Consider the following 121,896-nt stretch of genomic DNA (forward strand, 5'->3'; position numbering starts at 1 on the left):
GGGCCAGGAGCGGCAAGCAGGTGAGTTAAATCGGTGCTGGGGGTGTGGTGGCCTCAGCATTTCGCGCAGCCCGCTAGCTGCCTCATGGCGACATGTGGACCGCCCGCCACTCGCACAGCTACAATTGTCTCTACCCATGGGACAGGTTGCGGCAGCTGCCCAGTCCTCGTTATGCGGTCCTGTCAGCTTGTCTGCTATCGTTAATCTAAAGTATAGTGTAATGCTCTGCAGAGGGTTGTTTCAATATAACGTTTGCTGTATACAGTGTGGTGCAATGCTCTGCAAAGAGTCGTTTCAATATAAATTTAGCTGTGTGCTGCGGTGCTCAGCGGGGTATACAGTGCCCTTGCAGTATACAGTACAGTGTAATGCTCTGCAAAGGGTCTCGTTACAATATAACATGTACTGTACAATGGTATAGTGCAGTGCTCTGCAGATGGTCTCGTTACAATATAGTATACATAATATACAGTTATGGTGCAATAATCTGCAGATGGTCTCGTTACAATATAGTATACATGATATACAGCTATGGTGATATGCTCTGCAGATGGTCTTGTTACAATATAGCATACATGATATATAGTTAAGGTGCAATGCTCTGCAGATGGTCTCATTACAATATAGTATACATGATATACAGCTATGGTGCTATGCTCTGCAGATGGTCTTGTTACAATATAATATATACTATATACAGTATAGTGCTATACTCTGCAGATGGTCTCATTTAAAACAAACTTTATACAGTTAGTGCAATGCTCTGCAGATGGGATGGTTTCAATACAACATATTATATAGGGCATAGAGGGTCGTTACAGTTAGCATGTCCAGTGTGGTGCAGTGCTCTGCGAAGGGTCTCGTTGCAACACAGGGTGGCATTTACTGTTTGGTGTGGTGAAATACTCTGCAGAGGATCACGTTGCAGGGTAGCATATGCTGTGTGTGCTGATGCAGTGCTCTGCAGGCTGTCTTGTTTCAATATAGTATACAGTAGGGTGCAATGCTCTGTAGAGATATAACATAGGCTACATCCAATTAAATCATAGTATACACAGTGTAATGCTCGTTATTTGCACGATCATGGTGTCCATACGGTTCATACGCTTGGTTTATAATGGGCATACACGCATTACTGGTACAAGGAGCACACGAGTAGAGCATCTTCACGGTTTGATAACTTCATGAGTTTCTTATTGTCCGTACTCTCATGGTTAATTCATACGCTTATGGCACACTGCTCGTACGCGCATAGTATGTATACAGTTTCATGTGCTAATGTCATTATATACGGTACATATACTCACTGACGATACATTCACAGCATTTATACTGTGCAAACTCGTTTATGCTGTTCACCTCATGGTTATTCTCTCACTCGCTGGTGTTTTACACGGTCCACAAACTTGCCTTTTATGCTGTTCACATATTCTTGGCATGTTCACGGTGTTACGTTCTTTCTACCATGTTACGTTCATGGCAATGAATCACTGGTTCATGCGCTCAAAGTATCATTCGGTTCATATGTTAAAGGTATTTCATACTGGTTACGGCAGTATACTGCCTATAGAAATTATACGGTTCATATACTCATGGCAGTTATAGTGGTCACACGCTCACGGTTCTTAAGTTGTTCACACTTTCACCGCATTCATACACGCAGGTTTCATACGCTCATGGCAGTTATATTGGTCACACGGTTATGATTTTGTTGTTCACACGTTCATCGCATTCATACACGCAGGGTTCATGCGCTCATGGCAGTTATATTGGTTACACGGTCATGGGTTTTGTTGTTCACACGTTCATCGCATTCATACACGCAGGTTTCATATGGTTCTCACACATAGTGTCATGCTGTTTCGTGCAGTTGTGGCCACGCGCTCATAGCATGTTCACAGCATTATACTGCTCATAGCACTCATACCTCATAGCGTCATACCACATATTAATTCGTAGCACATATGCTCGACGCTTATACTGCACATGTACTTGTAACATTTATACTGCACATACACATGGCCTACATCAGGCATATACGCTCTTAGCATTGATACCGCAAGTATACTCATAGCATTATACTGCTGATAGTATCATACCACTATACGCTCATAGCATTTATACCACATATACACTCGTTGTATTCATACCACAGACATGTTCACGTCATGTATATTGCACATATAATTGTAGCAATACACTACACGGACATTCGTAGCATTCATTCTGTACATACGATGGTAGTAATTATTATGCTGACACGTTGTAGTACTTATTCTGCGTACATGTAGCATTCATTCTGTTATGTTCTCTACATTAACATCCATAGCATTTACTGTACATGGGTAATGGTATTTATTCTGCATGTTCATCCATAGCGTCTACACTACACACATGCTCCCGTAGCTTTTACTGTACGTATGTTTATAGCATTCATTCTGTGTATTCCTGCATAGTCTTTTATACGGAAAGTTCACTCAGGTTTGTCAGGATGTAGCCATATTGCCTGACTCCTCTTCAGGTTAAGGGGTCAATGTCGGTTGCTACTGACTCGTTCAGAGCAATCGCATTGTTGTTTATTGTCATGACCTGACAAGTTCCCAGGTCAGATACAACCTCCTCTGTTGTATTTCACGACTACGTTATCAGTTAGTTATAGTACATATATTCAACTATCCGGCACAGGTACTCGTTCAAAGGGTGGTCATCATTTTAGTGGCACTAATCGGCTGTTCAATACCCGGGCACCTGACTCGTTCCTTCAGAATTAGGGGTTGAATCGCGGTTGTTACTGACTCACATTCAGAGCAACCAATTTCAGGAATAGTCACAATGTTAACCTGTTGCCTGACTCCTCTTCAGGTTAAGGGGTAATGTCGGTTGCTACTGACTCGTATTCAGAGCAATTTTGTCGCTGGTGTATTTGTTATGACCTGACACGTTTTCAGGTCAGATACAACCTCTTCTGTTGTATCTCTCGATTACGTTATTTCGTTATAGTACACAGATTCAACTATCTGGCATAGTTGCTCGTTACGCTCATATTTTGGTTACGTTCATAGCTTTATTTTGTTGTACTGCACATGGGTAATAGTTTTTCTGCATTTCCATCCTTAGAGTCTACACTACACATATGCTCCCGTAGCTTTACTGTACTCATGCTCATAGCTTCCATACTGCATATTCGTGCATAGTGTTTATACGGAAAGCTTATACAGCTTTGTTAGACGTTGCCCTATTTGCCTGACTCCTTCAGCTTAACCCCTTAAGGACGCAGGACGTAAATGTACGTCCTGGTGAGGTGGTACTTAACGCACCAGGACGTACATTTACGTCCTAAGCATAACCGCGGGCATCGGAGCGATGCCCGTGTCATGCGCGGCTGATCCCGGCTGCTGATCGCAGCCAGGGACCCGCCGGCAATGGCCGACGCCCGCGATCTCGCGGGCGTCCGCCATTAACCCCTCAGGTGCCGGGATCAATACAGATCCCGGCATCTGCGGCAGTTCGCGATTAAAATGAACGATCGGATCGCCCGCAGCGCTGCTGCGGGGATCCGATCATTCATAACGCCGCACGGAGGTCCCCTCACCTTCCTCCGTGCGGCTCCCGGCGTCTCCTGCTCAGGTCTGTGATCGAGCAGACCAGAGCAGGAGATGACCGATAATACTGATCTGTTCTATGTCCTATACATAGAACAGATCAGTATTAGCAATCATGGTATTGCTATGAATAGTCCCCTATGGGGACTATTCAAGTGTAAAAAAAAATGTAAAAAAATGTAAAAGTAAAAGTAAAAAAAAAGTGAAAAATCCCCTCCCCCAATAAAAAAGTAAAACGTCCGTTTTTTCCTATTTTACCCCCAAAAAGCGTAAAAAACATTTTTTATAGACATATTTGGTATCGCCGCGTGCGTAAATGTCCGACCTATTAAAATAAAATGTTAATGATCCCGTACGGTGAACGGCGTGAACGAAAAAAAATTTAAAAAGTCCAAAATTCCTACTTTTTTAATACATTTTATTTAAAAAAAAAATTATAAAAAATGTATTAAAAGTTTTTTATATACAAATGTGGTATAAAAAAAAAGTAAAGATCATGGCGCAAAAAATGAGCCCCCATACCGCCGCTTATACGGAAAAATAAAAAAGTTATAGGTCATCAAAATAAAGGGATTATAAACGTACTAATTTGGTTAAAAAGTTTGTGATTTTTTTTAAGCGCAACAATAATATAAAAGTATATAATAATGGGTATCATTTTAATCGTATTGACCCTCAGAATAAAGAACACATGTCATTTTTACCAGAAATTGTACGGCGTGAAAACAAAACCTTCCAAAATTAGCAAAATTGCGTTTTTCGTTTTAATTTCCCCACAAAAATAGTGTTTTTTGGTTGCGCCATACATTTTATGATATAATGAGTGATGTCATTACAAAGGACAACTGGTCGCGCAAAAAACAAGCCCTCATACTAGTCTGTGGATGAAAATATAAAAGAGTTATGATTTTTAGAAGGCGAGGAGGAAAAAATGAAAACGTAAAAATTAAATTGTCTGAGTCCTTAAGGCCAAAATGGGCTGAGTCCTTAAGGGGTTAAGGAGTTAATATCAGTTGCTACCGACGAATTTTCAGAGCAATTACATTGTGGTTTATTGTCATGACCTGAGACGTTCTCAGGACAGATACAGCCTCCTTCCGTGGTATTTCAGGACCACGTTATCAGTTACTTATAGTAGACATATTTAACTATCCGGCATAGTTGCACGTTGTCTTTTATCTTTTTAGATATATGTTTACACTTTATTTTCTAGGCATGTATGCGGTACTCATAATGGTGTTAGAGCATAAATTCATAACGTTCCTTACGTTTTCACGGTACTTATGCTCCCAGCTTGTGTATGATACATGCACCAGTACACAGCATTTGTTGCATACTACCATAGTTGTATGCGGGTAGGTTGTTATGTGCATTCGTTCCTAGTGTTGAATAGCAGTTGCACCTCTGGCTGTACATATATTTACAATACACGATTACAGTATTCATATGAGGGACATTTATCAATGTTTGCTTATGTATTCTTTTTTTTTTAGTAATTTTTTCCTTTTTTTTTTTTTTTTGCTTATGTGTGACTTATTTATCAACTGGTTTCAGCCTGTTGATGATTTTCTTTCACGTAAGCAATGTTTACTTTTTTACTTTGGTAGTAGCTTTTTCTGCTCCATGTTTGAGCTGGAGTAAATTTAGTCAATTTTTAACGCTGTTGCGATTTTTTTTTTTTGCGCAGTTGCGACTGTCGAAGTTAATAAATACCTGACTACCCGTAGTCCATTTTAAAATTATTACTACATAGTAAATTTTAGGAAAACTTGCTTTTCTCTCTTTCCAGTCAAAATGTCGCACGAAAAATCGCGTAGTCGCAGTTGCGACAATTTTGCGACAATTATAGTAAAGAAAACCTGACTAAACCAGTTGATAAATGTCCATAATAGTGCTTATATTCATTGCAGATTTATCGAGCACATATTCTTAAACCTCCTACGTCTGCAGGGGGGGATGCACCACATAGGTTATTGTTACAGACATGTCTCAGAGCAATAACATATTGAGTAGCGACTTTTAGTTGGGTATACTGTTAGCAGGTTATGCCGTACATACGGTTAACATGTTTCCTGCGGTGCACACAGGGGAGGTAGATCATTTGCTTAGGGTATTGGACACTATTGGTCATTTTGTTACTGACACACCTTCAGAACAACACACCAGCTTCATACAGGTATCTTGTCATGAATACTCATGATGTTACCCTGTTGCCTGACTCCTCTTCAGGTTAAAAGGGGTAATGCCAGTTGCTACTGACTCGTTTTCAGAGCAATTTTGTCGTGTGTTATATTTGTTATGACCTAACACCTTTTCAGGTCAGATACAACCTCGATGACGTTATCATTTCGTTATAGTACACAGATTCAACTATCCGGCATAATTGCACGTTCTCTTTTAAGGAGGGCCAGCATTTAGTTGCAGATATATTGTGTATTTAATACACAGTTACATGACTCATTTCTTTAGGATCGGGGATTGAATCGTGGTTGCTGCTGTCTCATTTCAGAGCAATTGATTTGACATGGTTATGTAGGTAATCTGACACGTTTCAGATAGCATACAATCTCAATATGGCAATTCACACTTACGTATTTGAAGAAGAAAAAAAAGTGGTTTACAAAGAACTGTGACGTTTACAGGCACAATGATTTCACAAAGACCTGTCATGTCTACAGGCTTGATGGTTCCGCGGGGACCTGTGACGGGTTCAGGCACGACGGTGTCACAAAGACCTGTCAGGCCTACAGGCATGATGGTTCACCTAAACACTGGTCACGTCTACAGGTACATTGCTCTCGCAGGGAGCTGTCATCTGCAACGTGTCATCACTTCCAAGTCCAGTTGGGTCAGTACAGTGGCTAGTTAGGTATGTCTGTTGTTACAGTCTCAATCGGGTAAGGTGCCTTCTTGAACCTTGTCAGGCAACATGACCCACACGGTCTATCAGGTAGATAGGTATTTCTTGTCATTTACCTGTCAGTTTAGTTTTTGCCTCTTAAATAGCAGGGGATTGGTGCTTGTCAGACCTGCCATGAAGTTAGCCTTTCCGTGTCCATTTGAAGTAATGTCACAAGTAGGGATGGTGATAGGTAGAGTTCAGTTAGTATATTTGGCAGGGAAGGTTATTCACAGGTTGATTCTTTACAGATGGACGTTACTACCATGGTTTCAAAGGTATGGTTACCACCTCTAGTAGTCACTAGTTGGTCAGGGCTACTCTTTCAGCACACTAGGTATAGTCTACATGCTGGATGTAGGATGTTTTATTTCAGGAATTGTATTCATCCTCGCATGGTTGCTTTTTGCCCTCTATAGGCGTGCCCTCATTGCGCGGTTATGGCACAACTCAGACCGCTATGCTAGGGTAAGACCTTGTATAGGTTTGTAGGCAATCTTTCCTGTCACTAGTACACGTATGGAGCCCCGATCACAAGTATAAAGCCTGATGGGCTGTATTTGTGCGAGGGGCGGAAGTAATTATCGCTCCCTGCACTTCCAGGTGGGGCTTATTGGGAACAGGTGGGGGCGTGTGTATATAACTTCCCCCTCTCCTACAGGGGCGGAGCACGTGTCGTTTGTGGAACCCTCCCTTATCTTATTCCTTCACTATAGTGCATGCCCTCTATAGGCGTGCCCTCATTTTGCGGTTATGGCACAACTCAGACCGCTATGCTAGGGTAAGACCTTGTATAGGTTTGTAGGCAATCTTTCCTGTCACTAGTACACGTATGGAGCCCCGATCACAAACAGAACATACATGCCCCCTCAGAGAGCCACTACTCACAGTGCTAAACAGAACATGCATGTCCCCTCAGAGAGCCACTGCTCACAGTGCTAAACAGAACATACATGCCCCCTCAGAGTGCGACTGCTCCCCCAGAATAAAAACCATTCCCAGTAAGCCAGCCCAACCTTAAAAGGTGGGCCAGAAACAGGGGGTCTCCAGCAGTTGCAAGTCCGGTCCCGGGACTTGTCTTACCTGAGGAGAAAGTGGGAAAGTACTTACCTCAGTCAGAAGAACTTACCTAATGAAGTCTTCAGTGAAGTCTTCAGTCAGCTGTAGTTACCTGCATCACGCCTGGCTGCTATGCACGAGCGAGGCGAGCAGGAAAAAATAGGGGGACCCGGACCCATGAGGTACCACCCAGGTGAGGGGGGTTAACATCGCATATACGCAATGTCTGTGCCCCCTTACTCGCAATGGGGAAACAGTGAACCACAGTTCCTGAGTCCCCACCTGAAAACAGAAAAGAAAAAGGAATAAAAAACTAACACATCCCTATACTAGGAAAACAAAAAACAGAAGACCAGGTCTGGAGCAAACCAGACCCATCCACCTCCTTCAGACACTAAGCTTAAACTGACTAGCTCAGAGCCTGAAGGCGGGTATATCTTGCTGGGAGGAGCTGACTTTTTTTATTACCATAGTGTCATACCTCCTAGAGACAGCAAGATACACCCACGGTCTGTGTCCCCCAATGGAGCCGATAGAGAAAGTAAGTTTATCTGTATGAATCAACGCAATTGCCATAGGTCACGGTGATTTTCATTTTATGGATGTATGATGGTCATGAATTTTATTATGGTGTTTAACGAACTTATATTTTTGATTTTGATTATTTGTATTTATTTTTCTATGTTATTAATTGTTGTTTATTTTTTCTGGTTCAGTCACACGCACTAGTGACCCGGAACCACTCTTTCGTATTGACATTGCATTTTATATCTGTATGTTTCTTGCCTGATGAAGAGCCTAGTTCAGACTAGAAAAGCTAGAGTGTGTAGCAACCTATAAAATAAAGCTGATTTTATTATCCATATAATTTGGCCCCTAGTCTATTCCTTGGAGAAGCACTTTGATAGATGTCCCAGTTTTCCATATGATTCTCACACTCTTCCTGCTTGTACTTTTACTGGTGGACCTCTGCCCAAATCGGAGGGACCACAAGGCTGCTGGCCTTCCTGATTGTATATATGCGCAGGTGTTGTGCTCTGAGCGCAACCTTTTCTGGGGAGGAGCCAACCTACTGTTTTTAATGTAAATTATCTCTACGGTCTTCACAAGGTGTGCACAGCTTTTTCTCTATGTTGTTTAGAGATGCAGGCACTAATGCTGCAGAACCCTGCTACATCTGTGCTATGTGTGTGTCATAGATATATATCTCTATAAGGTAGATCAAAATCTCCTACTGGGTGCCTGGTACATATGGTGGAAGAGCGTAGTAGGCACCCATACTTATTTTTTCCCATATAATAGTAGCCCCTGTACTGTTCCCATATAGTATATGGGGACAGTATGGTGGCAGGGCCACTATCTGGGGGGGGGGGTACAGCCAGTACCCCAGTAATGCGATTACCATGCGATTGGTCACATGGGTGGGAGGAGCCTGACTGCTGTGCTGTGGAGACCCAGGAAGAAGTTCCTGTATAGGGGAATGTGTATCATGAGAAGGTAACCTATAGTGCATACACACTCACACACAAATAAGTATATCTGTGTTTTTTAAATGGTGCCTCAAGCTGTTACAAAACTACAACTTCCAGCATGCCCGGAGAGTCGGTGGCTGTCTGGGCATGCTGGGAGTTGTAGTTTTTCAACAGCTGGAGATACATTGAAACTTCACACACACTGCATTTAACACACCGTCCACACACACCCTATTTCCCATTTTTAAAAATACAATAATTTAAAGGGGTATTCCACGGAAAACTTTTTTTATATATATATCAACTGGCTCCAGAAAGTTAAACAGATTTGTAAATTACTTCTATTAAAAAATCTTAATCCTTTCAGTACTTATGAGCTTCTGAAGTTGAGTTGTTCTTTTCTGTCTAAGTGCTCTCTGATGACACGTCTCTCGGGAACCGCCCAGTGTAGAAGAGGTTTGCTATGGTGATTTGCTTTTAAACTGGGCGGTTCCCGAGACACGTGTCATCAGAGAGCACTTAGACAGAAAAGAACAACTCAACTTCAGAAGCTCATAAGTACTGAAAGGATTAAGATTTTTTAACAGAAGTCATTTACAAAATCTGTTTAACTTTCTGGAGCCAGTTGATATTTAAAAAAAAGTTTTTTCCTGAATAACCCCTTTAAGAATACAAACGTGGTATCGCCGCGTGCGTAAATGTCCAAACTATTACAATATAACGTTAAAGTGTATTCCAGGAATTTTTTTTATTTGTCTATGCTACAGGGGCTGTAAAGTTAGTGTAGTTCATAATATAGTGTCTGTACGTGTGTGACGGTTTTCTCACAACTCTTCTGTGATTTTCACCCCAATATTTATTTTTAACAGCATACAAAATGACTGTTGTCTCAGATTTTTCCCAGTTTGCAATGCGGCTGAGACCTGACCTCACTAGTCAGCTGATGACAGGGAGCCTGTCTGCTTCAGTGGGTAGAGGGATCACTGGGTGGCAGAAAGATCTGCAACGAATGCAACAGCTGTAGGCACCCTGATTGAAAACCACAGGTCTTTTGAATGGATTCAGCTCATTTCACAAAAAGCTAGCCACAGTGTTATAGTAATCTCACAAGATAGTCATTTAGCCCCAAGACAAGCACAGATCCTTCCTAAGCATGTCCATTACGTACTAAAATCACCTTATGGTGGATAACCACTTTAAATAATCCGCATGATCAATGGAGTAATTGATAAAAAAAAAATGCCAAAGTCCACAATTGCTCATTTTAAGTCATTTCATATACCATAAAAAATGAATAAAAAGTAATGGAAAAGTCCCATCAAAAACAAAAAATGGTAACAGTAAAAACTACAGATCAAAGCGCAAAAGGTGATGCCTCACACTGCCCAGAATATGGAAAAATTCTAAAGTTATAGGGGTCAGAAGAAGATGATTTCTAGTATACAAATTTTTGTACAAAAAGTTATTTAAAAAAAACTAGTAAAATAAAACAAAGCCTATAATAATTGGTTATTGGTGTAATCGTATGGAACTACAGAATAAAGATACTATCATTTTTACTGAAAAGTGTACTTGGTAGAAACGGAATAAAGTGGCAGGGGGGGGATCAGATGGTGAGAATAAAGTGGCGTGGGTGGGATCAGAGGGGGGGCAAATGATATAGCACAGGGGGTTGATCAAGGGGGGGAGGGAATAAAAGTGCATTGGGGGGAGCAGCTCGATTTGTAATGCTGATACTTGTATCATGTTGTACGTTGTAGGAACCGCAACGTGATATGTGCAATTGGCGGTACTGTGAGGGGTGTCCAGGGGGCCCAGGCCTGATCTGTGTAAGGGGCCCCAAAATTTCTGATGGCAGCCCTGTATGGTGGTCTACTGTTATATGGGGGAAGTATGGTGTCCTACTACTATATGTGCTCAGTATGGGTGCCTGAAGCTATATGGAGACATATTCAGAGGGCACGGTGTGTGGCAGTATTATAGTCAGATGGTACAATATGTAATAGGTTAGTATTAATTGTTGTCTTCACATATAGGAAGAGGACTGTTTATTCTTCTGACTGTGTCCCATCAATGCTGTAGTCACTGATATCTTTGTGCAACTAAGGTCGGGGAAAAGGGGTCATCAGGGGTTAGGGGGGCCCAGGGCAACTTTTTGCACCGGGGCCCTGTGGTTTCCAGCTATGCCCCTGATCTGGCACAGTTTCTAGCAAACTGATGATAGAACTGATCTCATTCATTTGAATGAGACAGTTAACAATCATCCAGTGTCTCAATTTTGACGCCGGATGATTGGACACATCGGACTGCACCAGACAGCTGCTGCGTTCCCCTGCCTGCTGTGCAAAAACAATGGACCCTGGATTCAATACAACTGATAACAAGTTGTCATCAGTTGTGGCATCAGTTGCATCTTGATTTAGGCTGAGTTCACCTATGCCGGATGCTGGACATATGTGAACCCAGCCTATGCAATCGAGGATGGATCAGTCTCCGCTGTCAGTATGATCCATCCACCTGTTTATTACTGTGGGTCTCACTCCCTCTGCTGTCTAAAACTACGTTCATTACATTTATTACGCTACCCTGCTTCCTGAGCTGGGCCAAGAGGGTGCACCCAAGGTGCATGTGTGAGAGCGGCCACGAGAACTGTAGTAAACTGTGAATGCGCTCGCAGTTTACTATGGACTCGTAGTAAACTTTATTACATCGACCTTGGAAGAGTTTCGGGTGACTTATTTGGTGAGAAGTGGCTATGTCATTGAAGTGTACGTGGATGAGAGGAGAGAAAGAGATGGTTCCTCTAATGAGCAAATTCTGATCCCTTTTAATCCTCTTGTATTTCTATGATTGTAGACATTCCTGCACATACATCAAATCTGTAAATAAAATAAAGACAAAACATAATCTAGCCATATCTTGAACTGAGTATTCCATGTTTGATGGATTTAAAGGCCACACAGTCAATGGCTGATTTTTGGTCACATTACTTCCTATAAATTTTTTTTATAATAAGTGATCAAAATATCACATATAGGCAAAAGTTGTGCTGATAAAAACAAGATAATGGTGCAAAACATTAGCCCTTCCAAAAGTGAAAAAAATTAAAAAGTTGTAGAGGTCTGAATTTGGCAATGCAGGGATTAATGAGGGACATTTATTGTTGTTTGTCCTCAAAAAGTGTGTTTTGAAGTCATTCATGCAACATATTGATCATAATATTGTACAGTGGTTGATAAATTTGGCGCATGTAAGCAAAATATAATAAACCACTTTTAAACACCATTATAATTCCACCTCTGCGACATTTCTGCAACTATTAACCGTGTTGCACAAAAAATTTGCAATTTTTTTAAAATGCTATCCACAGCCAGTTTTGTAAGCCAGGTCTGGGCTGGTGTAGCTTTGCGGCAAAATAAGCGCTTTGCTTTTTTAAGAAAAGTCACACTTCATAAATCAGCAACCACTGCAAAGTGAAAAACCAAAGTCATTTTAGTCAAAATAACTTTAGCAAAATGACTTTATGTGACTTTTCTACACCAAAAAAAGGCTCTTAACCTTTTGTTGAATTCTTCCCATAATTTTCTTACCATATTCTTTTATAAAGTAAAACAGATCAAAAATATTCAAATTTAATATTGTTGGAATCATTCTGACCCGTATCAGAAATGTAGTTTTATCGTATGGTAAAAATGTATTATCTCAGATAATTGCACAATTCAATTTTTTTGCTTTTAATTTTGCCCTACATATCCTTTTTTTCCCCTTGCTTTGTTACACATTATATGGTAAAATAAAGGGCAACAATATAAATTGCAACTTGTCTTGCAAGAAATAAAGCACTTATATAAATCTTAAAGGGGTTCTCTGGTGCTTAGACATCTTATCCCCTATCCAAAGGATAGGGGATAAGATAACTGATCGCGGGAGTCCTGCCGCTGGGGACCCCCGTGATCTTGCACGCGGCACCCCGTTTATAATCAGTCCCCGGAGCGTGTTCGCACCGGGTCTGAATACCAGCGACCACAGGGCCGACGGCGTGTGACGTCATGCCTCCGCCCCCGTGTGACGTCATGCTCCGCCCCTCAATGCAAGCCTATGGGAGGGGGCAAGATAGCTGTCACGCCCCCTCCCATAGGCTTGCATTGAGGGGCGGAGCGTGACATCACACGGGGACGGAGGCGTGACGTCACACGCCGTCGGCCCTGTGGTTGCCGGTAATCAGACCCGGAGCGAACATGCGCCGGGGACTGATTATAAATGGGGTGCCGCGTGCAAGATCCCGGGTGTCCCCAGCGGCAGGACTCCCTCGATCATGCATCTTATACCCTATCCTTTGGATAGGGGATAAGATGTCTAAGCACCGGAGAACCCCTTTAAAAAGGTGAGGAGGAAGAAAATCTAAGGCAAAAATCAATGTTGCTGGCGAGGAGGAGAAGGGTTTAACCCTTTCTGGACATCTGGAATAAATGTGCACCCTAGTCCTGTTCCCAAAGGTAGGTTTCCTACATGCTTTATTGGCACTTCAATAGTTCAGGCAATCTGAGCAGCATGCTCTAATGGAGCACCGATAACACTGCTCAATGCTGTGCTATGGCACAGCATTTTTTTGTATATGCACTGAAAAGGTTGTATGTAATAGTCCCCTATAGGGATTTAAAAATTGCGAATAAAATGTTAATAAATGTGAATAAGAAATGTGAATAAGCCCCTTCCCCAATAAAAGGTTAAATCACCCCCTTTTTCCATTTTTACAATAATGTAAACAAATATAAACATTACACTTGGGAGGCATGGGTGGAGTTCCAAATATCAGATTCTTACCATTTCACTGACGATTAAACTGTTTCTTTGGGTAGTTCATTCCTGATCTCACTCTGTTTTTCTTGGTCTGCTCTTTCTCCCTTCCGGTTGGTTGCATGAATGGATGACATTTGCTATGTAAGGATGCTTGTTCTTCTTTAACCCCTTAAGGACTCAGGGTTTTTCAGTTTTTACACTTTCGTTTTTTCCTCCTTTCCTTTAGAAAATGATAATTCTTTCAATTTTGCACCTAAAAATCCATATGATGGCTTATTTTTTGTGCCACCAATTCTACTTTGTAATGACATCAGTCATTTTACCCAAAAATCTACGGCGAAATAGGAAAAAAAATCATTGTGCGACAAAATTGAAGAAAAAATGCCATTTTGTAACTTTTGGAGGCTTCCGTTTCTATACAGTACATTTTTTTCTGTAAAAATGACACCATCTTTATTCTGTAGGTCCATACAATTAAAATGATACCCTACTTATGTAGGTTTGATTTTGTCGTACTTCTGAAAAAAATCATGCAGGAAAATTTATACGTGTATGCGGGCAAATATTTTGCGCCGTGATCTGACGTTTTTAGCGGTACCAGTTTTGTAGTGATCGGACTTATTGACCACTTTTTATTCATTTTTTCATGATATAAAAGTGACCAAAAATACACTATTTTGGACGTTGGAATTTGTTTGCACGTACGCCATTGACTGTGCGGTTTAATTAATTACATATTTTTATAATTCGGACATTTCCACACGCGGCGATACCACACTTTTATTTTTATTGACACAGTTTATTTTTTTTTTTTAAATGGGAAAAGGGGGGTGATTCAAACTTTTATTAGGGAAGGGGTTTTTTTTTACTTTTTTTTTTTGCAGTGTTATATCTCCCATAGGGGGCTATAACACTGCACACACTGATCTTTTACATGTTTTGGAAACCATTGATCAATGGTTTGGAAACCATTGATCATAGGAAACCATTGATCAATGATTCTGACACTTGACTGCTCATGCCTGGATCTCATGCACTGAGCAGTCATTCGGCGATCGGACACCAGGAGGCAGGTAAGGAGACCATCCTCGTGTCCTACAGCTGTTCGGGATGCCGCGATTTCCCGAACAGCCCCCTGAGCTAACCAGCAGCACAAGTTTCACTTTAGACACGGCGATCAGCTTTGAACGCCGCGTCTAAAGGATTAATAGAGCACGGCACCGCAATCAGTGGCGCATGCTATTATCCACGGGTCCTGGCTGGCCGGGCCCGACCCGCTGTGGCCCTGCGTTATAGAATGGGAGCGGACTCAGGACGTACAGGTACGCTCTGAGTCCTTAACCCCTTAACGACGAGTGCCGTAAATGTACGGTGCTGCTAAAAGTCACTTCGCACAGAGCACAGTACATTTACGACGCTGCGTTTCTTGATCAACGTGTCTCCAGATGCGATGATCGGAACGGGATGATTGCTGATATCTATCAGCAGCCATCCCGGCATTTCGCCCATGGGGGGTCCTGAGGCCCCCTTTGTCGGTGATTGCCGTGATTCGCCGGTCAATTCTGACCAGCGAATCACGGCTTTTCCGGGCTAATCGGGTCTCTGGTGACCGGATAGCCCGGAAAATAGGGATAATCGAAGCTGATCATCCTAAAGCATAGGAGCGAGGTGGCAGGGGTGCCACCTCCTCCTATCCCCTGCAATTGGCCGTTTTGGCCGATCGGTGAATCGCAGGCAGGGGGGGGTCAAAGTTTAGATCCCCGCTCTGCCTGCTCTGGAAGTCCGGGCAGAGCTGGGCAAAGATGGTGGCAGTGGTTACCGGCGGCATATAGCGGGGGATGGCGGGAGACAGCGGGGGACAGGAGGTGGGGAGGACCGGCGGCAGCAGAATGCAGCAGTGAAGATCTGGTAAGTGATCTTCACTGCTGCATTGTAGTTTCACAACTACAACTCCCAGCATCCCCAGATAGTCAAAGGCTGTCTGGGCATGCTGGGAGTTGTAGTTTTGAAACATCTGGAGGGCTACAGTTTGGAGACCACTGTATAGTGGTCTCCAAACTGTGCACTTCCAGATGTTGCAAAACTACAACTCCCAGCATGCCAAGACTGTCCAGGCATGCTGAGCGTAGTAGTTCGGGAACATCTGAAGGGCCAGATGTTGCAAAACTACAACTCCCAGCATGCCCTTTGGCTCTCCGGGCATGCTGGGAGTTGTAGTTTTGCAACAACTGGAGGCACACTGGTTGGGAAACACTGTCTGTTTCCTAGCTCAGTGTTTCCCAACCTGTGCGCCTCCAGCTGTTGCAAAACTACAACTCCCAGCATGCATTGACAGACCATGCATACTGGGAGTTGTAGTTTTGCAACAGCTGGAGGTACACTGGTGCGGAAACACTGTGGTAGTCTGTTACCTAACTTAGTGTTTTCCAACCAGTGTGCCTCCAGCTGTTGCATAATTACAACTCCCAGCATGCATGGTCTGTCAGTGCTTGCTGGGAGTTGCAGTTTTGCAACAGCTGGAGGTTTGCCCCCCCCCCCCCATGTGAATGTACAGTGTACATTCACACGGGCGGGTTTACAGCGAGTTTCCCGCTTTAAGTTTGAGCTGCAGCAAATTTTCCGCTGGAGTTCAAACTCCCAGCAGGAAACTCGCTGTGAACCCCCGGCTGTGTGAATATACCCTAAAAACACTACACTACCACAAAATATGGGTAAATCACTACATATACACTCCCCCTACACTGCCCCCCCACCCCCCCCAATAAAAACTAAAAATGTCTCATACAGCATTGTTTCCAAAACGGAGCCTCCAGCTGTTGCAAAATAATTCCCAGTTTTGCCTGACAGTCATTGACTGTTCAGGCATGCTGGGAGTTTTGCAACAGCTGGAGGCACCCTGTTTGGGGAACACTGCCATGTCCGTCCCTATGCAAATCCTTAATTTAGGCCTCAAATGCACATGGTGCTCTCTCACTTCGGAGCCCTGTTGTATTTCACGGCAACAGTTTAGGGCCACATATGTGGTTGCCTACCAAAATTTGGGGGGGGGGGGGCTTTTTCTCCTTTTACCCCATATGAAAAGGTAAAGTTGGGGTCTACACCAGCATGTTAGTGTAAAAAAAATTACAAATTTACACTAACATGTTGGTGTTGCCCCATACTTTTCATTTTTACAAGAGGTAAAAGGAAAAAGACCCCAAAATTTGTAACGTAATTTCTCCTGAGTACGGAAATACCCAATATGTGGGTGTAAAGTGCTCTGCCGGGGCACAACATGGCTCAGAAGTGAGAGAGCACTATGTACATTTGAGGTCTAAATTGGTGATTTGCACAGGGGTGGCTGATTACAGCGGTTCTGACATAAACGCAAAAAAAAAAAATCACCCACATGTGAAGGGATATAGTGAGCCTTAACACCCCACAGGTGTTTGACAAATTTCCTTAAAGTTGGACATGAAAATGAAAAATCAGATTTTTTTTTTCCACTAAAATGCTGGTGTTACCCCAAAGTTTTTCTTTTCACAAGGGGTAATAGCAGAAAAAGCCCCCCAAAATTTGTAACACCATTTTTTCTGAGTATGGAAATACCTAATATGTTGATGTAAAGTGCTCTGCGGGCGCACTACAGGGCTCAGAAGAGAAGGAGAGCCAGGGCTCAGAAGAGAGGGCTTTTTTAGAGAGAATTTGGCAGGAATTGTATGCCATGTGTGTTTACAAAGTCCCCATGGTGCAAGAACAGCAGAACCCCCCCCCCCACATGCAACCCCATTTTGGAAACTACACCCCTCACGGAATGTAATAAGGGGTACAGTGAGCATTTACACCACACAGGTGTCTGACAGATTTTTGGAACAGTGGTCCATGAGAATGAAAAATGTAATTTTTAATTTGCACAGCCCACTGTTCAAAAAATCTGTCAAACGCCAGTGGGGTGTAAATGCTAACTGCACCCCTTATTAAATTCTGTGTGTGGTGTAGTTTCCAAAATGGGGTCACATGGGGGGGGGTGTCCACTGTTCTGGTAGCACAGGGCTTTGTAAACGCACATGGCCCCCGACTTCTATTCCAACCAAATTCTCTTTCCAAAAGCCCAATGGTGCTCCTTCTCTTCTGAGCATTGTAGTTTGCCCGCAGAGCACTTTACATCCACAAATGCGGTAATTCCATACTCAGAAGAAATTGTGTTACAAATTTTGGGGGGCTTTTTCCTCCTCTTAATTCTTGTAAAAAGGAAAAATTTGGGATAACACCAGCATTTTAGTGAAAAAAATAAAATTTTTCATTTTCATGTCCAACTTTAGCGAAAATTCGTCAATCACCTGTGGGGTGTTAAGGCTCACTATACCCTTGTTACGTTCCTTGAGGGGTGTAGTTTCCAAAATAGTGTGCCATGTGATTTGTTTTTTTTGCTGTTAGGTCACCATGGGGGCTTCCTAATTGAGACATGCCCCCCCCAACAACCATTTCAGCAAAATTCGCTCCCCAAAATCCCTTTGTCGCTCCTTCCCTTCTGAGCCCTCTAGTGCACCCACAGTGCACTTTACATCCACATATGAGGTATTTCCTTACTCAAGAGAAATGGGGTTACAAATTTTGGGGGACATTTTTACCTATTACCACTTGTGAAAATAAAAAATTTGGGGTTGCACCTGCATTTAAGTGAAAAAAAATAATTTTTTCATTTTCACATCAAACTATAGTGAAAATTTGTCAAACACCTGTGGGTTGTTTTGGCTCACTGTACCCCTTGGTAAGGTTCCTTGAGGGGTGTAGTTTCCGAAATAATATGCCATGTGGTTTTTCTTTGCTGTTCTGGCACCAGGGGAGCTTCCTAAATGAGACATGCCCCCCAAAAACCATTTAAAAAAAATTTGCTCTCCAAAATCCCATTGTTGCTCCTTCCCTTCTGAGCCCTCTACTGCGCCCGCCGAACACTTTACATCCACATATGAGGTATTTTCTTACTCGAGAGAAATAGGGTTACAAATTTTGGGGGACATTTTTACCTATTACCCATTGTAAAATGAAAAAAAATGGGTTTACAAGAACATGTTATTTTGAATTTTCTCCTCCACTTTGCTGCTATTCCTGTGAAACACCTAAAGGGTTAACAAACTTTAATGTCATTTTGAATACTTTAAGGGGTGCAGTTTTCATAATGGGGTCCATTATAGGGTATTTCTAACATAAAGACCCTGAAATTCACTTCGAAACTGAACTGGTCCGATTTTAAAATTTTCATGAAAAATTGGAGAATTGCTGCTAAACTAAAAAGCCCTATAATGTCTTCAAAAAGTAAAAACATGTCAACTTTATGATGTAAACACAAACTAGACATATTGTATATGTAAGGGGTTAAAGTGTACCCGGCATTTGAAAAAACTTTTATATAATGTAGATTAAAGCATTATATGTATATTTGTTTTACATTTTTTTTTTTTTATTGCGCTTGGGGTGGGGGGGGGGGGGGGGGGGGGGCTCAGATTTATTTTTGCCTAAGTCCTCAAAAAGTCTAGAGTCGCTTCTGGTTGGCAGTATACTTCCTCCCACAAGGTTGGCAGTATACTTCCCCCCACAAGGTTGGCAGTATACTTCCCCCCACAATGTTGGCAGTATAATTCCCCCCCCCCCCCCCCCAAGGTTGGCAGTATGATTTCCCCCCCCCCCCACAAGGTTGGCAGTATAATTCCCCCCGCAAGGTTGGCAGTATAATTCCCCCCACAAGGTTGGCAGTATAATTCCCCCCCACAAGGTTGGCAGTATAATTCCCCTCCACAAGGTTGGCAGTATAATCCCCCCCCCACAAGGTTGGCAGTATAATTCCCCCCACAAGGTTGGCAGTATAATACCCCCCACATTAGGCAGGCAGTGTTCCCCCACATTAGGCAGGCAGAGTTCCCCCACATTAGGCAGACAGCGTTCCCCCACATTAGGCAGGCAGCGTTCCCCCACATTAGGCAGGCAGTGTTCCCCCACATTAGGCAGTCAGTGTTCCCCCACATTAGGCAGTCAGAGTTCTCCCACATTAGGCAGTCAGAGTTCTCCCACATTAGGAAGGCAGTGTTCCCCAACATTAGGCATGCAGTGTTCCCCAACATTAGGCAGGCAGAGTTTCCCCACATTAGGCAGGCAGAGTTTCCCCACATTAGGCAGGCAGAGTTTCCCCACATTATGCAGGCAGAGTTCCCCCACATTAGGCAGGCAGTGTTACCCCCCATTAGGCAGGCAGTGTTACCCCCATTAGGCAGGCAGTGTTACCCCCATTAGGCAGGCAGTGTTGCCCCACATTAGGCAGACAGTGATACCCCACATTAGACAGGCAATGTTACCCCACATTAGACAGGCAGAGTTCCCCCACTTTAGGCAGACAGAGTTACCCCACATTAGACAGGCAGTGTCCCCCCACAGACATACAGCCTCCAGCCATATACAGTGTATGGCTGGAGGCTGTATGTCTGTGTCGGAACACCGATGATGACGTCCCGCTGGTCACTTACCATGCGCGCGTCATCCTCGGCCCTCCCCGATGCTCCGCTCTGCTTTACGGGCGCACGCATGGGACGTCAGTGACGTGACGTCCCTGCGTGCTCTACCTCCCGGCGGTCGCTGCGTTTTTAAAGCTAACGCGGGACCACAGAGAGGTAACCGGGACATCCTTGTGTCCCGAAATGACCTTTCGGGACACAGGGATGTCCGGAATGTGACGGGGGCCTGCGGCCGCGTGCCCACAGAGGGGGCTCGGCGTGCCATAGGTTCGCCATCACTGCTCTATGGCATGCTCCTGTCTCACACAGCAGGATAATTGACAAGCCAAGAGCCTGCACAGATCCCGGCTTGTCCTGCCCTCACTTCCTGTATTTGGTCTCCTCACAGAGACACACAGGCAATAGCTGCAGGGACAGCGTTTTTCCACCAAAAATATACACATTTTTTAATCAATGTATATTACAAATATACATATAATTAATCTATGTCCAAAACTATTGGGCTACGTTCACACATACAGGATCCTGCGCAGATTTGATGAGCAGGATTTGTAACTACAGATTAGAAGCTGTGGTCAGTCATTTAGTTTACATTGAAATCTGCAGCAGAAAATCCTGTGCATCAAATCTTACGCATTAACTCTGCGTACATGTGAACGTACCCTTAACCCCTTAACGACAGTGGACGTAAATGTAAGTCATGGTGACGTGGTACTTAACGCACCATGACGTACATTTACGCGCCACCGTGATCGCGAGCACCAGGATCAGCAGCCAGGGACCCGCTGGTAATGGCGGACATCTGTGATCGCGTGGATGTCCGCCATTAACCCCTCAGATGCCGTGATCAATACAGATGACTGCGGTCAATACATCTGCGGCTGTGCGGTACTTTGAATGGATGATCGGATCGCCCACAGCGCTGCCGCGGGGATCCGATCATCCAGCAAGGCGGCCGGAGGTCCCCTAACCTGGCTCTGGCCATCTCCCGGGGTCTTCGGCTCTGGTCTGAGATCGAGCAGACCAGAGCAGAAGATCACCGATAATGATCGTAAGAAGTGTAAAAAAAAAAAAGTAAAAAAATGTAAAATAAAAAAGTTAAAAAATTTGAAAAATCCCCTCCCCAATAAAAAAAAGCGTAAAAAAAATATTAATACACATTTGGTATCGCTGTGTGCGTAAAAGTCTGAACTATTAACATATATTGTTAATTATCCCGTACGGTGAACGGCGTAAACATTTTTTTAAAAAGTCCAAAATTGCTGATTTTCTAACGGACGGTTAATGGCCGATTTTCAGGGTTTTCATAACGGAACATCAAGCGGATGTTTAAAATGGATGAATTTTATAGTGTGAAAGCAGCCTTAGGGGATTTCAGGGATGTGCAGAGGAAGCAGTCATACCTGAGACCTGGCGCATGACTGTAGATGGAAAACTCACTCTGAACTCCTAAAAAGGGTTATTGCATACAGTGATGTTCTAGTATGGGAAAAAAAATTTGTCAATGATGTCACAGAAAAGGGAGATGTCGCTGCTAATATCTAAGGCTTCTTTCACACTACTGTCATGTCCCTGCATTTTAACAGCCGTTTTTCTGCTGAAAGAGGTCATGAAAAAATAGAAAAAATAACTGAACATAACGGATGACCAATGTCCGTTATTTTAACAGCATTCTGTCAAAATAACAGACATGTTTCATCCGTTATCACCCGTTATTTCATCCGTTATAGTCTGTTATTTTATGTCCATTATTTTATTTCCATATTCTGAGCATATTAAGTACAAATAACGGATCATAACGGACGTTGAAATAACGGGCACTTACTGATGTCAATTGTGAACATCCGTCACCAATAGACTTCAATGTTAAAGTTTTAAGGGCCGTTATTCCACCGTTAATTTTGATGGGACAAAAATTAGTGCATGCATCGTTTTTTGTGCAGTCAAAAATAACGGCCGTTAGTCATAACGGGACAAAAAATCCCACTGACATGAATGGGATTTTTTGACGGCCGTATTAGGGACTTTCAGACTGGAGTCCATGACGGGAGTTTTTGCAGGGTGACAAAGGTAGTGTGAAAGGGAATAATGCAATGCAAAACAATACATGCAATAATAAGACGTGATGTCACGGCACAGGGATAATAAACGCATTGATGCATCTCAGTAAGATATGGTGCACAGTCTGTAAACACAGTAAAGGCATATTAGATGCATATACTAAATAATGGTATTGTGTGCTCATATGGCAAAGTTACCCTTAGGCCCCCCCTTGGTTACTGACTCCTGGCTGCTCTTACTGATCCTTGCTGGAAATCTGTTTATCATTCCTATAATATGGTTTACGAACTCAGGTCTTCTGAAACGCCTTGTGGATTATTCGTCGCTACTGATAGATAGATTGTTCTTTACATTTTGATTATAAATTGGGCTCCTTTGACTTGCCATGTGATTTACTCTTTTATTCTAGTCTACAGCTGTAAAATAAGTTTTGTTTTTTCCCCATATGTCTATTTAGCTAGACATAACTGCACAGGCATCTGTTAGGGCATACAGTAAGTATCTTTATATGTAATGCACAGGAAAACTGTCCTCAACCATTGTATGATACGCTCACATACCTATAAGCTGCACAGACGGTTTGGGCAGCAAGTCAACAATTTTTCTTCCATGTTAATAGTAAATGAGATCTATTTGAAGTGAATACTGACCTGTTTCTCTACCAATCCGCAATAACTGCTGATGCAGCCTTTTATGGTTCAGAGACTGATTTTTGGCCTATTTCTATCACATGCATGTGGAATCCCAGACTATGTAGTCAAATAAATACATTCTTAAATCATCCAAATAAAAGGAAAAGCTGAAGATCAAGATCCCTCTGTGAAAAAGGGGATAATAATTTATTGTTAACATTATTTTGTCAAGGAATGGTTTATAGAAACAGTGTATCAGTATAGAAAACTATTAATTTCTGCAAAGATTTTTAAACCCTTGGAGAGGAAAAGTTGCCTAGTTGCCCATAGCAACCAATCAGATTGCTTCTTTCATTTTTAACAAGGCTTATGCAAAATGAAAGAAGCGATCTGATTGGTTGCTTTTGGCAACTTTTCCTTTGCACAGGTTTTGATAAATCTCCCCCTTGGTGACCATTTTGCCAATAGCAACCAATCAGATTGTTTCTTTTACTTTGCAAAGGCCTTTTTAAAAATGAAAGAAGCAATCTTATTGGTTGCTATGGGCAACTGCACCACTTTTCCTCTACACAGGTTTTGATAAATTCCTCCCACCTCTTGATAACTACATAGGAACATCTGATTTCTGCCGTAAATGTTTTCAGAAAAAGTGCCATTTTCCACCGCAATCATACATCTTATTCCCTGTCCTTTAGATAGGGGATAAGATGTCTTGGGGCCAGAGTACCCCTTTAAGGCTGCTAGGAAATTCAGGAATGCAAGCCAAGTCATAAATGAGAACAGCAGGAACAAACACACACCAAAGCAGAATGGAGCCTAAGAAACGTAACTTTTCAGCCAAAAAGCACTGTGAAAAAAGGTCCTATGACACATTGGCTGGGGTAAGCAGCATTAAGTGAGCACTGACCCTTTAATAGGCCACGAGTTCTTGCAGAATTACATACACAGTTATATACACTGCTCAAAAAAAGAGAACACTAAAATAACACATCTTAGATCTGAATGAATTAACTAATCGTATGAAATACTTTTGTCTTTGCATAGTTGAATGTGCTGACAACAAAATCACACAAAAATTATCAATGGAAAACAAATTTATCAACCCCTGGAGGTCTGGATATGGAGTCGCACTCAAAATCAAAGTGGAAAACCACACTATAGGCTGATTCAACTTTGATGTATTGTCCTTAAAGGGGTACTCCGGTGCTAAGACATCTTATCCCCTATCCAAAGGATGGGGGATAAGATGCCTGACCGCGGGGGTCCCGCCGCTGGGGACCCCCGTGATCTCCCATGCCGCACCCCGTAAGCATCAGCCCCGGAGCGTGCTCGCTCCGGGTCTGATTACTAGCGATCACAGGGACGGAGCATAGTGACGTCACGGCTCCGCCCAGTGTAACGTCACAGCTCCGCCCCCTCAATGCAAGCCTATGGAGGGGGCATGATGCTTTGGATAGGGGATAAGATGTCTTAGCGCCGGAGAACCCCTTTAAAACAAGTCAAAATGAGGCTCATTAGTGTGTGTGGCCTCCACGTGCCCGTATTACCTCCATACAACACCTGGGCATGCTCCTGATGAGATGGCAGTCTGTGGTACAACGCGGCGTTGGTGGATGGAGTGAGACATGATGTCCCAGATGTGCTCAATCTGATTCAGTTCTGGGGAACGGGCGGGCCGGTCCATAGCATCAATGCCTTCCTTTTGCATAAACTGCTGACACACTCCAGCCACATGAGGTCTAGCATTGTCTTGCATTAGGAGGAACCCAGGGCCAACCGCACCAGCATATGGTCTCAAAAGGGGTCTAAGAATCTCGGTACCTAATGGCAGTCAGGCTACCTCTGGCAAGCACATGGAGGGTCTGTGCGGCCCCCCCAAAGAAATGCCACCCCCCACCATTACTGACCCACGGCCAAACCGGTCATGCTGGAGGATGTTGCAGGCAGCAGAACGTTCTCCACGGTGTCTCTAGACTCTGTCATGCCTGTCACATGTGCTCAGTGTGTATCTGCTTTCATCTGTGAAGAGCACAGGGCTCCAGTTGTGAATTTGCCAATCTTGGTGTTCTCTGGCAAATGACAAATGTCCTGCACGGTGTTGGGCTGTAAGCACAACCCCCACCTGTGGACTTCGGACCCTTATACCACCCTCATGGAATCCCGATGGGCATTAAAAGAAAGCCACTGGTGGACGGTGGGACCGCGCCCCAGAGCAGAAGTGGACGGTCCATCATGGCCTCCTTCCCGGCTTCCAGTTGGGCCGCGTCTCCGACCCCCTCGCTTTCCAGCATGGTGGCAGGAGATGATCGATTGGAAGTGTCCGGCATTGACTAAGTAGCCCTGACGGCTATGGTTGCGGACCGCATTGTCCCGAAGGACAATGCTGCACATGAACTGTTGGACTTTTGCCTCTGCTACCTCAGTCTTATCCGGTGGGTTTACAACATGGCTCACAGTTTATCCCTAAAGCAGTTGGAAGAACGTCCATCTCGATATGAACGTATGTAACATTTTTAATGCTGAAGACACCAACACACAGGATTCGGTGGAGATCAAAATCCTGATGTGGGAACTAGAGGACGCTTTAGTGTCTGAAGCCAAAATATGGTGGGATGTTTCAATATTAAGGAATTATGCTAAGCAAAATATGGTCCCACGTGGCCTTCGCATCAAGAAATTCCCAACCACTTTTTTTCAGACCAATTCCGCAGAGACTGGGACAATTTTCTGGCAGAGTCTTCAATGCGCTTCATGAAATTAATCATGATGTATGAAGAAGCTCTGTCTCTTGTCACCAAAAAAATCACTGACCTACAAGCTAACTTAACCCAGTTTGAAAATCACCCCTCCTTTGCTGAATATGATAATAAAATGATGAAGAGAATAACCAAACTGGAGGAGTCTATAGCCAAGGTTAAACAGAAAAAGTTCATCAAGGATTTACAAGATTACAGAATGGATGTTTTTCAATGGCCTGATGTAGGCGTGACTAATTCAACTCCCCAATCCATTTTAAATAACAATCGGAGGGGCAAAAATTACACCAAAAAGACCCCAAGAAAGACACAAAAGTTAGCTTCACCTTCTCTGATGGGGACTATGGAGGATCCCTCCGCACACCAAACCTCGCTTACTCCAAATGCAGCGTCTTCACCCATGGCAACGAACTCAAAGTCTACACCGTTACAAGGACAAAACAGAACAGATTGATGTCATGTCTAAAGGACTTTCATTTTCTCCGTCTCACCATTTTGATTTTTTCTCAACACTGCTAGATGTAAACTGCTTTGTTAGGAATATAACAATTAGGAAGCACTTTATTACAGCTAACAGTGTGTAATGTTTTTGATGATACTGTTTCCTCTATAATGGGTCTGTGCCTAATCAGTTCTTGGGTATGATGGATGATAATGTTTCTAGTGATGTCAATGTTCACACTGCATCGGATGCATCGGCCGCTACCACATAGCAGGTCGCTGTTTTCAAATTGCAGATGTTTAATCCTTCATCTCCTAATGATATCCCTGACTTCTCCACCACTAATTTGGGATTTTATCCCGTTCCTCACGAACACCTACATTAGATCAATTTCAGGATGTGGTGGAGAAGGAACTGATATCTTTAACACACAAGAAGTCTAGTAGGAAACATAATCTCACCTTTAGAAAAGATAAGCCTTGAAACAGCAAGATGTCTGATATCGTGATACGACAAGCGGATAATGGGGGAGCGGTGGTGATCCTGAACAGTGGCCTATACTGTAAACTTAATATGGATATGCTACAAGATACTCATACGCATAGGCCTCTGTCCAGTGATCCCACACCCCCCTTTCATCGAGAGTTACAGGTGCTTGTGGACCTGGGAGCGAGTGGGGGATTTAATGGTAAAAAAAACCAGGCAGAATTCATGATTATAGATAGTCCTGTGATCCCTATGTTCCACTTGCTCCCTAAGGTCTATAAGCAATGCTTTCCCCCACCCATGAGGCCAATCGTGGCAGGGATTTCTTCCTTGAAAGAGAGGATTTGCTCGTGGGTGGATGCCATGCTTCAACCCTGGATCCAGACAATTCCTGGGTATTTAAAAGACAGTAAGCATGTGCTAGGTGTTGACCAGATTAGGTGGCAGGAGTCATACATCTGGATTACGGCTGATGTCTCCGCCTTGCATTCGGTGTTCCCACACCACCTGGCACTTACTGCGCTGTCTTGGTTCTTGAAGACATATGCCAAATACCCAGAGGGTTTTTGTGAGTACATCCTGCTTGTGGTAGAATTTCTTTTGGGCCATAATTTTTTATGTTCAACAAACAATTTTATTTACAGGGAACAGGAGCGTCTATGGGGGTGAAATTCTCCCCCTCTCTCGCTAACATATTTATGTGCTGGTGGGAGAGAGGGAGACTTTTCTCCCCCCATAATCCATTTTGCTCCTCCATTATCTGGTACGGCCGCTACGTAGATGATCTCATATTCATTTGGGGATCTGGTGTAGCAGCCATAACGGACTTTATTACCACTTACCTGAATAACAATGGATGTAACTTGGTTTTCACAGTAACTACATCAAAAAAAGTATGGAATTCAGCATACTGTAACAAATACCTGCCATACACCAATATCACTACCTGTACCCCAACGCGCATTTCGCGTATGGGCTTCGTCAGGGGGCGAAGCCCATATGCGAAACGCGCGTTGGGGTACAGGTAGTGATCTCCCCTATTGGTGTATGGCAGGTATTTGTTACATTATGCTGAATTCCATTCTCTCTTCTTTTCCACTATGTAATGCTGCTGACTGACCTCTAAGTAGGGCTAGGTGCAATATAATTATTCATTTGCACTTTATTTATAGCCCTATCGAGGACATATACCAGCCTTATACATTCACTATATGTATGTTTTATTATTTATCTTCATTATTTACGGGCATGTTGCAATTTGTTCTTTGTAGACTGTATCCCTGCCGTCCTTATTGTCTACCATTGTGGATTTAGTATCACTACCTTTCTTCTGTAGCTTTCATCTGTATAGTACCTTGTATTTTATGTATGATTTTATAATACACTTGAATAAAGTTTACTCACTATTTTTGTATTCAATCAGTATACTGGTATCTCTTTTTTTGGTGTAGTTGGGTTATGATAGGATCCAGTTTACGCAATTGCCAGTTAGCCAATTGTGTTTGTTCAGTGACATTGGTTTTCACAGTCATGCATACTGGTGTAGAAGTTGATTTCCTGGACCTTCACATGAGAAATGACATGGACAAGCAAAAACATCAGTACATCCACATATAGGAAGAGCACTGCGGTTAATGCTATACTACATGCTGCTTCGTGTCACCCCCCCCCCCCCATGTTGTCCCGAACCTTTCCACAGGGGGGAGATGATACGGAGGAATTGCTTGCTTGAGAGTGATTTCCATCGGGAGTGCCAACAGACTGCCATCCATTTACGAAAACAGGGGAATTCCCCCTTGGGATATTGATCGGGGTATCAGAGTGGCCTCAGGTAGAATACGAACAGATCTTATTACTACTAAACCCAGGTCTTCTGTGGATAAAACAGCAACACCTATCACATTTGTTACTTTCAGTTAGGAGTAGAGAGAGATTTGTAAAATCATACATAGATACATGCCACTTATTAGATATGATGTGGCATACAAGGAAGCGCATAACCCCTTAAGGACTGAGGGTTTTTCGGTTTTTGCACTTTCGTTTTTTCCTCCTCACCTTTAAAAATCATAACCCTTTCAATTTTGCACCTAAAAATCCATATGGTGGCTTATTTTTTGTGCCACCAATTCTACTTTGCAGTGACATCAGTCATTTTACCCAAAAATCTGCAGCGAAATGGAAAAAAAAATCATTGTGCGATGAAATTGAAGCAAAAACGCCATTTTGTAACTTTTGGGGGCTTCCGTTTCTATGCAGTACATATTTCAGTAAAAATGACACCTTATCTTTGCTCTGTAGGTCCATACAATTAAAATGATACCCTACTTATATAGGTTTGATTTTGTCGTACTTCTGGAAAAAATCACCACTTCATGCACGGAAATTTATATGTTTAAAATTCTCATCTTCTAACCCCTATAACTTTTTTTTATTTTTCTGCGTATGGGGCGGTATGAGGGCTCATTTTTTGCGCCGTGATCCACGTTTTTAGTGGTACAATTTTTGTATTGATTGGACTTTTTGATCGCCACTCATGTCCCAGCTGATCGGAACACCGCATTTTCACTGCGGTGGTCCCGATCAGCCCCACTGAGCAGCCGGGCAGCTTTCACTTTCGTTTTAGATGCAGCGTTCAACTTAGAACGCAGTGTCTAAAGGGTTAATAGCACGCGGCACCGCAATTGCTGCCGCGCGCTATTAGCCCCGGGTCCCGGCTTCAGATACATGCCGGGACCGACTGCGTTATATCGCGGGAGCCGGCCAAGGACATAAATATACGTCCTTGGTCGTTAAGGGGTTAAATATGGATATAGGTGTAGTTCAAGGAGGGCCCCCACTATAGGGCAGATCTGGTCTCTGAGTGTTTTTGTTCAGAACACCATTAATAAACCTACTTGGTTGGCACACCAAGGCTCCTACAGCTGTGGACACAGCAAATGCATATGCTGTGGTGTTATGAAGAACTCTACCAGTGTCACATCTATGCTTGATAATAAAGAGAATTAAATCCAACAGTTTATTAACCAGTTAAGAACCCAGCGCGTACAGGTACGCCCTGATGCCCTGGTACTTAAGGACCCATGGCGTGCCTGTACACCAGTCGGAATTTCGGTCCCCGGCCGCGCCGGGTGGGAATCGGACAGGGGTTACTGCTGATATTGATCGGTAGGCACCCCGCGCAAATGACCAGGGGGGGTGATCAGACCACCCCCATGTCGGCAATTGCCGCAAATCGCCGGTGAATTCACACCGGCTATTCCGGGTCAAACGGGTCTCCGGTGACCCGGAAAACAAGGGGGATCGGGGTTGTCCAAGACACTCACAATCCCCTGAAGGGATAGGAGTGAGGTGGAAGGGGTGCCACCCCTCCTATCCCTGCTATTGGTCGTTCACAAGCGACAACCAATAGCAGATCGGGGGCAGGGGGGTTAACTTTCGGTTTCCCTGTTCTGCCCATCCACAGTAGGCCGGGCAGAACGGGAAAACCAACGGGGACCGGCGCCGAAGTCCAATTACCCATCGGTGGCGGCAGCGGGCGGCGATCGGCCGCAGCAGAGGACAGCGATGCGGCTTCCTGGATCCTACGGAAGCCGGTGAGTTGCCTAGCAACATCCTGGAGGGCTACAGTTTGAGACCACTATACAGTGGTCTCTAAACTGTAGCCCTCCAGATGTTGCAAAACTATAACTAACAGCATGCCCAGACAGCTGTTTGGGCATTCTGGGATTTGTAGTTTTGCTAAATCTGGAGGACCACAGTTTGGAGACCACTGTGCAGTGGTCTCTAAACTGTAGCCCTCCAGATGTTGCAAAACTGCAAATCCCAGCATGCTCAAACAGCAAACAGCTGTCTCGGCATGCTGGGAGTTGTAGTTGCGTACCTCCAGCTGTTGCATAACTACATCTCCCAGGATGCCCTTCGGCGATCAGTACATGCTGGGAGTTGTAGTTTTGCAACAGCTGGAGGCACACTGGTTGGAAAATACCGAGTTAGGTAACTGAAGGTTTTCCAACCAGTGTGCCTCCAGCTGTTGCTAAAGTACAACTCCCAGCATGCACGGTCTGTCAGTACATGCTGGGAGTTCTATTTTTGAAACAGCTGGAGGTTCCTCCCCATGTGAATGTATAGGGTACATTCACACAGGCGGGTTTTCAGTAAGTTTGCTGCTTGAAGTTTGAGCTGTGGCAAATTTTTCGCCTCAAAGCAAACTCCTAGAGGGAAACTCACCGTAAACCTCCCCCAGTGCGAATGTACCTTAAAAACACTACACTAACACATAATAAAGGGTAAAACACTACATATACACCCCCTTGCACTGGCCCCCCCCAATAAAAATGAAAAGTGTATTGTACGGCAGTGTTTCCAAAACGGAGCCTCCAGCTGATGCAAAACAACCACTCCCAGTATTTCCGGACAGCCACTGACTGGAGGCACCCTGTTTGGGAATCACTGGCCTAGAATACCCCTAAGTCCACCCCTATGCAATCCCTAATTTAGTCCTCAAATGCGCATGGCTCTCTCTCACTTCGGAGCCCTGTCGTATTTCAAGGAAACAGTTAAGGGCCACATATGGGGTATTTCTGTACTCGGGAGAAATTGTGTTACAAATTTTGGGGGTCTTTTTCTCCTTTTACCCCTTTTGGAAAGGAAAAGTTGGGGGCTACACCAGCCTATTAGTGCAAAAAATATGACCCCCAAAATTTGTAATGCAAATACCCCATATGTGGACGTAAAATGCTCTGCGGACGCACAAGGCTCAGGAGTGAAAGCGCACTATGTACATTTGAGGCCTAAATTGGTGATTTGCACAGAGGTGGCTGATTTTACAGCAGTTCTGACACAAACGCATTTTGGAAACTACACCTCTCACGGAACGTAAAATGGGGTATAGTGACCTTAACACCCCATAGGTGTTAGAAGAATTTCCGTTAAAGTTGGATGGGGAAATGAAGAAAAAAAAAATATTTTTTTTACTAAAATGCTGGCGTTACCCTAAATTTTTCATTTTCACATGGGAAAATAGGGAAAAAAAGCCCCCCAAAATTTGTAACCCCATTTCCTCTGAGTATATAAATACCCCATATGTGGATGTAAAGTGCTCTGTGGGCAAACTACAATGCTCAGAAGAGAAGGAGCACCATTGGACTTTTAAAGAGAAAATTTGGCCGGAATTGAAGGGCACGTGTGTTTACAAAGCCCCCATAGTGCCAGAACAATGGACCCCCCCCACATGTGACCCCATTTTGGAAACTACACCCTCATGTAAGGTAATAAGGGGTGCAGTGAGCATTTACGCCCCACAGGTGTCTGACAGATTTTTGGAACAGTGGTCCATTACAATGAAAAATTTTATTTTTCATTTGCTCAGTGGGGTGTAAATGCTCACTGCACCCCTTATTAAATTCTGTGAGGAGTGTAGTTTCCAAAATGGGGTCACATGTGGGGGTTCACTTTTCTGGCACCAAGGGGGCTTTGTAAACGCACATGGCCCCTGACTTCTATTCCAACCAAATTCTCTCTCCAAAAGCCCAATGGCGCTCCTTCTCTTCTGAGCATTTTACGTCCTAACATTGGGTATTTCCAAACTCAGAAGAGATGGGGTTACAAATTTTGGGGGGCATGTTCTCCTATTACCCCTTGTAAAAATGTAAAATTTGGGGGGAAATCAGCATTTTTGTGAAAAAAAATAAAATAATTAACACATCCAACTGTAACGAAAAGTCATCAAACACCTGTAGAGTGTTAAGGCTCACTGTACCCCCTTGTTACGTGCCTTGAGGGGTGTAGTTTCCAAAATATTATGCCATGTGGTTTTGTTTATTTTTGCTGTTCTGGCACAATAGGGGCTTCCTAAATGTGACATGCCCCCCCAAAAACCATTTCAGAAAAACTCACTCTCCAAAATACCATTGTCACTCCTTCCCTTCTGGGCCCTCTAATGCACTTGACATACACATATGAGGTATTTCCTTACTCGAGAGAAATTGGGTTACACATTTTAGGAAGATTTCTCTCCTTTTACCCCTTGTACAAATTCAAAAACTGGGTGTACAAGAACATGCAAGTGTAAAAAATACAGATTTTGAATTTTCTCCTTCACTTTGTTGCTATTCCTGTGAAACACCTAAAGGGTTAACACACTTACTGAATGTCATTTTGAATACTTTGAGGGGTGCAGTTTTTATAATGGGGTCATTTATTAGTTATTTCTAATATGAAGGTCTTTCAAATCCACTTCAAAACTGAACTGGTCCCTGAAAAATTCAGATTTAAAAAATTTTGTGAAAAGTTGGAAAATTGCTGCTGAACTTTGAAGCCCTCTGATGTCTTCCAAAAGTCAAAACATGTCAACTTTATTATGAAAATATAAAGTAGACATATTGTATATGTGAATCAATATATAATTTATTTGGGATGTCCATTTTCCTTATAAGCAGAGAGTTTCAAAGTAAAAAAATGAAAAATTTCTAATTTTTCATCAAATTTTTAAATTTTTCACCAAGAAATTATGCAAGCATTGACGAAAATTTACCACTGACATGTAGTAGAATATGTCACAAAAAACTATCTCGGAATCAAAATGAAAAGTAAAAGGGCTGCGTCCTTAGGGTACGTTCCCACACGGTGTATTTTGCTGCGTATTTGGTGCTGCGTATTTTCCTACCCATTGACTTCAACAGAGAAAATAAAATACGCAGCAGCAAATACGCCGTGTGGGAATGTACCCTTAAGGTGAAAATGAGCTGCGTCTTTCAGGGGTTAAGTCCAAAAACGGTCATAGGGGTTAACCAAAATATTTAGAGTGATTATTCTGTACAGTATTAAGTACTGTATTTATCGTGGTATACCACGCACCGGCCTGTAACACGCACCCTCATTTTACCAAGGATATTTGGGTAAAAAAAAGTTTTTCACCCAAATAATCCTTGGTAAAATGAGGGTGCGTGTGTGTGCATGTGTATACCCCGATGCACTGTTTCTGACCCCACAGAAGCCCCCCAGGAAAGGCAGGGGGAGAGAGGCCGTCGCTGCCCGCTTCTCTCCCCCTGCCTTTCCTGGGGTCTAGAGCCCTGCTGCCGCCACTTCTCTCCCCCTGGCTATGGGCGCCGCTGCCCCATTGCCTCCTCCATCCCCGGTTTTATAATTACCTGATGCCGGGGTCGGGTCTGCGCTGCTTCTGGCTTCGGTGTGGCGTCTCCTGCATCGTTGCTATGCGCTGCGAGACGCAATGAAGGGTGGCGTCTTCAACGCGACGTCACTCATCATTGCGCAGCGCATAGCAATGGCGCAGGAGACGCCACACCGGAGGCAGAAGCAGTGCAGACCCGACCCCGGCAACAGGTAATTATAAAACCGGGGATGGGGGAGGCAATGGGGCAGTGGCGCCGGCAGTGGGGCAGCGGCGCCGATAGCCAGGGGGAGAGGAGCGGCGGCAGCAGGGCGTCAGACCCCAGGAAAGGCAGGGGGGAGAGAAGCGGGCAGTGATGGCCCCTGCCTTTCCTGGGGGCTTATGCAGGGTCAGAAAAACCGGGGATGGGGAGGCAATGGGGCAGCCGCGCCGGCAGTCTCTGGACCCCAGGATAGGCAGGGGCAGAGAATCGGGTAGCGACGGCAGGTCTCTGGACCTGCAAAAGCCGCTGCAGTTCATTGATTTAAAGCGCCTGCAGCGGCTTATCGGCGTATAACACGCAGATAGACTTTAGGCTAAAAATTTTAGCCTAAAAAATGCGTGTTATATGCCGATAAATACGGTACTTAAAGTGTTACTCCGGTGGAAATTTTTTTTTCAAATCAACTAGTGCCAGAAAGTTTAACAGATTTGTAAACTACTTCTATTAACAAATCTTAATCCTTCCAGTACTTATCAGCTCCTGTATACTACAGAGGAAGTTGAGTTGCTCTTTTCTGTCTGACCACCGTGCTCTCTGCTGCCACCTCTGTCCATGTCAGGAACTCTCCAGAGCAGAAGAGGTTTGCTATGGGGATTTGCTCCTACTCTGGACAGTTCCTGACATGGACAGAGGTAGCAGCAGAGAGCACTGTGGACAGACAGAAAATAACTATACAACTTCCTTTGGAGCATACAGCAGTTGATAAGTCCTGCAAGGATTAAGATTTTTTTTAACCCCTTAACGACGCAGGACGTATATTTACGTCCTGCGCCGGCTCCCACGATATGAAAAATAAAATAAATATGAAATAAAAAAAATTTAAAAAAATAAACATATATGTGGTATCGCTGCATGCGTAAATGTCCGATCTATAAAAATATATCATTAATTAAACCGCACGGTTAATGGCGTACGCACAAAAAAATTCCAAATTCCAAAAAATCTTATTTTTGGTCACTTTTTATACCATTAAAAAATGAATAAAAAGTGATCAAAAAGTCAGATCAAAACAAAAATCATACCGATAAAAACTTCAGATCACGGTGCAAAAAATGAGTCCTCATACCGGCCCGTACATGGAAAAATAAAAAAGTTATAGGGGTCAGAAGATGACATTTTTAAACGTATACATTTTCCTGCATGTAGTTGTGATTTTTTCCAGAAGTACGACAAAATCAAACCTATATAAGTAGGGTATCATTTTAACCGTATGGGTTATGATTTTTAAAAGGTAAGGAGGAAAAAACGAAAGTGCAAAAACTGAAAAACCCTGAGTCCTTAAGGGGTTAAATTAAAGTAGGTTACAAATCTTCTGATATGAAAAAATATGATATGAAAAAATTGTTTTCCTCTGGAGCACCCCTTTAAACTGATGCATAAAAGAAAAGTGACACACTAAAAAATATCTACAACCAAAAAAAAGGGGAAAACCACATAAAAGGGATAATAAAATAAAACTGTTACAAAGATGTGCATCCAAAAGCTATTCAAAAATGGCATACATAGAGTATAGTAGCAAATCTAATCCAGGGTTCCGATATAAGACAATGTGGTTTTGGTTGTTATCTTGAACAAATTTGCTATTTACTGGCATGATTCTTTTAGTAACACAAAGAAATGTCAGTAAGACCAAGTTTCCACTTGGTTTTTTTCTGTCAGTTTTTGGAATACTGCCACTGCAGTTTTTGAGCTAAAACCGGAAATGTATTCAAAAGGAATAGGAAATTTAAAGGAAGGACTTACACTTCTCCTCCCTTATGGATCCACTTCTGACTTTGGCTCAAAAACTGCAGTGACAGTTTTCCAAAAACTGCCAGAAAAAAACCAAGTGGAAACTTAGCCTAACTGCTTTCATAAATGGTCCAGAAATATCCACAAAATATGTGTATTTTTAATACATAGTAAATAAGTACAGTGGTCCCTTAAATTACAATATTAATTGGTTCCATGATGACCATTGTATGTTGAGACCATAATGCTATGCTAATGCCATTACAAAGCCTCCAAAATGTCATCCAAAAATTGTAAAAAGTGAGGGTTAAAGAAAAGTAAGTAGAAACTAAAACAGATAAGATAAAGAAAGTCCTTACATAGAAACGTAAGAAAGAGCTGATGAAAACTGGACACGAACTTCTTTAGGGTCCTGTGCGGTACAAGTGTGGCAAAAAAATTAAAATGGAGCCGTCCTCACCTGGTGCCCCAAGGCGCTAACCACGGCACAGGTAAAGTACAGAACATGTATTAGTACAGTAGTACCTCTCTGTAGTGTAAGGAGGCACTACCAGATGGACAGTCAGTGCATGCACATTAGTAATACAGGTGTTTTACCAGTGAAATGTCCATTCTGATTGGTCAGTTCTTCCAGCCATTGACACGTTTTGCAGATTTGGACTGTCCATAGCATTGTATGTGGAGTATAGTTTCAAGTTACAATGGTCCAGAAAAGACCATTGTATGTTGAAAATATTATATGTTGAGGCCATTGTAAGTGGAGGGATCACTGTATTAAATAATAACATACTGTATAGTCTCACAATTTCCACTATTTACTACAGTATAAGTAATGATATTTTTGATCTTCTAGATCTATTGTCAGTTTCCACCAGTTCTTGTGTGTTATAAGAATGCTGATTGTGCTGAAAGCAAGCTTTTGTTACATTGTGAAAGTTGCAATGTGTGACTCATTCTCTGGCAGTCACCAGCAGAAATCTTGCTCAGTAGGATGAAATGAAAGGTTTTTAAGTGGCTTTTATTTCTCTTATCATTATATTCAGACTGTGCCAGCTCATTTACTTACTTCTATATAAAGTATTTTTCAATCTGTATCTTTTCAATCCATTTAGTTCTGTTTTGTTCATTTTTTGTAGTTTTAGTGACATGTCTAGAGTTTTTTTTATACTGCAGCAATTATTATAGAATTTATTACTGTAAAGAAATAAAGCCATACCTTAAATACCGTACAGGTATAGCAGTGAAAATGAAGACCTATTGGTCTCGGGACTTGGGATTTTTCAGTTTTTGTTTTTTGCTCCTTGCCTTTAAAAAATCATAACTCTTTCAATTTTGCACCTAAAAATCCATATGATGGCTTATTTTTTGCGCCACCAATTCTATTTTGCAGTGACATCAGTCATTTTACCCAACAATCTACGGCGAAACGAAAAAAAATCATTGTGAGACAAAATTGAAAAAAAAAAACGCCATTTTGTAATTTTGGGGGCTTCCGTTTGTACGCAGTAAATTTTTCGGTAAAAATGACACCTTCTCTTTATTCTGTAAGTCTATACGGTTAAAATGATACCCTACTTATGTAGGTTGGATATTGTCGTACTTCTGGAAAAAATCAAAAATACATGCAGGAAAATTTATACGTTTGAAATTGTCATCTTCTGACCCCTATAACTTTTTTTTTCTGCGTATGGGGCGGTATTAGGGCTAATTTTTTGCACCGTAATCTGAAGTTTTTAGCGGTACTATTTTTGCATTGATAGGACTTATTGATTGTTTTTAATTCATTTCCATTTTTTTTGCCCGTACGCCATTGACCGTGCGGTTTAATTAATGATGTATTTTTATAATTCGGACATTTCCGCACGCGGCGATACCACATATGTTTATTTTTATTTACACTTTTTTTTTTATGGGAAAAGGGAGGTGATTCAAACTTTTATTGGGAAGGGGTTAAATGATCTTTATTCACTTTTTTGCAATGTTATAGCTCCCATAGGGGGCTATAACACTGCACACACTGATCTTTTACATTGATCAGTGGTTTCTCATAGGAAACCACTGATCGATGATTCTGCCGCTTGACTGCTCATGCCTGGATCTCAGGCACTGAGCAGTCATTCGGTGATCGGACAGCATGGAGGCAGGTAGGGATCCTCCGGCTGTCATGTAAGCTGTTCGGGAATGCCACGATTTCGCTGCGGCAATCCCTAACAGCTCCCTGAGCTAATCGGCATGGTTTTACTTTCACTTTAGACGCGGCGTTCAACTTTGAACGCCGCATCTAAAGGGTTAATAGCGTGCGGCACTGCGATCAGTGCTGCGCGCTATTAGCCATGAGGCCGGGCCTGACCCGCTGTGACGCAGGGCCACGCCGTGGCCCCGTGTTATAGAACGGGAGCAGACTTAGGACGTACCGGTACGTCCTGGCTCCTTAACAGGTTAAGGACCCAGGGCGTACCTGTACGCCAGTGGGAATTTCAGTCCCTGCCACGTGCCGGGCGAGGACTGTACCAGGATGCCTGTTGAAGTCATTCAGCAGGCATCCCGTGACAATGTCCAGGGGTGGTCCTGAGACTCCCCCCATGTCGGCGCAAATCACCGGTGAATTCACACAAGCGATTTGCGGCGATTCCGGTCATACGGGTCACGTGTGACCAGATGACCTGGAGTTAGATGGTGATTGGCGGTGTAGTATACACTGCCAATCACCTCCTGTAGCTAGGGGAGGTGACTATCCTCCTCAGTCAGTCCACTCCTACGTGGCTGAAATCCCAGAGGCATATCACCCATGGATTCCTGAGTTTGTTGGCAACTCAGGAATTCGGACGGTCACTGCCAGATACACTGAAATAGACTATTTGTTATTTTTCTAGAGATGACTTTGTCAATCATATGTTGGAGCAAACGTACTTGTACGCCCTGATTAGTTTTTGGCTACGTCTAATGAATGGTACGCCATTAATGTAGCTTAAATGAGGACATTTTGGTGCCTCGTGTTGCATATGGGCCTGGCCAAAAAATCCTGTGTCAGGCAGTGCTGGAGCGGGGGCGTCCTCTACCAGACCCCGCTTTACAGTATGGTCATGACACAGAAATGGTTCGAGGCCATTCGGAAATGCCTCTATTACACTGATAATGCGGCATGTCCCGTCTATGACAGGCTTCACAAAGTGAGGCATTTCATAGATCACTTTGGGGCCAAATTTTTGGAGGCCATATAACAAGCCATGTGCAAAACACGGGTATGGTACAAAAAAGTTGCGGTCTACTTTGTACAGTTTGCCAAGTAAAACTCTTTTCTACTGTCACAGCAAGCTGGCAACACAGGGGCATTCCTCCAGTTCCAAGAAGAAGTCCTAAAGGCCCTGATCTTTTGCGACCGGGAAAGAGCAGGCGGGAGTTCCTAAGGAACTTAAGTTATAGGTGCCAGCACTTTTCAGGTGAAGTCCCCCACAGTGGAAAGAAGGGACGATCCCAGAAAAAATGCAGAATGTGTCAAAAGAGGGGGATACGGAAGGACACCACCACTCAATGTGACACTTGCCCCGATCACCCGGGCCTCTGCATTAAAAACTGCTTCAGGGAGTATCACACTTCCCTGCAGTACAAAATTTTCCCTTTTCATTTTAATTTCCCATAATTTGACTCCAATGTACAAAGTCCGGAGTACTTTCCAAGTTTTAACCCCATAAACCACTAACTTGCCCAAAGAAAAATGTTCATAAAAAAAATAAAAAAATAAATAAAAATAAACCTGATAAGACCTCTGGGGATAATTTTTCCAAAAATGGGTCATGGGTCACTGAGTCAATTATCATCGGGGACTTGTATGACTGTATGACAGTTAGAGCATTATATTGCCTATATATGTGCTGTTACATGCACACATGTGTGACTATGCACCATGTCACTTTTCCTTTTGTAATTTACTAATGTGGATCTGTCTGTGAGCAATGCCTTTGTATCTCCACTTTGTGGATGTTTCTCCCTATATGTAATTTTAAAATTAACTTTTTAATGCATACCTAATAAAATTATATAATTTTTATCATTTATAAGTGTCTCCAATCTCTTTTTCTGTTGTGATACATTTGTGTAGGAGTACACAATAGGTTAATTGTAATAAGCACTAGCTTAATATATTGATACAAAGTCGGGTTTGCTGTTTTGTTTATATTCTGGGAACATAACCTGTTTTATCATTTTACGTCCCACTGTACCCCATTTTAGTAATTTAACCCATGTAACGCTCCTTGAGGGGGGGGTCCCACTGTTCTGGCTCCATAGGCAGATATGTAAATGCTCAAGGCCCCTGACTGCGCTCCGGCTCTTCAAAGGCCGGTGTGCACCCGCAGAGCTGTTTACGTCCAGATATGAGGTATTTCCATACTCCAAAGAAATGTATTTAAAAATTTACGGTGACATTTTCTCCTGTTACCACTTGTGAAAATGAAAAATTTGGGGTAACCCTAGCATTTTAGTGTAAAAAATAAAAATTTTCCTTTTCGCATCCCACTTTAATGAACATTTATCAAACACCTGTGGGGTGTTTAGGCTCACTGTACCCCTTGTTACGTGCCCTGAGGGGTGTAGTTTCCAAAATATTATGCCACATGTTTTTTGCTGATCTGGCACCATAGGGGCTTCCTAAATGCGACAAGCCCCCCACCCCCCACCCCCCATTTCAGCAAAATTTGCAAATGTGACTCCTTCTCTTCTGAGCATTGTAGTGCACCCGCAGTGCACTTGACGTCCACACATGGGGTATTTCCATACTCAGAAGAGATGGGATTACACATTTTGGGGGGCATTTTCTCCTATTACCCCTTTTAAAAATGTAACATTTGGGGGAAAAACAGCATTTTAGTAAAAAAAAAAAAAAAATTTCATTGATTAATTTACACATCCAAAGTCATCAAACACCTGTGGGGTGTTAAGGCTCACTGTACCCCTTGTTACGTGCCTTGAGGGGTGTAGTTTCCAAAAGAGTAAGCCATGTGTTTTTTTTTTTTGTTTGTTTTTTGCTGTTCTGGCACCATAGGGGCTTCCTAAATGCGACATGCCCCCCAAAAACCATTTCAGCAAAATTTGCTTACCAAGATCCAAATGGGACTCCTCCTCTTCTGAGCATTGTAGTGCACCCGCAGTGCACTTGATGTCCACACATGGGGTATTTCCATACTCAGATGGCGTTACAAATTTTGGGGGGGGCATTTTCTCCTATTACCCCTTGTAAAAAAAAAATAATAATTAGGGGGAAAACTAGCATTTTAGTGAAAAAAATTATCATTTACACATCCAACTTTAACGAAAAGTCATCAAACACCTGTGGAGTGTTAAGGCTCACTGTATCCCTTGTTACGTTCCTTGAGCGGTTTAGTTTCCAAAATAGTATGCCATAGGGGCTTCCTAAATGTGACATGCCCCACAAAAACCATTTCAGAAAAACTCACTCTTCAAAATCCCATTGTCCCTCCTTACCTTCTGAGCCTTGTAGTGCACCCACAGAGCACTTGACACATATATATATATATATATATATATATATATATATATATATATATATATATATATGGTATTTATTTACTCTAGAGAAATTGGGTTACAAATTTTAGGAAGATTTCTCTCCTTTTACCCCTTGTAAAAATTTTAAAACTGGGTCTACAAGAACATGTGAGTGTAAAAAATGAAGATTTTTAATTTTCTCCTTTAATTTGCTGCTATTCCTGTGAAACACCTAAAGGGTTAAACTTTTTGAATGACATTTTGAATACTTTGAGGGGTGCAGTTTTTATAATGGGGTCATTTATGGGGTATTTTTAATATGAAGGCCCTTAAAATCTACTTCGAAACTGAACTGGTCCCTGAAAAATTTTGATTTTGAAAATGTTGTGAAAAATTGGAAAATTGCTGCTGAAGTTTGAAGCCCTCTGATGTCTTGCAAAAACAAATCAACTTCATGATGCAAACATAAAGTAGACATATTGTATATGTGAATCAATATATAATTTATTTGGAATATCCATTTTCCTTATAAGCAGAAAGCTTCAAAGTTCAATTTTTTTTTATAAACTTTTGGAATTTTTCACCAAGAAATGATGCAAGTATCGACAAAAATTTACCACTTACATAAAGTAAAATATGTCACGAAAAAACAATCTCAGAATCAGAATGAAAAGTAAAAGCATCCCAGAGTTATTAATGCTTAAAGTGACAGTGGTCAGATGTGCAAAAAATGCCCAGTTCCTTAAGGTGAAAATGGTCTGGGTCCTTAAGGTTAACATTTTACAGAAACCAGACAGACCCCATTTAAAGTCAATGGGACATGTCGGGATCCGTTGGTATATGCTGGTGACATACTCAATCCGGCCCAGTTAGCAGCATCTGTAACAGAGCTCCGTGGCGTTGATGTGAACGTAGCTTAAGAGGGATGTGAACTAGAATATATTCTGATGTTTGTGTAAATGTTACACTAATACACTAATGCACACAACAGCATTACAGATCTGTGCTATATGAATCCATAAAACGGGTTTTGTTTTGCATCAATTTGAAAATATTGTTGTATGTTTCAGTTTCATTAGAAAGGTATTCTCCCTTGGAAGCACTGCACCATATAGTAGCGCACACACACACACACACACACACACATACATAATGCCTAAGGATTCCTAATATAAAAAAACAGAATAGGTTGTGTGCTGCATCATGTGTTTGGTGTGAGCAGCCAGAGAAACAATAAAGAAAGGACTCATGGGAATTTTTAAATGATTATAGTTATTGAAGATAAATAAAATATGAATACATGTTTCCTTTGAACGGCAACTCTCTTTTTATTAATAAAAGGTATCCTAGAAAAAAACAGCATATAATTCAGCAAGAATTGCTTAAAACTCAAAATGCTATGACTTTCCCCTTTATTTCCATATACCTATCTTGCAGCTGCTAAGCAACATCTTTAATGAATTGATTTCAGCAATACAAAATGGTGATAACACTGAATATTTAAAGTGGTACTCCACTGGAAAACATTTTTTTAATCAACTGGTGCCAGTAAGTTAAACAGATTTGTAAATTACTTCTATTTAAAAAATATTAATTCTTCCAGTACTTATCAGCTGCTATATGCTCCACACAAAGTTCTTTTCTTTTTGAATTTCTTTTCTGCCTGACCACAGTGCTCTCTGATGACACTTCTGTCAATTTTAGGAACTGTCCAGAGTAGAAGCAAATCCCAATAGCCAACCTATACTGATCTGGACAGTTCCTGACATGGACAGAGGTGTCAGCAGAGAGCACTGTGGTCAGACAGAAAAAAATTCCAGAAAGAAAAACAACTTCCTGTAGATCATACAGCAGCTGATAAGTACTGGAAGGATTAAGATTTTTATATAGGAGTAATTTACAGATCTGTTTAACTTTCTGGCACCAGTTGATTTAAATTAAAGTGTTTTCCAGTGGATTACCCCTTTAACAAAAGCTGTACATACGTTGTCAACGGAGGAGCTAGCCTAAAGTGGCTAGAGGCACTTGAAAGAGAAATCTGCATAGGAAGGCCAGTCTTTTACACATAATTGCCAAGATGGGAGATCTATATATATATAAAACTCAACGTGTGTGTGTGTGTGTTGTATGTATGTTCCACAAAAACTTCCAAACCGCTAAAGATATTAACATGAAACTTGGCACACATGTTACTTATATGTCAACAACAAACATAGGATAGGTGATTTAACCCTTACTCACCCCCATTTACCAGGGGCGGGGTTTATGTTTAACCCCTTAAGGACTCAGGGTTTTCCCGTTTTTGCACTTTCGTTTTTTCCTCCTTACCTTTTAAAAATCATAACCCTTTCAATTTTACACCTAAAAATCCATATTATGGCTTATTTTTTGCGACGCCAATTCTACTTTACAGTGACATTAGTCATTTTACCCAAAAATGCACGGCGAAACGGAAAAAAAAAATCATTGTGCGACATAATCGAAGAAAAAACGCCATTTTGTAACTTTTGGGGGCTTCCGTTTCTACGCAGTGCATATTTCGGTAAAAATTACACCTTATTATTCTGTAGGTCCATACGGTTAAAATGATACCCTACTTATATAGGTTTGATTTTGTCGCACTTCTGGAAAAAATCATAACTACATGCAGGAAAATTTATACGTTTAAAAATGTCATTTTCTGACCCCTATAACTTTTTTATTTTTCCACGTACAGGGCGGTATGAGGACTCATTTTTTGCTCCGTGATCTGAAGCTTTTATCGGTATGATTTTTGTTTTGATCGGACTTTTTGATCACTTTTTATTCATTTTTTAATGGTATAAAAAGTGACCAAAATACGCTTTTTTGGACTTTGGAATTTTTTTGCGCGTACGCCATTGACCGTGCGGTTTAATTAATGATATATTTTTATAGTTCGGACATTTACGCACGCGGCGATACCACATATGTTTATTTATTTTTTTACACTGTTTTATTTTTTTTATGGGAAAAGGGGGGTGATTCAAACTTTTATTAGGGAAGGGGTTAAATGACCTTTATTAACACTTTTTTTTTTGCAGTGTTATAGGTCCCATAGGGACCTATAACACTGCACACACTGATCTCTTACACACATCACTGGCGTGTATTAACACGCCTGTGATCAGTGTTATCGGCGCTTGACTGCTCCTGCCTGGATCTCAGGCACGGAGCAGTCATTCACCGATCGGACACCGGGGAGGCAGGTAAGGGCCCTCCCGGTGTCCTGTCAGCCGTTCGGGACGCCGCGATTTCACCGCGGCGGTCCCGAACAGCCCGACTGAGCAGCCGGGCCACTTTCACTTTAGAATCGGCGGTCAGCTTTGACCGCCGCTTCTAAAGGGTTAATACCGCACATCGCCGCGATCGGCGATGTGTGGTATTAGCCGCGGGTCCCGCCCGTTGAGGAGCACTATCGCGGGAGCCAGCGCAGGACGTAAATATACGTCCTGCGTCGTTAAGGGGTTAAAGTCCCATACAAGTCAATGGGAAATATATGTTACTGCACAACTTCCAAACGGCCGGAGATATTATAATATGATAATACTTGGTCACATGTTATTTATATGTCCACTTAAAATATAGGATAGTTAATTTAACCCTTTACTACCCCCATTTGTAAGTGTCGAGGTTTTTGTTTAAAGTCCCATACAAATCAATGGGAAATGTATGTTCTCACATAACTTCTGTACGGCTGGAGATATTTAAATACCTGGCACACATATTGCGGGTCGGGATAGGAGGACCGGGATAGGAGGACCGGGATAGGAGGGCCGGGATAGGAGGGCCGGGATAGGAGGGCCGGGATAGATGGACTGGATAGGAGGACCGGGATAGGAGGTCGGGAAAAGGAAGTCGGGATAGGAGGACGGGATAGGAGGACGGGATAGGAGGACGGGATAGGAGGACGGGATAGGAGGACGGGATAGGAGGACGGGATAGGAGGTCGGGATAGGAGGTCGGGATAGGAGGTCGGGATAGGAGGTCGGGATAGGAGGTCGGGATAGGAGGTCGGGATAGGAGGTCGGGATAGGAGGTCGGGATAGGAGGTCGGGATAGGAGGACAGGCTAGCAGGTCGAGATAGGAGGTCGATATGAGGATGGGATATGAGGTCGAGATATGATGACGGATAGGAGGTCGGGATAGAAGGTCGTGATATGGGGTTGGGATATGGCAACAATATATGAGGATGGGATATGAAGTCAAAAACTTCCTCCTTTGTTTTCCTCCCCAACAAGGATTAGGAAGGAAAAACCGGGCAACGCCGGGTACTCAGCTAGTTCCATATATAAATCTGGCCCCATACACATGGCGGATAGTGTACATATGGCAGAAATAGTTCCTGTTGCTCCATACTATGGTTTAAAACATAGTGAAACCTGATGTAACCATTACTGCATACCCTTCCTATTTCAGTAGCTGAGGTTGGGTAATTAATCTTAAATTTACATGTACTTTTTAATATTTTTATATTTATATATTATATTATACAGTATGTTCTACTGGCCACATCCAATCCATCTTACACACCCAATAATGTTTACCATCATTCCAATAATAAGTAATAAAAAGATTGCAAAAAAGGGACATTTATTAAAATATGAATTTATTTGCTCTCTACTCGGATCCTCTGGGAGTCTGAGGAGCTACTGCTGGGACCGAGTGGGGTTCCCGGTGTGTGGGGCCGCACTCGATGGCCATCTGTGTGGTATGGGGCCTGGGGGATTCAGTTGTGCTGTGTTTCCTTTGGCCGCACCTATCTCTTTCCGACTGATTGCTTTGTGGTGGCAGAAGACACCTTCTCCATGAACTCTGTTTCGTGTTCTACATTTGTTTATTGTTTGATGAAAAATGTTTAATAAAAATATATTTAAAAATTATATATATATACGAATATATATATCATGATTTATCCTTTTCCCTGAGTCTGTAATGAAGGAAAGTTACAAATTAGCTCTTACTTGTTATCTCAAGTAAATGGCTGGTCTTTAAAACAAAATTGCCAACATAGCTCATGTATAAAATCTAGGAAGTCTTTAAGAATTAACCCATAGAATATATTGGGTTAAAAAGGAAAATGTTTGTTCACAAACTTGAGTCCTCCTGGCTGCAGTCACAGAAATAAGTCATGCCGTGCACCTGAATGAAAAAACAGCTCCTCATTGGCCAGGAGACGATAAGCGACGCATCACAAATTGCATGATTAAAACGACACCCAGTGCCATGAGCGCATATCTAAAGCCATAATTAGTAAGCGTAAGGACAGTACCCTGTTTAAAATAAGCACAAAATATAGGAAAAAGATTAGGTATCAGACCACAATGCATAAGTAATATATGTAAAAGGCTACAAAGAAAATTTGTAAAAATACATTATTGAGCTTTGGGTACATATTACAACATATATACTCAATTTATGCTTGAAAATCAACTGGCAGTTTTTAAAAAGGACCAGTGTACAGTATAAAAATAAAATGTTTTTAAATCACTTTGTAGCCTCTGGTGTCTGATTACAATGCTGCTTTTTTTTGTAGCTAGCCACCGCTCCCATGTTAACAAGATATAGGGATTTTCTGATTTGCACTTTTCCCATAATAGGTGAAAGTGAACTTTTTTCAAAAATGGAATGTAAATTGGAAACTTCCTTAAGCCAAACAGTCAGTCCCCTTTCTAAAATAAAGTTCACACCCACTTGACTAATCAGAGAAAAGTTTTTAGAATTAGAAAGGGGGGGGGGGGCTGGTTGTAGTAACAAAATAAAAGCAGTCTTGGAATCAGAAGCTACAAAATTATGTTAAAGAAACTTAAGAGGACTACATATCCTCCTTGAAGGGGTTATCAAGAAGAATAGAAGAAGATAGCTGCTTTCTTCCTAAAACGCACACCTAAGTCACACATGTCCTCGGTTTGTGTGTTATGTACTATGAATAAGAGGGTAGTGCCCTCAAAACTTCAAAAGCATCAGCAGGGAAAACAGTTGGTGAAGTTTAGACGCCGCTCATGATACATGTTGCAGTGATACAGAGAAAATAAAGAAGAAAATTCAATTCTCTGTATCACAGGCTGTGTCTAAACTTTATCAAGCATTTCTCCTGTTGACACAATGTTTTGGGCGCACCACCGTTTTATTCATGGAGAACAAGATAGAGGGTGATGCTAAAATTTGAACTAATAACTCAGAAAGAAACATTATAAAGAACTAATAACTCATCAGAATCTGTCTAGAGAATGAGTGATGCAGTTGTCCATAGCAATCAGATTGCTACTTTCATTTTTAAAAAGGCGTCTGAAACATAAAATAGGCAATAGTGCTGGGTGGTATACCGGTTCATACCAAACACAGAATTTTTTTTCCTGCATGATATGAATTTTTCCCATACCGCAATACCATTTAGACCCCTCCCCCCCTCGTATGAATGAATTATCAGCTGCAGTGCGTTGTCCCCACATCGGGAACTAATCATATGTGACACGCAAGTGCTCCTTCTCTACCCCCCCAATCATATGTAACTTGCGAGCGCTCCTTCTCTACCCCCCAATCATATGTGACCCGTTAGCGCTCCTTCTCTACCACCACCCCCAAATCATATGTGACCTGCGAGTGCTCCTTCCCTACCCCCCAATCATATGTGACCCGCAAGCGTTCATTCTCCCCCAATGAATTATCAGCCGCTGCGCTGTACTGTACTCTGTATTCTTGTGCCCGGGCTGCAAATATTAAAAAAACAAACTTTCACTTACCTTCACCTACGTTCCCCCGTTGCTCCGGTAATGGCCGCACGCTCTTCCTGGACATTGCTGCGACCGGTGATAGGATGACGGCTCTGAGATGTTCCCATCCCCAGAAAGCAGCAAGAGGATCGCAGCGGAGGACCGTGAGGCCAGTACCGGAGCAATGGGGGAACATCGGAAGAAGGCGAGTTAAAGTTTGATTTTTAACCCGTTAAGGACATAGGGCGTATCCATACGCCCCCGTTTCCAAGTCCTTAAGGACCGAGGGCTTATGGATACGCCCTGAGCATTTCCGGCCCCCACCGCTAGCCGGAGGGGAGCCGGAGCCGGATGCCTGCTGAAATCGTTCAGCAGGCATCCCGGCATATCGCCCAGGGGGGTCATTATGTCCCCCCATGTCGGCGATTGCCGCAGATCGCTGGACAATTCAGTCCAGCGATCTGCGGCAGATTCCGGGTCAATCGGGTCTCCAGTGACCCGATGACCCGGAATTACTGGCTGATCGGGGCCGTCAGAGACGGCCCCGAACAGCCAGAGCCAGCAGGGGTGAGGTGGCACTGGTGCCACCTCACGATCGCCCTGATTCGTCGGCCGGATTACCGGCTGACCAATCAGGGCGCCTGCTGCGGGTGTCACTCCCGCAACCCGCTCCGCCCCTCTTCCGGAGGACGTGAGCGGGTGCGGGAAGACGACCCCCGGTGCTGGGGACCCCGATCCCCGGCGTCCCTGTTGGGATCGGGGCCCCAGGAGCAGCGGCGGCGGCGGAGACGACGAGGGACTGACCTGTGCGGCTGGATCGTTGGAGGTGAGTGACAGCCTCCTGCTGTTGCTTAGCAACAGCTCCCAGCATGCAACAAGGGCATGCTGGGAGCTGTAGTTATGCAACAGCAGGAGGCAGACCACCACAACTCCCAGCATGCCCTTATGGGCATGCTGGGACTTGTAGTTTTGCAACAGCTGAAGGCACATTCTTTCTATGTAAAAGTGTACCTTCAGCTGTTGTGTAACTACAACTCCCAGCTTGCACAATCAGCTAAAGTGCATGCTGGGAGTTGTAGTGGTGCATCTGGTGGTTGCATAACTACAACTCCCAGCATGCCCGTTGGCTGTCGGTGACTGCTGAGAGTTGTAGTTTTGCAACAGCTGAAGGCACACTGAGTTAAGTAGTAAACCAGTGTGTCTCCAGCTGTTGCATAACTACAATCCCCAGCCAATGTAGTATGCCTCCGGCTGTTGCATAACTACAAGACCCAGCATGCCCTTCCGCTGTCCGTACATGCTGGGGGTTGTAGCTTTTGCAACAGCTGAAGGCACACTGGTTGCAAAACACTGAGTTTGTTACCAAACTCGGTGTTTCACAACCTGTGTGTCTCCAGCTGTTGCAAAACTACAACTCCCAGCATGCACATGCTTGGAGTTGTAGTTTTGCAACAGCTGGATGTTTCTCCCCCCCCCCAATGTGAACGTACAGGGTACACTCACATGGGCGGAGGATTACAGTAAGTATCCGGCTGCAAGTTTGAGCTGCGGCAAATTTTCTGTCGCAGCTCAAACTGCCAGCGAGAAACTACTGTGAACCCCCCGCCCGTGTGACTGTACCCTAAAAACACTACACTACACTAACACACAATAAAATAAAAAGTAAAAAACACTACGTATACACATACCCCTACACAGCCCCCCTCCCCTCCCCTCCCCAATAAAAATGAAAAATGTCTGGTACGTCACTGTTTCCAAAACGGAGCCATCAGCGGTTGCAAAACTACAACTCCCAGCATGCACTGATAGACCGTACATGCTGGGAGTAGTAGTTTTGCAACAGCTGGATGTCCCCCCCCCCCCCCCCCCCAATGTGAACGTACGGGTACACTCACATGGGCGGAGGATTACAGTAAGTATCCGGCTGCAAGTTTGAGCTGCGTCAAATTTTCTGCCGCAGCTCAAACTGCCAGCGAGAAACTACTGTGAACCCCCGCCCGTGTGACTGTACCCTAAAAACACTACACTACACTAACACACAATAAAATAAAAAGTAAAAAACACTACATATACACATACCCCTTCACAGCCCCCCTCCCCAACTAAAATGAAAAACGTCTGGTACGCCACTGTTTCCAGAACGGAGCCTCCAGCTGTTGCAAAACAACTACTTCCAGTATTGCCAGATAGCCACTGACTGTCCAGGCATGCTGGGAGTTTTACAACAGCTGGAGGCCCCCTGTTTGGGAATCACTGGCGTAGAATACCCCTATGTCCACCCCTATGCAATCCCTAATTTAGGCCTCAAATGCGCATGGCACTCTCACTTTGGAGCCCTGTCGTATTTCAAGGCAACAGTTTAGGGCCACATATGGGGTATCGCCGTACTCGGGAGAAATTGGGCTTCAAATTTTGTGGGGTATTTTCTGCTATTACCCTTTTTAAAAATGTAAAATTTTTGGGAAAACAAGCATTTTAGGTAAAAAAAAAATTTTTTTTTTACATATACAAAAGTCATGAAACACCTGTGGGGTATTAAGGTTCACTTAACCCCTTGTTACGTTCCCCGAGGGGTCTAGTTTCCAAAATGGTATGCCATGTGTTTTTTTTTTGCTGTCCTGGCACCATAGGGGCTTCCTAAATGCGGCATGCCCCCAGAGCAAAATTTGCTTTCAAAAAGCCAAACGTGACTCCTTCTCTTCTGAGACCTGTAGTGCGCCAGCAGAGCACTTTTCACCCCCATATGGGGTGTTTTCTGAATCGGGAGAAATTGGGCTTCAAATTTTGGGGGGTGTTTTCTGCTATTACCCTTTTTAAAAATGTAAAAATTTTGGGAAACCAAGCATTTTAGGTAAAAAAAATAAATAAAATGTTCACATATGCAAAAGTCGTGAAACACCTGTAGGGTATTAAGGTTCACATTACCCCTTGTTACGTTCCCCGAGGGGTCTAGTTTCCAAAATGGTATGCCATGTGTTTTTTTTTTGCTGTTCTGGCACCATAGGGGCTTCCTAAATGCGGCATGCCCCCAGAGCAAAATTTGCTTTCAAAAAGCCAAATGTGACTCCTTCTCTTCTGAGACCTGTAGTGCGCCAGCAGAGCACTTTTCACCCCCATATGGGGTGTTTTCTGAATCGGGAGAAATTGGGTTTCAAATTTTGGGGGGTATTTTCTGCTATTACACTTTTTAAAAATGTTAAATTTTTGGAAAACCAAGCATTTTAGGTAAAAAAAAAAAATTTTTTTACATATGCAAAAGTCGTGAAACACCTGTGGGGTATTAAGGTTCACTTTACCCCTTGTTACGTTCCCTGAGGAGTCTAGTTTCCAAAATGGTATGCCATGTGTGTTTTTTTGCTGTCCTGGCACCATAGGGGCTTCCTAAAGGTGACATGCCCCCCAAAAACCATTTGACGCTCCTTCCCTTCTGAGCCCTCTACTGCGCCCGCTGAACAATTAACATAGACATATGAGGTATGTGCTTACTCGAGAGAAATTGGGTTTCAAATACAAGTAAAAATTTTCTCCTTTTTACCCCCTGCAAAAATTCAAAAATTGGGTCTACAAGAACATGCGAGTGTAAAAAATGAAGATTTTGAATTTTCTCCTTCACTTTGCTGCTATTCCTGTGAAACACCTAAAGGGTTAATACACTTACTGAATGTCATTTTGAATACTTTGGGGGGGTGTAGTTTTTATAATGGGGTCTTTTATGGGGCATTTCTAATATGAAGGCCCTTCAAATCCACTTCAAACGTGAACTGGTCCATGAAAAATAGCGAGTTTGAAAATTTTGTGAAAAATTTCAAAATTGCTGCTGAACTTTGAAGCCCTCTGGCGTCTTCCAAAAGTAAAAACTAATAAATTTTATGATGCAAACATAAAGTAGACATATTGTATATGTGAACCCCAAAAAAAATATTTTGAATATCCATTTTCCTTACAAGCAGAGAGCTTCAAAGTTAGAAAAATGCAAAATGTTCATTTTTTTCATCAAATTTGGTGATTTTTCACCAAGAAAGGATGCAAGTTACCATAAAATTTTACCACTAAGTTAAAGTAGAATATGTCACGAAAAAACAATCTCGGAATCAGAATGATAACTAAAAAGCATTCCAGAGTTATTAATGTTTAAAGTGACAGTGGTCAGAATTGCAAAAAACGCTCCGGTCCTTAAGGTGAAAAAGGGCTCGGTCCTTAAGGGGTTAATATAGAGTACAGTACAGCGCAGCGGCTGATAATTCATTGGGGGAGGGGGAGAAGGAGCGCTCGCGAGTCACATATGATTTGGGGGGGGGGGGGGGGGATACCGTTAAATACCAAGGAACCCCCATAACTTAAAAAAACACCCAGATACACATTTTTGGTCATACCGCCCAGCACTAATAGGCAATCTGATTGGTTACTATGGGCAACTGCTCTACTTTTCCTCTGCCTAGGTTTTGATAAATCTCCCCAGTAAGTTTATGTCCGAACAGTGCCTAAGAAGGTAGGACCCTGCATTATTGCCTCTTTTACCAATACTACAAGTAGATTACTTCAAGTTTTAGACATACAGGTAGTGCGCACTCACTGGCCACTTTATAAAGGTACACCTTGCAAATACTGGGTTTGACTCCCTTTTATCTTCAGAACTGCCTTTATTCTTTATGACATACTTTCTACAAGATGCTGGAAACATTCCTCGGAGATTAGGTCTATATAGAGATGATGGCGTCACACAGTTAATGATGGGAATCTCCCAATCCACCACATCTCAAAGGTGCTCTATTTGATTGAGATCGAGTGACTGTGGAGGCCAATGGAGTACAGTAAATGTTCCTGTTCAACAAACCAGTTTAAGATGATGTGAGCTTTGTAACACGGTCCAGTATCAAAGGAGATGGATATACTGTGGTCATAAAGGGATGGACATGGTCAGCAACAATACTTAGGTAGGCTGTCAAGATGGTTAATTGTTACTAAGGGGCCCTAAGTTGCCAAGAAAATGCCCCCCACACCATTACACCACCACCTCTAGCCTGAACCATTGATATAAGGCAGGATAGATGTATGCTTTCATGTTGTTTCTGTCAAATTCTGACCCTGCCATCTCAATGTCGCAGCTGGAATCTAGACTCATCAGACCAGGCAACATTCTTCCAGACTTCCATTGTCTAATTTTAGTGATCCTGTGCAAGTTGTAGCCTCAGTTTCTCAGTTTCCTAATTTTAGCTGACAGGAGTGGCACCCGGTGTGGTCTTCTGCTGTTGTAGCCCATCTGCTTGCAGGTTTGATGTGTTGTGCGTTAAGAGATGGTACTCTGCATACCTTGATTATTGTGATTATTTGAGTTACTGTTGACTTTCTGTTATCTCAAACCAGTTCGCCCATTTTTCTCTGACATCAACAAGGCATTTCTGTCCACACAACTGCTGTCGGCGCATTCCTTCGGAGCATTCTCTGTAAACTCTAGAGATGGCTGTGCATGAAAATTCCAATAGATCAGTAGTTTCTAAAATACTCAGACCAGCCTGGCTGGTGCCAACAACCATGCCACTTTCAGTCACTTAAACCCACTTTCTTTCCCATTTGGTGCTCTGTGTGAACATCAGCAAGTTAGTTGCCTTGACTACAACTACATGTCTAAATGAGTTGCTGCCCTGTAATTGGCTGATTACCTATTTGTTACCAAGCAATTAAACAGGTGTACCTAATAAAGTGGCCAGTGAGTGTATTTTGTTTACTTTATATTCCTTATTCATTGAAAAACTCAAAGTTTATTCACTTACCCAACCACCTTGCCTTGCTATCCACCGTGCAATGCTACTTTCCACTAGATATCTAGCAACACATCGAGCAATTCTCTTTAAAAATCCATGCTGTCCTTTTCTCCAAATGTAGACAGCCATCCGATACCCAAAACCAAGTAGAGTTAAAATACGTCCCCAGTTCACCTCAGTTTCAAAAACACTGCAAAAGAGGTTTGTAATAATTAAATTGCTTTATAGATTCTTTCATGAAAGACAATGAGAGGAGAAACGAACATGCAATACATATTGAACACAAAAAGTCAGAGTTTATGTCTTAAATTAAATTGACTTTAAAGGTGTACTCCGGTGGAAAACTTTTTTTTTTTTTTTTAAATCAACTGGTGCCAGAAAGTTAAACAGATTTGTAAATTACTTCTATTAAAAAAAAATCTTAATCCTTCCAGTACTTATTAGCCACTGAATACTACAGAGGAAATTATTTTGTTCTAAAGGCCTCTGAATCTCTAACACCAATAACCTATCAACATAAAGAACAAGGAGCTCTTAACATAGGTGGAAGTATAGATCAGGGTTGGGTTATTGAAAAACAAATTCCATACATTCCCACACATTCCACAACATACCATTAAGGCCTCTATAACAAGAGAAAGCTGCCAATCAAAACTCAAAAAAGATTTAAGGAGGGTATTATTCAAGAAACCAATGATAGCACTGAAGGACCTCTAAAGATCCAAAGTGAATGTCTGTATATAGGACCATTGTAACCAAGAAAGTAAAATTTTTTGGAAGAGTGGCCAGAAAAAAAGCTATTTTTTAAAGGGTTAATCCCATCTGGATACCTATCACATATGCACTGGATATGCCATAAATGTCTGATAGATGTGGGAGCTTCCAATACTGGGACCTGCACCTAATCTTAAAGGGGTATTCCAGACTTGGACATCTTATCCATCCAAAGGATAGGAGATACGATTGACAAGGATTGATTGATTATTGAAAGACATTTATTATCCTTAATCCATATATCAGTTTACGCTAAGCCTGTTTTTAAAATGGAGTCCGTCATCAGCAGTAAAGTACCGGCTTAGAACAAGGAACTACGCTGCGGTCAAGACTGAAGGCAAAAGTTGAAGGAAAAAGAGAAGCTACAAATTAAAAGCTGGAAAATATGAGATCACAACCGCAGATGATAAATATATCTATATATACATATTAATAAGATGCTTTTGCGTATATCCAAAAATGACCAATCAAAAAGTAACACAATAGTTTGATGTGATAATTAACCTCCCACTTTGATAACCGTATAAAGCAAATGTAACTTCCGTATAATAAAGCATAACTCCTTGGCCAGTGTGACCAACACATCTTCTGGGAAAGGAGAGTTGTACCAACTCTTTGTGTGGTGCTCTTTCTTTGTGTCGACAACTAGCAAATATTAATGAACAGAGGCCGTCAATCATATTTGAGGCCTAAACCTGCGAGTCACTCCTTGACAAGATGACTGATCGCTGCGGTCCCGCCCCTAGAAACAGTTACTTCTATTTAAAAATCTTAATCTTTTTAGTACTTATCAGCTGCTGTATGTTCCACAGGAAGTTCTATTCTTTTTGAATTTCCTTTCTGTCTGACCACAGTGCTCTCTGCTGACACCTCTGTTCATGTCAGGAACTGTCCAGAGCAGGAAAGATTTGCTTTGGGCATTTGCTCCTGCTCTGGACAGTTCCCAAAATGGACACAGGTGTCAGCAAAGAGCACTGTGGTCAGACAGAAAAGAAATTCAAAAAGAAATATGTATGTGGAGCATACAGTGTCTGATAAGTACTGGAAGGATTAAGATTTTTAATTAGAAGTAATTTACAAATCTGTTTAACTTTCTGGCACCAGTTGATTTGAAAAAAAAAATGTTTTTCAAGGGAGTACCCCTTTAAGTAAAGAGCATAGCACTGTAACATTTACTCCACTGTAACTCTCAAGTAACCAGACTGGACATCAACTTTTAGATATGTGCAGATATCAGAAAGAGGACCTACATCTATCAAACACACTGTATTGGTATATGCTGTTGATATGTCATAAATATAGAGATGATAAAAAACTGAAGAAAACATATTTGGAGGTCACCGAACTGTATGTGGCAGGCTCCTTATACATGGAAAAATGCCCACTGATCAGAGGAGACAAAAATTTTACATTTTGGCTATCACGCTATACACAGTGCACAAACAAAACACTTCCTATCATTCACTTCAATCCCTCGCTCTCTACCTATGTGTGTGTGTATATATATATATATATATATATATATATATATATATATATATATATATATATATCCCTTAAATACTGTTTGCTGTATCTGAGGCGACCTGTGCTCACCCTGACGTGTCTTATGCTCTGTACATGTTGTTATGTTTATGAAACCAGCTCTAGTACATCCATCCTTTTTTGCCCTTTTGTACCCCTTCTTGTTTAATAAAAATTTTCTTTTGAATACGAAAAATAACCGCTTCCCATCAGCCTAAGAACACTTTTCCTACAGTAAATGGTGGTCGTAGCAGGCTTCACTTTTCAAGATTAAAGGAAAGATAGGTGGAAGTAAATACAGGACTATTCTTGAGGAAAACCTGTTTCAGTATGGCAAACTTTTCAGAGGAGCACAGAGGTTCGCCTTCCAGCGGAAAAATTTGCATAAACATACTGCCAAAGCTACAGTGGAGTGGTTTCAGGGGAAACCTTTAATGTCTTGGAATGGCCTAGTTAAAGCCAAGACCTCAATTTAATTGAGAAGCTGTAGCATGATTTGTAGAATGCTGTACACAAAAGCAGCACATCATACTTGAAGGAGTTGGGAGTAGTTTTCCGTAAAGAATAGGCAAAAGAGAAAAGTAGAGACTTTCAGGGGGTAAATGCTTATATTAAGTTCACAGTTTCTATATTGATTTTTTGTTCGTGTTACAGTTTTACCTGCAAAAGTGGTAATCGTGTTGAGTAGATCAAATGGTAAAAAATGCACAAAAAGCCACTTTTATTCTACAGGGTGGGCCATGTATATGTATACACCTTAATAAAAAGGGAATGGTTGGTGATATTAACTTCCTGTTTGGGGCATATTAGTATATGTGAGGGGGGAAACTTGTCAAGATGGGTGGTGACCATGGCGGCCATTTTGAATCCAACTTTGGTTTTAATGTAACTTTATTCTTTCATGAGTTATTTACAAGTTTCTGACCACTTATAAAATGTGTTCAATGTGCTGCCCATTGTGTTGGATTGTCAATGCAACCCTCTTCTCCCACTCTTCACACACTGATCGCAACACCGCAGGAGAAATGCTAGCACAGGCTTCCAGTATCTGTAGTTTACTACACTACACGCAGAACCCACCTTTGGGATCCGCATTCCAGAACGATGTCCCCTCTCTCCCCATCTCACCTAGTAAGGAAAATGCTAATTAATAAATAAACTCATTTATGGAAGCTATTGAAGGTGTAATCACTTTCATGCTGCCTGAGCCACAAGCCATCCAGGCAGTCCCCAGTTGCTTAGTTACATTCCCATTTTCAAATGCTGAGGATGCTAGCATTTGATATATGCAATAGAGTAATATTGTATTGTGGTGGCCCAGTACAGGAGTGGCACCCCTGACAGCTGCCCTGTCTGGCAGACTCCATCCTGTGACCCCCTTCCCCTGTCTCCTATGTATATTCCCGTAAGTGCCTATGTTATCCAGTGTATTGTACATAAAATGTAATATACCTTTAAGTAATGTTGCTATGTGTTGTAACTAAGGAAGGTACCAGTGACCTACAGGGTGACCTATGGGACCCCTCAGTCTCTAAGCCCTGGGTGGAGCTTGCTCACTCTCTTATGATCTTTTTTCCTGCTTAGCTGAGTGCAGCAAGGTCAAGTCCTAGGTGTGTGTCTGGAGTCCAGAGGAGGCCTAAAGTCTACCAGGCAGCCACGGATCCACAAGTCCACTACCCCCAGGTCCAAGTCAAAACCTGGTAAGATAAAAACGAGGTAAAGTCTGTCATAGCCTGCCTCAGTCAAGTCAGTCCAAGTCAATCTGTCTAAAGTCAGCGTGGCCCTGCATCAAATTGTCCAAGTCCACTCTAAGTCCCAGCAAGCCCTGTGGTCTCTGAAGTCACTGGTCACCTCCTTGGGCCTAGCCAAGCTGTTTAGACTGTTAAATCTGTCTCACTCAGTAAAGCTGCCGTCGTTCCATAACTTGGCGTCGGAGTCATTATATGCCCCCGTGCCTAGCCCAGGACCCAGCGGTATACCTTCGGGTGGTGTAGAGGATAAACCACACCCTGGCATCACAAACACAAGGGGTTAATGCCATCTGCACCTAGGGTAATTCCATCTGCCCTCATCACACCCTCACCACAACTTTTGGCATCCTACGAACAGGATACGGGTGTGCACCTTATGTAAAAAGTAACCCCCCCCCCAGTAGTTCCACCCATGTCAGTCCCCAGCGGTGACGCCTCTTCAATCAAGCGAGGAGGAACTAAAGAGCCACCCTGTGTTGCACAGGGGAAGATTTTTTTGACCGGACCTAGACAGGAATTTTCCTGTGTGCAGCCATCTTGGAGGTTCCGGCTGCTGCGCCCATCTCCAGGAGTCACCAGCTAAGCCACGCTGCAACACAGGCTCCGCAACCACCACAATAACCATCAGTATCAAGTCTCTTGTCCTCGAATCTGTCATTACTGTCACATTACTGTCTGCAGGTCTGGTCGCAAGACTGTTCATCACAGGGTACCTGCAAAATAGAGGGGGAATGTCCACTGTAGGTACCCCCATCAATGAAAACAGAGCCGCTGCAGTACTTCATCAGTTCTCTTAAAGGGGAACACACCTTCTTCTTAAAGCGACAGTGCACTCAAAAATCAACGGAATGTCTGAACCCAGCAGCACAGATCAACCGGTTGCCAGCGTCCCTTCATCTCCAGCGGCGAGGTCATCACCTGCTCCAATGATCAGGGTCCTGCCCCCCCCTGCCTCCAACCAGCATCAACAATCCTGGTGTTTCCACTGGTATTCATGGGGAACCCTGTCCTCCCTGCCTACAATGGAGACCCCTTCACCCTGAGGGATTTCAAAGAGAGGATCCAGAGTTTGTTTGTCTTTTACTCTTTCCCTCCTAACCAACAGGAGCAACTGCTAACAGGGCAACTCCAGGGACCGGCACTAGAGGAAGCTCGCACCTGGCCAGCGTCTGAAAAGGCGACAGGGGAGCAGATCTTTGAAGGACTGTAACAGGACTTTGAGTCACATTCTCCATCAGAGGTACGTCTCCGGCTGTATGAAAGGTGACAAAAGCCAGGTGAGACCTTGAGAGCGTGCTGTAGCCCTACAGAATGCCCTAGAGACTGCCCAAAAGTTAGTTATAACTCCTGAACAGGGCAACAAAGTGTTAATGGACAGATTCATTGATGGAGCCCATAACAAGTGGGACAAGGCCCAATTGAGAATGTTAGCAGTCCAAAACCCTAACATGTCATTCCCTACTTTTAAAAGACTGGCTATCCAAGTGATCGAGTCCGGCTCTGAGTTAGAGGAGGTTTGTACTCCCCTTACACCTGTTCAAGAGCCACTAGGGGCGGTAGCCAGGCCTATACCATCACAGTCACCTTGCCCCAGTGAAACCTACTTTGCCAGCCACCGCAACCTTAGATCTACAGAGTGTTAGGACATTGAGCAATTGACCAAGGCTTTTAAGGAGCTTGCCACCCGGCCTGCTCCACCTGACAGTGAACTACCCCTGCCTAGTAAACCTGCCCCTGCTCCCCGCAATTCCAATTACCGTAATTCTCCACCTAATAGATATTCGGGGACTTAGAGACCTTTCTGCACCTATTGTAACAAACCTGGCCATTGGAAAATGCACTGCTGGGATTTTAATGGACTTACCCAGAGGTTGAGGACCGGCCCTCAGGAAAACAGTCACCAGGTCCAACCCCCGAACGACCTAAATCTGGACCCTCATTTTATGTCGCCTCCTGCCCCTTTGTAAAAGTCATTGTAGAAGGTGTACCTTTAGAGATGTTGATAGATACAAGGTCACAAGTGTCTACCATATCTAAACATGTTTTCTATCAACATTGGGATGCTAGTTTATTATGTGAGCCTGATGTTAATTTCAGGGTAGTTGCAGGTAATGGGCAAACAGCCTCCAGACATGGATACTGGGAGCCAACTATTCAGTTGGGAGAACATGTACTTACTGGGCAGGGAGTGATTGTAACCAATGTGACAGATAAGGGGTCAGCTGAGTTTATATTGGGGATGAACATTGTGAAAAATGTTTTAATGAGATATTAGATGCTTTGCATGGCTCTCTTCCCCATATGTCCCCTTCAGACCAGCGGGCTGTGCAGCACCACTTTAAAGTTCTGCAGGCGGAGGAGAAGTGTGCCAACAAGCAAGATGAAATCTGCAGAGTACGAGTTCAAGATATCAGGTCGGTGACCTTACAACCCAACATGGATAGCATCATCTGGTATCCTGCACGTCCCGTAATCAAGAATAGGGACTATTAGGCCCTGCTGGAACCTATCACCAATGGGAGAGTCCCGGTACAGTAAGTGAACCTGTCCGATTCTGCTACTGTCTTACCCCAATACACTCCAGTGGCTCAGTTATACCTCCTAGAACCAAGACATTGTGATAGAACCAAGACATTGTGATAGAACGGCTGATGACCGACAGCTTGCAGCTCAAGTTTCTGAGGGATCCAGTGTTAAACCCCTCCCCCCCAGAGCCCTGGTGGGCACAGCTCCAGGTTGGGGATGACACCACCCTGAAAGACCAGGTCAATGGAGTCATCAATTTCACCAAAAGTTATCACAAAGCTTTCAGCAAGCATCCCACAGACTCCGGGAAGACTTCGATGATCCAGCAACGTATCCAAGTCCAGGAAGGACAAAAGAGAGTGATTGCCTATGCCAGTTGTAACCTGCGAGGAGCAGAGAAGAATGATTCCAATTAAAGCTCATTCAAATTGGAACTTCTCACCCTGGTATCGTCCGTCACAGAAAAATTCAAGGATTATTTGGCTGCCACACCATTTACTGTCTACACGGATAATAACACGTTGGCCCACCTGAACACTGCCAAGTAGGGTGCCATTGAACAGCGATGGGCTTCAACATTGCTAATTATAGCTTCCCCATCAAGTACAGAAGCGGCAAGTCAAACGTCAATGCCGATATACTGTCTCGGATGACCCCCGGCGAAGAACCACCTGTCGAAAATGTGTGAGAAGACGTGGAGATGCCCCCATTTTATCAACCGTTTGTGAACCAGAATGTTGTGACTGCCCTTATAGATGGTGAACCCAGGTCCAAAAGGGTTAAAAAAGACCTGTATACCAGGAAGACTCTCCAAGATGAAAGTCGAGTTATGGGGATCTGTTGGACTACCTTCTGGCGTACACTACTTATTCCACAAGACCAAAGTCACTGTCAGGCAAAGATTCTATTGAATCGGAATGTGAAGCAACATTGAGAAATGGTGCAGTGAATGTGCTGTCTGTAACGTCACCAAGAAGAGCACCCCTCCACTCCATCCAGAGTGACACACCCAGTTAGTCGCGCTATTATCTCCTACCCGATCCAGGTATACCTATGCTTTCACTATGGTGGATCATTACTCCAAATGGGTTGTCGTTGTACCCATCAAAAGATCTCACAGCCAAGACAGCGGCCCACATGTTCTACTCTAAATGGGTGCAGACCCTTGGGAGTCCGGAGTCTGTCTTAACTGACCGTGGAATGGCCTTCAAGGCCCAACTCTTCCAAGAACTATGTCAATTCCACGGCTGAAAGAAGCTCCGGACTACTGCCTATCACACTCAGGGGAACGGGCTCTGAATGTATCAACCAAGTCTTCATCCGTATGCTGCCAGCAGCCTCTGTGTCAAGGCAAGAAGTATGGCCCCGGTTGCTACCAGAGTTGTTGGAAATTTACAACAATACAGTGCACTGCTCCACTGAATACACTCCCTTCTTCTAGATGATGGGATGACATGGGCAACTGGAAAAAGACCGGATATTTGGTTTGCAGGCCCCGATCAACAATTCTCCACAAGCGTCCCTGGGGTGGATTTCTGACCATCAGAGCAGGATTCAAGAGGCCAAGGAGATTGTCAGTAAGAAAATGGGTGAGGCCCAACAAAGACAACAAGAAGACTACAACCGCCATGCCTCTGTCAAACCACTCCAGGTGGGTGATAAAGTCTGGCTACGGAAGTTACCGAGAACAAACAAATTGGATTCCATCTGGGAGACAGAACCCTATACGGTGAAAGCCATACCCTATCCTGAGTGCGATGTGCACGAAGTACAGAAGCCTGGGTATGAGCCACAAGTCGTTCACCAAAATCGTTAAAAAGTCTGTCTTAAAGAAGATATACCTGTACTTCCACCACCACCTCCCCCGGATGTCTGACCTGCAAGGGAGTATGTTCCTGGCGAGGGGATCCACCAAGCCATGGATTTCCCCATGTTTTCGCCAAATCAGCCAGCATTCTTCTATGTGCCTCCAACCCCGGGACAAAGCCAACTAAAGTTAGTCAACACGCCAGTCCCTGCTCTATCACCGTTGTCTCCAGCTTTTACACCTTTCCAGCAAGTTCCAAACCAATTCCAGCTCATGAGTTTGTTGATGAAGAGCCGGCTGAAGCTCCAAGGGTTCCTGATTGTCCAGAGGTGGTGCTGTGCAGATCCCAAAGGTCTACACAGGGACAGTTATCAGCCAGGTACAGAGAATAATAGTACCTTTGTACAAAAGTTATTTGTCCATAGTATACTCATAGTCAGCATAGAATAAATATTGTGATTTTATGAACAGAGAAGTCAGTAGTGTACATAGTGTTTTGTGTGTATAAACTAGTCAAAAGTCATGCCTAGTTAGGACTGTAGCTAACCAGTTTATATTCTCAATCCATATTAGATCACAAATGTCATATATAAAGTCTAACTATTTTCCTGTCCATCGTGTACAGAGTGCTCTACTGGCCAGAGAGTTTTCCTGGAAACCTAGGTAAACATGTGCAGAGACGGAGCTACCAAGTATGTAGGTAAAAATTGTTATATATTGTCAGAAAATGTGTATCTGTTTATATAGTGTTGTGGGGAGAAGTAGCTATTGCTGAAGGGCCCCAGCAGCAAAAGGCATTCGGGTAGAAAGCCTCCGGCAGCCCGATCTGAATCAAATATGTGCTCAAGCAAGCAGTTATGAGTTTTAAAAACCTCACATGTCTAATCCCTGTTATTTTTACCCCAACTAAAATTGAGCATGTAAGGACATTACCAGCAATGCCACATGGACTCTTCCCCAGTTTATTTGTTCATCAGCCCTGGGAAGGACAATCGCCAAAGGCCCCAGGAACTGTTCATGTTTTCTCTAGGTCTCAGTGGCCACTTTCTGTCGTCCGCCCTCCAGGACTGAGTGCCGAGGACGGCTGTTAAGAGTGGGAGTTTGTGGTGGCCCAGGAGAGGAGTTGCACCCCTGTACCCTAGCTGCCCTGTCCAACAGACTCCATCCTGTGACCCTTGAGCCCCCCTTCACTTGTCTCCTATGTTTATTCCCTTAAGTGGCTATGTTATCCAGTGTATTGTACATACATTGTGATATACTTTTAAGTAATGTTGCTAGGCGCTGTAACTAAGAAAGGTATCAGTGACCATGTGACCTACAGGGTGACCTATGGGACCCCTCAGAGTCTCCCCCATATAAGCCCTGGGTGGAGCTAGCTCAATCTCTTATGTTCTCTTTTCCTGCTTAGGTGAGTGCAGCAAGGTCAAGTCCTAGGTGTGTGTCTGGAGTCCAGAGGAGGCTTAAAGTCTACAACGCAGCCACGGATCCACAAGTCCACTACCCCCAGGTCCAAGTCAAAACCTGGTAGGCTACAAACAGGGTAAAGTCTGTCATAGTCAGCCTCAGTCAAGTCAGTCTGTCTCAAGTCAGCGTGGCCCTGCATCAAATTGTCCAAGTCCACTATAAGTCACAGCAAGCCCTGTGGTCTCTGAAGTCACTGGTCACCTCCTTGGGACTTGCCAAGCTGTTTAAACTGTTACATCTGTCTGACACAGTAAAGCTGCCGTTGCTCCGTAACTTGGTGTTCGAGTCATTATTTGCCCCCGTGCCTAGCCCAGGATCCAGCGGTATACCTTCAGGTGGTGTAGAGAATAAACTACGCCCTGGCGTCACAAACAAAAGGGGTTACTGCCATCTGCACCTAGGGTAATTCCATCTGCCCTCATCACACCCTCACCACAGTATGCTCTAGTAGGTTGTGTGTTGGGCACCCAAGTTTATTTGCAAAAAAACAAGGACAGAACCGCTGCAGATTTTGTCATGAAAACCTAACCATAGTAAAGTCTTATTTCATAGGTATGTATTTAGAGAGTATTCCATATCAGAATACACCAGAAAATCGGGTAAAATACATATTTTTCCTGTGTGGATATAAAGTACGCATGGATAAGTAAAATGTCACTTATTTGCATTCTGTACAGGAAAATACACTGGCAAGCTGGCATGTGGATAGCTAAAATTCCATGGTAACAGATAGTAAAATACACAGAAAATACCTTAGGCTATGCCTTGGATTTCAGACACATATTTTTCCTTTGAACCTGTTAAACCAAGTACTAATAATTTTCTTCAGTGAAGTAAAGATAAGAATGTTCCAATGTCCCATGTATTGTATGTACGTCCATGCAGCCACAGTGCTGAGTCACTCAGAATATGAATTTCGCTTGTTAGTACAGAACTTTTGTTTGTGGTTTTACTGGTATTTTTTATTTACAAATGTGGGGATAGATGTAAACTGGGTGTAGCATATATGTCATAAGAACGAATAATAATGGGGTCAATAAATATGAACATTTCATAGATGCGTGGTAAGTTCTAAAACAATCCTTTATGCACAGGCAAGGTGTTGCACCAATAAATGGTGTCCATACTTATCCCCCCATTTTGAACATACTATGTGCTTTTTTTTTCTTTTACCTGTCTTTCTTTGCAGTTTGGGGAACTTTGTTAGGAAATGTTGCCCTGGTATAAATCAGCCAGCCATGCTTCCAGCAGATGTGCGTAGACCCACCCTTCTTGGTCCCTCATGGGCCTCTTAAAACTGAATGAACAGCACATGTGCATTATATAATGCCATCTGCAAAGTCAGCTTTTTGTACCATCTATCTCCAATTCCCACTCAGGCTTGCGCCTTCCTGGGACTAAATTCCCAAACTCTGGAACCCTAAGTTTAAAATTTTACTTTTATTATACCAAACTAAAATTTCAATTTGTGAGAAAAACTAAATAATTTGGGTTAAAACCACAGTCATTGGTTCAGTTTTGGGTTTAATTGGTTATATTCCCGTTTAATTCAGAAATGATCCCTCTATTTCTGAGGTATCTCCACTTTATAGGGTTATTCCCTTTTATTCAGCTCTCTTTGTATTGTTTGGAATACACTGTCACCAATGCTGCTGTTAAAAACTGCACCTTGACCCCCCCCCCCCCCCCCGATGTTTCGCCGGCTGTAACCGGCTTTATCAAGGGCCAAGCTTTTTGTACCACACCTACATTTTTTAAGTGGCCCTTTATGAATTCAGAACTTCATCCAAGAGATCAACCCCTGCTTGTACCTATTACAGTCCATGTAACTCCAAGTCTGTTACAATGTTATTTCACCTAATATATGCAATATGTGTAAGGCTGTACTTTATAAAAGTTCTGAAATTTCCTAACAAATCAGTTACATGTGAACACTCTCTTTCTTTGTGACATGGCATACAAAGCTCAGTCAGTTTTCGTGATATAAAGTAATGGACCTTTATTGTAAAAATATTTTTTTCTACGTTCCAATTCAATAGAGAAAACAGTACATTGTAATTTGCTTGTGTATGAAGGAACGACTAGACATTAGTTTTGTAGAAGTGTCACCTAATTTAATGTACCTTATAAATATTTCAAAAGCCTTTCCTTTCGCTGTCAGTTCTTCTGTGTGGACGTAATTACAAATTAAAAATGGATAATTATTTTTCATTATGCAGTTGAATCAACACATTATGTTTGCTAGCAGTTTGCTTTTCCACTGTGTTTTTTCTACACAAACATTACTTACAGGAACAGTCCCCCCTGGGTTCTATATAAATCAACTTCAATGCTGTCACAATTAATCCAGCTCTCTGCACAGCATGAAAATCTAAGAACTTCTCCTGCACTGTGTTCTCATTCTAACTGGGAGGTGATGCTCACTGATATACCCCTGCTGACTACAGTCTCTTAGTAATCCTACCTTTCACTGGTCTCAGTTTACATTACGCCAAATACCTAGGGCTCTGTGTCAAAACAGCAAAGAGCAAGTTAATGAATTATATACAAGGATTTATTTATTTTATCTGAGGAAATTTGTGGCAAATATGAATGATGTAATCTAAAATATAAATCTAGTTGCTTTCAATACATGATAATGATAAAAGCTAAAAAAAAATTACAGAAGGAACAGGCAAACAGAGACAATCTTTAGTATGAAATTACCTGAGGCTGAATGGAGAATTCTAGCCCATAAAGTGGGCTGGGAAGCAGAAGAAAGAATAGAAAAGTTATACAGGCAAAGTTATCCCTGATCTAATTCATAAATATAACAAAGACTACACAACAAACAATATTCTACTCTGAAAAAAGTACAAGCTAGGTTTATCTAAACAGTTTTCATGCATACATACATAGTTACTAGCCCAGTTAGAACATTTACGAATGTGTTTAAAGGGGTACTCCAACCTAATACATCTTATCCCCTGTCCAAAGGATAGGTGGATAAAATGTATAATTGTGGGGGTCCCACCACTGGGGACCCCTGCAATCTGTCATTGCGCACCCACCTTTGTGAGCTCTCCGCAGTGCTGGAGGCTCCAAGTGTGTAGCGTGACGACCATGGGGCCGGAGTATTGTGATGTATACGTATCGTATACTCCGGCCCCGTAGTTGTCATGCTACACACTTGGAGCCTCCAGCGCTGTGGAGAGCTCACAAAGGTGGGTGCGCAATGACAGATTGCAGGGGTCCCCAGCGGCGGGACCCCCACGATCATACATCTTATCCCCTATTCTTTGGATAGGGGATAAGATGTATTAGGGCCAGAGTACCCCTATAACTGGGAGGGGAGTAGGAAAGAAATACACATACATAAAACGACCAAACGTCAATAACCGTGGCAGATCTTATAGAGACATGATTTATGTAGAAATCCAGATCTATACAGGAAAAACCAAGTTATAGTGAGTAAGATAAAACTGTAGAGAAACAGAGCACCTAAAGTTATAAAATTGTATGATATGAAAAATGGGGGGGGGGGGGGGGGGTAATGGCCGATGCTCTTTTTTATAATGGCCAATGTCAGGAAAAACTTCTGACATATCCTAACGACATGTCAAAAGTTTTAATCGCGGGGGTCTGAGTTTTCAGACCTCCGCTGATCAGGAGAACGAGTCTGTTGAATTTTGGGCTCAGTGTGTTCTCCTGGCTACGCGTCACGTGATCAAGACAAACTCGCCATGTAAGTCTATGGGAATGCCTCAATCAAGTGACACAGGTGGGGGGGAAAGCAGGAAGAGGAGCAGGTGGCAGCGCAGTCTTCTCCCAGTTCGTTCTCCTGATCAGAGGAGGTTTCAACACTCAGACCCCCACCGATCAAAACTTTTAACATGTCAAACATTTTTCCTAATGACAGGTACTCTTTGGCTATGTTCACAAGATGGAGTCCCATTGATTTGATTTGCTGAATTCAAGTTCCAGTGTCCACAGAAAGAATAGACATGTCTATTCTTTCTGCAGACTACACACGAAAATGCATTGCCGTCTATGAGATGATGCATTTCCGAGCAGTCCTAGTGCTGGCATGTTCTGCAGGTGCTCTGTCGGACTGGTATTTCACCACAAAGAAGTATAATCACTTTTTTTTAGGTACCAAAGTTCATGAGATTCAAAGCAGCAGTAGAATATACCTTGATTTTTCCTCAATTGCTCTTGATTTTTTTATGCCCGTGGAGCCTACCTGGTGGGGTGTGCAGGCTGCAACGGACTTCTCAGCAACTAAAGATGAGCACAACTATATGGGTGATCCCTATCTTTTGAATATTAATCTATTCTTATGAGTCATCACTTTAACATGCTTTAAAGTGCTCGTTTCAGCGTGTCAAGTCATTTAAGTGCATAAGGATACAAAGAGAAAACAATGCCTTTTCAACAGTTATATAAAAATTTTTTTATTGTGACTCAAAGCTTTATCAAACTTTGTATAGAGGAGCAGTGGAGAAGTCCCATAGCAACCATTCAGATTTCAGGCTTAATTTTTATTTTTTTTCAAGTAAGAAGCCATCTAATGTGTTTCTATGAGCCATTGCTCCACTTATCCTTTGCACAAGGTTTGATAAAGACACTCTTTCCCGACCCCTTGAATTTTGATTTATGGCTTATTTTTTCTTCCTCCTCAGTTTCACTTTCACTGAAAAAGTTGTATTAGCGGTTATTTTTTGAGAGACAAGTGGTACTGTCACATTGACACACTTTATTTTATCAGTTAATGTATTAGGAAGCAAAAAATGTATATATATATGTTACGCCGAGCGCTCCGGGTCCCCGCTCCTCCCCGGAGCGCTCGCTTCACTCTCCCCGCGGCAGCGCTCCGGTCACGTCCTCTGACCCGGGGCGCTGCGATTCCGCTGCCAGCCGGGGTGCGATTCGCGATGCGGGTAGCGCCCGCTCGCGATGCGCACCCCGGCTCCCCTACCTGACTCACTCTCCGTCTGTTCTGTCCCGGCGCGCGCGGCCCCGCTCCCTAGGGCGCGCGCGCGCCGGGTCTCTGCGATTTAAAGGGCCACTGCGCCGCTGATTGGCGCAGTGGTTCCAATTAGTGTGTTCACCTGTGCACTTCCCTATATCACCTCACTTCCCCTGCACTCCCTTGCCGGATCTTGTTGCCTTAGTGCCAGTGAAAGCGTTCCTTGTGTGTTCCTTGCCTGTGTTTCCAGACCTTCTGCCGTTGCCCCTGACTACGATCCTTGCTGCCTGCCCCGACCTTCTGCTACGTCCGACCTTGCTTTTGCCTACTCCCTTGTACCGCGCCTATCTTCAGCAGCCAGAGAGGTGAGCCGTTGCTAGTGGATACGACCTGGTCACTACCGCCGCAGCAAGACCATCCCGCTTTGCGGCGGGCTCTGGTGAAAACCAGTAGTGGCTTAGAACCGGTCCACTAGCACGGTCCACGCTAATCCCTCTCTGGCACAGAGGATCCACTACCTGCCAGCCGGCATCGTGACAGTAGATCCGGCCATGGATCCCGCTGAAGTTCCTCTGCCAGTTGTCGCTGACCTCACCACGGTGGTCGCCCAGCAGTCACAACAGATAGCGCAACAAGGCCAACAGCTGTCTCAACTGACCGTTATGCTACAACAGTTACTACCACAGCTTCAGCAGTCATCTCCTCCGCCAGCTCCTGCACCTCCTCCGCAGCGAGTGGCCGCTCCTGGGATACGCTTATCCTTGCCGGATAAATTTGATGGGGACTCTAAGTTTTGCCGTGGCTTTCTTTCCCAATGTTCCCTGCATCTGGAGATGATGTCGGACCTGTTTCCCACTGAAAGGTCTAAGGTGGCTTTCGTAGTCAGCCTTCTGTCCGGAAAAGCCCTGTCATGGGCCACACCGCTCTGGGACCGCAATGACCCCGTCACTGCCTCTGTACACTCCTTCTTCTCGGAAATCCGAAGTGTCTTTGAGGAACCTGCCCGAGCCTCTTCTGCTGAGACTGCCCTGTTGAACCTGGTCCAGGGTAATTCTTCCGTTGGCGAGTATGCCGTACAATTCCGTACTCTTGCTTCAGAATTGTCCTGGAATAATGAGGCCCTCTGCGCGACCTTCAAAAAAGGCCTATCCAGCAACATTAAAGATGTTCTGGCCGCACGAGAAATTCCTGCTAATCTACATGAACTTATTCACCTAGCCACTCGCATTGACATGCGTTTTTCCGAAAGGCGTCAGGAACTCCGCCAAGATATGGACTCTGTTCGCACGAGGCGTTTCTCCTCCTCGGCTCCTCTCTCCTCTGGTCCCCTGCAATCTGTTCCTGTGCCTCCCGCCGTGGAGGCTATGCAGGTCGACCGGTCTCGCCTGACACCTCAAGAGAGGACACGACGCCGTATGGAGAACCTCTGCCTGTACTATGCTAGTACCGAACACTTCCTGAGAGATTGTCCTATCCGTCCTCCCCGCCTGGAAAGACGTACGCTGACTCCGCACAAAAGTGAGACAGTCCTTGATGTCTACTCTGCTTCTCCACGTCTTACTGTGCCTGTGCGGATGTCTGCCTCTGCCTTCTCCTTCTCTACAGTGGCCTTCTTGGACTCTGGATCTGCAGGAAATTTTATTTTGGCCTCTCTCGTCAACAGGTTCAACATCCCGGTGACCAGTCTCGCCAGACCCCTCTACATCAATTGTGTAAATAATGAAAGATTGGACTGTACCATACGTTTCCGCACGGAGCCCCTTCTTATGAGCATCGGATCTCATCATGAGAGGATTGAATTTTTGGTCCTCCCCAATTGCACCTCGGAAATTCTCCTTGGACTTCCCTGGCTTCAACTTCATTCCCCTACCCTGGATTGGTCCACTGGGGAGATCAAGAGTTGGGGGTCCTCTTGTTCCAAGAACTGTCTAAAACCGGTTCCCAGTAACCCTTGCCGTAACTCTGTGGTTCCTCCAGTAACCGGTCTCCCTAAGGCCTATATGGACTTCGCGGATGTTTTCTGCAAAAAACAAGCTGAGACTCTACCTCCTCACAGGCCTTATGATTGCCCTATCGACCTCCTCCCGGGCACTACTCCACCCCGGGGCAGAATTTATCCTCTCTCTGCCCCAGAGACTCTTGCCATGTCCGAATACGTCCAGGAGAATCTAAAAAAGGGCTTTATCCGTAAATCCTCCTCTCCTGCCGGAGCCGGATTTTTCTTTGTGTCCAAAAAAGATGGCTCCCTACGTCCTTGCATTGACTACCGCGGTCTTAATAAAATCACGGTTAAGAACCGCTACCCCTTACCCCTCATCTCTGAACTCTTTGATCGCCTCCAAGGTGCCCACATCTTCACTAAATTGGACTTAAGAGGCGCCTATAACCTCATCCGCATCAGAGAGGGGGACGAGTGGAAAACGGCATTTAACACCAGAGATGGACACTTTGAGTATCTGGTCATGCCCTTTGGACTGTGCAACGCCCCTGCCGTCTTCCAAGACTTTGTCAATGAAATTTTTCGTGATCTGTTATACTCCTGTGTTGTTGTATATCTGGACGATATCCTAATTTTTTCTGCCAATCTAGAAGAACACCGCCAGCATGTCCGTATGGTTCTTCAGAGACTTCGTGACAACCAACTCTATGCCAAAATTGAGAAATGTCTGTTTGAATGCCAATCTCTTCCTTTTCTAGGATATTTGGTCTCTGGCCAGGGACTACAGATGGATCCAGACAAACTCTCTGCCGTCTTGGATTGGCCACGCCCCTCCGGACTCCGTGCTATCCAACGCTTTTTGGGGTTCGCCAATTATTACAGGCAATTTATTCCACATTTTTCTACCATTGTGGCTCCTATCGTGGCTTTAACCAAAAAAAATGCTGATCCCAAGTCCTGGCCTCCTCAAGCAGAAGACGCCTTTAAACGACTCAAGTCTGCCTTTTCTTCGGCTCCCGTCCTCTCCAGACCTGACCCTTCCAAACCCTTCCTATTGGAGGTTGATGCCTCCTCTGTGGGAGCTGGAGCTGTTCTTCTACAAAAAAATTCTTCCGGGCATGCTGTCACTTGTGGTTTTTTCTCTAGGACCTTCTCTCCAGCGGAGAGGAACTACTCCATCGGGGATCGAGAGCTTCTAGCCATTAAATTAGCACTTGAGGAATGGAGGCATCTGCTGGAGGGATCAAGTTCTCCTGTTATTATCTACACCGACCACAAGAACCTCTCCTACCTCCAGTCTGCCCAACGGCTGAATCCTCGCCAGGCCCGGTGGTCTCTGTTCTTTGCCCGATTTAATTTTGAGATTCACTTTCGTCCTGCCGATAAGAACATTAGGGCCGATGCTCTCTCTCGTTCCTCGGATGCCTCAGAAGTTGAACTCTCTCCGCAACACATCATTCCACCTGACTGCCTGATCTCCACTTCTCCTGCCTCCATCAGGCAGACTCCTCCAGGAAAGACCTTTGTTTCTCCTCGCCAACGCCTCGGAATCCTCAAATGGGGTCACTCCTCCCATCTCGCAGGTCATGCGGGTATCAAGAAATCTGTGCAACTCATCTCCCGCTTCTATTGGTGGCCGACTCTGGAGACGGATGTTGTGGATTTTGTGCGAGCCTGCACTATCTGTGCCCGGGATAAGACTCCTCGCCAGAAGCCCGCTGGTTTTCTTCATCCTCTGCCTGTCCCCGAACAGCCTTGGTCTCTGATTGGTATGGATTTTATTACTGATTTACCCCCTTCCCGTGGCAACACTGTTATTTGGGTGGTCGTTGATCGATTCTCCAAAATGGCACATTTCATCCCTCTTCCTGGTCTTCCTTCTGCGCCTCAGTTGGCTAAACAATTTTTTGTACACATTTTTCGTCTTCACGGGTTGCCTACGCAGATTGTCTCGGATAGAGGCGTCCAATTCGTGTCTAAATTCTGGAGGGCTCTCTGTAAACAACTCAAGATTAAATTAAATTTTTCTTCTGCATATCATCCCCAGTCCAATGGACAAGTAGAAAGGATTAACCAGATCTTGGGTGATTATTTGCGACATTTTGTTTCCTCCCGCCAGGATGACTGGGCAGATCTCCTCCCATGGGCCGAATTCTCGTATAACTTCAGGGTCTCTGAGTCTTCCTCCAAATCCCCATTTTTCGTGGTGTACGGCCGTCACCCTCTTCCCCCCCTCCCTACTCCCTTGCCCTCTGGTCTGCCCGCTGTGGATGAAATTTCTCGTGACCTTTCCATCATATGGAGAGAGACCCAAAATTCTCTCTTACAGGCTTCATCACGCATGAAGAAGTTCGCGGATAAGAAAAGAAGAGCTCCCCCCGTTTTTTCCCCTGGAGACAAGGTATGGCTCTCCGCTAAATATGTCCGCTTCCGTGTCCCTAGCTACAAGTTGGGACCACGCTATCTTGGTCCTTTCAAAATTTTGTGTCAAATTAATCCTGTCTCTTATAAACTTCTTCTTCCTCCCTCTCTTCGTATCCCTAATGCCTTTCACGTCTCTCTTCTCAAACCACTCATCCTCAACCGTTTTTCTCCCAAATCTGTTCCTCCCACTCCTGTTTCCGGCTCCTCGGACATCTTCTCGGTCAAAGAAATTTTAGCTGCCAAAAAGGTCAGAGGAAAAAATTTTTTTTTAGTGGACTGGGAGGGTTGTGGTCCTGAAGAGAGATCCTGGGAACCTGAGGACAACATCCTAGACAAAAGTCTGCTCCTCAGGTTCTCAGGCTCTAAGAAGAGGGGGAGACCCAAGGGGGGGGGTACTGTTACGCCGAGCGCTCCGGGTCCCCGCTCCTCCCCGGAGCGCTCGCTTCACTCTCCCCGCGGCAGCGCTCCGGTCACGTCCTCTGACCCGGGGCGCTGCGATTCCGCTGCCAGCCGGGGTGCGATTCGCGATGCGGGTAGCGCCCGCTCGCGATGCGCACCCCGGCTCCCCTACCTGACTCACTCTCCGTCTGTTCTGTCCCGGCGCGCGCGGCCCCGCTCCCTAGGGCGCGCGCGCGCCGGGTCTCTGCGATTTAAAGGGCCACTGCGCCGCTGATTGGCGCAGTGGTTCCAATTAGTGTGTTCACCTGTGCACTTCCCTATATCACCTCACTTCCCCTGCACTCCCTTGCCGGATCTTGTTGCCTTAGTGCCAGTGAAAGCGTTCCTTGTGTGTTCCTTGCCTGTGTTTCCAGACCTTCTGCCGTTGCCCCTGACTACGATCCTTGCTGCCTGCCCCGACCTTCTGCTACGTCCGACCTTGCTTTTGCCTACTCCCTTGTACCGCGCCTATCTTCAGCAGCCAGAGAGGTGAGCCGTTGCTAGTGGATACGACCTGGTCACTACCGCCGCAGCAAGACCATCCCGCTTTGCGGCGGGCTCTGGTGAAAACCAGTAGTGGCTTAGAACCGGTCCACTAGCACGGTCCACGCTAATCCCTCTCTGGCACAGAGGATCCACTACCTGCCAGCCGGCATCGTGACAATATATATATGTAAGACAAAATTGTAAAAAAATATGGAATAGTGAAAATCTGTCTACCAATATTTTTTTCAAAGATGACAATATGATAAATGCTAACTTCATTTTATGGGTCAGTAGGATTCCAATGATATCAAACTTAATATATAATTATGATAATCTATGTTTTGTTTTATTGTTAAAAAAAAATGTGAAAACTCTGTTCATTGTCATGTTCTGACCTCTACAACAGTTTTTTTTTCCAACTATGGAGCTTTGTTAGGGTTAATGTTTTGCACCATGAGCTGTAGTTTTTAACAATACCCCCTTTGAGTAGTTCTGGCTTTTTGATCACTTTTTATAAAAAAATAATAAAAATAATGTTATGTGATGTGATATGACCAGAAATCAGAAATGTTGGCATTTGGAATTTATTTGCATTAACGCCATTGATTGTGCATGATAAGAAATGGAATAGTTAAATTGTTACGACATTAATGCATGTACCAAGTACGTTTATACCAAGTACGTATTTTTTTTCTTTTTCTACAGTGTTTTATTTGAAAAATGAGGAAGGGTCATGGGGGATTTATTGGGGGATTTTTTTTTTATATTTTCAAATTTATTTTAACTTTTATTTGTAACACACTTTTTGGCCCCCTAGGGCCTATTATAATTCATGAGTAGATGGCTTGCATAAATCAATATAATGCAGTAGAATTGTTATATGTTCTATTGCTAATGCTAAAGGCTTTAACATTTGTCCAGCCATGAAAGATGCCGAGGTACAGGGAAGGCCTCGGGCTTCCTAAGCAACCTATCGGCCCCCTGCCACTAGACACCAGGGATTAGCAGAATTTAACATTTAAATGCTGCAATCGCTATTAAGTGCTGCATTTAAACAGTTAAATGACATACATCAAATCGATCTTCCATGTCCGTCATTAGAGGCAGATGTCAGCTGCTATAGCAGCGGGCATCTGCCAGTTATAGTGCAGACCCAACTCCCAAGCCGTACTCCCTCACCCATTCAATTATGTACAGGTGTGTCAAGGGTCAGGAAGGGGTTAAAGTAACATCAGTGGTAAGTGGCCAGTTAATGAATATCAAAGCAAAACTGGCTTAGTTGCTCATAACAACCAGTAACAAACAGCACAGCTTTCATTTTCAAGAGCCAAATATGACATGTACTTTAAGGGGTTTTACCATGAAGATAAATAGGTCTAAACTGGTGGATTATGTGAAAAGAAACATATTTGCAAAGAGAAGTAATTATCAAAAATCAACCTTTTTAAAGAGCAGCCCTACCGATATAGGCTGAATGGTCTCTTGGGTTTTGTTTGTTGCCATGGGATATGTCCGGTTGGCAGTTTCCTCTCTGGTCAGGCATGCTCAGTTCTCCTCACACACAATAAATATACAGCCTAATAGACTGCAGCATTGAGCTGCCACACTTGCCCGATTCTTCTAGAAGTACATTGTTCACTGCAATAAATATGCATGAGGAGGCTGAATATTTATTGACCACTGTTAGGTAAATATACATTATATACTGCTGTAGCTTCTGTATTACAGCGTGTAAGACTAATTCACTTGGCAGGAGGGAAGGAGAGAAGAATATTTACTATTATAACACTGTACACTGTATGAGGAGAGAAAAGATAACTTTACCATTATAAAGATTACATTCTCCTGATGGATGGCTCATACTATACAGCATATGAATGAGCTTCTGCACTAATGACTACTGAGAAATGAAGTTAAAAGCAAACCATGTGACAGTAAGAAGCTCCGCCCACCACACAGATTTTCATATGAAAAGTGTAGTGAATAAAAAGAAATCAGAGACAAGGAAATATGGTCATGTCTGTTATTTTTGGAGGCAGACATTTAATTTTAGTCAACCTAATAAAATATTAAGTTTGCTGTGGAAAGTGGATCAAGGTAAAAACCCTTAAATGGTGTGACATAACATGGTGACATTGAAGCAAGAAAAAGATATTTGCACATAGATCAGGGTCAGATGTAACAGCACAATGAAACTTCCAAAATAAATTTAGTAAATGTACTCCACATAAAAACTGCTATTGAAACCACTGTGTATTCAGGTCAAGGAGAAAAGTCTTGGTGCCCAAATAATTTGGAAGAGACAGGCCTAGTAAGTCGACCAGGAGACAATTCACCTATAATGCGCTGGCCTCCATGATCGCCAGTTCTGACACCCAGCAACTTCTTTCTGAGGTCTACATCAAGGACTCAGTGTACATGTCCCTCTCAGCCACAGGTTCGGAACAACATGAGACAACACATCACTGAAACAGTGGAGTCCGTATTTGAGGATATGCTGTCATGTGTCTGGACTGAACTAGACTACCTCCTACATATCTGTCATGTCACAAATAGAAATGACTGTAAACATTTTTGTATAGATAACATTTTGTTAGATAGTATGTCTCTCCATGTTTATACATCTGTATTATCTTTTTGTTACAAATACTGAGGTTATAATTGGCGCCATCTTTTTGAATCCCCCTGTAGAATGCAATATACATTTCCAACTTTTCTTTATTACCTGGAGGCTATTTTTTTGAAGATGTCATAAGCATTATCCAGGTTGGGGTTCAACTCTCTGAGGAAATTATCAAAAGTTTTCTCATGTTGTTTATATATGTCGTCCCCAATTGTAGCTAGTTGCTTCCCCAAGTTGTCTATTACACTGTAAAAAAGGAAAAACGGGAACAATAATTTTAATAAACAAAGGCTTTTTTTTTCATTTGTTACTTGTGAATGCATACCTGATAATTATGCCCAATATATTGAAACATAAAATATATTGTTCCACGATGTACATTCATGCTGTATAGGATAGCATATGCTGTGACCCTCACCATCTCCAAATAATCTGCCACTTACTATAATGGGGCCCCTAGAGAAAGTAGAGAGTTCCTGCCTCTCCTACACTGACAGTAGAATCAGCAAAGTAACCTCAGCCCTGAGCTGCTGGAGATTAGGGGGGAGTAGGACCTCCATGGTCCTACTTTTATATACTATAGTGGCCCATGTTTACTATGCCTGCTGCATCAGAATTTTGGCACATTGAATGAGCAACATATTTATCAACATGTTTGTCCATAAATAATAGTGAAAGGCTTTACTTTCCATCTCCTTGCACCCAAAGGGGCATGGGTAGGAATGGTCATTGTTTAAATGGGCCCTTAGTAAATCAGGACCAATGTTTTACTAGATTTCCCTAAGTGTGTTTTGTTTATCACAGCATCTCTGGGAACGTACATGTTTATGCTGCATGAACATAAATGCATTTTTTGAGTAGCCCATAAAGGGAACCTGTCATGTAGTCTGCAGGCATCATGTTATAGAGCAGAAGTTAAGCAGATTCATACATAGCTTTGTGGAAAAAGTTTAAGGATAACTTGTAAATATCTGCTCATTTTGGCAGTCTAATGGGTGATCCTACTCAGTGACATACAGCTCTCTAAATGCACACATATACACGGATAGCCATCAATCCCAGAGCAGGACCACCCACTCGACTATTTATCCCAGAATGATCAAAGATATTCATGAATGGCAAGTTATGCTGGAACTTTTCCCACAAAACCAATCTGCTCAGTTTCTCCTGCTCTATAATGATGCCTTCAGATAAAACTGTATTTTAAATGTGTCAGGTTCCCTCTCATGAGGGGAAGTATTCTATAAGTATTGGTTGGATTCTAGAAAAGTAAATTGTGTTCATAAAACACGTTAGAAGATATTTATCATTGAAGATACTTTTCATCAGCAAACAAGTCTAAGGATGCCTCAAATTAAAATCTGGATAGGCTTCACACATTGGGCCATATTTATCAATCTGCCTGAACACCCAAACTGTCTGGTTTTGCCCATAACAACCAATCACAGCTGAAATTTAATATCTATCATTTAACAAGCTCTTGTAAAATGAAAGCTGAGTTGTCATTGGTTGTTATAGGCAAAAACAGACAGTTTATGTTTCAGGCACTCATTCATAAATCTGGAATACAGTGTTTTTCTGTATTTTTTATGGCATAAAAAACAATATGGTTAGATGCTCCTTTAGGGTACATTCACACATGTGTATTTTCTGCCACCGAGCTGCTTCTTCTTGCAAAATCAGATCTGCAGCAGAAAATACGCACGTATGAACGTGCCCTTAAGGTTATGGTAAAATACAGTAAAGGTAACAACAGCTTTTGTGCCATTTACTGCATTTTGAGGACAGTGATGAAATTTTAAACACAGCATGCACTATATATATGGAATTTTTCCACAGGATTCTCTATCTAACTTTAAAAAACACCAGACAAAACACACACTTTTATGTGGGACAAGTACCTGTCTCTTTGTCTTACATCTATTTCATCTCTAAGAGGTCTAGAATCTTCATTTTCACTTCTCATTGTAGTCATGTGAAATGTGTAACTAAGAAAAACAGCCTCTGCTTCCTGTTCTGTAGGACAAAAATGTTATAAAGAACAAGTTCAGGAATTACCATCAATGATCTGTCTACAAATAAAGCAAAGAGGAAAAAGAAAGTTGTCACTCCAGTTTCTGATCATATTAGAATAAAAACAAATGACATTTCTCTAAACAATACAATCATAATGAACTAATTACCAATGTGTTGCAATAACCAGATGACAATCTGGTTGAGGTGGTTTAAAATATAAAAGGTTAAAAATTGTTATCTGGGCCTTTAAAATTGACCGCCTATTCTTGGAATATCAATATCTTGGCCATCAATATTAGATTGGCTGGGGTCTGACTCCCAGGACGCAGGCCAATCAGCTGTTTGACAGGCTGCAGAACTTGTCCTTACAATTGCTATACTTTTAATAGTGGTGGTAAGGTACCACAGAGTCAACCTGTTAACCTCAAAATGCTGCGCTGCTCATACAAGAGCCCGAGACCCTTCAAACAACTGATCGGCAGAAAGTTGATCTAATATTGATGTTCTATCTAGGCCATTAGATCTAACCCCTAAAAGGGAAACATGGGAGATTTTGTCTTCATCCAACAGCCTGTGCTATAGTATGTTGTGATGCAAAAGACCAAAGTATGTAATTCAGCAGGTTCATCCAGGCCATGTGGTAAAAAGTACATCCTTTGGTAGAACATGTTATTTTGGGTCACTAAGATCCAGGAACAAGAGGACAGTTTATGTCACTGGTGTTGCACACCAAATGTGCAAAATTGCATTTTTTTCACCCATTTATCCTACTTTAGCCTGAAATACTCCAACAGAAACGTCCGTCACGTCCCCTCCCATAGGCTTGCATTGAGGGGGCTGGGCATGACTGCCCCATGGTCGTGAGGCTTCAGACATGGGGACCCTGCCATTGGGGACCCCCACAATCAGACATCTTATCCCCTATCCTTTGGATATGGGATAAGATGTCTTAGGGCCGGAGTACCCCTTTATGGTTTATTCACATGTACAGTATTCTGCACAGATGTGATGCGCAGGATTTTATGCTGCAGATTCCAATGTAAACTAAATGACTGAATGCAGATTCAAATCCTGTACATCAAATCTGCAAATCCGTACGTGTGAATCAACAAGCCAAAGGAGTTATTTGTGCCAACATAATTTTTATTGATATACATTAAAATGAAACACACATATAAAGGGAGACAATGCATCAAAAAATGCGGCAACACCAGGTACCCTGCAACCACGGTGACAATCAAGGGGTATAGCATATAAGATGGTAATAAATTAAATATATGAACACAAGCACCAATCTACAACTTGCTTTTCGGCACACTGACCTCCGTCCGGGACCACTTCCCACGGCAACCATCGGCGACCTGCTTTGACCTTGCAGAGTGCCAATCGGTGACAGAGGGAGCTCCCTCCCTCTGTTACCCTAATAGATGCGGCAGTCACAGTGACCGCAGCATCTACAGGGTTAACTCAGGATCGGAGCGCAATTCTGATCCTGAGTGGTAAGGGTGGCCTCCTCCGACGGGGCCCCCCTCACCACCGATCGCTTCACTGTGTTAAGCAACGGAGGAGAGGGGGAAGGAAGAGACCCCTGCCAGATCCCTGCTATTGGTCCGTGTGTACTGACTGACCAATTGGAGCGATCGCCGGCCAAGGACCGCTGCGATTGGTCCTTGGCCGGCTTCAGGGACGCTCGGCTGTGCAGCATAGCCAAGCTCAAACTGGGCGCTGTGACAGTTTATTTCCATCAGGTATATGTACATGTTGTTGGGTGAAGTCATCCCTAATCACTAAGTACATGTACCTGATTTTGCGTAAAGGGGTTAAACTATTTTTGTTAAAGTACAGACTAAACAATTTTTTGATACATGATTTACCTTCTTTTTTATTTATAGCTTCATCAGTAGTGTCTTCTCCGCCTCCAGTTGCCATGACTGATAGATGGAATAAGTTGAAGGCAAGGGTTTAATATGCTATAAAGAATCCTGCAACACATAATACATGTAAAACAAATAAACAAAAATTGTGGCTCTGAATATACCCTGGCACACACTTACAATTTTAATAAAACCAATATAACCTATCCATATGAAAGGTGTGATAAATGTATAAGCACTGGGCCCCAAAAGCACAGGAGGGGGTGTCCTTAGCAGGACTGCAAAGAGAAGATGCAGGAAAAGAGCACTTCAAAATTTATATAGGGCTAAGAGTTTTCAGCTGTTTTCAGACAGTTCCATAGACAACGAATTGAATGGTAGGACACATGTAGGGTTGCTGCTCTATTTCAACTTCTACTCACTGGCACAATACTGTGAGGGGGACATGGGGCTCAGATGGGGCACCAGTGATCATACATTTTTACTGTGGATAGGTGAGCAAAGTTAATTCACAGGATAAACCCTTTAATACATGTTGGAATTGCAATATTTGGAATGACTCTATTCAAGCAATAGTAATTCTATGCTTTTTTGACAGGATGCTGATGAACAAGAAGAGGTAAAAACATAATCTGAATACAGCCTTAGCATTTTCAGATTGCTCCTTTTTTTGTGGGTTTGCTGCAACTATGTAAGCATGCTTCTACACATTTATTAAAGGGGAACTCTGGTACTTAACGTATAGGGGATAAGTGTCTGATCGCAGGGGTCCAACTGCTGAGACCCCCCACAATCTCCAGCCTGGCGCCCCGACTCACCCTATGCACAGAATGGCCATCGCATGCCTACTGCCTTACCACACCTCCAACAATGTCTTGGGGATGAGGGAACATTTTGGCTAACTTATCAGGTGTATAATACCACCTATAGAGTAACTTACGAGAGGATTCAAAGTGATTAACACATCTAGACAACTTCCTATGGATCTCAAAAGTAAACCTCCACTGTTCCCCTGTAAACTTTTTCCCCAAGTCCTCTTCCCAACGTATTTGAAATGAATAGTACAGAGGCTTCTTAGTTCGCACCATCTCCCTATAGGCTATAGAAATTCCTTTATTAAACCTCTTATGGTTTAGAAAGAACATCTCATACCTTGTTCTGCTTTCACTCTGAGGCCACTTGACAGAGCCCAAAAATGGCGTATTCTTAAGTATTTATAAAATTCCTTATTGGGGAGTAGTTACATGTTAGTTATAACCGAGAATGAAAGCAGACCCACGTGATCCATGATTTGGGATATTCGGGTTATACCTAATTTGATCCACAAGGTTAGATCAAAATCACTTACAAAATTGCTTATTGCAGAGAGGGGAATATTTGATAATTGTAATGGACATATAGCTTTAATACATTCCAGTTTACTCCACACTTTTATAACTGTTATAAGTGAGGGATACCTAGCGGACACCGGGAGATCTGGATTAAACCGCAAGGCCCATAGAAAATTTTGTAGAGATAAAGAACCCAACAAGTCAGATTATATCTCTACCCAATGTGGTGGATCGTCCTGCCACCACCAATTTTTCAACTGATCCAATATAACTGCATAATAGTACAAACGTAGGCAGGGGACCCCCATTCCCCTGTCCCCAAGTGTGTGATATAACAGCTGAGCATTAACTCTAGGGCGCTTACCTTTACATAAAAACTGTAAGATTATTCAATTCAGTAATATACCGCATAGATATAATAATTGGCAAATTACGGGAAAAAAATTGAATCTTTGGTAACAAAACCATCTTTATCACCGCTATACGCCCAGCCCATGACACCGGAAGAGCCGAGAATCCAGAAATATCTTTCACTATTTGGGATTTGAGTAGGGAAAAATTTACTAAAGCCATTTTAAAAAGGAGAGGAAGTTAATACAATACCCAGGTAAGAAATCTGGTCCTCTGCCCAAGTGAATGAATAGGCCATAGATATAGAACCCTGTACTTCTGTAGGGAGATTAAAGGCAAGGAGAGTGGACTTCATTAGGTTTATCTTGTAATAACTAGCCCTATCAAATTCCTCTATGACAGCGAAGACCGGGGGCAAGGATCTCTGAGGGTTTGTTAAACAAATAATTATGCTATCGGCAAATAACCCTATACGGTGTTTTTTTAATCCTACTTTAATTCCAGAAACTGCTGGCGATGTCCTTATGTGTTGAGCAAAAGGCTCCATAAGTAAAACTAAAAGTAAAGCGGAAAGCGGGCACCCCTGCCGTTAACAAGGGTGAATTTGTTTGAGACTGCTCCCGTACTCAACACTCTAGCAGTGGGGTTGGAGTAGAGTGCCATAATGGCTTGTTCAAATTTAGATGGGAATTTGAACCTTTGTAAGATGTGGCGCAAGTAATCCCAGTGTACCCGATCAAACGCCTTCTCCAAATCCAGTGAAAGGAGCAGAGAAGACGTTCAATCGGCGCACACCTTAGCAATGAGAACAAGGAAGCGTCTGGTGGCATCTAGTGTCTGTCGGCCTTTAACAAAGCCGACTTTGTCTTTAAAGACAAATTCAGGTAAAATGTTATTAAGCCGGGCCGCCACAACCATTGCATATAATTTTATATCGCTATTTGGTAACAAAATGGGTCTAAAATTTGCAGTATTATCTGTTGATTTACCTGCTTTAGGAATGGTAACCACCAGCGCCTCCAACATCTCGCCAGGATGAGCACCTGTTGAAACAATAGTATTGAAGGACCTAAGTAAATAGGGTGCCAATAGAGAAAAAAACTTTTTATAAAAATCAATTGAAATGCCATCAGGACCAGGATATTAAGATGACTTAAGAGAGCGTATACCGGATATTTAATCTATGGAAAGATCAGATGCCAATTCCTCTAATCTATCAGCAGGAAGAAGAGGTAATGAAATAGAAGAAAGGAGGAAATTGTGTTGGGGGTAAGTTGGAATATAGATGCATCAGTATTAAAGGGGTATTCCAGGCCAAAACTTTTTTTTTAATATATAAATATATATATTAATATATATATTAATATATATATATATATATATATATATATATATATATATATATATATATATATATATATATATATATATCTCTCAACTGGCTCCGGAAAGTTAAACAGATTTGTAAATTACTTCTATTAAAAAATCTTAATCCTTCCAATAGTTATTAGCTTCTGAATTTGAGTTGTTGTTTTCTGTCTAACTGCTCAATGATGATGTCACGTCCCGGGAGCTGTGCAGTTCCTATAGGGATATTCTCCCATCATGCACAGCTCCCGGGATGTGACATCATCATTGAGCAGTTCGACAGAAAATTTCAGAAGCTAATAACTATTGGAAGGATTAAGATTTTTTAATAGAAGTAATTTACAAATCTGTTTAACTTTCTGGAGCCAGTTGATATATATAAAAAAGTTTTTGCCTGGAATACCCCTTTAAGATTATATAATTTTTGATAATATTCCATAAAACAGTTGGCAATACCCTGTGGGTCAGTAATTTTGGAGCCGTTTTCTTTGAAGATATAGGGGATTCGAGTTTTTGAATCTCTCTTTTTTAACTGTTTGGCCAGCCTTGAGCTTGCTTTATTCCCCTGCCAATAACAATTTAATTTCAGTCGGCGTAGGGTTTCCTCATTTGAAGGGAAAGGGTGTGGAGTTCGGATTGTATTTTAGTAATTTGCTGTAGCAGTTCCGGTGAATGTTTTGCTTGATTTTGTCTATGTAGATCTTTCAACTGCATTTCTAATCTAAGACGAGTTTTCTCTTTCCTATCATAGGCCCCCTGACTAATAAAATGGCCTCTAATAGTAGCTTTGAATGCACACCACAATATGGGGTCAGATATATCTCTGGTATCATTAATCTTAAAATAGTTAGATATGGCAGATAGAGACAGATTAGGAGTGTTTAGTATCATTGAGTTTAATCTCCATACAGATATTGGGTGCCGAGAATGTTTTTCTTTGACCGTAAGGCTTATTGGGGCATGATCTGACCACTCTATGGGCATGATGCCAGCATCCTCAATTAGAGTTAATAATGACAGGGATCCAAAAAAAATTATCAATTCTAGTATAGACTTTACGGGTTAGAATAAAAAGTATAAGCTTTCTCAGTAGGATTAGTTATTCTACAAGCACCATATAAATTTGCACTGTTAACAAGTGAAAAAAGACCCGTGGGAACAGTTTTAGAGGAAATTGAGGTAGAGTCCATTCCTGGCCACATTACCATATTAAAGTCTCCCATCATTATAACATGTCCCCCAACTTCTTTTGATGAGTAGGCATTTAATGAAGGTACACTGGGCTTTATTGGGGGCATATACTGCCACCAGAGTATAACTAGTTACATAGTTAGTACGGTCGAAAAAAGACATATGTCCATCAAGTTCAACCAGGGAATTAAGGGGTAGGGGTGTGGCGCGATATTGGGGAAGGGATGAGATTTTATATTTCTTCATAAGCATTAATGTTATTTTGTTCCAGGAATGTATCTAATCCTGTTTTAAAGCTGTTAATTGTTCCTGCTGTGACCAGTTCCTGAGGTAGACCGTTCCATAAATTCACAGTCCTCACGGTAAAGAAGGCGTTTCGCCCCTTGAGACTAAACTTTTTCTTCTCCAGACGGAGGGAGTGCCCCCCCGTCCTTTGGGGGGGGGGGGGGGAGGTTTAACCTGGAACAGTTTTTCTCCATATTTTTTGTATGGGCCATTAATATACTTATATACGTTTATCATATCCCCCCTTAAACGTCTCTTCTCAAGACTAAACAATTGTAACTCCTTTAATCGCTCCTCATAGCTAAGATGTTCCATGCCCCATATTAGTTTAGTCGCGCGTCTCTGCACCCTTTCCAACTCCGCAGTGTCCCTTTTATGGACAGGTGCCCAAAACTGAACAGCATATTCCAGGTGAGGCCGTACCAATGATTTATAAAGGGGGAGTATTATGTCCCTGTCCCTTGAGTCCATGCCTCTTTTGATACATGACAATATTCTGCCGGCTTTGGAAGCAGCAGCCTGACATTGCATGCTATTCTGTAGTCTGTGATCTACAAGTACACCCAGATCCTTCTCTACCAGTGACTCTGCCAGTTTAATCCCCCCTAAGACATACGATGCATGCAGGTTATTAGTACCCAGATGCATAACTTTACATTTATCCACATTGAACCTCATTTGCCAAGTGGATGCCCAGACACAGTCTATCCAAGTCATCTTGTAACTTATGCACATCCTCTATAGACTGTACCGTGCTACAAAGCTTGGTGTCATCTGCAAAGATAGAAACAGAGCTAACATAACTAAATAAATAACATGATTCAATTGACATGTAAGGATAATGCACCGCCCATTATCGTCACTCTCCACTTTTTGCAAAGTAAGAACTACGTTCTCCCTAATGGCCAAGGCCACTCCTCCTCTTTTGTATGGTGCATGCACATAAAACAGATGTGGATACTGTTTATGCGGTGAGCGTCTTTTGAGAGGAGATGTGTCTCTTGGATACACACCACATCTGCGTCCAACCTCTTGGCCTCTGCATTAATAGAGATAAACTTAATACCCATTTTGTTGAATATTAAGCTGCTTTTGTCTCACATTTCTCTCTCTAATGGCCATATGTACATATAGGTGACGGGTCTGGGCACATCCGTTCAAACACCAATCAATCCATTCAATTTTAAGAAAATTTATTAATACCATACATAAACAACATAAACTACAAAAAAAATACAATGAGCAGAGCTCGTCCCCCCTCTTGTGGATATGTTGGACTCCAAACTTATTGTGACCATTCCAAAAAAAAAAAAAAGTTATCTCCTATCCACAGGATAGAGAATAAGTTGCTGATGGCGGGTGGTCCCATCGTTGGGACCCCCCCACAATCTCTGGAACGAGAAATGGCGCATAGTGAGGAACGTGTGCACACCATTCATTTCTATGGGAGTGCCGAAAAGACCCGAATACAGCACTCGAGCATCATCGGAACTACTATAGAAATTAATAGAGTGCCGGTCAGTTACTTATCCCCTATCCAGAGTTTAAGTTTTTTTGGAGGTGCTGATCAATTTTGTTTTTTGATCTGTATTTATGGGGGAATGGCTGCCTTAATTTTGGTTGTACATTTCATCCATGTGTCCAAAGCTGTTTTTAAAGGGGTACTCCGCCCCTGGCATCTTATCCCCTATCCAAAGGATAGGCGATAAGATGTTAGATCGCCGCGGTCCCGCTGCTGGGGACCCCGGGGATCGCCGCTGCGGCACCTCGCCATCATTACTGCACAGAGCGAGTTCGCTCTGTGCGTAATGACGGGCGATACAGGGGCCAGAGCAGCGTGACATCATGGCTCCGCCCCTCATGACATCACGGCCCATCCCCTTAATGCAAGTCTATGGCAGGGGGCGTGACGACCACCACGCCCCCTCCCATAGACTTGTATTGACGGGGGCGGGCCGTGGCGTCACGAGGGGCGGAGCCGTGACTTAATGCTCCGGCCCCTGTATTGCCCATCATTACGTGCAGAGTGATCTCGCTCTGCGCAGTAATGATGGCGGGGGGCTGCAGCAGCGATCCCCGGGGTCCCCAGCAGCGGGACCCCGGCGATCTGACATCTTATCCCCTATCCTTTGGATAGGGGATAAGATGTCGAGGGGCGGTGTACCCCTTTAAGTTGAGCAGAGTATAGCTGCATCCTACATGCTCAGTCATCACACATTTATAGCATCTCAAGGCGATATATAATAAAGGTTTTTCATGGGATAATCTCTAAATGCCGTGTATTTAGACAGTTTTTTGTAGCTGTACAATATATGTGTATATATTATTATTTTTTATAATAAATATATAAATAAATAAAATCTGATTTAATGGGAGCAGAAATATAGCCATTTTTTTTTTTTAAAAGTGTGTAGCCGATGTCCAAAGTCACTTCAATATGAAGCATAAATGGAGGTTTATTCCATTTTTTATCATTTGTAAATATGGTCTAACACTACTTTGTTAGATTTGTAAATTTGAATATAAAATGTGGTATCATTCTCTATTCATGCAGAAGTAATTCTGACAGAAAGGAGCTTCAGCTTCAAATACATGGATTTGCTAAAGAAGCAACACAGTATCTTTTATTGTAGCCTTTATTTTGTAAACCTACTGTGCCATAGACAAGAACACTGAAAAAGTGAACAGCTTATTCAATCTTATCACTGTTCATTGTTCACTTTTCAATTTCTTATTTAGTTTATTTATTATATCTGCATTGAGTTTGTATGTTCTCCCTGGGATTATTTTGTTTCCTTCATTCAAATAGATCAAATGGCTTTCTTCGAAATGAAATTGGACTTGTGTCTGAAAAAGGGCAATTACATAGAAAAAAAACCCTACTGGGAACAAGGACTTATGTGAGTGACAACAAGCTTTATACAGCACTGCAGAATATTTCTGAACTATAAGGACTAGAAAAGAAATAATTTAACAGTTAAAATGGCTTCAAAATGAAACTTTAATGATAAAAATTTGAAAACCACTTCATCCACAGGAATCTGAAAATGTTAAAAAGTCTAATTTATTCCTCACCCATAAAGACAGTGTGGCTTTTTGGCAATAAAGATATTTTTTCCCAGGTGCCATAGTTTTCTCTTAAATTATGCCAAAAACTGGCCTACATGCTGTGCACCACAATTATTGTGTGTTTTAGACACTTTCTATGTGAAAATGAAGACAGACAGCCCTAAAATAGTGCCACATTTAATCAAAGTGGCTGACAATTAGACCACCCCCCTTTTTACCTATGCTATGCTCCTTTTCTGATAAGCCATTTTCTTTGACAGAGCCATAATTATTTTTTCTATTGATAAAGACATAGTGCAGATTACATAGATACATAGTTTGTAAGGTTGAAAAAAAAAAAAGACAAGAGTCCATCAAGTTCAACCTAAAACCCTACTGTGTTGATCAAGAGGAGGGGGGAAAAAATAAAAAAAATTAGGCCGATACCAAAATCCTTCCTGATTTCAATATGGCAATCAGATAAAATCCCTGGATCAATGTTCTATCGACATACCGGTAAGTCTAGTATTCATAACCTGTAATATTATATTTTTCCATTGAAACATCCAGGCCCCCCTTGAACTTGTTTCTTGAGTAAGACATTACTAAATCATGTGTTAGAAAATTTCACATTCTTACTGCTCTAATAGTTAAAGAGTACCTATCATCAAACCATATTTTCTAAACTAACTCTTTAAAAAGCTCTGCATCATACCTTTCCCCTTGCTCACATTGTGTAAGCTCTCGGCAGGAGAAAGTGGGCATTTCTCAGCAGGCGAGACATCACTGAAGCCTGCGAGACCTGTGTCTCATCATGCCCCGCACGCACTTCCTGAGTTTGGTCTCCTGCCAGGTCGGGAAGAGACCAAACTAACTGTTTGACTTGCGCAGGGAACAGAACAGAAACACCTAGTGGCCGTTTCTTCAATCATATTAAAAACATATAAAGGCTGAGAATTTTAACAGCAAGTAAAGAGCAAAAAGTGTTTTATAATTACATAAGGAACAATGTATTAAAAGTTTAGTTTGGCGACAGGTTCTCTTTAGGAACATCTGTCTGTGATAAAGGTGAAACTTTCTTTGCCCTAAACGTAGCGATGCCCCCTTGTCATGGTTACTGTCCTACGTATAAAAAGATCACAAAAAAATCTCTGTACTGACCACTCATAAATTTGTACATTGTGAGCAAATCGCCCCTAAGATTTCTTTTCTCAAACTAAATAACCCCAAGCTTGATAACCTGTCTTGGTCCTGTAATCTTCCGTTACCAATCATTATCTTGGCCGCCCTCCTCTGCACCCTCTCCAGTTCAGCCATGTCGTTCTTATATACAGGTGCCCAAAATTGGACAATACTCCATATGTGGTCTGACTACGGATTCATACAGAGGCAAAACTATATTCTTGTCACATGCCTCTCTTGATACATGCCATGACTTTATTAGCCTTGACAGCAGCTGCCTGGCACTGATAACTAAAATTGAGTTTACTCTCCAACAGTACCCCAAAGTCCTTTTCGGTAGTAGTTTTACCTAATGTCTTATTATTAAGCACATAACTGTACATTTTGTTTTTACGGCCCAAGTGCATAACCTTACATTTATCCACATTAAATTTCATTAGCCATGTCTGTGCCCAAGCCTCCAGCTTCTCCAGATCACTCAGTAATATTATATCCTTTTCTGTGGTGATTACCTTACCCAGTTTAGTGTAATCTGCAAATATTGAAATTCTACTCTGTAATCTCTCTACAAGGTCATTGAAAAGAAGTGGACCCAGTACTGACCCATGTGGTACCCCACTAGTAACTGTCACCCAACCAAAATAAGTTCCATTGATAAACACTCTTCTTACTGCCACTGAGCCAGTTGCTAACCCATTTACATAAATTCTCCCCTAGTCTCAGCATCCTCATTTTATGTACCAACCTTTTTTGTGGCATGGTATAAAATGCCTTAGAGAAGTCTAGATATACAACATGCACAGCTTTATTCTGGTCTAATTTATAACTGACCTCCTCATAGAAGCTGATCAGATTAGTCAGATAGAACTGATCCCGCATAAACCCATGTTGGTGCTGTGTTAGAAGGATATTTTCATTACAATATTACAGAATAGCATCTCTCAGAAACACCTTAGCAGTTGTTATACTTACAGGCCTATAGTTTCTAGGATCACCGTTTGACCCCTTTTAGAATATTGATACCACATTTGCTAAGCGCCAGTCCTGTGCAACAATCCCTGTCATTATAGAATCTTTTACCCCTTAAGGACAATGGACGTACTCCTACGCCCCCGTTTCAGAGTCCTTAAGGACCGAGGACGTAGGAGTAAGTCCTGTCCATTCCCGCCCCCCCCCCCCACCCCCCCCCCCCCGGTGCCGATGCCTGCTGAAATCGTTCAGCAGGCATCGCGGCACATCGCCCATTGTCTGGACAATTCAGCCCAGCGATCTGCGGTGGATTCCGGGTCAATCGGGTCTCCAGTGACCCGGAATAACTGGCTGATCGGGGTCTCTGACGGCCCCGAAAAGCCATAGCCAGCAGGGGTGAGGTGAGGTTTACCAGCCAACCAATCAGGGCACCTGCTGCGGGTGTCACTCCGCAACCCGCTCCGCCCCTCTTCCGGAGGATGTGAGCGGGAAGATGACCCCGGGAGCTGGGGACCCCGATACCCGGCGTCAATGTTGGGATCGGGGCCCCAGGAGCGGCGGCGGCGAGGGACTGACCTGCAGCGGAGCAGCAGTTGGGTGAGTGACAGCCTCCTGCTGTTGCTTAGCAACAGCTCCCAGCATGCAAAAAGGGCATGCTGGGAGCTATAGTTATGCAACAGCAGGAGGCAGACCACCACAACTCCCAGCATTCCCTTATGGGCCTGCTGGGACTTATAGTTTTGCAACAGCTGGAGGCACATTTTTTCTATTGAAAAGTGTACCTTCAGCTGTTGTATAACTACAACTCCCAGCTTGCACAATCAGCTAAAGTGCATGCTGGGAGTTGTAGTGGTGCATCTGCTGGTTGCATAACTACAACTCTCAGCATGCCCGTTGGCTGTCGGTGACTGCTGAGAGAGAGAGCTACTTAACACTGAGTTAAGTAGCAAACCAGTGTGTCTCCAGCTGTTGCATAACTACAAGTCCCAGCATGCCCTTCCGCTGTCCGTACATGCTGGGGGTTGTAGCTTTTGCAACAGCTGAAGGCACACTGGTTGCAAAACACTGAGTTTGTTACCAAACTCGGTGTTTCACAACCAGTGTGCCTCCAGCTGTTGCAAAACTACAACTCCCAGCATGCACTGATAGACCGTACATGCTGGGAGTTGTAGTTTTGCAACAGCTGGATGTCCGCCCCCCCCCAATGTGAATGTACAGGGTACACTCACATGGACGGAGGTTTACAGTAAGTATCCGGCTGCAAGTTTGAGCTGCGGCAAATTTTCTGCTGCAGCTCAAACTGCCAGCGAGAAACTACTGTGAACCCCCGCCCGTGCGACTGTACCCTAAAAACACTACATTACACTAACACAAAATAAAATGAAAAGTAAAAAACACTACATATACACATACCCCTACACAGCCCCCCTCCCCTCCCCAATGAAAATGAAAAACGTCTGGTACGCCACTGTTTCCAAAACGGAGCCTCCAGCTGTTGCAAAACAACTACTCCCAGTATTGCCAGATAGCCACTGCATGTCCAGGCATGCTGGGAGTTTTACAACAGCTGGAGGCACCCTGTTTGCAAATCCCTAATTTAGGCCTCAAATGCGCATGGTGCTCTCACTTTGGAGCCCTGTCGTATTTCAAGGCAACAGTTTAGGGTCACATATGGGGTATCGCCGTACTCGGGAGAAATTATGTTACAAATTTTGAGGGGTATTTTCTGCTATTACCTTTTTAAAAAATGTAAAATCTTTGGGAAACCAAGCATTTTAGGTAAAAAAAAAAATTTTTTTTTTACATATGCAGAAGTCGTGAAACACCTGTAGGGTATTAAGGTTCACATTACCCCTTTTTATGTTCTCCGAGGGGTCTAGTTTCCAAAATGGTATGCCATGTGTTTTTCTTTTTTTTTTGCTGTCCTGGCACCATAGGGGCTTCCTAAATGCGGCATGCCCCCAGAGAAAAATTTGCTTTCAAAAAGCCAAATGTGACTCCTTCTCTTCTGAGACCTGTAGTGCGCCAGCAGAGGACTTTTCACCCCCATATGGGGTGTTTTCTGAATCGGGAGAAATTGGGCTTAAAATTTTGGGGGGTATTTTCTGCTATTACCCTTTTTAAAAAGGTAAAATTTTGGGGAAACCAAGCATTTTTTTTTTTACATATGCAAAAGTCGTGAAACACTTGTGGGGTATTAAGGTTCACTTTACCCCTTGTTATGTTCCCTGAGGGGTCTAGTTTCCAAAATGGTATGCCATGTGTTTTTTTTGCTGTCCTGGCATCATAGAGGCTTCCTAAAGGTGACATGCCCCCCAAAAACCATTTATCGCTCCTTCGCTTCTGAGCCTTCTACTGCGCCAGCCGAACAATTAACATAGACATATGAGGTATGTGCTTACTCAAGAGGAATTGGGTTTCAAATATAAGTAAACATTTTCTCCTTTTTACCCCTTGCAAAAATTCAAAAATTGGGTCTACAAGAACATGCGAGTGTAAAAAATGAAGATTGTGAATTTTCTCCTTCACTTTGCTGCTATTCCTGTGAAACACCAAAAGGGTTAAAACACTTACTGAATGTCATTTTGAATACTTTGGGGGGTGCAGTTTTTGTAATGGGGTCATTTGTGGGGTATTTCTAATATGAAGACCCTTCAAATCCACTTCAACACTGAACTGGTCCCTGAAAAATTGTGAGTTTGAAAATGTTGTGAAAAATGTCAAAATTTTATAGATTTTAATGGGCATATTTCATCTGAAAAACTGATAAAAGTAGCATTTGCTGTTTTTTCAATTATATACCTATTTTATGCGACCATTTAAATAGGTTAACATTAGCCATGTATTATGGTCTTCAAAAAAATATGTGCAATGTGGACGTAAAATATGCTTGTGTGAAACCAGCCAAAGGATGAGTTCACACATACGTATTTTTGCTGCAGAACTGAAGTAAATGAGCAGCAAAATCTGCTGAAGCAGATCTGCAGCAGAAAAGTTGCATCAGGGATGTGGAAATTCTATCGCCCGACGCCCGGGACAAGTAGTTTTGGGCGCCGGGCAGGTGAAATGTTTATAGATTTAGCCCTGTATCGGGCTAGCAGGGACAGACAGACTTCCCCCTTATTTTTCTTTAATGTCGGTGTGAGGCGCAGGAGCGGATGGAAGTCTACACCTCACACCAGCGCTCAGAGTGTATGGAGGGGGCGGCGGCCTCCAGCTGACTGCAGAGCCCCCTTATCTCCCCTCCCGGAGGATGGACGGAGCTCAGAAGACACAGCAGGGTGAGAGAGAGGATGTTGACAGCTCCGTGTACAGCTCCATCCCCCGCACACAGCTCCATCCCCCGCACACAGCTCCCCCCTCCCCCTCCCCGGCTCTGTCTAGACAGGACCTAATCCACCACGGGGAGGTTGCTAGTTTGCACGGGGAAAACACAGAGCAGGGGGGGAGGGGGAGGGGGAGGACGGAAATCTCACCTCACACCGGCCGGGACTACAGCTCTGATGTCCTCTCATGGCGGCTCCGGTGAGGAGGCAGAGAATGCAGGCGGCGGCAGGAAGGGTGGTTATATATGTATGGTGTGAGTGTATGTGTGATGTGTGTATGTAATGTATGATGTGTGTATGATGTCTATGTGTGATGTGTATGTAATGTATGATGTCTAAGTGTGATGTGTATGTATGTAATGTATGATGTGGGGGGGCAGCGGTGGGTGTATGTATGATGTGTGCATATGTATGGTGTGAGTGTATGTGTGTAAGATGTATGTGTGTATGTAATGTATGATGTGGGGGGGCAGTGGCGGGGGGTGTGTGTGTGTGTATGTATGATATGGGGGCAGTGGCCAGTGTATGCACATGAATGTTTTGTATAGGAGCGGACTGTCACGTCGGGCATTAGGGCAGTTGTGCCATCTAATTTTATTTATTTTTAGTGGCCCCCGCACTAAATTGCACCCCCAGAATCCCCCCCTTCATACTCACCCACCAACCAAGAGCCCCACAGATGCACGCAAACAAACCCGAACCAAAACTACAACTCCCAGCATGTTGCACCATAACTTAAACTGTAGAACTACAAAGTGTAACATGCTGGGAGTTGTAGTTTTGGTTCGGGTCAGCTGCAGAGCTATAGGCTGCATCAGGGCATGCTGGGTGTTGTAGTTACTAACTGTAGTTCCCAGTATTCCTTGACACAGACTATGGCTCTGCAGCTGACACAAACCAAAACTACAACTCCCAGCATGTAACACAATAACCTTAACTGTACTACTATACAGTGCAACATGCTGCAACACCCACACAACCAAAGGCTGTATCAGGGCATGCTGGGAGTTGTAGTTATCTAGTAACTAAATGCAACTTCCAGCATTTTCTGACACAAAATGCACCACACAAACTGGAGAAGCAGAACAGCCCCCCCCCCCCCCAGTAACACATAAGTCCCTATGAAGACTGAAAAATAGTGATTAAAATATTTTAAAAAGTGCGTATATATGTGAATAAGCCCCTTTCCTAATAAAAGTTTCCAATTTTCTTTAAATAAAAATAATGTACAAAAATAAACATAAGTGGTATCGCTGCATGTGGAAATGTCCAGGCTATTAAAATATGATGTTAATTAAACTGTACGGTGAACGGTGTAATTGTAAAGAATAGTCCAGAATTGCTCATTTTTGGTCACTTCATATGAGACATTTTTTATGGTGATCAAAAAGTTACATCTAGACTTATCTGGGCTTGTCTGGGGTGTAAGAGGAGCTACAGCTCTCCCTCCGCTAATATCCTGACATGTGCGATCACCTATTAACCCATTAGATCAGCGCTGTCAGCAGTGTCTAAAGGATCTTATATCCATCCCTGGTGGTCTAGTGGGGGGGTCAGACTATTTTGGTTGAAATTATTTCATCTACCAGGACAAGTGGATTTTCTTGAGGGACAAGTAGATTGTGTTCCGCTTTAGTCCCTTGGACAAGTAGTTTTTTTTTAAATTTCCACACCCCTGTGCATGTGTGAACACACCCTATTACTGAATTATACAGAGGTACTGCACATACAATTACTTTTGATACATATATATATATTTTTTTACATACAATTAAATCTAAAGAAAATTGGGTACCGTAAGTATATTATAAGCTGCAACAAGCAACTAAACCTGAATATTTAGTAAATGGTACTACTGGGGGGAAAAAAATGTAAAACAAAGTATTTCTCAGCATCTAAAAGATTATTCCTGTTTGTTAAAATCTTAAAATCATGATACATGAGAAAACATTATGAAATAAAGATACATTCCACAGCTTTATAATTTAGAAAGATGTATTGCATAATTTGCTGTAAATTACCACTTCTTAACAAAATCAGGCTTTCCCACTCAATATTTATAGATTGATGACATTCATAAAAATTACATCTAAGAATCTCAACAAGCTATTTTAGAGTTCTCTCAATTAAGCTGCCTAAAAACAGAAAAACACTGAACGAATGCTTGAAGGTAAAATAAGCTGTAAATATGTATGACTGGAAAGATTCTAGTAAGGGCATATTTAACTTCTTCCCTACAGAGTGCCCATTCACTTGACTTTTCACACAATGCCTGCACAGGATTGACAAAGATGTCAAGAAACTTCTATTTGTTCTAGGGAACAGTCTGTATCTAAGCATTTGGCCCCAATCAATCAGTAAGTTATAATAAAGAGAAATGGCATTGTTTTATTAGAATGAGTAATCCATTTAGTTTAGAACACTATTACTTGTTACGTTTAATTTAGTAGTAAACTAATTTGTTCATAGCAATTTGCTGTTCTCATACTAAAGACATTCATCAGCTACAAGTGTCTGACTGATGGGGTCAAACCACTGGGACCCCTATTGATCTTGGGAAAGGGAGTCTCTTGCCTGCTGCCCTCACTTCAATATAGCAATGGTTGGACATGCACACTGCTGCTCCCATCAACATTATCGAAAATAGTCACCAACACTTCCTCCTTGGGAAAAATGGCCGCTGCCCTGGGGAACTCTTAATACATAAAATGAAAATTAACAATTAATACATCAAATAAAAAGTATAATTTATTTAAAAGCACTGCGCGTTTCAAAGCCAGGCCAGCCTCTTTCTTCAGGTAAATCCTAAAGTAAAGAAATCACAGCCTAAAATACCCTATTCATACATCACATGACATCAAATTGCTGATACAGTATTATCAAGATTTTGCTAAGCAAGTCCATATGTGACTTCAAGATGCCAAAACATCACGTAGGTGTAAAAAAAAAAAAAAAACATAGTATTCATTAAATAATATTATTTAAATAATAAATTGGTTCTAGGGAATGCTACCTGTGAAGGTGGTGTGATGAGCTGCTATATATATACACACACACACACACACACAGTATATATTATAAAGGGTGGGCCATTTCTATGGATACACCTTAATAAAATGGGAATGGTTGGTGATATTAACTTCCTGTTTGTGGCTCATTAGTATATGTGAGGGGGGAAACTTTTCAAGATGGGTGGTGACCATGGCGGCCATTTTGAAGTTGGCCATTTTGAATCCAACTTTTGTTTTTTCAATAGGAAGAGGGTCATGTGACACATCAAACTTATTGGGAATTTCACAAGAAAAACAATGATGTGCTTGGTTTTAACTAGAGGTGCACCGAAATGGAAATTTCAGAACCGAAACGAAACCGTAAAAAAAAAAAAAAATGTCCGGCCGAAACAGATACCAAAAATGACTTCTCCCAGTCTTCTGGTAAAATGCAGCGCTCTGCTCATTAGATTAGATTCCCCCACATTAGATTGCCAGCTCCCCCACATTAGGTCGGGGGTTCCCCCACATTAATAGGCAGCTCCCCCACAATAGTAGGCAGCTCCCCCACAATAGTAGGCAGCTCCCCCACAATAGTAGGCAGCTCCCCCACATTAGGTCAGCATTTCCCCCACAATAGTAGGCAGGTTCCCCACAATAGTAGGCAGTTCCCCCACCCCAACAATATTAGGCAGCTCCCCCCACATTTGTAGGCAGCTCCCCCCCACATTAGGTCAGCAGTTCCCCCACAATAGTAGGCAGCTTCCCCCCACCCCACAGACATACAGCTTCCAGCCATATACAGTGTATGGCTGGAGTGGAGGCTGTATGTCTGTACTGCTGCCCCCACAGTGATCCGGTCACCGCTCCTCCGGCCCGGGGTCACATCTACTGCTATGGCCTATGGACCATAGCAGTAGGTGCCGGGAACGGAGGAGCGGTGACCTGAACACTGAAGAAGATGATGCGCCGCCGGTCACTTACCAGGCCCCAGCCAGCGTGCGTTCTCCTGCGACGATCCTGCGGTCCTCCTGCGTCTCTATGGTTGTAAGCACGGGACGTCCTGTGCCGTGCGTACAACCATAGAGGCGGAGAAGCGAAGGACCGAAGGAGGACGCGCGCTGGCTGGGGAATGGTGAGTGACCGGCGGACATCCTTATGTCCCGTAAAGATTTTACGTAAAGACACAGGGATGTCCGGGATAGGAATACTACTTTTTATGTGCCCGGGCCGGCTCCCGTGTGTGGCTGCAGGCGGGGGGAGACCAGAGCATATAAAAACTAATACTGTATACTAAAAACCAGGGGGCCTCCAGCTGTTGTGAAACTACAACTCCCAGCATGCCCAGACAGCCTTTGCCGGTCCGGGCATGCTGGGACTTGTAGTTTCACAACAGCTGGAGGCCCCCTGGTTTTTAGTATACAGTATTAGTTTTTATATGCTCTGGTCTCCCCCCGCCTGCAGCCACACACGGGAGCCGACCCGGGCACATAAAAAGAAGTATTCCTATCCCAGAGAGCGCGCCCCCCCCAGCCCCCCGTGCACCCCCCATGCTACGCCTCTGGCACTGGCAGTGTTTGTAACTTGTGCTGTGGGCGGACAGGGGAGGTGGGTCATTATCGGCAAATTTTTTGTTGTTTCGGCATTTCCCCAAAATAGATATTTTCGGCCGATATGTATCGGCCGCCGATATATCGGTGCATCCCTAGTTTTAACGTAATTTTATTCTTCCATGAGTTATCTACACGTTTCTGACCACTTATAAAATGTGTTCAATGTGCTGCCCATTATGTTGGATTGTCAATGCAACCCTCTTCTCCCACTCTTCACACACTGATAGCAACACCGCAGGAGAAATGCTAGCACAGGCTTCCAGTATCCGTAGTTTCAGGTGCTGCACATCTCTTATCTTCACAGCATAGACAATTGCCTTCAGATGACCCCAAAGATATAAGTCTAAGGGGGTCAGATGGGGAGACCTTGGGGGCCATTCAACTGGCCCACGACAACCAATCTACTTTCCAGAAAACTGTTCATCTAGGAATGCTTGGACCTGACACCCATAATGTGGTGGTGCACCATCTTGCTGGAAAAACTCAGGGAACGTGCCAGCTTCAGTGCATAAAGAGGGAAACACATCATCATGTAGCAATTTCGCATATTCAGGGGCCTTGAGGTTTCCATTGATGAAGAATGGCCCCACTATCTTTGTACCCCATATACCACACCATTCCATCAATTTTTGTGTTCCAACGCTATTGGTCTGATACTAACCCACATTGGATAGATCCCTCCAATGTGGGTTAGTATCAGACCAATAGCGGTGGTTTTGTTTGTTAACTTCACCATTCACATAAAGTTTGCCTCATCACTGAACAAAATCTTCTGCGTAAACTGAGGATCCTGTTCCAATTTTTGTTTTGCCCATTCTGCAGCACCTGAAACTACGGATACTGGAAGCCTGTGCTAGCATTTCTCCTGTGGTGTTGCTATCAGTGTGTGAAGAGTGGGAGAAGAGGGTTGCATTGACAATCCAACACAATGGGCAGCACATTGAACACATTTTATAAGTGGTCAGAAACTTGTAAATAACTCATGAAAGAATAAAGTTACGTTAAAACCAAGCACATCATTGTTTTTCTTGTGAAATTCCCAATAAGAATGATGTGTCACATGACCCTCTTCCTATTGAAATAACAAAAGTTGGATTCAAAATGGCAGACTTCAAAATGGCCGCCATGGTCACCACCCATCTTGAAAAGTTTCCCCCCTCACATATACTAATGTGCCACAAACAGGAAGTTAATATCACCAACCATTCCCATTTTATTAAGGTGTATCCATATAAATGGCCCACCCTGTATATATAAAAGTAACAGTTCATATACAAAATACAACGTGTGTGTGTGTTATAAACAATGAATAAGTACCACATTTTCCGGCGTATAAGACGACTGGGCGTATAAGACGACCCCAAACTTTTACAGTTAAAGGGGTTATCCAGGAAAAAACTTTTTTAATATATCAACTGGCTCCAGAAAGTTAAAACAGATTTGTAAATTATTTCTATAAAAAAATATTAATCCTTTCAGTACTTATGAGCTTCTAAAGTTAAGGTTGTTCTTTTCTGTCTAAGTGCTCTCTGATGACACGTGTCTCGGGAACCACCCAGTTTAGAAGCAAATCCCCATAGCAAACCTCTTCTAAACTGGGCGGTTCCCGAGACACGTGTCATCAGAGAGCACAAAAAAGAACAACCTTAACTTCAGAGGCTCATAAGTACTGAAAGGATTAAGATTTTTTAATAGAAGTAATTTACAAATCTGTTTAACTTTCTGGAGCAAGTTGATTATATATATATATATATATATATATATATATATATATATATATATATATATAAAGTTTTTTTCCTGGATAACCCCTTTAAAATATAGAGTTTGGGATATAGTCGCCGTATAAGACTACCCCTCTACCGCGATACGGTACCTTACAATTGTTTCCCTACACTAGGTTGTCAGCATAGTTCCCCCCAAATTAGGTTGTCAGCATAGTTCCCCCACATTAGGTTGTCAGCATAGTTCCCCACATTACGTTGGCAGTATAGTTCCCCCACATTAGGTTGGCAGTATAGTTCCCCCACATTATGTTGGCAGTATACTTCCCCAACATTAGGTTGTAGTTCCTCCACATTAGGCTGTCCGCGTAGTTCCCCCACATTAGGTTGTCAGCATAGTTCCCCCACATTAGGTTGTCAGCATAGTTCCCCCACATTAGGTTGTAGTTCCAACACATTAGGTTGGCAGTATAGTTCCCCCCCCATTAGGTTGTAGTTCCCCAACATTAGGTTGGCAGTATAGTTCCCCCCACATTAGGTTGTAGTTCCCCCACATTAGGTTGGCAGTGTAGTTCCCCCACATTATGTAGGCAGTATAGTTTCCCCCACATTATGTTGTAGTTCCCCCACATTAGGTTGGCAGAATAGTTTCCCCCACATTAGGTTGGCAGTATAGTTCCCCTACAGTAGGTTGGAAGTATAGTTTCCCCCACATTAGGTTGTAGTTCCCCCACATTAGGTTGGCAGTATAGTTCCCCCAAATTAGGTCATAGTTCCCCCACATTAGGCTAGCAGTATAGTTCCCCCACAGACATACAGCCTTCAGCCATATACAGTGTATGGCTGGAGGCTGTATGTTTGTGTACTGCCCCACTTCAGTGCTCCATCCACAGCTGTCACGATCTGCTGCTATGGCCTATAGGCAGTAGGTCCCAGACCTGAGGAGCGGTGGTCGGAGCACCGAAGCTGACGTGCAACTGGTAACTTACCATGCCGGCCAGCGCGCGTCCTCCTCTTCGATGCTCCGCTCCTCCGTTCCTATGGGCGCACGCACGGGACCTCAGTGACGTCCCTGCATGCGCTACCTCCCAGCAGCCCCATGCGTTTTTTAAAGTTAACGCGGAGCCGCAGAAAGGTAATCAGGACATCCTTGTGTCCCGAAAAGATCTTTGTGAAGGGGGAAGTTAATCTCGGCCGGGAAGCCTGGGGTATGGATAATCCATACCCCAGGTGTCCCGGCCGACTGCCGCACCCGAATAAGCACCGACTGCAGCGCCCGTATAAGACGACCTCCGACTTTTGAGAACATTTTATGGGGTTAAAAAGTCATCTTATATGCCGGAAAATATGGTATATATTATAAAGAAATACATTCTTTATGTGTGCAGACAGACCTACAAAATCTATGCCGTGATTCTCTCTATGGTCTCATTCAGACCTTCTAGCACCAACGCGCTGCATTTGTCAATCCAGAAAAAGATCCTCTATTTATTAGTCTTTGGAAATGATCATGGGAAGACAACGGTATGGACTGAGCGTGTTTGAGGAAGAGCATGTTTGGGGTGAAGCAGCAGCCCTACTGTGGTTTGATTGTGAACCGTTGCATGCTATTATATGAGTTGTGCCGGCTTTTGCACAACTCATATAGGTGAGTGGTTCTTTGTTCCTCTAACTTTCACGAAGGATCCTACACATGGGAACGCTTTGTTTTGCTATTTGTCCTATCAACACTATGGGGATATTTAAAACCTGTATAGCGGAAGAGTGGTGCCGTTGCCCATATCAACAAATCAGATTGCTTCTTTCATTTTTAAAAGGGCCTCTGGAAAATAAAAGAAGCGATCTGATCGCTCCACTCTTCCTCTACACAGGTTTTGATAAATCTCTCCCAAAATCTCGGAAGAAGATAGAAGTCTATCTAGTCCATAGAGTTGAAGTATAGTGTTGCTCGCGAATATTCGCAAAGCGAATTTTATTCGCGAATTTCGCATATTCACGAATATAGCACTACATATTCGTAATTACAAATATTCGTTTTTTTTTCACAGTACACATCACAGTGATCATCCCTCTCTGCTTCCAGCTTGTGTGGTGTAAAGAAGGCTCTAATACTACTGTGTGAGACTGGCGTGCGAATTTTCGCATATGCGAACATTTGCATATGCTAATTTTTGCATATGTTAATTTTTGCATACGCGCATTTTCGCATATGCGAAAATAAAATGGGAATATTACGAATATATGATGAATATTCATCCATATATTTGCGAATTCGAATATGGCCTATGCCGCTCAACCCTATTGAAGTAGCGTTGAAGTAGTGGCAGTATGCATGTCACACAGTCGTTGTGTCCTACAGCCTCAATCTCACTCCCTTCCCTATCAGTTCTTCTTGGCAGGATTTGAACTTGAGCTGAATCGCTGCTGTTCTTCTGTGCAACACAGTGCTCTCTGATCCTCTCTATAATAGAATGCTGTAGACAGTGACTGGGAGCTGGATAGCTGCTGTAAGAATGCTTTTCTGTGACAAACAAACTGCTCTCTTTCCAACAGAACGCTGACTTGACTAGATGGTAAATCGCTGCTGGAAAAAGCTTTTCTGTGTAACAGACAGGGCTGTCTGTCCTTATGTATCTCTCTGCAGTGTAAGGATGAAGTGACTGGCCGCAATATGGCTGCCGATTATATAGGGCTGCGACATCATAGGGGTGAATGGCTGCTGATAGGCTGCATCCTGCATGTGATTCATGGTCATCCTGCCTACCCTTGTTCCCGCATTCCCAGGATTCCTTGCCCCATGTCCTCACATGTGGATCCACCATTTTAGATGCCCTGGAGCCTGGAACTCACTAAATGGAGTTTAATGAAGCGATTTGCATGATAGAATCACGACAATATTCGCATTACTAGAAATTTCTAACAAATTCAGATTCTTCAGATTCAATTCGCTCATCTTTAGTAGTTACCATTAATAACCACCCTCTGTTTCCTATCACTAAGCCATTTACTTACCCACTCATACATATTTTTATTGAGATACTCCAATTGTAGCATCACTCATTAAAAATTTACATACAATGGAGTTTAAAGGGGTTAAACTATTTTTTTTATCCACTGGTGCCAGAAAGTTAAAAAGATATGTAAATTACTTCTATTTAAAAATCTTAATCCTTCCAGTACTTATCAGATGCTATGTACTGCAGAGGAAGTTCTTTTCTTTTCAAACTTCCTATCTGTCTGACCACAGTGCTCTCTGTAAATTTTAGGAACTGTCCAGAATTGGAGCAAATCCCCATAGCAAACCTCTCCTGCTCTGGACAGTTCCTGACATGGACAGAGGTGTCAGTAGAGAGCATTGTGGTCAGACAGAAAAGAAATTCAAAAATAAATGAACCTCCTTATTTACTCCTTGAGAAAGCTAGGCAAAACGTGTCTGCGTGTGAGAATGTTCCCCCACTCCGACGCATTTCGCCTAGCTTTCTCTACTCCTAGAGAAAGCTAGGTGAAACACGTTGGAGTGTGAGGTGGCGGAACATATGGACCACAGCTCTTCTGTTTTGCTGGTCTGTATCACTGTACCTTCTTTTGACACATGTATAAGTGCCTTTTGTTACAACTTTTTGTGTCACATGATTTATTGTATTATCTCATAGTGTTGGTTAACTTAGGAAGCCCGCTTGATATATATTCATATTCTTATATCCATCTATTGTGGAAGATTCATGTATATCCTTACTATGCTGTATATAACACTGCCATCTATGTACTAGGTACTTTATAAGGATACAGCAATTCCATTGGCTAATTAATATTACCTACCTCACTAGCTTAATACCCGGCATTGCCCGGTTTTTCCTTCCTAATCCTTGTTGGGGAGGAAAATAAACAAAGGAGGAAGCTTTTGACTTCATATCCCATCCTCATATATTGTTGTCATATCCCGACCTCCTATCCCGGTCCTCATGTCCCGGTCCTCATGTCCCGACCCGTAATATGTGTATCAGGTATTGAAATATCTCCAGCCGTAGGGAAGTTATGTGGGAACATACATTTTCCATTGATTTGCATGGGACTTTAAACAAAAACCCGGACACTCACAAATGGGGGTAATTAAGGGTTAAATTAACTATCCTATATTTTAAGTGGATATATAAGTAACATGTGACCAAGTATTATCGAAATATCTCCAGCCATTTGGAAGTTATGCAGTAACATATATTTCCCATTGACTTGTATGGGACTTTAAACATAAATCCCGCCCCTGGCAAATGGGGGTGAGTAAGGGTTAAATCACCTATCCTGTGTTTGTTGTTGACATATAGTAACATGTGTGCCAAGTTTCATGTTAATATCTTTAGCCGTTTAGACGTGATGCTGGAACATACACATTGAGTTTTATATCTCTCTCTCTATCTATCTATCTATAGCTCTATCTATAGCTCTCTATCTCTCTCTCTATCTATCTATATATAGGCTAGCCGAGTACCCGGCGTTGCCCGGTTTTTCCTTCCTAATCCTTGTTGTGGAGGAAAATCAACAGAGGAAGCTTTTGACTTCATATCCCGTCCTCATATATTGTTGTCATATCCCGTCCTCATATCCCGTCCTCATATCCCGACCTCCCACCCCCGCAACAGGTTAAGGTGCAGTGTGATGCTTTGAGCACCTGCATTGGGCGCCAAGGCTCAATGCATCAGACTCCCATCCAGCCTATCGCAGGCCGAAGTGGGAAATCGCTGCAGTGTGACGTGGTGACCATGGCCGGACCAGAAAGACAATGGCGGAGAAGGAGCAGAGCGAGATATCGGGACACTGAGGGAATGGAGGTAGGCGAGTCCTGTTTATTGTTATATTTTCAGGCATAATAGAAAACATTTTTACCCTGAGACTTCGTTAATAAAGAGGTTTTTGCCCTAACAATAAGCAGATGGCAGGGAAGGGAATAACCTACTGGTCAAGAGCTGTTTTTGGTAAATGAAGTGATTTAGAGAAATGTAAGCCTATCACAGGGAAAAGTTGTTCGAAACAATGGTGACCATTTAATACTGTTAAATTAAATGAATGAAACACAATAACTTGTTTTCTATTAACACTGATTCAAGCATTCGGAGGAATGTACGGTAATTGATTTCCACCAAGCTGGGTTCATTTAGTAATCCATCATAGTTTTCTTACAGCCACAACATAACATGACCTAATGACAGATCCATTATAACTAAGTTCCCAATAGAAATGTGTGCTCCACGGACATAAACCTATCAACATGCACAGACAAGCTTATGATACCCAACTATTGCCAAAACTCTAAAGCAGATAAACTTGTTCTACATTGCTGCCACAAGCTAAAGTCATTGTATTTATTAATTCATATTTTATCTTTGATTCCAAAACGTTGTATATGATGCTGCACAACGTAGATGCAGAAAAGACAAAAGACATACATATAAACAGCAATTGCAAATTGGTAAAGTGGCAGGCTGCCAACCCTTGCTTTGAAGTAGTAAGAATACTTTATAGATTTTAATATTTAATAAACCTATTCTATTGTGTAACAATTTAGTATTCTGAAAACATCAGGCACTGGAATATATACGCAGATTCATTTTAGGAACAAAACCTTCTGAAGAATTGATGATCACAAGATTGTGTCCTTCAAATGTTTTCGTGTTTTTTTTTTGTTGTTGTTAAAATATAAGGTAATTGTAGTGTGAGAGTATTTTTATATATAATATTAATATAAGAAAATGATTCTTTACAACAGGAGTGATCCCAATCATGAGCCAGCAGGAAATAAAAATCTCTTGCCTCTTCTCTGCAGGTTCTGATAGCAGAATACAAGCACTGTTTATTATATGCCCGATTCATTCATTTCTTGATTTCATTCTATGATGGTTATGTTAAATCACAGCTTTGAATTACCGTAAATAAAGCAAAACAGCATTTTAAAAACTATAGCAATAAAATCTTGATAATCTAGAATACAACTGCAGAGTAAACTGAAATCTCTCAGAGCCCTAAGGCCACATTCACATGACAGATATTCTGCATCCACACTGATTTGGTGCAGAATCCTGCAGATTTTAAACACGTGCAGAATTTGGGTGGTCAGCTTCTCCTCTGCACAGGTTTTAGTAAATATCCCCAAGTATGTCTGATACATACCACAAGCATATTTACCAAAACAAGACCAATTTGGCTCAACGTTGCATACTTTTTTATTGTAAACACTAGCTTTAGCCCGCGGCTTCACTCGCGTTAAATTTGGGGTAACATAGATTTACTTTGTACAATCCTATAGTAATGAGGCCTCTCTTGGTAATGTCTACGGGCATCCAAACAACCCGAAAGATTACATCTGCTGTTTCATGGAATTGAAGATCGACATCCTTTGAGGACTTTTACTGAATCTGCGTGCAGGGGAACCCGCCTTCTCGCGCTGCTTATATACTGCCAACAGTCTTATATCCCATCCTCCTATCCCGTCCTCCTATCCCGATCTCCTATTCCGACCATCCCGTCTTCCTATCCCGACCTCCCATCCCGTCCTCATATCCCGACCTGTAATATGTGTACCAGGTATTGAAATATCTCCAGCCGTACGGAAGTTATGTGGGAACATACATTTCCCATTGATTTGCATGGAACATTAAACAAAAACCCCGACCCTCACAAATGGGGGTAGTTAAGGGTTAAATTAACTATCCTATATTTTAAGTGGACATATAAGTAACACGTGACCAAGTATTATCGAAATATCTCCAGCCGTTTGGAAGTGATGCAGTAACATATATTTCCCATAGACTTGTATGGGACTTAAAAAAAAAACGTTTTCACCCCCTTAACGACGCAGGACGTATATTTACGTCCTGCGCCGGCTCCCGCGATATGAAGTGGGATCGCGCCGCGATCCCGCATCATATCGCGTCGGTCCCGGTGCTAATCAACGGCCAGGACCCGCGGCTAATACCACACATCGCCGATCGCGGCTATGTGCGGTAATAACCCTTTAGAAGCGGCGGTCAAAGCTGAACGCCGCTTCTAAAGTGAAACTGAAAGTATCCCGGCTGCTCAGTCGGGCTGTTCGGGACCGCCGCGGCGTCCCGAACAGCTGATCGGACACTGGGAGGGCTCTTACCTGCCTCCTCGGTGTCCGATCGACGAATGACTGCTCCATGCCTGAGATCCAGGCAGGAGCAGTCAAGTGCCGATAATGCTGATCACAGGCGTGTTAATACACGCCAGTGATCAGCATAGGAGATCAGTGTGTGCAGTGTTATAGGTCCCTATGGGACCTATAACACTGCAAAAAAAATGTAAAAAAAAAAACTGTTAATAAAGGTCATTTAACCCCTTCCCTAATAAAAGTTTGAATCACCCCCCTTTTCCCATAAAAAAAATAAAACAGTGTAAAAAAATAAATAAATAAACATATCTGGTATCGCCGCGTGCGTAAATGTCCAAACTATAAAAATATATCATTAATTAAACCGCACGGTCAATGGCGTACGCGCAAAAAAAATTCAAAGTCCAAAAAAGCGTATTTTGGTCACTTTTTATACCGTTAAAAAAATGAATAAAAAGTGATCAAAAAGTCCGATCAAAACAAAAATCATACCGATAAAAACTTCAGATCACGGCGCAAAAAATGAGTCCTCATACCGCCCTGTATGTGGAAAAGTAAAAAAGTTATAGGGGTCAGAAGATGACATTTTTAAACGTATAAATTTTCCTGCATGTAGTTATGATTTTTTCCAGAAGTGCGACAAAATCAAACCTATATAAGTAGGGGATCATTTTAACCGTATGGACCTACAGAATAATGATAAGGTGTAATTTTTACTGAAATATGCACTGCGTAGAAACGGAAGCCCCCAAAAGTTACAAAATTGCGTTTTTTTTTCGATTTTGTCGCACAATGATTTTTTTTTCCGTTTTGCCGTGCATTTTTGGGTAAAATGACTAATGTCATTGCAAAGTAGAATTGGCGACGCAAAAAATAAGCCATAATATGGATTTTTAGGTGGAAAATTGAAAGGGTTATGATTTTTAAAAAGGTAAGGAGGAAAAAACGAAAGTGCAAAAACGGAAAAACCCTGAGTCCTTAAGGGGTTAAAGGGGTATTCCGCCCCTAGACATCTTATCCCCTATCCAAAAGGATAGGGGATAAGATGTCAGATCGCCGCGGTCCCGCTGCTGGGGACCCCTGGGATCCCCGCTGCAGCACAGCGCTATCATTACAGCACAGAGCGAGTTTGCTCTGTGCGTAATGACGGGCGATACGGGGGACGGTGCAGCGTGACGTCATGGCGCCGCCCCTCGTGACATCACGGCCCGTCCCCTTAATGCAAGTCTATGGGTGGGGGCGTGACGACCCCCACGCCCCCTCCCATAGACTTGTATTGAAAGGGGCGGGCCGTGACATCACGAGGGACGGAGCCGTGACGTAACGATGCTCCAGCCCCTGTACCGCCCATCATTACGTGCAGAGCGAACTCGCTCTGTGCTGTAATGATAGCGCGGTGCCGCAGCGGGGATCCCAGGGGTCCCCAGCAGCGGGACCGCGGCGATCTGACATCTTATCCCCTATCCTTTTGGATAGGGGATAAGATGTCTAGGGGCGGAATACCCCTTTAAGGGTGGAATTTCAAAAAATCCTTTCTTACTCCTTGTCTACATCTTAAGAACAACACCTGTGCAAAAATTCAGGTTTCTAGGTCCAAGCGTTTAGGCTAGGCGTTGATGAGTCAGTGAGACAGGTCTTCTCCATATATATATATATATATATATATATATATATATATATATATATATATATACTAGGGACTTGGGGGGTGGGAACCTACAGCAAAGAGGGGGAAGATAGCATAGATAGAGAGGTGGGAATTATAAATGTACCTGGGGGTGGAGCGGAGGGAGGGGTTAGAATAGTTAATAGGAATAGGCTTCATAGGAAAATAAAACTTACACCCTTGAATCCCATTAACCCCAATAACATAAAGGATGGAAATGTAAAGTGTATGTTCACAAATGCCAGAAGCCTAGCAAATAAAATGGGGGAGCTTGAGGCCTTGATACTGGAGGAACATATTGATATAGTTGGGGTCACTGAGACATGGCTGGACTCCTCACATGACTGGGCTGTTAATCTGCAGGGGTTTACATTGTTTCGCAAAGATAGAATGAACAGAAAAGGTGGTGGAGTCTGTCTGTATGTAAGAAGTGGTATGAAAGCCAGTGTGAACGATGCCATAGTGTGTGATGATTCTGAGGATGTGGAATCACTGTGGGTAGAATTACAAAAGGAGGGAAATACTGAAAAAATAGTATTTGGTGTAATCTACAGACCCCCTAATATCACTGAAGAGATAGAAGATCAGCTGTATAAACAAATAGAGAGGGCCGCCCGGGCAGGTACAGTGGTAATAATGGGAGATTTTAACTATCCAGATATAGATTGGGGTCCGGGGTTGGCTAAAACTACAAAGGGGCGTCAATTCCTAAATTTATTGCAGGATAATTTTATGGGCCAGTTTGTGGAGTATCCATTAAGAAGTGATGCCTTGTTGGATCTGATCATTTCCAACAACGCAGAGCTGGTTGGTAATGTAACTGTGCGGGAAAACCTTGGTAATAGCGACCACAATATAGTTACTTTTGACTTAAAATGTAGAAAACAAAGACAGGCGGGGAAGGCAAAAACATATAACTTTAAAAAGGCAAACTTCCCTGGGCTGAGAGCTGCACTACAGGACATAGACTGGGGGGAGGTGTTCTCAAATACTGATACAGAAGGTAAATGGGACATCTTTAAATCAACTCTAAATAACTATACATCTAAATATATACCAAAGGGGAACAAATATAAACGATTAAAACTAAATCCTACATGCCTGACAAATGATGTTAAAAGAGCAATAAACAACAAAAAAAATAGCCTTCAAAAAATACAAATCTGAGGGGTCAGCGATAACATTTAAACAGTACAAAGAGCTTAATAAAATCTGTAAAAATGTAATAAAAACAGCAAAAATTCAAAATGAGAGACAGGTGGCCAAAGAAAGCAAAACTAATCCTAAATATTTTTTTAGATATAAAAATGCAATAAAACCAAGGACAGAGCATGTAGGACCCCTTAATAATGATAATGGGGAGGTTGTCACGGGCGATCAAGAGAAGGCGGAGCTACTGAATGGGTTCTTTAGTTCTGTATACACTATGGAAGAAGAAGCTGACATTGGCCAGGTCAGTGCTGGTAACACATCATGTAATGTACTGAACTGGCTTAATGTAGAGATGGTACAAGGTAAGTTAAGTGATATAAATGTAAGCAAATCTCCAGGGCCGGATGGACTACACCCAAGAGTTCTTAGAAAGGTAAGTTCAGTAATATCTGTACCCCTGTTCATGATATTTACAGATTCTCTGGTGTCTGGTATTGTGCCAAGGGACTGGCGCAAGGCGAATGTGGTGCCAATCTTCAAAAAGGGCTCTAGGTCTTCCCCAGGAAACTATAGACCGGTAAGTTTAACGTGCATTGTGGGTAAATTGTTTGAAGGACTTATAAGGGATTACATACAGGAATACATAGGGGATAATTGTATTATAAGTGATAGCCAGTATGGGTTTACTAAGGATAGAAGTTGTCAAACCAATCTAATTTGCTTTTATGAAGATGTGAGTAGAAGCCTTGACAGAGGAATGGCTGTGGATATAGTGTTTCTGGATTTTGCTAAAGCATTTGATACTGTCCCTCATAGACGTCTGACAGGTAAGTTAAGGTCTTTGGGCTTGGAAATTTTAGTTTGTAACTGGATTGAACACTGGCTCATGGATCGTACCCAGAGAGTGGTGGTCAATGATTCGTACTCTGATTGGTCCCCGGTTATTAGTGGTGTACCCCAAGGTTCAGTACTGGGCCCGCTGTTTAATTTATTTATCAATGATATAGAGGATGGTATTAACAGCTCTGTTTCTATCTTTGCAGATGACACCAAGCTTTGTAGCACGGTACAGTCTATAGAGGATGTGTATAGGTTACAAGATGACTTGGATAGATTATGTGTCTGGACATCCACTTGGCAAATGAGGTTCAATGTGGATAAATGTAAAGTCATGCATCTGGGTACTAATAACCTGCATGCATCGTATGTCTTAGGGGGGATTAAACTGTCAGAGTCACTGGTAGAGAAGGATCTGGGTGTACTTGTGGATCACAGACTACAGAATAGCATGCAATGTCAGGCTGCTGCTTCCAAGGCCAGCAGGATATTGTCATGTATCAAAAGAGGCATGGACTCAAGGGACAGAGACATAATACTCCCCCTTTATAAAGCATTGGTACGGCCTCACCTGGAATATGCTGTTCAGTTTTGGTCACCTGTCCATAAAAGGGACACTGTGGAGCTGGAAAGGGTGCAGAGACGCGCGACTAAACTAATATGGGGCATGGGACATCTTAGCTATGAGGAGCGATTAAAGGAGTTACAATTGTTTAGTCTTGAGAAGAGACGTTTAAGGGGGGATATGATAAACGTATATAAGTATATTAATGGCCCATACAAAAAATATGGAGAAAAACTGTTCCAGGTTAAACCCCCCCAAAGGACGAGGGGGCACTCCCTCCGTTTGGAGAAGAAAAAGTTTAGTCTAAAGGGGCGACACGCCTTCTTTACCGTGAGGACTGTGAATTTATGGAACAGTCTACCTCAGGAACTGGTCACAGCAGGAACAATTAACAGCTTTAAAACAGGATTAGATACATTCCTGGAACAAAATAACATTAATGCTTATGAAGAAATATAAAATTCCATCCCTTCCCCAATATCGCGCCACACCCCTACCCCTTAATTCCCTGGTTGAACTTGATGGACATATGTCTTTTTTCGACCGTATTAACTATATATATATATATATATATATATATATATATATATATATATATATACATATACATATATATATATATATATATATATATATATATATATATAAAGATTTCCGTACGTTTTATATGCATACCTTTTTTTCTTGTAACTATGTAAAACAGAAAAAACAAAGATACATTTTGAACGCTGCGTCTAAAGTGAAAGTAAAACCATGCCGGTTAGCTCAGAGGGCTGTTCGGGATGTCCGCGGCGAAATCGCGGCATCCCGAACAGCTGTGGGACACAAGGAGGGTCTCCTACCTTGTCTCCTGGTGTTCGATCGCCGAATGACTGCTCAGTACCTGAGATCCAGGCATGAGCAGTCAAGCGGCAGAATAATTTATCAATGGTTTCCTATGAGAAACCAGTGATAAATGTAAAAGATCAGTGTGTGCAGTGTTATAGCCCCCTATGGGAGCTATAACACTGCAAAAAAAAGTGGAAAAAAAAGGGAAATAAGATCATTTAACCCCTTCCCTAATAAAAGTTTGAATTTTCCCTAATAAAAGTTTGAATTTTCCCATAAAAAAAAAAAAGTGTAATTAAAAACAAACATATGTGGTATCGCTGCATGTGGAAATGTCCGAGTTATAAAAATATATCGTTAATTAAACCGTACGGTCAATGGCGTACGCGCAAAAAAATTCCCCCCCCAAAAAAAAAAGTCCAAAATAGTGCATTTTTTGTCACTTTTTATTTCATGAAAAAATGAATAAAAAGCAATCAACAAGTCCGATCAATACAAAAATGGTACCGCTAAAAACTTCAGATCACGGCGCAAAAAATTTGCCCTCATACCACCCCATACTCCGTAAAATAAAAAAGTTATAGGGGTCGGAAGATGACAATGTTAAACGTATAAATTTTCCTGCATGTAGTTATGATTTTTTTTTAGAAGTAAGACAAAATCAAACCTATATAAGTAGGATATCATTTTAATCGTATGGACCTACAGAATAAATAGAAGGTGCAATTTTTACCGAAAAATGTACTGCATAGAAACAGAAGCCCCCAAAATTTAAAAAATTGCATTTTTTTTTTCAATTTTGTCTCACAATAATTTTTTTTCTGTTTCGCCGTAAATTTTTGGGCAAAATGACTGATGTCATTACAAAGTAGAATTGGTGGCGCAAAAAATAAGCCCTCATATGGATTTTTAGGTACAAATTTGAAAGGGTTATGATTTTTTAAAGGTAAGGAGGAAAAAACGAAAGTGCAAAAACTGAAAAACCCGGTCCTTAATGGGTTAAAGAACACATTATAAGACTCCCCCAAGGGCAGGCAGTGCAGAATAAATGATCGTAGGATTGTTAACGCAGCCCTATAAATATAACATTTTTCAGCAATAGACTTTGTTTACACTGCGTGAGGAATGTTCGCACGGAAAAGATGGGTGGACATTCTGCACATTTGCATGGTCTGCTGGCGCTAGTCTGTTGGGATCGGGGCCCCAGGAGCGGCGAGGGACAGTCCTGCAGTGTGGATCGTTGGAGGTGAGTGACCGCCTCCTGCTGTTGCTTAGCAACAGCTCCCAGCATGCAACAAGCGCATGCTGGGAGCTGTAGTTATGCAACAGCAGGAGGCAGACCACCACAATTCCCAGCATACCCTTATGGGCATGCTGGGACTTGTAGTTTTGCAACAGCTGGAGGCACATTCTTTCTATGGAAAAGTGTACCTTCAGCTGTTGTGTAACTACAACTCCCAGCTTGCACAATCTGCTAAAGTGCATGCTGGGAGTTGTAGTGGTGCATCTGGTGGTTGCATAACTACAACTCCCAGCATGCCCGTTGGCTGTTGGTGACTGCTGAGAGTTGTAGTTTTGCAACAGCTAAAGGCACACTGAGTTAAGTAGTAAACCAGTGTGTCTCCAGCTGTTGCATAACTACAATCCCCAGCATCCCCAGCCAATGTAGTATGCCTCCGGCTGTTGCATAACTACAAGACCCAGCATGCCCTTCCGCTGTCCGTACATGCTGGGGGTTGTAGCTTTTGCAACAGCTGAAGGCACACTGGTTGCAAAACACTGAGTTTGTTACCAAACTCGGTGTTTCACAACCTGTGTGTCTCCAGCTGTTGCAAAACTACAACTCCCAGCATGCACTGATAGACCGTACATGCTGGGAGTTGTAGTTTTGCAACAGCTGGATGTTTCCCCCCCCCCCCATGTGAACGTACAGGGTACACTCACATGGGCGGAGGATTACAGTAAGTATCCGGCTGCAAGTTTGAGCTGCAGCAAATTTTCTGCCGCTGCTCAAACTGCCAGCGAGAAACTACTGTGAACCCCCGCCCGTGCGACTGTACCCTAAAAACACTACACTACACTAACACAAAATAAAATAAAAAGTAAAAAACACTACATATACACATACCCCTACACAGCCCCCCTCCCCAATAAAAATGAAAAACGTCTGGTACGTCACTGTTTCCAGAACGGAGCCTCCAGCGGTTGCAAAACTACAACTCCCAGCATGCACTGATAGACCGTCCATGCTGGGAGTTGTAGTTTTGCAACAGCTGGATGTTCCCCCCCCCAATGTGAACGTACAGGGTACACTCACATGGGCGGAGGATTACAGTAAGTATCCGGCTGCAAGTTTGAGCTGCGGCAAATTTTCTGCCGCATCTCAAACTACCAGCGAGAAACTACTGTGAACCCCCGCCCGTGCGACTGTACCCTAAAAACACTACACTACACTAACACAAAATAAAATAAAAAGTAAAAAACACTACATATGCACATACCCCTTCACAGCCCCCCTCCCCTCCCCAATAAAAATGAAAAACGTCTGGTACGCCACTGTTTCCAGAACAGAGCCTCCAGCTGTTGCAAAACAACTACTCCCAGTATTGCCAGATAGCCACTGACTGTCCAGGCATGCTGGGAGTTTTACAACAGCTGGAGGCACCCTGTTTGGGAATCACTGGCGTAGAATTCCCCTATGTCCACCCCTATGCAATCCCTAATTTAGGCCTCAAATGCGCATGGCGCTCTCACTTTGGAGCCCTGTCGTATTTCAAGGCAACAGTTTAGGGCCACATATGGGGTATCGCCATACTCGGGAGAAATTGGGCTTCAAATTTTGGGGGATATTTTCTGCTATTACCCTTTTTAAAAATGTAAAATTTTTGGGAAAACAAGCATTTTAGGTAAAAAAAAATTTTTTTTTTACATATACAAAAGTCATGAAACACCTGTGGGGTATAAAGGTTCACTTAACCCCTTGTTACGTTCCCCGAGGGGTCTAGTTTCCAAAATGGTATGCCATGTGTTTTTTTTTTTTTTGCTGTCCTGGCACCATAGGGGCTTCCTAAATGCGGCATGCCCCCAGAGCAAAATTTGCTTTCAAAAAGCCAAATGTGACTCCTTCTCTTCTGAGACCTGTAGTGCGCCAGCAGAGCAATTTTCACCCCCATATGGGGTGTTTTCTGAATCGGGAGAAATTGGGCTTCAAATTTTGGGGGGTATTTTCTGCTATTACCCTTTTTAAAAATGTAAAATTTTGGGGAAACCAAGCATTTTAGGTAAAAAAAAAAATTTTTTTTTACATATGCAAAAGTCGTGAAACACCTGTGGGGTATTAAGGTTCACTTTACCCCTTGTTACGTTCCCTGAGGGGTCTAGTTTCCAAAATGGTATGCCATGTGTGTATTTTTGCTGTCCTGGCACCATAGGGGCTTCCTAAAGGTGACATGCCCCCCAAAAACCATTTGTCGCTCCTTCCCTTCTGAGCCCTCTACTGCGCCCGCCGAACAATTAACATAGACATATGAGGTATGTGCTTACTCGAGAGAAATTGGGTTTCAAATACAAGTAAAAATTTTCTCCTTTTTACCCCTTGCAAAAATTCAAAAATTGGGTCTACAAGAACATGAGAGTGTAAAAAAATCAAGATTTTGAATTTTCTCCTTCACTTTGCTGCTATTCCTGTGAAACACCTAAAGGGTTAATACACTTACTGAATGTCATTTTGAATACTTTGGGGGTGTAGTTTTTATAATGGGGTCTTTTATGGGGTATTTCTAATATGAAGACCCTTCAAATCCACTTCAAACCTGAACTGGTCCCTGAAAAATTGTGAGTTTGAAAATTTTGTGATAAATTGGAAAATTGCTGCTGAACTTTGAAGCCCTCTGGTGTCTTCCAAAAGTAAAAACTCATCAATTTTATGATGCAATCATAAAGGAGACATATTGTATATGTGAACCCAAAAAAAAATTATTTTGAATATCCATTTTCCTTACAAGCAGAGAGCTTCAAAGTTAGAAAAATGCAATATTTTCATTTTTTTCATCAAATTTGGGGATTTTTCACCAAGAAAGGATGCAAGTAACCATAAAATTTTACCACTAAGTTAAAGTAGAATATGTCACGAAAAAACAATCTCAGAATCAGAATGATAACTAAAAGCATTCCAGAGTTATTAATGTTTAAAGTGACAGTGGTCAGAATTGCAAAAAACGCTCCGGTCCTTAAGGTGAAAAAGGGCTAGGTCCTTAAGAGGTTAAAGGGGTGAAAAACTTTTTTTTATTTGTGTTTTTTTTTTTATAAATCAACTGGTGGCAGAAAGGTAGACAGATTTGTAAATTACTTCTATTAAAAAATATTAATCCTTCCTGTACTTATTAGCTGCTGAATACTACAGTGGAAATTTTTTTCCGTTTGAAACACAGAGCTCTCTGCTTACATCACGAGCACAGTGCTCTCTGCTGACATCTCTGTCCATTTTAGGAACTGCCAGAGTAAAAGGAAACATATGCTGTTCTGGGCAGTTCCTAAAATGGACAGAGATGTCAGCAGAGAGCACTGTGCTCATGATGTCAGCAGACAGCTCTGTGTTTCAAAAAGAAAAGAATTTCCGCTGTAGTATTCAGCAGCTAATAAGTACAGGAAGGATTAAGATTTTTTAGTAGAAGTAATTTACAAATCTGTTTAACTTTCTGGCACCAGTTGATTTTAACCCCTTAAGGACTCAGGGTTTTTCCGTTTTTGCACTTTCGTTTTTTCCTCCTTACCTTTTAAAAATCATAACCCTTTCAATTTTCCACCGAAAAATCCATATTATGGCTTATTTTTTGCGTCGCCAATTCTACTTTGCAGTGACATTAGTCATTTTACCCAAAAATGCACGGCGAAACGGAAAAAAAAAATCATTGTGCGACAAAATCGAAGAAAAAACGCCATTTTGTAACTTTTGGGGGCTTCCGTTTCTACGCAGTGCATATTTCGGTAAAAATTACACCTTATTATTCTGTAGGTCCATACGGTTAAAATGATACCTTACTTATATAGGTTTGATTTTGTCGTACTTCTGGAAAAAATCATAACTACATGCAGCAAAATTTATACGTTTAAAAATGTCATCTTCTGACCCCTATAACTTTTTTATTTTTCCACGTACAGGGCGGTATGGGGACTCATTTTTTGCGCCGTGGTCTGAAGTTTTTATTGGTATGGTTTTTGTTTTGATCTGACTTTTTGATCACTTTTTATTCATTTTTTAATGGTATAAAAAGTGACCAAAATACGCTTTTTTGGACTTTTGAATTATTTTGTGCGTACGCCATTGACCGTGCGGTTTAATTAATGATATATTTTTATAGTTCGGACATTTACGCACGCGGCGATACCACATATATATATATATATATATTTTTTTTTTTTTTTTACACTTTTATTTTTTTGTATGGGAAAAGGGGGGTGATTCAAACTTTTATTAGGGAAGGGGTTAAATGACCTTTATTAACACTTTTTTTTTACATTTTTTTTGCAGTGTTATAGCTCCCATAGTGACCTATAACACTGCACACACTGATCTCTCATCCTGATCACAGGCGTGTATTAACACGCCTGTGATCAGCGTTATCGGCGCTTGACTGCTACTGCCTGGATCTCAGACACGAAGCAGTCATTCGCCGATCGGACACCGAGGAGGCAGGTAAGGGCCCTCCCGGTGTCCTGTCAGCTGTTCGGGACGCCGCGACTGAGCAGCCGGGTCACTTTCACTTTAGAAGCGGCGGTCAGCTTTGACCGCCGCTTCTAAACCGTTAGTACCGCACATCGCCGCGATCGGTGATGTGTGGTATTAGCCGCGGGTCCCGGCCGTTGATGAGCGCCAGGACCGACGCGATATGATGCGGGATCGCGGCGCGATCCCGCTTCATATCGCGGGAGCCGGCGCAGGACGTATATATACGTCCTGCGTCGTTAAGGGGGTTAAAAAAAAGTTTTTCACCGGAGTACCCCTTTAAAACCTTTTGTAGGGAAATAGTGGTGCAGTTGACCCATAGCTACCAGATTGCTTCTCTAATTTTTAAAAAGGCCTCTGAAAGAAGCATTCTGATTGGTTGCTATGGGCAACTGCCCACCTATTTATACAGAATACACATAGTTCATAACATAGTTCATAAGGTGGAAAAAAGACCAGAGTCCATCAAGTTCAACCTATAACCCTAATGAGTCCCTACTGAGTTGATATAGATCTAGAATCCATAACCAGCGATGTTATTATTCTCCAAAAATGCATCCAGACCCTTTTTAAATTCTTTTACAGAGTTCCCCATGACCACCTCCTCCGGGAGAGAATTCCACAGTCTCACTGCTTTTACAGTAAAGAACCCCCATCTGTGCTGGTGTAGAAACCTTCTTTCCTCTAGATGTAGAGGATGCCCCCTTGTTATAGATACAGTCCTGGGTATAAATAGATCATGGGAGAGATCTCTGTACTGTCCCCTGATATATTTATACATAGTTATTAGGTCTCCCCTAAGCCTTCTTTTCTCTAAACTAAATAACCCCAATTCTGATAATCTTTCTGGGTACTGTAGTCCTCCCATTCCCCGTATTACTCTGGTTGCCCATCTTTGAACCCTCTCCAGCTCCACTATATCTTTCTTGCACACTGGTGCCCAGTACTGTACACAGTATTCTATATGTGGTCTGACTAGTGATTTGTACAATGGTAGAATTATTTCCTTGTCGTGGGCATCTATGCCCCTATTGATGCACCCCATGATTTTATTAGCCTTGGCCGCAGCTGCCCAACACTGGTCACTACAGCTAAATTTACTGTTAACTTAGACTCCTAAGTCCTTTTCCATGTCAGTTGTCCCAAGTGTTCTCCCATTTAATACATAACCCCAGCCCGGATTTTTCTTCCCAATGTGCATTGCCTATATTTATCAGTGTTGAACTTCATCTGCCACTTTTCAGCCCAAACCTCCAACCTATCCAGATCCATTTGTAACAGTGCACTGTCCTCTATAGTGTTTACCACTTTACAGAGTTCAGTATCATCTGCAAAGATTGCTACTTTACTATTCAACCCCTCTACAAGGTCATTAAGGAATATATTAAATAGAACAGGACCCAAGACTGACCCCTGTGGTACCCCACTAGTAACAGTCACCCAATCAGAATAAGTTTCCTATCACTGAATGCATGACAATCCTTTGGTAAGGATCTATAAGATGGTAGATGGCCTCATTTCTAACTTTTTACCATCCTCCTTAGGAGGATTGAGGACAGATTTCAATGTGGTTTTGGCATAGACTTGCTGAGGATTTCCCCCTATATGCTACTTATGGATGTCTCTGTAGCAATATATACATGAGAAAGCAACTACAACCAAGTTGGCAGAAAATAAAATAAACACAATATGACATCATTCCACTCAGCTATGGTGATAACTTTCAGATTTAACTTCATAAACACAAACTGGTGCAATTCCATTGGATTATTTTGTATGAAGCCAACAGCAGTTTTTATAATATGGTACAACTATGCTGCAGTCTGATAACCCTTAGGCTGGGTTCACATCACGTTTTTGCCATACTGTTTTCAATCCGTTTTTCTAAAGAAAACCGTATGGCAAAAAAACGGATGGAACAGTATGGAAAAAAGTAAACCGTATGCGTTTTTAAACAGTATACTGTTTTTAAAAGTGCATACAGTTCCTTCAGTTTTTATAGAAAAAAAAACCCCATACGTTTTAGAAAATTTTGTCCATTTTTAATGGGAGGGGTCTTGGGTGGGGACTTTAGGATTCAAATGCGCATGTGCACAGTAAAAACGTATACATGTGCTTTTCCCATTGACATCCATGTTAAAAAAAAACGTATGCGGTTGCAGTACGGTTTTTAAATCGCAGTCAAAACTGTGGTTGACCACGATTTTGTCTCCGGTTTAAAAACCGTACTGCAACCGCATACGTTTTTTTATTTTAACATGGACGTCAATGGGAAACGCACATGTATACAGTTACTTACGGGAAAAACGTATACGTTTTTACTTTGCACATGCGCATTTGAATCCTAAAGTCCCCACCCAAGACCCCTCCCATTAAAAATGGACAATATTTTCAAAAACTTATGTTTTTTTTTTCTATAAAAACTGACGGAACTGTATGCACTTTTAAAAACAGTATACTGTTTAAAAACGCATACGGTTTACTTTTTTCCATACTGTTCCATCCGGGTTTTTTTTGCCATACGGTTTTCTTTAGAAAAACGGATTGAAAACAGTATGGCAAAAATGTAGTGTGAACCCAGCCTTATGTTATAATCCATATTTCACAAGCTTGTTTTCATTCATGATTTGACAGTAACAACAATACAGTCTACCATGCATGCTTCACATAGGAAGTGGTGTGCACAGACAGTGGAATGGAATGTATGAGGGGGAGACCCCAGTACACAGCCAGAGCTGAAAGAAACAAAACAAGGGGGAAGTGTCCCACCAGGAAGGTGCAAGTATAAACATCTAAAGCAGTGGTCTTCAACCTGCGGACCTCCAGATGTTGCAAAACTACAACTCCCAGCATGCCCGGACAGCCGTTGGCTGTCCGGGCATGCTGGGAGTTGTAGTTTTGCAACATCTGGAGGTCCGCAGGTTGGAGACCACTGATCTAAAGCACCAACCTCGTACAGTGTTTCCCAACCAGGGTGCCTTCAGCTGCTGCAAAAACACCACTCGCAGCATGCCCCCTTTTGCAACAACTGGAGGCACCCTGGTTGGGAAACACTGACCTAATATGCCCATTATTGTAGTGGTGGAATGCCCCCAAATCCCTTCCACTTATCATTATCACCTACAATTACCCCATAGGAAACATCACTTTTATTTATTCCCCCAATTTATTCCCCCAATAAGGGTCCCTTTATGTATTCTTATGCACTAGTAACCATCTTTGTTTTCCTTATTAGAATATATATCCATATTAATACTGAAGTGTATCTAAAATATGTCACCGAGTTCTGAGGCCAGCCTGCTATCCTGACAAGACATTCTGTAACCTTATGGACTATGAGGTCACCTCCATAACCTGCCCGCCCAGACATCTTGTAACCTTATGGACTATGAAGTCACTGCTGAAGGACAATGCAGGGTAAATGTATCAGTGCTGAGCTGTATACAGATGTCTCCAGATGTACTAGAGCGGGAAACACCACAAGTGCCAGTGAGCGGGAAACACCACAGGTGCCTGTGTACGGATCTATGAGAAGCCTGAGGTAACTGATCACATAGAACGTCCATCACTCACCCTAATGTCCTGCCCTCCTCTCCTGTGCCGCCTGTCTGAGAAGGCTGACTCTCCTGTGCGGCTGTGACTCCTTCCTGGAGGATGGAAAAGGGCTTGGCCCAGAGTTAACTAGTTCAAGTCTGTGTCAGTGTGACAGCTGCAGACATAGCACTGCCTCTTACTGGATATGAAAATACATATGAGCAGAGACAGTAAAGTTACTGGAAGTCGAAACTTAGTTCCTGGTTAGGTCAATTAGGCCAGAGGGCAATGATGTTCAATGACATCTGCTCAGTGCAGGCTGCATGTAGGAGCAAATCACATAGTTACATTCTTACATTAATATTTGCTTCTAGATTTCCCTTGCAAGAATGTGTATGTAATGCCTGGCTAGTTTTTGTCTATATTTTAGAGTACATTATTTGTGTGGAATTTTTATTTATTTGCCATCATTTTGTTTGTTAAAAAAAATAATAATAATAAAAATTGGGGGATTTCTTAGAAGTGACTGTTGGCGGTTTTCTAACTTTGATTTTGGGGCATGTTGACCAAATGTATCTATTTAGCGCACAGAATGTAGTAAATTTGGCTCAGATTTACCTCTTAAGGACGCAGGGATTTTTCATTTTCACACTTTTGCTTTTTCCTCCTTAGGCCAAGT

At 42.7% G+C, this 121,896-nt stretch overlaps 1 protein-coding gene across 4 annotated transcripts; it reads right to left on the bottom strand.

Annotated features, from left to right (window-relative positions):
* Positions 1-44,726: 44,726 nt before the first annotated feature.
* On the bottom strand, positions 44,727-121,652 carry BAK1 (BCL2 antagonist/killer 1). 4 transcript variants are annotated; one of them, XM_056557560.1, is made up of 8 exons: positions 121,257-121,652; positions 83,081-83,134; positions 80,410-80,517; positions 78,421-78,535; positions 76,622-76,765; positions 66,368-66,404; positions 57,194-57,241; positions 53,863-54,005 (listed from the first exon to the last, which is right to left on the bottom strand). In XM_056557560.1, exons 3-8 carry the CDS (start codon positions 80,462-80,464, stop codon positions 53,997-53,999), a joined length of 408 nt encoding a protein of 135 aa, XP_056413535.1. In that variant the 5' UTR covers positions 80,465-80,517; positions 83,081-83,134; positions 121,257-121,652; the 3' UTR covers positions 53,863-53,996. The 4 variants fall into 4 exon arrangements, with proteins under 4 accessions (XP_056413531.1, XP_056413532.1, XP_056413534.1 ...); XM_056557556.1 differs by lacking the exons at positions 57,194-57,241; positions 66,368-66,404 and adding an exon at positions 44,727-46,613 and having other exon boundaries at positions 53,825-54,005; positions 121,257-121,622; XM_056557557.1 differs by lacking the exons at positions 57,194-57,241; positions 66,368-66,404; positions 121,257-121,652 and adding exons at positions 44,727-46,613; positions 120,964-120,985 and having other exon boundaries at positions 53,825-54,005.
* Between the last annotated feature and the right edge of the window lie 244 nt (positions 121,653-121,896).

Source organism: Hyla sarda, chromosome 2 (genome assembly GCF_029499605.1).
Source record: "Hyla sarda isolate aHylSar1 chromosome 2, aHylSar1.hap1, whole genome shotgun sequence".
NCBI classification, from domain to species: domain Eukaryota; kingdom Metazoa; phylum Chordata; class Amphibia; order Anura; family Hylidae; genus Hyla; species Hyla sarda.

What these genes read in the sequence shown, in the direction of transcription:
- BAK1 (XM_056557559.1), bottom strand. Translation starts at nt 80,464, where the DNA reads ATGGCAACTGGAGGCGGAGAAGACACTACTGATGAAGCTATAAATAAA. An exon ending in AGCTATAAATAAAAAAGAAG is followed by an intron (nt 78,536 to 80,409) that starts GTAAATCATGTA and finishes TTTGTCCTACAG; the next exon opens with AACAGGAAGCAGAGGCTGTT. An exon ending in GATGTAAGACAAAGAGACAG is followed by an intron (nt 76,766 to 78,420) that starts GTACTTGTCCCA and finishes CCTTTTTTACAG; the next exon opens with TGTAATAGACAACTTGGGGA.